The 138050-nt window shown below is 53.8% G+C and overlaps 1 protein-coding gene and 1 gene segment (V, D, J or C); one reads left to right on the top strand and one right to left on the bottom strand.

Annotated features, from left to right (window-relative positions):
- Positions 1–26235: 26235 nt before the first annotated feature.
- On the bottom strand, positions 26236–52896 carry LOC140389159 (zinc-binding protein A33-like). Its single transcript, XM_072473320.1, has 6 exons — positions 52408–52896; positions 50734–50826; positions 50393–50626; positions 47335–47357; positions 47127–47233; positions 26236–26936 (listed from the first exon to the last, which is right to left on the bottom strand). The coding sequence occupies exons 1-6, from the start codon at positions 52894–52896 to the stop codon at positions 26392–26394; spliced, it is 1491 nt and encodes a 496-aa protein (XP_072329421.1). The 3' UTR covers positions 26236–26391.
- A 10294-nt stretch (positions 52897–63190) lies between these two features.
- On the top strand, positions 63191–137820 carry LOC140390499 (Ig heavy chain C region-like). The segment is given in 6 exon segments: positions 63191–63418; positions 100930–101307; positions 104266–104583; positions 114721–115041; positions 134972–135290; positions 137577–137820. Coding segments are annotated over 6 exon segments (1377 nt in total).
- Positions 137821–138050: the final 230 nt, after the last annotated feature.

The following is a 138050-nucleotide window of genomic DNA, read 5'->3' as shown; positions in this document are numbered from 1 at the left end:
GCAGCTTTGCCTCTTCTCTTTAGCAATCTCCCAACCTGACGCCGCGGTGACAAATTCAGACCCTTTGGCGGGAATTCTTCCGCCCATTGTGAACAACCGCTCACAATTTCACATCCCTCGGCTGTGTGTCAGACACCCCCTTCAGCTCAACCCTGAAGCTTCTCAGTCGCATTGGTCGGAATTCTCCGGCCATTGGGATTCTCAGTTGGGAAATCCCATTGGCGGCAGCGGGAGTCGAGAATCGCGCCGCCAGCGAACAGGGCGGCCAAATTCTCCATCCTCGCCAGCAGCGACGGAGGAGCGGACTCGCAACGGAGGATCCTGGCCATTGTCTTAAAGTTCCATGTCCTCGGGTTAAATGGAAGCCCAGATAATATCTTAAGCTGCCCCAATCGGCCTGTTCTGATATCTCACTCAGAGTAGGGTTTCTAAGACAGCACACGGTACCTGGATTGTCATCTGGGCTTGGGTTCTCCAATCCCCCAGCCGCATGTTTCTTGACGGCGCGCCATTCGCTGGCAGCGGGGTTTTCTGCTCCCGCCGCCTGTCAATGAGAATTCCCATTGAAATCACCCCACGCGGCCAGGAATCCCACAGGCGGGAATGGACTGTCGACGGGAGCAGTATCTCTGTGATAAGCAGCCCGGGTTGTGTTTCCCCATTGAAGTGAACAGACAGCAGCACTGGGAGAGGTTTAGGGATTGGGCATTCCACCCGCCTCCACAGGAATCCCAGAGGCCGAATTTGATTAACAATGACTCCCTTTAAATTATTGAAGAGCAAGTTGTAAGCTACCAAGAGCAGCCCCAATCCGCAGAGTTTGGTGACGGTTGATCTTCTCAGCAGCGCTTGGGAAAGGGCTGAATGGCCGCCGCTTGCTGGTGCTACGCGTTTGGGGCTAATTATTGCTCATCGGGAGGAAACATTCGGCCTGGGAGATCACAGGAATCGACAGTAGAAAATGAGACCTGAGGGGGGGATGCATGTGGACATGACTTGCCCTGACCTGTAATAATGCTGTCTCAGTCCCACAGACCAGCGCATTTGGCAATGCTACAGATTTCCCCAGTCTTAGATTTCCTTTGACAATAATGAAAACACATTTCTCGAATTGTTTAATTACAGAGTCACAGAGTTTTACAGCACAGAATGAGATCCTTCAGCCCATCCTCTCTGTGCCGCCCATCAAGCACCCATCGATTCTAACCCCATTTTCCAGCACTTGCTCCATAGCCGTGTACGCTACGGTGTTTCAAATGCTCATGTAAATGCTTCTGAAATGTTGTGAGGGTTCCCGCCTCCACCTCCCTTTCCGGCAGCGAGTTCCACATTCCCAACACCCTCCAGTGAAAAAGCTTTTCCTCAAATCCCCTCGAAACAACCTACCCCTTACCATAATTCCATACCCGCCCCCTCCAGGTTATTAACCCTTTTCCGAAGGACAAAAGTTTATTCCTATCCACCCTTTCTATTTCAGGGTGGCACAGTGGTTAGCTCTGCTGCTGTATAGCACCAGGGACACGGGTTTGATCTTGGCCTTGGGTTACTATCCATGTGCAGTTTGCATGTTCTCCCCGTGTCCACATGGGTTTCCTCTGGTTGCTCCAGTTTCCTCCCACAGTTCAAAGATCTGCCGCTTAACTGGACTTCCGGGGAAAGGGTGGGGGAGTGGGTCTAGGTAGGGTGCTCTTTTGGAGGGTCGGTGCAAAATCGATGGGCTGAATGGCTTCCTCTGACTGTAGGGATGCTATGGACGTCCCTCGTCATTTTGTACACGTCGATCGATTTGCCCCTCAGCCTTTTCTGCTCCTGGGAGAAGACCCCCAGCCAAACCAGCCCCTCTTCATAGCTGAAACTCTCCAGCCCAGGTATCATCCTGGTGAACCTCCTCCGCACCCCCTCGAGTGCAATCATATCCTTCCTAAAGTGTGGCGACCATAACTGCACACAGTAGGGGCAGCATGGTGGAGCAGAGTCCCCAGACCTGGAATACCTGACCGTGAAGTGCCACCCATATTATCTTCCACGTGAGTTCACTTCAGCCATCATCACGGCGGTCTACATCCCACCCCAGGCAGAAGTGAGGAAGGCGCTGGGCGAACTATAAACAGTTATAAACAACTACGAAACAGAACACCCGGAGGCCTTGTTCATCGTGGCCGGAGACTTCAACAAGGCCAACCTCAAGAGTGTACTGCCAAAATTCCACCAGCACATCTCCTGTCCCACCAGGGGCGACAACACTCTTGACCACTGCTACTCAAAAATCAAGGGCGCCTACCGTTCCATCCCCCGACCGCACTTTGGGAAATCAGACCATAAGACGGTGTTCCTTCTCCCGGCATACAAGCAGAAACTCAAGCAGGAGAATCCAGCTTAGAAGGTTGTGCAGTGTTGGTCCGAGGAGACAGAAGAGCTCTTACGTGACTGCTTAGAGACAGTGGACTGGTCCATATTTAAGAACTCAGCGACCAACTTAAATGAGTATGCCACCACCGTCACAGACTTCATCACCAAATGTGTGGACGACTGCGTGCCAAAGAAAGCAGTACGTACGTTCCTCAACCGGAAACCATGGCTCAATCGCGAGATTGACTCGCTACTGAAGGACAGATCTGAGGCGTTCAAGGCAGACGACCCTGACCTATACAAGAAATCCAGGTACAACCTCCGCAAAAGAAGAACCAGGCAACGTGCCTCAATGACTACCATCCAGTCAGTGGCCCTGACTTCAGTCGTAATGAAGTGCTTCGAGAGGTTGATCATGAAGGGCATCACCTCCATACTCCCAGAACGCCTAGATCCACTGCAATTCGCATACCGCTGCAACCGGCCCACATCAGACGCCATTTCCCTGGCCCTACACTCATACCCTAGAGCATCTTGAACTCAAGGACTCATACATCAGACTCCTATTTATTGACTACAGCTCCGCCTTCAACACCATAATCCCAGCCAAGCTCATATCAAAGCTCCAAAACCTAGGACTTGGCTCCCCACTCTGCAACTGGATCCTCGATTTTCTGACCAACAGACCACAATCAGTAAGAATGAACAACAACACTTCCTCCACAATAGTCCTCAATACCTGGGCCCCGCAAGGCTGCGTACTTAGCCCCCTACTCTACTCCCTGTACACACACGACTGCGTGGCAAAACGTGGTTCCAACTCCATCTACTGTTTGCTGACGATACGACCATGGTGGGCAGGATCTCGCATAACGACGAGTCAGAATACAGGCGGGAGATAGAGAACCTTGTGGAGTGGTGTAGCGACAACAATCTATCCCTCAATGCCAGCAAAACTAAAGAGCTGGTAATTGACTTCAGGAAGCAAAGTACTGTACACACCCCTGTCAGCATCAACGGGGCCGAGGTGGAGATGGTTTGCAGTTTCAAATTCCTAGGGGTGCACATCTCCAAAAATCTGTCCTGGTCCACCAACGTCAACTCAACCACCAAGAAAGCACAACAGCGCCTATACTTCCTCAGGAAACTAAGGAAATTCGGCATGTCCACATTGACTCTTACCAACTTTTACAGATGTACCATAGAAAACATCCTATCGGGCTGCATCACAGCCTGGTATGGCAACTGTTCGGCCCAGGACCGCAAGAAACTTCAGAGAGCCGTGAACACCGCCCAGTCCATCACACGAACCTGCCTCCCATCCATTGACTCCATCTACACCTCCCGCTGCCTGGGGAAAGCGGGTAGCATAATCAAAGATCCCTCCCACCCGGCTTACTCACTCTTCCAACTTCTTCCATTGGGCAGGAGATACAGAAGTCTGAGAACACGCACGAACAGACTCAAAAACAGCTTCTTCCCCACTGTCACCAGACTCCTAAATGACCCTCTTATGGACTGACCTCATTAACACTACACCCTGTATGCTTCACCCGATGCCGGTGCTTATGTAGTTACATTGTATATGTTGTGTTGCCCTATTATGTATTTTCTTTTATTCCCTTTTCTTCCCATGTACTTAATGATCTGTTGAGCTGCTCGCAGAAAAATACTTTTCACTGTACCTCGGTACACGTGACAATAAACAAATCCAATACAATCCAGAGTTTAGCACTGATGTCTCACCATGCCGAGGTCCCAGGTTCGATCCCGGCCCCGGGTCACTGTCCGTGTGGAGTTTGCACATTTTCCCCGTGTCTGCGTGGGTCTCACCCCCACAACCCAAATATGTGCAGGGTAAGTGGATTGGCCACGTTAAAGTGCCCCTTAGTTGGACACATTTGAAAAAATAACTGCACATGGTTCAATTTAAATTCGGAATTTGTTTGAATAATGCTGCTGACAGAATCTTCGCTCTCGAGTATTAGTGGGGTAAAAATGCAGTTCAGTCTGTACCAGGTAAAAGGGGCAGAGATCCATCCCACTCATGATTCATCGCGGGACATGAATATCGGGGGCGTACACAGGGTGACCCACTGTTTCAGAGGAATGTTGTTCATGTTCAGAAAATTTAATCTTGCTCATCAGTGAGGCTCCTTGCGTGTGCCCCTAAACGACAGAGACCCCGTGGACTGTGAGTTAGGGAATGGAAGAGGGACCTGAAACAAAAGAGAAAATGCTGAAAAATCTCAGCAAGTCTGGCAGCATCTGTAGGGAGAGAAAAGAGCCAACGTTTCGAGTCTCTTTGTCAAAGCTAACAGACAGAGAAAGTGGGAAATATTTATACTGTGGAGTGAGAATGAAAGATGAGTCATAATCCCAGAAACCCAGAGAAACTGGGTGCTAATGGCCACAGAAACCAAGGGGAAAGAGTATTAATGGCAGTCCCCAGAGAGAACAAAAGGTGTGAAAGGCCAAACAGCAGAGAAACTAACATCAGAGGGTAATCTGTAGATGTGGGGAGGGGAAGGGGGAAGCAAAGAGGAGAAAGGTGCATGAAAGGTGGATAAGATTGGGGGGGGGGGGAATTAAATGTATATTAAGAAAGAAAGAAATGGTGAAAGACAGTTAAAATGAAATGAAAACAAATGGGTCGAGGTGGGGTAGAGCTGATCATCTGAAGTTGTTGAATTCGATGTTCAGGCCGGAGGGCTGTCGCGTGCCTAACCGGAAGATGAGATGTTGTTCCTCCAGTTTGCGTTGAGCTTCACTGGAACATTGCAGCAGGCCAAGAACAGACATGTGGGCCTGGGAGCAGGGTCTTGTGTTAAAATGGCAAGCAACGGGAAGGTCAGGGGCCTGAATGCGCACAGACCGACAGGAAGAGGGACCTCTTGGGTTTCCACACCGCCCCATTACACCAGGCCAAGCAGTATAGTGTCTATCGGCGATGGTATAAGTCAGACAATATCGGAATGACCAGCAGTGTGAAGTAAGTCAGGTGAGGCGGCCGATTGGAAATTGTCTAATTTATGTGGTCGGTGACAATTTTAATTCAGCTGAAACAAGGCAGATGTTTCTATACCTTCAGCCAGAGCTGTTGGATCACCTGTTGTAGTCAACAATGGAGAGAGGTGCGGGGGAAAGGGTACAGATGACCAAGAGAATACCATGGATTTTTCATAATTCATGCTATTGTTTGATGGGCTTCCAAATATCGCACAACCAGGTCTTTGACAATGGAGATCACCACAAGAGGATAATTGTCTCCAACACTGCTGTCGTCATCACCCTTTTATAGGTCAGGGAGACTTGGGTCACCAAGCAAAGGAATCTCCAACCACTGGGGAATTCCAACCAGTGATGTCTCCGCAGGACATTCGCATCCATGTGGGAAGATCAGGTGAACCAAAGTCCCAGAATCCTCACCGTAGCCATCCCTTCCAGCATCGCAGCCATGGTGACAGGGAGTCAGCTCTACTGGTCTGAACACTGGACCCAATGCTAAATAATCAGCTCCCAAGGCAGATCCTCTTCCGTGTAACCGGAACAGGGAACCCGACTTCAGCGAGGGCAGGAAGAAACATTCTGAGGATATTCTGAAAAGCTGATATGGGTGTGAGGGGAGGGAGTTGCCGCTAACCGTGCCATGTGACAGAGCTACACCCAACGAGCCGCAACATTGTCAGAAACGGGCCGTGTAAACACTGCCGTGGAGCAGTGATGGAAGCAGAAAGGGGGGAGAGCAGGTTACCTAGCTCGGGAACTCACCTTTCTCCCTGCCCAATGACCTGCGGATCCGGGACTGGCCTGCCGTGTCACCAGAGGACACGCAAAATCCTGACAGACGCCATCCTCACTTTAAGGGACTGACGGTGATGATGAACGGGTAACAACAGGAAACCTGTTTTTTGTTCACTTCCACACACATGTTGATATTCTGCATGGCCCCCCAGTTACCCCATTCATCGACAGTCATCCCTCCCCCTTGGAGCAAAGTGACGTTACAGCTTAATTCCTGAGGTAAACAGAATTCTCTGGTTCTTGCGATTCACTTTTCCCACCAGGAACGCATCCCTGCAAGTGGGTTTCCCGGCGGAGTGGGGTGGCTTCAATGGGAAATCCCAATGGGAAGACAGAATCCCGCTGCCAGCGATTGGCACGCCGCCGGGAAACACGCGGCTGAGGAACCGGAGAATCCCGCCCCACTATCAGTCGAGCAGCGATCATCAGCTTTTCCCAGCTCGACTGGATCTGTGCAACTTAAAACAACGGATTTTCCCCTCATCCTTACAAGAGGCCTGGAGTGACATCTGTGGCAGTCAGAGTGAGGTGTTTAATACAGGAGGTAGAAATGGAAGAGCGAAGGGAAGAAGTGGGAGTGGAGGGCGGGGGGGAAGGTGATATAGCAGCGAAGAAGTGGAAGAACAGCGATGCTGAAGAGAGGGTGTGACTGAAGACCAAAACACAAACAAAGAACGCATACTGGATGGACAAGTGCATCCAGGAAAGAACCTTTGAGGCATTAATGTTGGGCAGGTTTCTCTTGGCGGGCCGGCGCTCGCTGGTGGAGGGATTCTATCTTCCCGCTGTCTGTCAATGGGATTACCCATTAAAGCCAACACACGCAGCTGGGGGGAAAAGTGAACCCCAATGGCCGGAGACCGTATCACCGGGATCTTCAGCCCAGGCTCTACTTCCATCAGGACACTGAACGTATGGGCCAAGCCCTGAACTCGATCAGAATCCCCCATCAATTGAAGTGGTCTAATTATCGAATTGTGTGTGCGGGACCATGTTAATTGCAGAGATAATGTTGAACACTGTCATCTTGATATGAGATCTGCAGACGCGAACCTTGTAAGACCACAATAAAAATCACCACAGCAAGTGCTATGTTATCATCACTGTCGAAATGGAGCTCCTTTTTCTGCGAGAGTGTTTTATGTTCAGTTACTTTGAGTGCATTAAACTGCACCACAGTCACTTAAGGGCTGATTCAATGTCTACGGCAATTAGATCTCTAACATTATCGCAGTGACGCTCGGTCGTGGTTTACACAGGAACCAATTTCAGTGCCGCTTAATGTGCATCTTCAGCACGATACAACCTCTGGAAAAAAAATCCAAATCTTATCAGTGCATCTTTAGTCATTTTCTCAAAATCGGTTTTCACCAATCGCTGAAAACATCATTCCAAATTCCGTCACAAATTTCACCTCTCATAAAGATGCTGAATCCCACACTGGGGCAGGAGTCCCGCTGTTGTGGTAATCATTGTAGAGCCTTCATTTATTTACCACCACGGCGCGGTGGCACAGCGGTTAGCACAGCTGCCTCGCAGCACCAGGGACCCGGGTTCGATTGCGGCCTTGGGTGACTGTGTGGAGTTTGCACGTTCTCCCCGTGTCTGCGTGGGTTTCCTCCGGGTGCTCCGGTTTCCTCCCACAGTCCAAAGATGTGCTGGTTAGGGGGATTGGCCATGATAAAGTGCGGGGTTGCGTGGAAAGGGCGATGGACTGGGCCCAGGTGGAGTGCCGTTTCGGAGGGTCGGTGCAGACTTGATAGGCTGAATGGCCTCTTCCTGCACTGTGAAGATTCTGTGGCTTTTAAACTGGCAGCTGCAAGGATTAATTTTGGTCAGTTCTATGGAATAGCAAACAGAAGGCAGAACTTATTCAGTTTTTCTTTTTAATTCGGGAGCTGTCCTAACTCAACAATTGTTGTGTGTGTGTATGTGGGGGCGGGGGGGGGGGGGGGGGGGGCTGGAGATGGATGAGTGGGGGAGGTGAATGATGAAATTGGACAGAGCAGGAACACAAAGCTTCAGGCCTTTAAAATAAGGCCCAGTCTCCGCCTGGATTCCAGGCAGGCTTCTGAAGCTGCTGTTTTACATGGGTCGTTGTCTCTGGAAAATGTGCAAAACTGTAGAAGCCAGGTATTTCTAATACAACTAATATAGGTAAAAGATAGCTGTTTAAGCGTAAATATTAAGCCCCAGTTTTAAATTAAGGATTGAAGAGACACATATTCTGCAAATTCATTTTACATAGTTTTAAAGTAACACTGAAGTCTGATAAAACAGACAGTTTGATAACATTTTTCAACTCGGTGTCCCAGGACAGAGAAGACCCAGGACAACAACATTGCCGGATAAGATAACATGAAGGTTCCATTGTTATAATAGCCTGAACCACATTCCATAACTTATAAGGCTGAAACATTTTAGATTATTGCTGTAGTTTTAAAATGGACAGTTTATAAGACATCGAATCAAATATATATTTGATTCCAACTTTCTCAAAACATAACAATTTCATAGAAGCAGCATAATTCCCTTTGATAAATTGAAACAGACTTTGATTGAAATTTTGCAAGTCATTTGCAATAGCCTAGCCAGCATGTTTTGGCTTTGATAAAGCACCATATCGCATTCTTTGACATACACAAGTATGCAGATACGCAACAATTAGAAGTAATGTTGCATATTGAAGATGGACGGCTTGCCGTCAAATCAGATGTGTTTGAGTCTAACCCAAACCAATTCGGATTATATTGGGGTGTGATTAGATGACTTAAGACAGATATGAAAGGGTATAACTGAAGAAGTTTCCGCCCGCCATTTTGAGTTTTAGTTTGGAGTTTTTGTTGTAGGTTAGGTTTAGGTAGATTGCTAGGGTAGGTTTTTGTGGGTAGTTTGTTAGTTTTTGTTTTGTTGGTTTGAAGCTGAAGATGAGCTCTCTCTCTCTCTCGCTCTCTCTCTCTCGCTCTCTCTCTCTCTTTTTCATATTTCATTTTCAGACTTTGACTTTTAAAAGTTATTGTTGAGCTGTTTGCCTAAGCAAGAAGATAATGGGCGTCATTCTCCGACCCCCCGCCGGGTCGGAGAATGGCCGTTGGCCGCCGTGAATCCCGCCCCCGCCGAAGTCTCCGCTCCCGGAGATTGGGCGGGGGTGGGAATCCGGCCGCGCCGGTTGGCGGGACCCCCCGCTGGATTCTCCGGCCCGGATGGGCCGAAGTCCCGCCCAGAAATTGCCTGTCCCGCCGGCGTAAATCAAAGCTGGTATTTACCGGCGGGACCAGGCGGCGTGGGCGTGCTTCGGGGTCCTGGGGGGGGGGGCGCGGGGCGATCTGAGCCCGGGGGTGCCCCCACGGTGGCCTGGCCCGCGATCGGGGCCCACCGATCCGCGGGCGGGCCTGTGCCGTGGGGACACTCTTTCCCTTCCGCCTCCGCTACGGCCTCCACCATGGCGGAGGCGGAAGAGACTCTCCCCACTGCGCATGCGCGGGAAACTGACAGCGGCCGCTGACGCACCCGCGCATGCGCTGGGAAACTGACAGCGGCCGCTGATGCTCCCGCGCATGCGCCGCATTTCCGCGCCAGCTGGCGGGGCGGAAATCCCTCCGGCGTCGGCCTAGCCCCTCAATGTTGGGGCTAGGTCGCCAAAGATGCGGAGCCTTACGCACCCTTGGGCCGGCGCGATGCCCGTCTGATTGGCGCCGGCTTTGGCGCCAGTCGGCGGACATCCCGCCGTTGGGGGAGAATTTCGCCCAATGTCTGTGATTCTTTTGAAAGCTTCAAATTGTCTACGAATTGCCTTTTAAATGACTTTCAAATTGTAATCAATAGAAGACAAATAAAACAATTCCTATTGGCACCTGAGAAGTTTTAACTTAAATTTCGACTGAGTTCCAGTCATCACAAAGTGCAGCTGGTAACCGAGTGGTAGAAATCCTTCAAAATCCTGATCCGACCCCATTCCCGCCCTCGTGAAAATGGTCGGCGCTATGTTCAGGGATGGGACTTCCATATTTCAGAATAGGCTCTCCACCTTTGTGAAAATTCATCTCAAAGTGAATATTCCTTATCAGGCAAAAATCTGAGTCATCCTTAAGTTTTACTGCCAATCCTGTTCATGTGATCGCAGCTTACCTCAAATTAACTTGCTTCCTATCCTCCAAAGAATTCTAATTCAAGTTTCTGCATTTCTCTTTTCCTTTTTCCTCTTCCAGTTTTCTTTATTTCTATATTTCTGAAATTCCAATTTTTTTCATTTATCTATTTCTTCCCAATTCAAGTTGATTCACTTGTAAGCGAATCCTAGCGAACTCAGCATGAGTTATCAGGATAATTCTTTTCCTCCTCAAGATTAAAGTGCTGAGCCAGCATTCAACAACCTCTGCCTTTTTAGCCCCTAATGCCTGAGCATTGACCGTAGTGCTATGGGCCAGGGTTTAGAGAATCCCAAAGTGTATCATGGAGTTCACCTGACCCACAACCTTTAATAGATTGTGGTATGGGGAGCACACGGCCCACTCTACAGGTGTGGTACAGCAGAAATGGACCAGTATTTTTTTGAAACAAAACAATGTTTATTCTATGAACTCAAAGTTAACCTTTTTAAAACAAACAGTGAATATCTTAGCAACCATTAATTCAAATACACCCCCAAAAGAATACAACACTAAGTAATCTGTATGCTGTCCTTTTAACACCCAGAAGATTTAATAAACCTTGAAACAGAAGTACATCAGGGTTTACATTCAATACTGAAAACATTTATAATTCTGAATTCACCAAATGATTAAGAAATAGTCCTTCATGGCAGAGAGCTCAACAGTACAGCTGCTCTGTCTGACTTCAGCTGCAACACACTGAAAAACAAAACCAAAAAGACAGACACACCCAAGCTTTTCTCAAAGTGAAACTAAAAAGCAGAACCCGAGCTCAGCTCCACCCACACTCTGACATCACTGCAGTAACATGAGCATTTCTTAAAGCGACATTCTCACGACGGTAGCCATGCTGGCTTTCTGCTAAATACAGCAAAAGTAAATGTGAAACTTTGCAGTTTGGGGATTTGAACCCCATAAGAATCTTTAATTTGTTACAATTTCTGAAGAGAACAATTACTTTATTGAAAAGGTATGTATGAATTTACAGCAACTGATGGAAAGAATTACGTGAGAACATTTCATGTTTTAAGACTTTTACTGTAAAAAATCAACAGAGGCTAAACATTACTTGATAGGCATGACACAGTAAATACATGAATAGGATGGGAATAGAGGGATACGGACCCAGGAAGTGTAGAAGATTTTAGTTTAGATGGGCAGCATGGTCGGCACGGGCTTGGAGGGCCGAAGGGCCTGTTCCTGTGCTGTACTTTTCTTTGTTCTTTGTTCTAAACTACTTAAAAAAAACTCTCCCTTAACTCAACAGGAAATACTTTGCAACACATTTGCACACCGCACTCTCAGAAGATGTGCCGGCTTTTCGAGTAATTCCTCAGGTCCTCCTGGTTTTCTGACAGGCTCCCTTCCCTTTGCCACACGAGGGCAAGTCTACTGGTGTCATTTAAAAGTTCATTCACTCAGTCTTCTGAGTATCCTCGATCAGATTTCCTGCATGTCTCCTCTGGTGACTCCTTAGTTCTGAAATCTCCCACAGTTCCATATTTCTCTTTCTGAACAGAAAGACAACTCTTACAAGCATCCGGCGCTCATACAAATCTCTTCCTTGCACATCAGTACCTCTCACTCTTCAGGTCTCTGAGTTTAAGATTCATTGTCCAGAAGGTCCACCTGCCTCCTTTGTAGCAAGTTGTGAACACTGGTGTTTGGTTTTCTATAGGTATTGGTGTGGACCTCTTTCTCCATATCAACCAAATCACATGGGTCTGTCTCCAAGCAGGGCTTAAGATGATCGCTACCTGCCTCTTCAGAACCGTCTGGACTACATTCTCTGGCTCCCCAGCTGCATGTTCCTCGGAGGTGCACATTCGCTGCTTGTCAATGGGATTTGCCATTGGAGCCACCCCACGCATCGGAAAACCCTCGGTCGGGGGTGCACTGCCGGTGGGAAAAGAGAATCCCAACAGCCAGAGTATTCCGGCCTTTGTTTTTGCCTTTGATTGAAGGAAACACTTCAAAGGCACAACTGTCTTCTGAAGTCCTGCATGTGCAACAGCATCAAAGTGTCATGTGAGACATGGATGTTGAAGCAATGTACCTTTAAGAAAACAGTGATGTCAGAGAGTGGGTGGAACTGAGGTCAGGTCAGTCATTTTGCAGTTTAGTTTTGTAGTTTGGAGGAAAAGAGCTGGGTGTGTGTGTCTGTGTTTTGCAGTGAGCTGGATCTCTGCCATGAAAGATTTGTACCCGGCGACACTGAAGGAACGGCCAATATATTTCCCAGTCTGGATCATTTGGGTGATTTAAACTCATAATTGTAAAGCCTTTAACGTGATGTGATTCTGTTTAAAGGTGTTAAGTCTCTTGGAAGTTTGAAGGAACATTTTAAGGAGTTATTTACTGTTGCAATATTTTCTGAGTGATCTTTGAAGTAAGGGGTGTTAAGAGATCGAATGTTTATTTAAGATGTTAAGTTGAGTTCATGGAATAAACATTGTTTTGTGTTTAAAAACCCACGTGTCCATAATTGTAATTCCACACCTAGGGAACAAGCCATGGGCTAGGAAAAGCAACAAATCCATTAAAGGGAGAGGTTGGTTGAACTCCATGATACATTTTGGGGTTCTGAAAACGCCTCGCCCATAACAAAAGATTCATGGAACATGGGCATTTCTGGTGAGGCCAGCATTTATTGTCCATCCCTAATTGCCCCTTGACAAGGTTGTGCTGAGCTGCTTTCTTGAAGCTGCTGCAGTCCCTGAGGTGTAGGTACACCTACTGTGCTGTTAGGGAGGGAGCTCCAGGATTTGGACCCGGCGACACCGAAGGAACGGCCGATATATTTCCCAGTCAGGATGGGGAGTGACTTGGAGGGGAACCTCCAGGTGGGGGCGATCCCAGGTTTCTGCTGCCCTTGTCATTTTATATTGAAGCATCCAAAGATTAGGTGAGGCTATGGCGAGATGGGGCGAGGGAGTGGGCCTCGGTAGGGTGCTCTCTTGGAGGGTCGGTACAGACTCAATGGGCCGAACGGTCTCCTTTGCACTGTAGGGATTCTAGGAACTCCATGGTGGTGGCCGTGGGTTTGGAAGGTGCTGCCTGAGGAACCTCGGTGAGTTCCCGCAGTGAATCTTGTCGATGGTGCACACGGCTGACACTGTCCATCGGAGGTGGAGGGAGTGAGTGTTTGTGGAAGGGACGCCAATCAAGCGGGGCTGCTTTCTCCTGGGTGGTGTTGAGCTTCTTCAGTGTTGGAGCTGAGCTCATCCAGACAAGTGGGGAGCTTTCCATTACACTCCTGACTTGTAGATGGTGGACAGGCTTTGGGGAGCCAGGAGGTGTGTCAAATAATGATCGTGCAATGTTATTCTGCCTGGTTCATGCTCTGCACTAGTCCAATTTCACTCCCTAACTAGTCTTGGCCACAATATAAATTGGATGATCGCCTATCCGCAGTGCATTTCGCAGTTTAGCATACATATTGCTCTTCCTGCCACCCCCCTGCTTCCCGATCTCCAACTTTTGCTCCTTATGGGGCCGTCTAATTTGCAAGTGGAGCAATTAATATCTGATATCCATTTAGAATCATAGGATCCCCATAGTGCAGAAGGAGGCCATTCTGCCCATCGAGTCTGCACCAGCCCTCTGAAAGAGCACAATACCTATGCCCATTCCCCCGCTCTATCCCCCGTAATCCCACTTAACTTGCACATCTTTGAACACTAAGAGTCAATTGATCATGGTCAATCCACCTAACCTTTTTTTTCCCCTAAAATGTAGAGTACCCAATTCATTTTTCCAATTAAGGGGCAATTTAGTGTGGCCAATCCACCTACCCTGCACATCTTTGGGTTGTGGGGGTGAAACCCACGCAGACACGGGGAGAATGTGCAAACTCCACACGGACAGTGACCCAGAGCCAGGATCGAATCTGGGACCTCGGTGCCATGAGGCAGCAGTGCTAACCACTGTGCCACTGTGTTGCCCGTCAATGAACCTAACCTGCACATCTTTGGACTGTGTGTGGAAACCGGAGCACCCGGAGGAAACCCACTCAGACAGGGGAGAAAGTGCAAACTCCACACAGACAGTGGCCTACGGCCAGAATTGAACCTTGGTCCTTGGCGCTGTGAGGCTGCAGTGCTAACCACTGTTCTGGATTTTAAAACAATATATTTTGATGGAGCATGAATATCACCAGCAAGTCCAACATTAATCGCCCATTCCTAACGGCCGTCCAGAAGGTGGTGGTCGCTGCTGACCTGAAAGTAAGTCTCACCGAATGGCTCTGGTGAGAATTTCACCTCCCAGCATTGGAACTGTTTGCAGTAACCTTTCCTAGAATTCTTGGCAGGGTGATGTCCAAACAGCCAATCACATTCAAGGATTTCCACAGTCAGATAAGCAGGAAACAAAAGGCAGCAACAGAGTCATTTTCAAGCATTTTGTCCAAACAGCCAATCACATTCAAGGATTTCCACAGTCAGATAAGCAGGAAACAAAAGGCAGCAACGGAGTCATTTTCAAGCATTTTTGCACAGTGCCCATTAAAGATTGGGACATGAGGTGAAAGAAAGTAAAATATTCTGAAAAACCATTAAAATGTGAAAAATATTTTTTTAAACGCACCAATTAATCATTTAACAACATTCCACGATATTATGAAAAATCTTTAAAATATTAGAAATTACTTTTAAAATCTACTTAATCATTTAGCAACATTCCACAATGCTCTGAAAAATACTTAAAATAATCTGAAAAATCTACTAATTAAACATTTAACAACATTCCACAAATATAACAATATTTTCTCAGGGACAAATTTCTCAATTTGTGTTTGCCACATTATTGTTAGAAACCCAAATAAAACCTGACCGAACAATGTGTCACTCTTTGAAGGGTTTTAAACCGTGAATTGGGAGCAGACAAGTTGTATTGTTTGCTGAATACGGATGCTCCACAGTGGAGCCTGTGGTAGAGTGCCAAGCGACGCAGAACAACTCCAGGATTTCTGTGCTAACCTGCACGCCCAAATTTGTGCTCGATGTTCGAGGGATAAAGGCGGCAAAGGCTGAGAATCCTCATCACCTCATCACCCAGCCCACCCCACCCTCGCAAATCCCGCCCATTAAATTTTAAGAACCATTAACCTGTGATCATAGTAATGCTTAGTTTTACTTCATCTATTCTAATCACAGGTATTTGTGTTTCGTTTAAAGCAGGAAAGACTTAAATTGGCTGCTGTGTGGGTGTGGTGATATCCTGAAGCTTTCATCTGGCAGCTAATGTAGCAAATCAATAACACACGCGTAAGAATATGGGTGTGTAGGGAACGATAGACACTGGGTGAGAGTCTCTGGTCTCCCCGCGGCGTGTTTACTGGCAGCGGGAGAAGGCCCACCATTTTCCCGAGGTAAATCTTCTTGTCCCACCGCTGTCAATGGGATTTCCCACTGAATCCACCCCACCCGCGGAGGGTAGCACTGCTGACGTCACTGGAAGATTCCACCGCGCATAAAACCGGAAAATCTCACCCATTGACAAATTGCAAAAATTAAATGAGCCTAAGCTTTTTTCTAAGGCTAAAGTTTTGAAGAAAAAAAAAACCCTTGATGCTTTGGACTGTCGCAGTATTGCCCTTGTTATCGCAAAATTAGCTCATTACTGGCGGTAGAGTCAGGACAAGGTTGTGTTGAGAGTCAGAGCTTTCTACGTCTGAAGGAATGCATGAATTTCTAAAAGTTGCTAAATCATAGAATTTACAGTGCAGAAGGAGGCCATTCGGCCCATCGAGTCTGCACCCTACCTAAGCCCACACCTGCACCCGATCCCCGTAACCCCACGAACCCCTTTTGTTTTCGACACTAAGGGCAATTTTGCGTGGCCAATCCACCTAACCTGCACATCTTTGGACTGTGGGAGGAAACCGGAGCACCCGGAGGAAACCCACGCACACACGGGGAGAACGTGCAGACTCCGCACAGACAGTGACCCAAGCCGGGAATCGAACCTGGAACCCTGGAGCTGTGAAGCAACTGTGCTAACCACTGTGCTACCGTGCTGCCCCTAAACTATATTATTAAACATTCAAGTCACCATAATCCCAGAGGTTGCTCTCCCCTTTTTGAGAGAGAGCTGACTGGTGATGATTTAACCAGAGGGCCACCACACTACAGGCAAGGTGCGAGGTTGAGGAGGTGGGGACTTCAGGAACAGCCCTCAGCCAGTATGGGAATCGAACTAAAGCTGTTGGCCTCATCCCATGTCACAAAGCAGCTGTCCAGCCAACTGAGCTATACTATATCACCATTTGCAGCAGTAAGCTTTCCTAGGTTGTTTAATTTAAAGGTTGTTAGTCGATGGCTTTTATTACTCTCGTTTTATTTCTCACCATTCGCCTGAGGGAAAAGTATCAAAATCTAAATCATATTTACAGGCAGAACACTTGACATTCTCAAGGCCCCTGGGTTGTCTCATTAATCCCAGGAACAAAACAGAACAAACACAAAGAGGGCTTGCGCTCAGCAGGTAGGGGTGACCCGTGTTGATGGCTGTGGAACTGGCTTTGCTGCTGATTCGATGGATGTCTCCAGAGTTTCAGTTTTGAGGGTTTTTTTTCTCTGAGAAGCTTGCGTCATTCTCAACATGGGATGGTTGCAGGCGTGTATGCAAACATGGAAAATAGGAGCAGGAGCAGGCCATTCAGCCCTTCGCTCCTGCTCCGCCATTCAAAGAACAAAGTACAACATAGGAACAGGCCTGTCATGATATGCACTCGTGCACATAATGAGATACAGACAGGCAGTGACAGACACCCAGTACAGCCAATCAACACACAGGACAGAACACAATCACCAGGCAGAACACGAGAAGGTGGTTTCCCACTATAAAACCCACGAGGCATCAACACTCTGCTCTTTCCACTGGTGACAACTGTAGTGACAGTCAGGGTATATATATCAGTTAGCACCTTCTACACGTGGCTCAGAGCTAGTCTGGTCTAGTTCGTTATTGTAAGCACGCTTAGATTAGTAGAGTGTCAAACCCACAGCGAACTGTGTGCACTGCTTAAAAAGTTCAATAAAGCGTATTGAACTAACATCACAGTTTGGAGTCTACTTTCAAGTACAACTGCATCCAGTTGCAGTCCGTGTTACCCCAGAATGATTAACACGACAAAGCCCTTCGGCCCTCCAAGCCTGTGCCGATCATGAAGCCCTAACTAAAAAAAAATCCTCCTGCCCTTACCCGGTCCGTATCCCTCTATTCATTATGATCATGGCTAATCATCTTAATCCCAAATTTCCCCCACATATCCTTTGAACGCCTTCACCCTGGGGGGGGGGGGGGGGCATGGTAGCACAGTGGTTAGCACAGTTGCTTCACAGCTCCAGGGTCCCCGGTTCGACTCCCAGCTTGGATCACTGTCTGTGCGGAGTTTGCACGTTCTCCCCGTGTCTGCGTGGGTTTCCTCCGGGTGCTCCGGTTTCCTCCCACAAGTCCCCCAAAAAGTGCAGGTTAGCTGAAGTGGCCATGCTAATTTGCCCTTAGTGTCCAAAAACGTTGGGTTGGGTGGGGTTACTGGGTCATGGGGATAGGGCGGCGGTTTGGGCTTAGGTAGGGTTCTCTTTCCCAAGGCCGGTGCAGACTCGATGGGCCGAATGGCCTCCTTCTGCACGGTAAATTCTCTGATGCAAAAGGATTTATTCTGTGACTCCCTAAGTGCTGCATCTAACTGCTGCTTGAAAATGGCATGTCAGCGGCGGAACAGGAATGGGGCCTCCTCCCACACAGGAGTCAATAACGGGTTACACAATTCTCGAATGTACTTTGTAGATAGATCACTGGATTCTGTCGTGCATTAAGGCTCAATTCAGCTGAAATAAATTCACAACTGTGACTAATATGGAGTCATCTCCAAAGTAATGAACATACAATACAAAGGGAATGCCAAATTTATTCCACATTTACAATACCGTGCCAAGTCAAGACAAAAACAATAACATGTTGGTTATATAGCACATGACCCAGAATCAAGTAAACAATGCGGAAAGATAAACGTACAAAGGCTTACGTGGAACCGGAGAAGATGACATATGACCAAAAGCTAGATTGCTAGGTTTTCAGAGTCATAGAATTTACAGTGCAGAAGGAGGCCATTCGGCCCATCGAGTCTGCACCGGCTCTTGGAAAGAGCACCCTACCCAAGCCCACATCTCCACCCTATCCCCATAACCCAGTAACCCCACCCAACACTAAGGGCAATTTTGGACACTGAGGGCAATTTAGCATGGCCAATCCACCTAACCTACACATCTTTGGACTGTGGGAGGAAACCGGAGCACCTGGAGGAAATCCACACACACACAGGGAGGATGTGCAGACTCCACACAGACAGTGTCCCAAGCTGGGAATCGAACCTGGGATCCTGGAGCTGTGAAGCAATCGTGCTAACCACTGTGCTACCGTGTTGCCCTTAGTGTCTTAAAGAGTGTCTTAAAAGAAGAGTTAGTAACAGACAGGCTAACGAAGGGACCCGAAGCTTAGACCCCAGGCGGTTGAACACACAGCCAGCAATGATGGAGTGAAATAGGTTTGGGGAGCGCAAAGTGGGTTAGCATTGGAGAAGACCTCGGCGGAGGGAGGTGGTGAATGATGAACTGAAGAGCATACACAGAGCAGAATCTGGAGGTCAGAGAAACATTGACAAGGGTTTTGAAAGCAGGCGGATTGAGGCAGGGCGAAGGAGGTGGTCTTCCCATACCAGAGGAAAGAAATGCCGAGATCACCCCATAACCATCGTACCAAATCTCCTGCCCTCCTGTCTTCCATTCCCATCAAGGAGGTGTCAGTTGAGTTTGCTTCAGGTAGCAGGAAATGAAGCTGGCTTGGGAAGTGCAGCTGGGACTGGATCCCAAAATGCAACCAATGGGAATAATCTGGAGTGGATCTCAGACCTAGGCCAGGTGAGCAGTCCTGAATATGGATTCAATGGGGCACAGCTGGGAGTGCATGCCTGAAGCTGGAGCCCTGTTGGGTGGCATGGTGGCACAGTGGTTGTCACTGTTGCCCCACAGAGCCAGGGACCCGGGTTCAATTCCGGACTCGGGTGTCTCCCTGTGCGGAGTCTGCTCGTTCTCCCCGTGTCTCCATGGGTCTTCTCCGGGTGTTCCGGTTTTCTCCCACAGTCCAAAGGGGTGCGGGTTCGATGGATTGGTCACGCTAAATTGCCTGTTAGGGTCGAGTAGCAGGTTGGGGAATTGGGCCTACGTAGGGGCGCCTTTTGAAAGGTCGGTGCAGGCACGGTGGGCCGAATGGCCTCCTGCACTGCAGGGATTCTATGATTCTAAGATGATGAAGGTCAAGAGCAGAGGAGGAATGAAAGAGCAAGTGAAGTCAGTGGAGGAGCAAGCTTGAATTGTAGTCAGGAATTGGATGTACAGTGGGGCTGGATGGCTGGAACCAGAGCAATCCATAATTAGAGCCAGATGGAAATGATTCATGTAGAATCATATATTAAGACTAAAAATAAATAAATAAATAAATGAAAACGCTGCTTGGAAATTCCTTAAATTGTGTCTGAGAAAGTAGCTATGGGAAGAGACAACAATGTTAACTCAGAATATCTTCTGGAGAGCGGGAGACAAGACAAGGCAGGTGGCACAGGGGATAGAGTGGAGTGGGCGGGTCAGTGGATCTGGGTGCAGTGCTCTTTCGGAGGGATGGCATAGACTTGATGGGCTGAATGTAATGTAGGGATCCTATGAAGCCTGAATGATGGAGGGTGACAATCAATGGAATACATGCTGACCTTATTGGGGGCGACATGGTGGCACAGTGGGTAGCACAGCTGCCTCACAACGCCAGGGACCCAGGTTTGATTCCGGCCTTGGGTGACTGCGGAGTTTGCAGGTTCTCCCCGGTCTTTTTGGGTTTCCTCCGGGTGCTCCGGTTTCCTCCCACAGTCCAAAGATGTGCAGGTTAGGTGGATTGGCTGTGCTATTATTGCCAAAGAAGTTAGGTCGGGTTAGGGGTGGGGGATTGGGCCTAGGTAGGGTGCTCAATCAAAGCAAGGGCCCGTGTAGACTCGATGGGCCAAATGGCCTCCTTCTGCACTGAAGGGATTCTATGACCCACACACGCTTCATAATTTTTCCGGGGTTCAACAAAATAATATTTATTTGTAGTTTTTGAATGCAACAAAAACAAAATAGTTCCCTATGAGAGGACGATCAGGTTTAAGAAAGACTTCTCGTAAATGTCGCAGGTCCTCCTGGGATCAGTTTTACTGAAAGATGATATGAGGAAATATGAACAGGAGCATTTATTATAACATTAAACTTAATAACTAGGCGGATTATATCTTGTTCCCTCTTCATTGTTCCAATTCATAGGATAGTACAGCACAGGAAGGAGCTATTCGACACTTTGAAACAGTTGTCCCATTTCAATCAATAATTCGCACCGATAATTATTGATTTCTTGAGATGATGAAGTCTTGAATAAATGAATGACTGCCTTAAGCGTCCTTAGATGCGATCGACATTCCGACGTGACAGAATTTGAAGAATCGGAGTTGCACAATTTGGGCAAAATGTCACTCCACTAAAAGATATTAATAAAAGATAACGCAAGATTCACTGCGGGAACTCACCGAGGTTCCTCAGGCAGCACCTTCCAGACCCACGGCCACCACCATCTAGAAGGACAAGAGCAGCAGATACCTGGGATCACCCCCCACCTGGAGGTTCCCCTCCAAGTCACTCCCCATCCTGACTGGGAAATATATCGGCCGCTCCTTCAGTGTCGCCGGCTCCAAATCCTGGAGCTCCCTCCCTAACAGCACGGTGGGTGTACCTACACCTCAGGGACTGCAGCGGCTTCAAGAAGGCAGCTCAGTGCCACTTTGTCAAGGGGCAATTAGGGATGGACAATAAATGCTGATCTAGTCAGTGAGCCCCTTATCCCGTAAATGAATAAAAAATAATAAAGTACAGGGTGGGCCAGATGCTTCTCACCTTTGTCACCATCTTAAAAGATCCAAGCCAACTACATAAATGTTATGCCCTGCGAGTAATATTTCCCACAATCCTGGACTTACCAGGCATTTGATGTATATTTTTCCAGGATTCCTTTTCTCTTCATGAAGTTTTATATATCTTGCTCGCCTGTGAGGCAGAAGGTGGTGAATTCGAAGCCCAGACAAGTGACTTACGCACACAAGAACTGAATGTTGAGCGTGCATTGTCCACATTTTAATTCTTCATTGCCCTTGTGTTCTAATGATTCCCAGTTTCATCGGGTTTGTCACTTAGTGTTGCAGGAGGCCCTGGACCTAGTTGCCACGTGTTTTTCCCATCACACCCTTGAAACGAACATCTCCAAGATACAATCAGTGCAGTACTGACAGAGAGCTGCACTGTCGTGGATATTCACATCAGACCTTGAACCTTTGTCAGTTCACTTAACGCACTATTGGAGTTTGAGCGAGAACATTCATCCAGTGCCATGCTCAGCATTTACTCTATTACAAAATACACGATGATATGGCCATAACCTCATTGCTGTATATTGGACCTCACCACAAACAAGACTGCTGTTTCCTCTATATATATTACAGTCTCTGCACAGAAGTACACCATTAGCTGGAAACCACTTTGCAATGTCCGAGGCTGTTGCATATATTACAACCCCAGACCAGACCCCAACAGTGGCTGGGATCTGAACCAAAACCCCAATATTTTAGTTTATTTGTAAGACTGTGTGGAAAAAATTATTTGTTCCATGAAGAAATAGGGCTTTGTTATTTTTAAAACAAATGTTTCTTATAGCGACAATATTAAACTTTTTAACTTCACAAAGAACTGCCTCCAATTTACACCTTAACACCACTTCTGAATTCCCCATCAAACAATACGAAAAGAAACATACAGTTCACAATCTGTCTTACTGTGGGAGAATTGTGGACTCAGCATCAGGCAGATCAGAATTCAACTCCTCTCTCCAAAGGTTGTCCACCAACTACCTCTCCAATGCTTTTCCAAAAACTGCCCCTCTCTGAAGATTCTCAAAATGTCTCTCTGTATTGCTTGGATTCACCCAGCAATGGTCTCATCTTCCAAAGCTGAAACACAAATTGGGCTGGATTCTCCATTGGCGGGACCCTCCGCTTCACCATCAGCGCACCCATGCCAGAGGATTTCCCGACGAGGTGGGAGTGCCCACAATGGAAAACCCCATTGGCCGGCTGGCGGGACAGAGCATCCCACTGCTGGCGGGGGCGCGCCGCACCAGAAAACGGGGGTGGCAGGAAGGAGAATCCCTCCCCTAATCTCTGCAGGCTACAAAAGCACATTAACTCCCCAGGGACTTCTCCTTCCTCAATTTCACCTGCTGCATGCTGAAGCCACCCAGGACCTGCACAACAGAACTCCTTTTAAACAAACACATCCTAACCCCAGGCTTTTAACCCTTAAATTGCCCATTACATTTACAATCCAATTTCCCTAACATCTTCTAATTGTCACAGGCAGATAAAAGTTCTTCCCGCCTTTGATTTAAATGTGTTGTGTGTGCCTTTGGTCCGGTTCTGAGTCTGGATTCTCTGATCCTGCGGCTATGTCCGTAGGATCCGTCTGTTCTTACGACCAGAAAGTCAGTGGCGCCCCCACACCGATCATCCGTCCGGTGGGTGGATAGCAGAAACCCCGGCTTTACCTGCCGATAGGGCCGGAGAATGACCGGATCCGGGGCTGCGCATGCGCGTGGCGGTGACCTGTGGCCGCCGCGCGAGGACCTGGCCTGCCAAAAATTGCCTCACTGTAACCAGCCTCGCCACCCCCCTCCCGGTGTCATGGGAATGTCACTTTAAGAAATGTTTGTCTGCTCAAGTGGCTGCAGTGATGTCAGAGTGTGGGTGGAGCTGAGCTCTGGCTCTGCTTTTTAGTTTCGCGGTGAGGAAAAGCTTGGGTGTGTCTGTGTTTTTTAGTTTTGTTTTTAGTGTTGGAGCTGAAGCCAGCCAAAGAAGGTGCAATTCGATCTCTCTGCCATCAAAAGACTATCTCTAGATCATTTGGTGAATTCAGAGTGATAACTGCTCTCAGTAGTGAATTTAAACCTGATGTGTTTCTGTTAAAAGGATTATTGTCTTATGGATGTTAAAAGGAAAGTTTAAGGATTACTTAGAGTGTTGTATTCTTTGGGGGTTGTATTTGAATTGATGGTTGCTAAGATGTTCACTGTATGTTTTAAAAAGGTTAACTGAGTTCATAGAATAAACATTGTTTTGCTTTGAAAAATACTTTCAGATTTCTGCTATACCACACCTGTAGAGTGGGCCATGTGCTCCCCACACCACAATCTAGTAATAGCCGTGGTTCAGGTTATCTCCATGATACACTCATGATTCTCTGAATCCTGGCCCATAACACTGTGCCCCCAGCCCCCGCTAAGACCCCACCGCCAGCAGAACGGCTCCCCCCCACCCCAACTGTGGCAGCGCTGGACTCAGTCCGCAGCCGCCACGTGAGGTTCCCGAACGGTGTGAGCCACACGTGTCCCATGCCGTCAGGAAGCCGGCCCATCGGGGGCGGAGCATCGAGGGGCATCCTGAGGCCATCCATACGGCGTTTTTGAGGGGGCGGAGCATGGCAACAAACGGCGCCACCTCCGATTCCGGCGTAAACGGGGATTCCCCAGCTGATTGCCGAACAGGATTTCGCCGTCGGCGATCAGCTGGAGATTCCAACCCACGATGTCCACAAAAACTAATAGCTCGACCTTACAAAGCTATCCCTCAAATCTGATCACTTTATGAGACTAGATGGGAAAAAACAATTATCAATAGCCCCACGCTAACTCATCTGATTGTGTGTGATTGCTAGTGAGAGATGGAATGGAGTGTCATCTCGAGTCATTGAAACTCCTGCAAATTACAATTTTGGAAAAAATGCTACCCGATGGTTTCAAGTGTTCTATGTTCTGTAAAGGGATTTTGTTTTTTGTTTTATTGCTTTGCTTTATCTTACAGTGAGGGAGATTTCTGTATCCCTTTGAAACAAATTGAATTCCATCCATCATGTTCAATGTCCCAGTGGACTCCTGCGCTCAGTTCTGACTTCAGGTTTCGTGATTCAGCAGCCGTCCTTAACCCTAATTTCAATAACCCCAGCGCAATGTTGGAAAAAGGAAATGGTGTGGACACAGAAATCGGGGCGGAAATCTTCTTCTGCGACTCACGTCCAGCTCAGGAAATAGTGGTTAGATTACTGGACTTGTAATTGAGAGGCGTGGATTAATGATCCAGTGATATCAGTTCAAATCCTACCACAATACTGTATTTAAATTCAGTTATGTCATGTGAGAGTACCCTTTAAGAAATGGGTGTTAAAGAAATGTACCTTGATGAAATGGAGCTGCTCATGTTACTGGAGTGATGTCAGAGTGTGGGCGGAGCTGAGCTCCACTTCTGCTTTTTAGTTTCAGTCTGAGAAAGCTTGGGCGTGTCTGTGTTTTTCAGTGAGCTGAATCTGAAGTTAAAAGTGAGCTGCACTGCTGTTGATCTCTGCCTTCCAAAGACTATCTATGGATCATTTGGCGAACTCAGAATTGTAAAAGATCTCAGTATTAAATGTAAGCCTAATGCACTCGTGTTTGAAGGTTTGTTAAGTCTTTTGGATGTTAAAAGAACAGCAGGCAGATTACTTAGTGTTGTATTCTTTGGGGGGGGGGGTGTATTTCAATTAATGGTTGCTAAGATATTCACTGCCTGTTTTAAAAAGGTTAACTTGAGTTCATAGAATAAACTTTGTTTTGTTTTTTAAAAAACACTGGTCCATTTCTGCTGTACCACGCCTGTCGAGTGGGCCGTGTGCTCCCCATACCACAATCTATTAAAAGTTGTGGATAAGGTGAACTCCAGGATACACTTTGGGATTCTCTAAACCCTGGCCCATAACAGCTAACTAAATATACTTGGAATTTAAAAGGGAGAAATGTCTCCCAGAAATGGTGACCATGTTAAGTTCAAGGCTGTTGGCAAGAACATTTACCTCAGGAAGTCCTTACCTGCTCATGTCTTTCTGCCACTCCAGACTCTCAGGTTGGCCCCTAACTGTCCTCTGAAATGGAGCAATGAGTGAGCTGTGGCCATCTTGGCAACTGTGGCGGAGAAGGATCCACTCTGGCAACCGTACCTGCCCAAGGGCAATGAGTGATGGGCCCTGCCAGCTATCGCACACTGTTTGGCTGTCAGACTATTCAATATACCCTCACCTTTCCGGAAGTACAGAGCTGTGACTGCATGTCATCTTCCTCTCAGGCTGACCAAGGGACCCGACTGCCCCCCACAACCAACAGCTCCCACCCCCCCACAGCCCCCACCCCAAGACTACTTTCTTTCACTGGTTGGCCGCTGTGTATCTCCTCTCCTACCACTGCCTGCTGTAGGCCTATTCCAGAGCTTCACTCCCGAACACTCCCCATCCTGGATACACCTCCATGAACACAGGGATATCCGGATCCTGAGCACCTAGATCCTCACCTCATTGAATCCCACATTCTGACTTCTCTGCCTTCCTGCCTCCTTCGCTCCTTGTCTAGCACTTGAACATGAGGAGCACTGATGGACGTGAGGTGCACAAGAGGAAGATATGTCCTTGTTCCCATTGTTCGTTCATCTTCTACATGGTTTGAAATTCAGTGCCCGGCTTCTTTGGCCACTGAATGTGCTATATTTTGGTCACACTCACTGATTTCCCATTGCTTTTGATTTGGGAACAGTGGGTGATGGGTTTATCTGTTTAGATTTTGAAGGGTGGAAGCAGTGGCCGTGAAATGATGTGATCTGTGACCTCCCACCCCTTCCGCCCGATCTGTGACCTCCCACCCCTTCCGCCCGATCTTTGACCTCCCACCCCTTCCGCCCGATCTTTGACCTCCCACCCCTTCCACCCGCCTCCCACCCATTCCGCCGTCCCTTCGTCCTTTGCCCTGCCTCTCACGCCCTATCAAACAGCACTTTCAGCTTGGCAAGCCTTAATTATTTTAAATGCGTCTGCTGTCCTACAGGTGATGACTTTGAAAGCAAACAGGAAGAGAAAGGCAGTGCATGAAAACTGACGCTTCACAGTTAATGGCCTTTGACGGAGCAGATCTTTAGCGGTTCTGTGTTTTCCCCATGGCCAGTCAAGCAGGGGCTGAAGAAAGGATAGAGCCGCTCGGTGAAGATGTCGGTGAAAGTGTGGAGATGGACCATGTTGTCCGCGTTGTAAAATGACACCTGCCCCTCCATGTAGTCCAGATAAACCCCGATCTTGCGGGGTTTCCCACTCACAGTCAGGGTGGTGCGGGGCAATGTCCCAGCTTTATATTCACTCCTCCTCAGCCACATAATCCAGTAGCCGGCTGCTGGCGTCGCCGTGATGTCCCCTTTCCTGTTGATGGACTCGGCGACCACACCAAGATCCCAGTCAGCACTTTCTCCCACCTCGACCTCCCAATAGTGCTTCCCCGCTGTGAATCCCTCCGAGGCCAAGACACACACACACGGGTAGAACCTTTCCGGTGTCTCGGGAAGCAGCTGACTTTGATCTCCGTATCTTACGCTGGTCAGGTCATCAGACAGGATGAGCCAGGAATGCGCTGTGTTGGGATTCAGAGTCAGGCAACTTGGAGCTGGAAGATAGAGAGAGAGAGAGACAAAAAAAAACAGACAATTGAATTAATTAATCACACATTATCGTTCATTCCAGACTGTGACTCCCAGAATCAAACTTTGACTTTTTTTAAAGCATTTACAGGACAGGGGAGTCGCTGTCTGGGCCAACACTTATTGCCTGTCCCGAATTGCCCTTGAGCTGAATGGTTTGCTTGTCCATTTAAGAGTCAACCACATTGCTGTGGGTCTGGAGTCACGTGTCAGCCAGACCAGGTAAGGACGGCAGATTTCCTTCCCTGAAGGACATCAGCGAACCAGATGGGTTTTTACGACAATGGTATCACAGCCATCATTCGACTTTTAATTCCAGATTTATTTTAGTGAGATTTGAACCTGGCTCCCTGGAGCATTCCCCTGGGTGTCTGGATTACGAGTCTAACAACAATACCGTAACGCCACTGCCTTCCCTGTACCCTGTTCAGTTTGCCCCAGCTTAGCTTTCTTTAAAGCAAAGCTTTGGAGATTGGATTGTAATGTCGTTTCCAAAGAGCTTTAATTTCGCTCGTCCTCGTGTTGCCCTGCCTAGCAAGTTTCAACCCAATGACTTGAAATAACCCTCCATGAGGCTTTGAGACTAGTTGGCCGGGATTCTCCGATTGTCTTCTCCCCGTCACCGCTACCAATGGGAACGGAGAATCTGGCGCTCCGTCAAAATTCCATTCACTGAAGTGGGACTGGAAAACTCCCGCCGGTGCGGTTACGGAGATTTCCTGCCTCTGTCATTCTATAACCTGGAATGACGTATCAAACTAAATCGCTGCTTTGTGAAATATTTCTCTTCAACTTGTTAGAGTCCTTCCTTTTGATTTCCCTTTGTTCCCATTTATTTTATTTTGTTATTTTTGGTCTGTGGACCTATAATCGGAATGTGTCTTTAAGCAGGGGATTCTAGCTGAGCCGACCGGCTAGTCAGGACAGTATGTTCCAGTTGTGCCTTTTGGAGAGGAGAAGTCAGACTTTTCGGTGCCGAGTGAATCTCAAGAACCAGTTTTGGAGGAAGTTGGTTCGATTGGTTGGCTGGTAACCTGTGGGTTGGCCAGGGACGGCGTTCTGCCTGACAACAGTCAGTGATTGGTTCCTGCGGACTGCTCCTGAGACAACTGAGCAGAAGTGATTCGATAAAAGCAGATTGCTGCGCATGCTGGAATCTGAAACAAAAACAGAAAGTACTGGACCATTTATAAGACCATAGGACGTAGGAATTAGGCCACTTGGCCCATCGAATCTGCTCCACCATTCAATCAAGGCTGATATTTTTCTCATCCCCATTCTCCTGCCTTCTCCCCATAACCCCTGATCCCCTTATTAATCAAGAGTCTCTGACAGCATCTGTGGAGAGAAAAGGGAGCTAACGCTTCGAGCCCAGGTGACTCTTTGTCAAAGAAGTGATTCGACTTTGAAAGAAGAAATAACTTTCTCTCTGCTGAAGTAAACAACTGCTTTATTGATCGAAAACCAGTCAGTGCCTGGCACATCTTTACTATATATTTGAAATGATGTTGAATCTACAAAGGAAGCAGACAGCTTTGCCAGAGAAAACCACCTCAAGCCTAGAAGAAGAAGTATCAAAATGAAAGCTTGAACTCCTGAAAGACTTTAACTGAAAGCCATCCGAGCGCATCGGAGATCCTTTATTCTTTTATTGTATCATTATTTTCTTCACTCTCCACCACTGTTTCTCTCTATGTTGTCTGTGTGTGTGTCTGTGTGTGTGTGTGTGTCTGTGTGTGTGTGTGCATGCAGAGTGGGACGAGTTTGAAAGTGCGAGGGGGTTGGGAAATAGATATTAGGTGGTCAGTTTCATTCTTGTTAGTTTAATCCGATTACTACTAAATAATAAAAGGTGACTTGTGTTTCAAATTTACAAAGCTGGTGACTGCAGTTTATTGGGTTCAGCCAAGGTCCTCAGGTATTTTAAAATGTCATCTAATTTCACTTGTGCTGTGACTCCGGGACACGCGAGGCTGGACGTTATGTCGCGTGATCTAAGGGGGTTGGGACAAACATAAATTCATTCATCATATTTACTTATACTATACTATTCTATAATGACAACAACATAATGCAATCGTGGGAGATCCAAAATAAAAAAACTGAACGGTCTGTGGAGGGAAAAAGAGTTAACATTATAACTCCAACATGACTCCTTTTAGAACTGCAGGCAGGCAGGAACATGATGGGCTTTATCTTGGTGATTCAGGTGGCAAAAGGGAAGATCAGGTTAGACAGTGGTGAGAGATTAAATGACAAAGATGTCATTGAACCAGTGGGAAAGGGGAGGTCTTGTGGCACAGTGGGTAGTTGTAGAAGCCAGCTATTTTCTGCAGGTGAAAGTGAGAGGTAAAAGATAGCTATTTAGCATTAAGCCCCTGGTCTATTAAACACCATTTTAAAAACTCACTCGTAATCTCAGGTCATTTCAAAACACACATTCAGCATTTCAAAACATAGCTTCAACAGAACACAGACTTATAGATTAAAAACGACGTTCCTATGCAGCTAACAAGATAAAGTAACCCAAGGACAAGGCAAGCTCCATGGCAACAGCATAGAGACCATTGTCCTAACAAGCAAGCCAGCAAGAAACTGATTCAAGCTGTATGCGATAAGGAAGCCGAATCACATTCCATAGCTCATACAACAATATATTTTAAGTTAATGTTGCCTATTAATGACAGACGGCTAAGTGTCGAATCAAACTTACTTGATTCTAACCCAAACCAATTAGGATTACATTGGGTATAGCTAGAAGGCTAAAGTCTGATATGATTTAGTATAACCGTGGTGGTTCGTATGGCCATTTTTTACTTGACTTAACTATTCTCTGTCTCTTTGTCTTTCATATTTCACTTTCTAACTCTGACTTTTGAAGTTATTGCAAGCTGTTTGCCATAAGCAAGAAAATCAGTTCTGTATTACTTGAAAGTTGAATTGTCTACAAGATTGCTTCTCTTGAGTCCTTTGCTAGCTGGTCATATTAGTGAATAAGACTTTAAATGATTCTCAATTGTAATCAATAGAGACAAATAAAACAGATTCTTATTTGCACCTGAGAAGTGTGAACTCAAATTTCTACTGAGTTGTAGTGTTTGCAAAGTGCCGCTAAATCCGCGTGGTAGATCTCTACAGTAATGTCCTTACCTCCGAGCCAGAAGCTCCAGCTTCAAGCCCCTCCTTTGGACTTGATGGAAGGTGCGCTCATAACGTGGCCAAACAGGGTGAGTGTGTCAAGCTGCAAATCCATCCAAACACGGCAATGGTTGGCGGTATGAGCGTGCGAGGCTTCTGCTTGGCTACGCTTGATGTGGAGTGGCGCCCCCTCAAGCTATAAGCCTCTGGTGAGACGACTGACCTGTTCCGGGAATTACTCACGATGGAAACGGACAAAGGTCTGTCTCGGCGTGGGAAGAGAATTGGACTGGGAAAGGGAGTGTTCGCGGTAGTGTTAATGAAAGCATTACAACATACATTAAAACTGAAGAGGAGGCATATAAATTGGCCAGAAACCTGAAGACTGGGAGAAATTAAAATTTCAGCAGAGGATGACAAAGGGTTTAATTTGGAAGGGAAAAATATAATAGGAGAGCAAGCTTGCAGAAAACATAAAAACTGACTGCAGAAGCATCTATGGATATGTGAAGAGAAAAAGACTGGTGAAGACAAATGGAGGTCCCTTACAGTTCGAATCAGGAGAATTCATAATGGGCAACAAAGAGATGGCAGAGTTGAACAAATACTTTGGATCTGTCTTCACTGAGGAAGACACAAATAACCATCTGGAAATACCAGGGGACAGAGGATCTAGCATGAAGGAGGAACTGAACAAAATCCTTATTAGTCAGGAAATTGTATTGGGGAAATTGACCCGATAAGTCCCCAGGGCCTGATACTCTGCATCCCAGAGTTTAAGGAAGTGGCCCTAGAAATAATGGATTCAGTGGTGATCGTTTTCCAGCATTCTTTAGACTCTGGAAGAGTTCCAATGGATTGGAGCTTAGCTAATGTAACCCCACTTTTTAAAAAAGGAGGGAGAGAGAAAACGGGTAATTATAGACCGGTTAGCCTGACATCAGTGGTGGAGAAAATGTTGGGGTCAATTATTAAGGATGAAATAACTGAGTATTTGGTGACACGTGAGTGTCCGTTTCAGGAATGTTTTTGTCTTATCACATGGCTTCAGTGGTTCCATTGTGTGGGTGGAGCTGGGCCGTGGCTCTGGGAGTTGGTTTTACTTTCACTTTGCGTTTGGAGCTGGTTTGTGGCTCTGAGTTTTTACTTTCGTTTTCACGTTTTGGCTGCTGTAGACTCAGACAGAGAAGTATTTTGGCCTGTCTCTCTATTTTCAATTTTAAAGAGTTATTCCAAGGAAGAAACCCAATTATTATAATTACCTACTGTTTTGGTAAAAAGGGGGTTTTGGGATATGAGATCTTGTTATTGAATTGGAACAGTTAAGGGGAAATTTATTCAGGGTTATTCACAGATTACTGTAGCTGCGTAGGCTCTTTATATTTGTAACTGATAATAATTCTTACTGTAAATTCGTAGAATAAAGCTTGTTTTTTGATTAAAAGCGTCTAAGAACTCTGTTGAATAACACGTGAAAGGCAGCCTCTTGTGCTCATCGTATCCAAAATCAATAAACAGTTATAGGTCAGGTGAACTCCGTAATATACTTTGGTGCTTTCTAAACCCTGGCCCATAACATTGGAAAGCGGGAACAGGATCGGTCCAAGTCAGCACGGATTCACTGAAGGGAAATCATGCTTGACAAACCTTCTGGAAGTTTTTGAGGATGTGACCAGTAGAGTGGACAAGGGTGAAGCAGTGGATGTTGTGTACCTGGACTTACAAAAGACTTTTGATCTGTTGAGCTGCTCGCAGAAAAATACTTTTCACTGTACCTCGGTACACGTGACAATAAACAAATCCAATCCAATCCCACACAAGGGATTAATGCGCAAAAATAAAGTCCATGGTATTGGGGGTAATGTATTGACGTGGATAGAGAACTAGTTGGCAGACAGGAAGCAGTGAGTGGGAATAAATGAGTCCTTTTCAGATTGGCAGGCAGTGACAAGTGGGGTACCGCAGGGTTCAGTGCTGGGACCCCAGCTGTTCACAATATACATTTAATGATTTGGAGGATGGAATTGCATGCTATATCTCTACATTTCTAAAAACACTAAGCTGGGTGGCAGTGTGTGCTGTGAGGAGGATGCAAAGAGGCTACAGGGTGACCTGGACAGGCTGGCTGCAAATATATTGCAATTATATTGCAAATGCAATATAATGTGGGTAAATGTGAGGTCATCCACTTTGGAGACAAAAACAGGAAGGCAGATTATTATCTGAATGGTGGCAGTTTAGGAAAAGGGGAAGTGCAGCGAGACCTGGGTGTCATGGTGGAATAGTCGCTGAAGGTTGGCAGGTACAGCAGGCGGCGAGGAAAGCTTCTGGCATGCTGGCCTTCATAGCGAGAGGATTGGTGTATAGGAGTTGGGATGTCTTGCTGCAGTTATACAGGCCTTGGTGAGACCACACCTTGAGTAGTGTGAGCAGTTTTGGTCTCCGAGTTTGAGGAAGGACATTCTTGCTATTGAGGGTGTCCAGCGAAGGTTCACCAGACTAATTCCCGGGATGGCAGGACTGACATATGAAGAAAGACTGGATCGACTGGGCTTGTACTCACTGGAGTTCAGAATAATTAGAGGGGATCTCATAGAGGCATACAAAATCCTGATGGGACTGGACAGGCTAGATGTGGGAAGAATGTTGCGATGTTGGGGACGTCCAGAACTAGGGTCACAGCCGAAGAATAAGGGGTCAGCCATTCAGGACCGAGATGAGGAAGAACTTCTTCTCTCAGAGAGTTGGAAACTTGTGGAATTCTCTCCCACAGAAAGCTGTTGGGGCCGGTTCATTGGATATATTCAAGAGGGAGCCGGACATGGTCCTTGCGTCTAAAGGGATCAAGGGGTATGGAGAGAAAGTGGGAGTGGGAGACTGAATTTGCACGATCAGCCGTGATCAGACTGAATGGTGGTGCAGGCTCGAAGGGCCGAATGGCCTACTTCTGCAGCTATTTTCTATGTTTCTATGTTGCTAGACTATCATTAGTTTTTGCACAGGTGCTGCCAGATCCGCTGAGCTTTTCCAGCATTTTCTGTTTTTAATTTCTTCGCTAATACACTGATGATTTCAGTGAAAGCAAAAGTCTGAACCTCCCTCCGATCACCAGGAGAACAAGTTACCGCCGAGTTTGAGGAATGGGATTTGGAGACTGGGATTTAAATCAGGAGGGTACAGGGAGATTGGAGGCAGATGTTTTTGGAATAGTGGCGGGGCGGATACTCAGTTTGGAAGACTAAGTGTCGAAGCTGGGACTGAATCACGATGTTTCGACGTGGACCATAGCAGTGCCAGTCCCGGAGTGATTCGGGTCCGGTTAATGGGCTAGCAGCGGGGCCACGTGGAATCCGCACAATTCCAATGCATGCCGACTGTCGTTCCAGCCAATGATGATGTCACTGGTTGCGCTGGATCACCCAGTCTGCTGATGGGTCAGCTGGCGTCAGACGGTACCTAGGGAGCTGGCCTGGGCGAAGTGGATAAGCTCACATTTACCCACATTATACTGCATTTACCATGCATTATGCCACTCAGCTAGCATGTCCCAGTCACTATAGCGATGTTGGGCACTGTTTGTACACCCTCCCTCACCCCCTGCAGCCATGGCGCATATGACCGAATCTGAATTACCACAAGCGAACCTTACCATCGGTAATTCCTCCCGGCCGAGGCGAAGCAGCTTGGAAGGAGAATGCTGGGTCGGGCCCGTTAATGATATGCCAACGGCCTTTACTGTACAAGTTGCATGCCCGTACTGGCTGGTGGTGTAGAACGAATTCACGCCGGAACATTGCATTCCATTTGATGCCCTTCGCCAACCTTGGCTTTCGGGTAACGTCGAATTCCCCGCCCAAATGTGTTTCCCGATTCCGGCATCGGCTGACGTTGAACTAAGGAAGCAATAATGGGTGGGATTCTCCGTCCATTCCCGGCAGTGGGATTCTCCATCCATTCCCGGCAGCGCGATTCTCCGTCTGTTCCCGGCAGTGGGATTCTCCATCCATTCCCGAAAGCGGGATTCTCCGTCCGTTCCCGAAAGTGGGATTCTCCGTCCGTTCCCAACAGCGGGATTCTCCATCCGTTCCCGAAAGCGGGATTCTCCGTCCGTTCCCGACAGCGGGATTCTCCGTCCGTCCCCGGCAGTGGGATTCTACGTCCGTTCCCGGAAGCGGGATTCTACGTCCGTTCCCGGCAGTGGGATTCTCCATCCGTTCCCGAAAGCGGGATTCTCCGTCCGTTCCCGGCAGTGGGATTCTCCGTCCATTCCCGACAGCGAGATTCTCCGTCCATTCCCGGCAGCGAGATTCTCCGTCTGTTCCCGGCAGTGGGATTCTACGTCCGTACCCGGCAGCGAGATTCTCCGTCTGTTCCCGGCAGCGGGATTCTCCGTCCGTTCCCGGCAGTGGGATTCTCCGTCCGTTCCCGGCAGTGAGATTCTCCGTCCGTTCCCGGCAGCGAGATTCTCCGTCTGTTCCCGGCAGTGAGATTCTACGTCCGTTCCCGGCAGGGCGATTCTCCGTCCGTTCCCGGCAGTGGGTTTCTCCGTCCGTTCCCGGCAGTGGGATTCTACGTCCGTTCCCGGCAGTGAGATTCTCCGTCCGTTCCCGGCAGTGAGATTCTCCGTCCGTTCCCGGCAGTGGGATTCTACGTCCGTTCCCGGCAGTGAGATTCTCTGTCCGTTCCCGGCAGTGAGATTCTCCGTCCGTTCCCGGCAGTGGGATTCTACGTCCGTTCCCGGCAGTGAGATTCTCCGTCCGTTCCCGGCCGTGGGATTCTCCGTCCGTTCCCGGCAGTGAGATTCTCCGTCCGTTCCCGGCAGTGGGATTCTACGTCCGTTCCCGGCAGTGAGATTCTCTGTCCGTTCCCGGCAGTGAGATTCTCCGTCCGTTCCCGGCAGTGGGATTCTACGTCCGTTCCCGGCAGTGAGATTCTCCGTCCGTTCCCGGCCGTGGGATTCTCCGTCCGTTCCCGGCAGTGGGATTCTCCGTCCGATCCCGGCAGTGGGATTCTCCGTCTGTTCCCGGCAGTGAGATTCTCCGTCCGTTCCCGGCAGTGAGATTCTCCGTCTGTTCCCGGCAGTGGGATTCTCTGTCCGTTCCAGGCAATGAAATTCTCCGTCCGCTCCCGGCAGTGGGATTCTCCGTCTGTTCCCAGCAGTGGGGTTCTCTCCCGAATCCGGCAGTGGGATTCTCTCCCCGTTCCCGGCAGTGGGATTCTTTCACGATCCCGGCAGTGGGATTCTCCGTTCGTTCCCGGCAGTTTGATTCTCTCCCCGTTCCCGGCAGAGAGATTCTTCGCCTGTTCCTGGCAGTGGAATCCTCCGTCCGTTCCCGGCAGTGGGATTCTCCGTCCGCTCCAGGCAGTGGGATTCTCCGTCCGTTCTCAGCAGTGGATTCTCTCCCGAATCCGGCAGTGGGATTCTCTCCCCGTTCCCGGCAGTGGGATTCTTTCACGATCCCGGCAGTGGGATTCTCCGTTCGTTCCCGGCAGTTTGATTCTCTCCCCGTTCCCGGCAGAGAGATTCTTCGTCTGTTCCCAGCAGTGGAATCCTCCGTCCGTTCCCGGCAGTGGGATTCTCCGTCCGTTCCCGGCAGTGGGATCCTCCGTCCGTTCCCGGCAGTGGGATTCTCCGTCCGATCCCGGCAGTGGGATTCTCCGTCCGATCCCGGCAGTGGAATCCTCCGTCCGTTCCCGGCAGTGGGATTCTCCGTCCGATCCCGGCAAGGGGTTTCTCCATGCGTTCCCGGCAGTGGGATTCTCCGTCCGTTCCCGGCAGTGAGATTCTCCGTCCGTTCCCGGCAGTGGGAATCTCCGTCCGTTCCCGGCAGTGGGATTCTCCAGCCGTTCCCGGCAGTGAGATTCTCCGTCCGTTCCCGGCAGTGGGATCCTCCGTCCGTTCCCGGCAGTGGGATTCTCCGTCCGTTCCCGGCAGTGGGATTCTCCGTCCGTTCTCGGCAGTGGAATCCTCCGTCCGTTCCCGGCAGTGGGATTCTCCGTCCGTTCCCGGCAGTGGAATTCTCCGTCCGTTCTCGGTAGTGGAATCCTCCGTCCGTTCCCGGCAGTGGGATTCTCCGTCCGTTCCCGGCAGTGGAATTCTCCGTCCGTTCTCGGCAGTGGGATTCTCCGTCCGTTCCCGGCAGTGGGATTCTCCGTCCGTTCTCAGCAGTGGGATTCTCCGTCCGTTCCCGGCAGTGGGATTCTCCGTCCGTTCCCGGCAGTGAGATTCTCCGACCGTTCCCGGCAGTGGGATTCTCCGTCCGTTCCCGGCAGTGGGATTCTCCGTCCGTTCCCGGCAGTGGGATTCTCCGTCCGTTCCCGGCAGTGAGATTCTCCGACCGTTCCCGGCAGTGGGATTCTCCGTCCGTTCCCGGCAGTGAGATTCTCCGTCCATTCCCGGCAGTGGGATTCTCCGTCCGTTCCCGGCAGTGAGATTCTCCGTCCATTCCCGGCAGTGAGATTCTCCGTCCGTTCCCGGCCGTGGGATTCTCCGTCCGTTCCCGGCCGTGGGATTCTCCGTCCGTTCACGGCAGTGAGATTCTCCGTCCGTTCCCGGCCGTGGGATTCTCCGTCCGTTCCCGGCAGTGGGATTCTCCGTCCGATCCCGGCAGTGAGATTCTCCGTCCGTTCCCGGCAGTGGGATTCTCCGTCCGTTCCCTGCAGTGGGATTCCCCGTCCGTTCCCGGCCGTGGGATTCTCCGTCCGTTCCCGGCAGTGAGATTCTCCGTCCATTCCCGGCAGTGGGATTCTCCGTCCGTTCCCGGCAGTGAGATTCTCCGTCCGTTCCCGGCAGTGGGATTCTCCGTCCGTTCCCGGCAGTGAGATTCTCCGTCCGTTCCCGGCAGTGGGATTCTCCGTCCGTTCCCGGCAGTGAGATTCTCCGTCCGTTCCCGGCAGTGAGATTCCCCGTCCGTTCCCGGCAGTGAGATCCTCCGTCCGTTCCTGGCAGTGGGATTCTCCGTCCGTTCCCGGCAGTGGGATTCTCCGTCCGTTCCCGGCAGTGGAATCCTCCGTCCGTTCCCGGCAGTGGAATTCTCCGTCCGTTCTCGGCAGCGGGATTCTCTGTCCGTTCCCGGCAGCGGGATTCTCCGTCCGTTCTCGGCAGTGGGATTCTCCGTCCGTTCCCGGAAGCGGGAATCTCTCCCTGTTCCCGGCAGTGAGATTCTCCGTCCGTTCCCGGCAGTGGGATTCTCTGTCCGTTCCCGGCAGTGGGATTCTCGGTCCGAGCCCGGCAGTGAGATTCTCCGTCCATTCCCGGCAGTGGGATTCTCCGTCCGTTCCCGGCAGTGGGATTCTCCGTCCGTTCCCGGCAGTGGGATTCTCCGTCCGTTCTCGGCAGTGGGATTCTCCGTCCGATCCCGGCAGTGAGATTCTCCGTCCGTTCCCGGCAGTGGGATTCTCCGTCCGTTCCCGGCCGTGGGATTCTCCGTCCGTTCCCAGCAGTGGGATTCTCCGTCCGATCCCGGCAGTGGGATTCTCCGTCCGTTCCCGGCAGTGGGATTCTCCGTCCGTTCCCGGCTGTGGGATTCTCCGTCCGTTCCCGGCAGTGAGATTCTCCGTCCGTTCCCGGCAGTGGGATTCTCCGTCCGTTCCCGGCAGTGGGATTCTCCGTCCGTTCCCGGCAGTGAGATTCTCCGTCCGTTCCCGGCAGTGGGATTCTCCGTCCGTTCCCGGCAGTGAGATTCTCCGTCCATTCCCGGCAGTGAGATTCTCCGTCCGTTCCCGGCAGTGAGATTCTCCGTCCGTTCCCGGCAGTGGGATTCTCCGTCCGTTCCCGGCAGTGGGATTCTCCATCCGTTCCCGGCAGTGAGATTCTCCGTCCGTACCCGGCAGTGAGATTCTCCGTCCGTTCCCGGCAGTGGGATTCTCCGTCCGTTCCCGGCAGTGGGATTCTCCGTCCGTTCCCGGCCGTGGGATTCTCCGTCCGTTCCCGGCAGTGGGATTCTCCGTCCGATCCCGGCAGTGGGATTCTCCGTCCGATCCCGGCAGTGAGATTCTCCGTCCGTTCCCGGCAGTGGGATTCTCCGTCCGTTCCCGGCAGTGGGATTCTCCGTCCGTTCGCGGCAGGGAGGTTTCTCCGTCCGATCCCGGCAGTGAGATTCTCCGTCCGTTCCCGGCAGTGAGATTCTCTGTCCGTTCCCGGCAGTGAGATTCTCCGTCCGTTCCCGGCAGTGGGATTCTCCGTCCGTTCCCGGCAGTGGGATTCTCCGTCCGTTCCCGGCAGTGGGATTCTCCGTCTGTTCCCGGCTGTGGGTTTCTCTGTCCGTTCCCGGCAGTAGGATTCTCCGTCCGTTCCCGGCAGTGGGATTCTCCGTCCGTTCCCGGCAGTAGGATTCTCCGTTCGTTCCCGGCAGCGAGATTCTCCGTCCGTTCCCGGCAGTGAGATTCTCCGTCCGTTCCCGGCAGTGGGATTCTCCGACCGTTCCCGGCAGTGAGATTCTCCTTCTGTTCCCGGCAGTGGGATTCTCTGTCCGTTCCCAGCCGTGGGATTCTCCGTCCGTTCCCGACAGTGGGATTCGCCGTCCGTTCCCGGCAGTGGGATTCTCTCCCTGTTCTTGGCAGTGGGATTCTCCGTCCGTTCCCGGCAGTGGGATTCTCTGCCCATTACCGGCAGTGGGATTCTCTCCCGATCCCGGCAGTGGGATTCTCCTTCCGTTCCCGGCAGTGGGATTCTCCGTCCGTTCCCGGCAGTGGGATTCTCCGTCCGTTCCCGGCAGGGCGATTCTCCGTCTGTTCCAGGCAGTGGGATTCTCCGTCCGTTCCCGGCAGTGGGATTCTCCGTCATTTCCCGGCAGTGAGATTCTCCGTCCGTTCCCGGCAGGGCGATTCTCCGTCTGTTCCAGGCAGTGGGATTCTCCGTCCGTTCCCGGCAGTGGGATTCTCCGTCCGTTCCCGACAGTGGGATTCTCCGTCCGTTCCCGGCAGGGCGATTCTCCGTCTGTTCCAGGCAGTGGGATTCTCCGTCCGTTCCCAGCAGTGGGATTCTCTCCCGAATCCGGCAGTGGGATTCTCTCCCTGTTCCCGGCAGTGGGATTCTTTCCCGATCCCGGCAGTGGGATTCTCCGTTCGTTCCCGGCTGTGGGATTCTCCGTCCGATCCCGGCAGTGAGATTCTCTGTCCGTTCATGGCAGTGGGATTCTCCGTCCGTTCCCGACAGTGGGATTCTCGGTCCGTTCCCGTCAGTGAGGTTCTCCGTCCGTTCAGGACAGTGTGATTCTCTCCCTGATCCCGGAAGGGGGTTTCTCCGTCCGTTCCCGGCAGTGGTATTCTCTGTCCGTTCCTGGCAGTGGTATTCTCTGTCTGTTCCCGGCAGTGGGATTCTCCGTCCGATCCCGGCAGTGGGATTCTCTGTCCGTTCCCGGCAGTGGTATTCTCTGTCCGTTCCCGGCAGTGGGATTCTCTGTCCGTTCCCGGCAGTGGTATTCTCTGTCCGTTCCCGGCAGTGGGATTCTCTGTCCGTTCCCGGCAGTGGGATTCTCCGTCCGTTCCCGGCAGTGAGATTCTCCGTCTGATCCCGGCAGGAGGTTTCTCCGTCTGTTCCCGGCAGTGGGATTCTGTGTCCATTCCCAGCAGTGGGATTCTCTGTCCGATCCCGGCAGTGGGATTCTCCATCCGTTCCCGGCAGTGGGTTTCTCTGTCCGATCCCAGCAGTGGGATTCTCCGTCCGATCCCAGCAGTGGGATTCTCCGTCCGTTCCCGGCAGTGGGATTCTCTGTCCGTTCCCGGCAGTGGGTTTCTCTGTCCGATCCCGGCAGTGGGATTCTCCGTCCGAGCCCGGCAGTGGGATTCTCCGTCCGATCCCAGCAGTGGGTTTCTCCGTCCGTTCCCAGCAATGGGTTTCTCTGTCCGATCCCGGCAGTGGGATTCTCCGTCCGTTCCCGGCAGTGGGTTTCTCTGTCCGATCCCGGCAGTGGGATTCTCCGTCCGATCCCGGCAGTGGGATTCTCCGTCCGTTCCCAGCAGTGGGATTCTCCGTCCGATCCCAGCAGTGGGATTCTCCGTCCGATCCCAGCAGTGAGATTCTCCGTCCGTTCCCGGCAGTGGGTTTCTCCGTCCGATCCCGGCAGTGGGATTCTCCGTCCGTTCCCGGCAGTGGGTTTCTCTGTCCGATCCCGGCAGTGGGTTTCTCTGTCCGATCCCAGCAGTGGGTTTCTCTGTCCGTTCCCGGCAGTGGGTTTCTCCGTCCGATCCCAGCAGTGGGATTCTCCGTCCGTTCCCGGCAGTGGGTTTCTCCGTCCGATCCCGGCAGTGGGATTCTCCGTCCGATCCCGGCAGTGGGATTCTCCGTCCGTTCCCGGCAGTGGGATTCTCCGTCCGATCCCAGCAGTGGGATTCTCTGTCCGATCCCAGCAGTGGGATTCTCTGTCCATTCCCAGCAGCGGGATTCTCCGTCTGGTCCCAGCAGTGGGTTTCTCTGTCCGATCCCGGCAGTGGGATTCTCCGTCCGATCCCAGCAGTGGGATTCCCCGTCCGTTCCCGGCAGTGGGATTCTCTGTCCGATCCCGGCAGTGGGATTCTCCGTCCGATCCCAGCAGTGGGTTTCTCTGTCCGATCCCAGCAGTGGGTTTCTCCGTCCGATCCCAGCAGTGGGATTCTCCGTCCGTTCCCGGCAGTGGGTTTCTCTGTCCGATCCCGGCAGTGGGATTCTCCGTCCGTTCCCGGCAGTGGGTTTCTCTGTCCGATCCCGGCAGTGGGATTCTCCGTCCGATCCCAGCAGTGGGATTCCCCGTCCGATCCCAGCAGTGGGATTCTCCGTCCGTTCCCGGCAGTGGGATTCTCCGTCCGTTCCCGGCAGTGAGATTCCCCGTCCGTTCCCGGCAGTGAGATTCCCCGTCCGTTCCCGGCAGTGAGATTCCCCGTCCGTTCCCGGCAGTGAGATTCCCCGTCCGTTCCCGGCAGTGGGATTCTCCGTCCGTTCCCGGCAGTGGTATTCTCTGTCCGTTCCCGGCAGTGGGATTCTCTGTCCGTTCCCGGCAGTGGTATTCTCTGTCCGTTCCCGGCAGTGGTATTCTCTGTCCGTTCCCGGCAGTGGGATTCTCCGTCCGTTCCCGGCAGTGAGATTCTCCGTCTGATCCCGGCAGGAGGTTTCTCCGTCTGTTCCCGGCAGTGGGATTCTGTGTCCGTTCCCAGCAGTGGGATTCTCTGTCCGATCCCGGCAGTGAGATTCTCCATCCGTTCCCGGCAGTGGGTTTCTCTGTCCGATCCCAGCAGTGGGATTCTCCGTCCGATCCCAGCAGTGGGATTCTCCGTCCGTTCCCGGCAGTGGGATTCTCTGTCCGTTCCCGGCAGTGGGTTTCTCTGTCCCATCCCGGCAGTGGGATTCTCCGTCCGATCCCGGCAGTGGGATTTTCCGTCCGATCCCAGCAGTGGGTTTCTCCGTCCGTTCCCAGCAATGGGTTTCTCTGTCCGATCCCGGCAGTGGGATTCTCCGTCCGTTCCCGGCAGTGGGTTTCTCTGTCCGATCCCGGCAGTGGGATTCTCCGTCCGATCCCGGCAGTGGGATTCTCCGTCCGTTCCCGGCAGTGGGATTCTCCGTCCGATCCCAGCAGTGGGATTCTCCGTCCGATCCCAGCAGTGAGATTCTCCGTCCGTTCCCGGCAGTGGGTTTCTCTGTCCGATCCCGGCAGTGGGTTTCTCCGTCCGATCCCGGCAGTGGGATTCTCCGTCCATTCCCGGCAGTGGGTTTCTCTGTCCGATCCCGGCAGTGGGTTTCTCTGTCCGATCCCAGCAGTGGGTTTCTCTGTCCGATCCCGGCAGTGGGATTCTCCGTCCGTTCCCGGCAGTGGGTTTCTCTGTCCGATCCCGGTAGTGGGATTCTCCGTCCGATCCCGGCAGTGGGATTCTCCGTCCGTTCCCGGCAGTGGGATTCTCCGTCCGATCCCAGCAGTGGGATTCTCTGTCCGATCCCAGCAGTGGGATTCTCTGTCCATTCCCAGCAGTGGGATTCTCCGTCCGATCCCAGCAGTGGGTTTCTCTGTCCGATCCCGGCAGTGGGATTCTCCGTCCGATCCCAGCAGTGGGATTCCCCGTCCGTTCCCGGCAGTGGGATTCTCTGTCCGATCCCGGCAGTGGGATTCTCCGTCCGATCCCAGCAGTGGGTTTCTCTGTCCGATCCCAGCAGTGGGTTTCTCCGTCCGATCCCAGCAGTGGGATTCTCCGTCCGTTCCCGGCAGTGGGTTTCTCTGTCCGATCCCGGCAGTGGGATTCTCCATCCGATCCCAGCAGTGCGATTCCCCGTCCGATCCCAGCAGTGGGATTCTCCGTCCGTTCCCGGCAGTGGGATTCTCTGTCCGTTCCCGGCAGTGGGATTCTCCGTCCGTTCCCGGCAGTGAGATTCCCCGTCCGTTCCCGGCAGTGAGATTCCCCGCCCGTTCCCGGCAGTGGGATTCTCCGTCCATTCCAGGCATTGAGTTTCCCCGTCCGTTCCCGGCAGTGAGATTCCCCGTCCGTTCCCGGCAGTGAGATTCCCCGTCCGTTCCCGGCAGTGAGATTCCCCATCCGTTCCCGGCAGTGAGATTCCCCGTCCGTTCCCGGCAGTGGGATTCTCCGTCCGTTCCCGGCAGTGGGATTCTCCGTCCGATCCCAGCAGTGGGATTCTCCGTCCGTTCCCGGCAGTGGGATTCTCCAGTTCTGCTGCAGTGAATTGGGAGATTTGGCCGCACGCCGATTCTCCATCCCCACCAGCAGCAGTAGTGGTGCGGACTGAGGACGGAGAGTCCAGGCCCAAATTGCAACTAGTTGGGTGTCACCGATAAGGGGTCAATGTAAAAACAAAGACTTTATCAACAGATTAAAAAGTGATTGGACTCACAAGCCTTCTTTGTGAATTGTCCAGTTTTCTTTTCTGAGGTCGAAGCTGTTTAGTGTGAAACAGTCTTCTGGGGTCGGAGAATCCAAGGTTCCGGCCAAATCAGGGACGCCGCCCTTTTCAACATCCTCCGCCCCCTCCAAAGCGGCGTACTCTCTGAGTATGCCGCGCCACGTATCGACGGCCACAGGACATTGCCTGAGGCCCCCCCCGGACATTGCCTGAGGCCCCCCCCCGATGCTCCGCTCCCGACCGGCCGAGTTCCCGACGGCATGGGTCTCTCATTGTCTCACTCGTCGGGAACTCGGCGTGGCGGCTGCGGATTCAGTCCGGGGAGGGCCGATCCGCGAGCAGGGGGGGGTGATATTATTTGGGGCTGGGGGCACTGTGGGAGGGTGGTCCGGGGCAAGCCGGCCGAAGGGGGTCTATTTCGCGGCTATGGACCTATTAGGCCTTCGAGGGGGGAAGCTGACTGGTGGTGGTTGAACCTGAGGGTCACCACACCTCAGGCAAGGGGCAAGGTTGGGAAGGCGGGACCTTCATGAATAACCTCAGCTGGTACAGGAATTGAACCCTCAATGCTGGCCTCACTCTGCATCACCAACCAGGTGTCTAGCCAAGTGAGCTAAACCGGCCCCCTTAAATAATCATCGAGTGCCCTCTGGAATGCTTCAATTGAACCTGCCTCCACCACACCTCCAGGCCGTGCATTCCCGACCCCAACCACTAGCTGTGTGAAAAAGCTTTTCACACATTTGCTTCTGTTGCAACTCCCTTTAAATCTGTGCCCTCCCGTTCTTTTACAAACGGGAACAATTTGGATTGAATTGGATTGGTTTCTTGTCATGTGTACCGAGGTACAGTGAAAGGTATTGTTCCGCATGCAACTCAGACAGATATTCCATACATGAAAAGAAAATGCATAATAGGGCATAAAATACACAATGTACATAAAATGCACAATGTAAATACATAGGCACAGGCATTGGGTGACGCATATAGGAGTGTAGCACAAACGGTAGAGAAGGTGTATGAAGAGATCAGATTGGTCCATAAGTCCACCAGTCCATAAGAGGGTCGTTTAGGAGTCTGGTGACAGCGGGGAAGAAGCCGTTTTTGAGTCTGTTCGTGAGTGTTCTCAGACATCTGTATCTCCTGCCTGATGGAAGAAGTTGGAAGAGTGAGTAAGCCGGGTGGGACTTTGATTATGCTGCCCGCTTTCCCCAGGCAGCGGGAGGTGTAGATGGAGTCAATGGATGGGAGGCAGGTTCGTGTGATGGACTCGGCTGTGTTCACGACTCTCTATAGTTTATTCCGGTCTTGGGCCGAGCAGTTGCCATACCAGGCTGTGATGCAGCACCCGATAGGATGCTTTCTATGGTGCATCTGTAAAAGTTGGTAAGAGTCAATGTGGACATGCCGAATTTCCTTAGTTTCCTGAGGAAGTATAGGCGCTGTTGTGCTTTCTTGGTGGTAGCGTCGACGTGGGTGGACCAGGACAGATTTTTGGAGATGTGCACACCTAGGAATTTGAAACTGCTAACCATTTCCACCTCGGCCCCGTTGACAGGGGTGTGTACAGTACTTTGTCAATGACCAGCTGTCCACTCTGTCCAGCCCCCTGATGATTTTGAACATCTCGATCAAATCTCCTCTTATCCTTCTTCTCTCTAATCCATCCTCATAAATTGAGTTTCTCATCCCTGTAACCATTCTTGTAAACCTCTTCTGCGCTCTCTCCTATGCGTTCACATCCTTCCGAGAGTGTGGTGCTCAGAAATGTACACAATATTCCAGCTGAGGTCCAACTAGTGTCTTATATAACCTTTTTGCTCTTGTACTCAATGCCCAGGATGCACTAAACCTTATTAACTGCTCTCTCCGCCTCTCCTGCCACCTGCAATGATCTCCACACAGATACACGCTCTGCTCCTTTATTTTTTCCCTTTATTTTATAATTTCTCTCCATGTTCTTCCCACCAAAACGCATCACCTCCCACTTCTCTGCATTGAACTTCATCTGCCACCTGTCCGCCCACTCCAACAACTTGTCTGTATCCTTTTGAAGTTCTACACTGTCCTCCAAGTTTACAATGCTTCCAGGTTTGAAATTGCCCCCTGCACACCAAGATCTTGATCATTAATATATATCTGGAAAAGCAAGGTTCCCGACATGGGCCCCTGAGGAACAGAGAAACATAGAAATTAGGAGCAGAATTAGGCAATTCAGCCCCTCGCTCCTGCTCCGCCATTCATTCAGATCATGGCTGATCTCTTCCTGATCTCAAATCCATCTCCTTACCTATTCCCCAGATCCCTTTAACCCGTGTTTTTTATATCAGAAATATCTCTATCTCCTTCTTGAAACCATTTAACGATTCAGACTCCACCCCACTATGTGGCAGCGAGTTCCACAAATTCACCACCATCTACGAGAAGTAGTTCCTCCTCATCTCAGCTGTAAATCTACCGCCTCTCAACCTATATCTGTGATTCCTCCAGCCCGAAATAATACCCTTTGGCCATTGCTCCCTGTTTCTGTCTATTCAGCCAACTTTGTATCCACGCTGCCACTGACCTTTTTCTGTTCCATGAGCTATAATTATAACCTTTCTCACAAGTCTGTTTGGTGTGGCACTCCATCGGAATGCTTGTGACTTTTCCCTAAAATCCCCTCGTGTCTCAGCGGAGGAAACCACGTGCGAGCACTTTTAGAACAGAGGATGATGTTAATAATACTATTGAGAACAGAGTGCGAAAACACTATTGCAAGGACAATCCAGTATCTATATAACTGAAAAGGCCACAATTAGATGTTTATGACTGGACTGGGCTAAAATTACTTTCTGGGCACTTGTTTTGGTCACAGATGCACCATAAGCACATTTTGTTCAGTAAGTATACAATGTTTATTTTTAATCGGCCTGTTTAATGGTTATATAGTTTGGGAGGACATTGCGTTGTTGAAAGACTTGCATTCACAGTGTATCGGTTATAACTGGGTCAGAAAGTACTTCCTTTTTTTGTTCAACCTTGAGGGTGACAACATGGATCTCAACAAAAAAAGCAACAGAGTATTAGTGTTGCTTCACTGTCATCAAAATGGGAGGAAAGTTGCAAAGCTGTGGACCGGCAGCCTGTTATAGAATCCGCCCGATCTTTAGCTGCAGCGCTGAAGTACGAGCTGGAAGTTTCCAGAACAATGGTGGACGACGTGCGGCCCACCTGGGTTCTGGGTGCGGCCCGCGAGACATTTTGTTGATGGTTGCCCACGCGCAGGTTTGCTACATTCCGCTGAATTCCGTCCGCGTAGGTTTTTTCCCCCTGCCGATATGACTGAAGTGATTTGCCCGTAAAGCGAGGGCCAGTGAAGTGAGGTGTGTTCTGATTGCTCACAACCCTGACTGTGAAAGACGTGCGTTTCCTCTGTGTCCAAAGTGTAAATATTTCTTTTGATTTTAACATTTGAAGTTGATGACAGTTCTATTAATATATGAACGATTTAGCATTTTCTATAACTTGTTATGAAATATTCGTTGTGTTTTTAAATGCATTTATTCTTATTCATGGGGGTCACGGTGCGTGAACAAGCCCGATTTCAATCTTGTGGCCCACTCAGATGAAGGAGGGTCACTTGGGCGGCCCACCCACTAGCCTAGGTTGCCCGCCACTGTTCTAGAATGAACAAATCAATCGCAAGGTCAGATTTAAGACTAGGCGACATCTTAAAAACCTGTCCAATATGTCTGAAGAGTTTGTCCAACTATTACAGAAGCAATTGTCCCAAGTCTTTGGACAACAACTTATACATCATCAGGGGGAGGCGGTGGCCTAATGGTATTGTCACTGGGCTACCAATTCAGAAACCCAGGGCTCTGGGAAGCTGGGCTCGAATCCCACCAAGACCTATGGTGGAATTTGATTTTGATTGCAAATCCAATGATGACCATGAAACCATTGTCGGTCATTGTAAAAATTCACCTGGTTCATTAATGTCCTTTAAGGAAGGAAATCTGCCGTCTTTACCCGGTCTGGCCTACATGTGACAACCACAGTAATGTGACTGACTCTTAACTGTCCTCAGGGATGGGCAATAAATGTTGACCCAGCCAGTGACAGCGCCATGAATGAATTAAAAAAAAAATGTTTCCAGCTTTAAAGTTTCTTTTAACTGAGCTTTTTTTTTTACAAATCAAGGAAACCTTCTTACCTGGGCAGATGGTGTCTATCATCTGTCTCCACACCATGTATTGCAAAGGTCCTTTGAACAGCCCCAGAGGCAGATTTCCACTGGTTAATATGCGATGACTCTCTTCACTGATAATGTAAACATGTAATGATTGGTATCACAAAGTGATCTCAAATAATATATATTTTTTGGTTTAGGCAGAGAGTTTCGGTGAAGAACTTCCTATTACCTCTTTTGTCCACAAGCTTCTTCCTAAAGGGAAAATAGAAGAGATATCTTAGCTGGGCATTGTATCGCACTGGTGATAGGTCAGACAAAAGCCAGCATCAGAATCAGCACCAAACCTCAATTATATCATTAGAGGAGACTCAAATAGGCCCAAGTGAACATTAAACCGTTTTGTGTATAATTGATGCGGAAATTAAGAATTCCCTCCCTCATGAGCTATGGATCTGCCACAACTAGACTTGAGTTTGATAGATTTATTTTGCCTCAGGTTATAAATGGAGTTCAGATACAAACCGAATATGATCTAACTGAATGATCGACCAGGTATGAGACTCAATGGTCTTCTGCTCTTCCTGTTCCATGGAGGTAACCTCGAGGATGAGGAGACACCAGCGTTGGAACTTGTATTAGCATTGGAATGCTTGACTTTCCCATTTATCAATCCCTTTATCCATATTTTAGACCCTCGCCCAGTTGCTGGGCCTAATAGAAAATGATAGACTCAGACAATGCTCCAAGGGCTGGGGCAATAATAGTTTCTGGGGATCGGAAATTACACCATTGGATACTGCCGCACAAATGCCCTTGGTTTCAAATCTCCCCCCTACCCTCCTGCCCTCCCGACCTACAATCTTGATTTGATTTGATTTTGATCAACTCAGGTGAAGATTTGATTTATTTGATTTGATTTATTGTCACGTACGGAAGTACAGTGAAAAGTATGTTTCTGCGGCTAAGGGAACGTACACAGTACGGACATAATAGACAAAAGAGAACAGTAAGTCAGAACGGTGATAAGAGATAAAAGAAAAGGGTCTGGGGGAGAGAGCTCGCAGAGAATCGCCATGCTCCGGCGCCATCTTGGATTTCACAATCTCTCCATTTCAACACGTGTTAATCTATTCAGTGGGCGCTGTGCGTAGACAGAATGTCAGTACCATCCCTGAACCACTCCGAAACCATATTTGAATGCTGGGTGTGCAATTTGATGGTCTGGGCTCCAGTGGGGCGGGGGAAGCCAACCCAGCAATTAGGTAACCGACCCCACTGGCCTAAACTTTCCCGTTCTCCCGTCTACTGCGGGAACCGTTGTGGGCGGGATGGAGAAGTTGACGGGCCAACATAACGGTGCATTGACTTTGGGTGTGACGTTCTGGTCCTGTGGCGTGAGGGAGCAGGGTTGAAACCAGCCCTGCGCCCGCTCTCAAACGTTATGCAGGATTGGAAGAAATGGGAGTAGGAGTGGGCTATTTCGCCCCACAAGCCTGGCCTTGCATTCAATCACAATCTGATTGTGCTCTTAACTCCACTGTCCTCCCAGACCCGGCATAACCATTTTCTCAGCTGGCCGATTAGGTTTAAATTACAACTCAAACTCCCAGAGAGAATCGCCTTATTAAAATTACAAGCACAGAGCTGCAATGTTAATTTTAACATTGCTCATTCCCATGCTCTTGGCCCAGGGAATTAGAATTAAGAGAACATTTCCGATGTCAATTATGCCTGAATTGAGACATTCAACACTAATTGCCCCTGAGCTGAGTGTTTCGCAAGGGCTATTTCAAAGGTCAATTAATAGTCAGATACATTGCTATGGCCTGGAGACACATGTAGTCTGGACCACATAAAGATGTCTGATTTCCCCTCCCTTGAGGACAATAGTTTCATAGTCATCATTTGACTTTCAATTCCAGATTTGCATTGAATGACAACTTCCACTACCTGCGGTGGTGGGATTTGAAGCTGGGCCCCCAGAGTCTCTGGATTATAATCCAGCGACAATACCACAAGGGACACTGCTCCTGCATTTTGCTGGCAACGGGGGCTTTATGTTTGACAGGATGCACAAACCTGATTGGGAAAACTAAAAGCTGTTTGAGAAATGGGTTCCTGCTCCTCACCTGGCATTGAGGCCTGTGCTTTTATAATAACAATCTATAATCTTTAACATTGTCACTAGGCTTACATCAACACTGCAATGAAGTTACTGTGAAAATCCCCTCGTCGCCACATTCCGGCGCCTGTTCGGGTACACAGAGGGAGAATTCAGAATGTCCAAATTCCCCAACAGCACGTCTTTCGGGACTTGTGGGAGGAAACCGGAGCACCCGGCGGAGACACAGGTAGAAAGTGCAAACTCGCATTATAGGAAGGATGTGGAAGCATTGGAAAGGGTGCAGAGGAGATTTACCAGAATGTTGCCTGGTATGGCGGGAAGATCTTATGAGGAAAGGCTGAGGGACTTGAGGCTGTTTTCGTTAGAGAGAAGAAGGTTAAGAGGTGACTTAATTGAGGCATACAAGATGATCAGAGGATTGGATAGGGTGGACAGTGAGAGCCTTTTTCCTTGGATGGTGATGTCTAGCACGAGGGGACATAGCTTTAAATTGAGGGGAGATAGATATAGGACAGATGTCAGAGGTAGGTTCTTTACTCAGAGAGTAATAAGGGCGTGGAATGCCCTGCCTGCGACAGTAGTGGACTCGCCAACACTAAGCGCATTCAAATGGTTATTGGATAGACATATGGACGATAAGGGAATAGTGTAGATGGGCTTTAGAGTGGTTTCACAGGTCGGAGCAACATCGAGGGCCGAAGGGCCTGTACTGCGCTTTAATGTTCTATGTTCTAACTCCACACAAACAGTGACCCAAGCCAGGAATCGATCCTGGGTCCCTGGCGCTGTGAAGTAACAGTGCTAACCACTGTGCGACCGTGCAAATGCAAGGCACGTGTGTCTGATTGCCATGCAAGGAACATTGTGAAGACCGGGTATTTTCAAGGCCCATTTTAAATACTGAGCATGGCTGAATAGAACCAACATTTCCCCATTCCAGCACGGTGGCGCAGTGGTTAGCACTGCTTCTTCAGGGCGCCGAGGTTCCAGGTTCGATCCTGGCTCTGGGTCACTGTCCGTGTGGAGTTTGCACATTCTCCCCGTGTCTGCCCCCACAACCCAAAGAATCGGCCACGCTAAATTGCCCCTTAATTGGAAATAATGAATTTGGTACTCCAAAGTTTAAAAAAAAACATTTCCCCGTTCCCCTTGACCCTTGTACCTCCAAGAAGTTGATCAACTCCCTCTGGTCCATGTTTGTGTGCAGCCGTGAGAGCTTTTGCAGGATGGATTCCAGGTGAGTTTTGATCTGTTGAAGGTTCTTCTCCATTGCCTGTGAAATGCTCCCCTCGTGGTCCTTTAGCTCTCGGATCAAGCTCTCTTCTTTCCCATCGAGGAACTGGTGCATTTTGGCAAACTCAGATGAAATGCGGTTCTGCAGACTGGCTGTCTTCTCCTGTGAGGAAAGACAAAAGGCAACAGGGGAGAAAACCGGGGAAATCTATAACGGCCGAAGAGCAGGCAGCGAAGGACAGACAGGGGGAGGGGTGGGAGGGAACTTACTCCGATCTCGGAAATGCTCTGTTTTTCTTTCAGCTTGTCTTCGAGAGCTGTGATCTCCTGTCTCAGATTGTCCAAGGACAATTTCAGTCTATCCTAGGGTTAGAACCACTTTGTTAAAAAGAAGAAATATTGATACATCCAGGTTGAACAACAAGACCATGTGTCGGGGTGGTGGTGATGTGGGATACAATTCATTCAGTTCTCCGGGTTGCCATGCCAACACCCACTTCTACATGTATGTTGGACTGTTACGGCAGGGGTCTCAACTTTCGTTCCATCACAGTGGTGACGAGGGGTGGGACGCTCCTGACCGCCAATCGCGTATTTCCCAGCCGCGGGCCGCTCGCTGGCTGTGGGATTGTACCTTCCCACCACTGGTCAATGAGATTCCCCATTGTGACTGCCCCACACCACCTCAAAACCCGCTGGCGGGCGGGGGGGGGGGGGGGGGGGAATGCCAGCAGGAACATTTAATCGTGACGGCTGGAGAATTCCGGGAATCTCTCCCACTCTTACTGCCCACCATCGGTGTACGCTGAAAGGGTTTGCAGGCTGGTACTCAACCAGTTCGCTAAGTCCCTATGGGGAAGGAAATCTGCCACCTTTACCCGGTCTTGCCTACATGTGGCTCCAGACCCCTCAGCAATGCGACTGACTCTTAACTGCCCCTCTGAAATGGCCGAGCAGTTTGAGGAATTGGAAGAAAAAGATTTTGCATTCCTTAATGATCAAGACCTGAGGTGGGACTGGAACCCAGAACATGAAGGGTTCAGGGGTGCAACCCAAAACCTCAACTGGGTGAAATAGGGGAACAATTTTAACTTCAGGAGAAGGCACAAAATAGGCGACATTGAATCGACCACCCCTGTTCCTCGGGTGAGGTACAGAATGGGGGCGATCGCTCGGACAACGCCTGTTTTGAACGACATGAATCCAAGGTCCCGGTTGAGGCTGTACTCATGTGTGCGGAACTTGGCTATAAGTTTCTGCTCGGCGATTCTGCGTTGTCGCGCGTCCTGAAGGCTGCCTTGGAGAACGCTTACCCGGAGATCAGAGGCTGAACGACTGCTGAAGTGTTCCCCGACTGGAAGGGAACATTCCTGCCTTGCGATTGTCACGCGAAGGACGGACATCATCCAGTCGGGGACACTTCAGCAGTCAAGGGCATTCAGCCTCTGATCTCCGGGTAAGCGTTCTCCAAGGCGGCCTTCAGGGCGCGTGGCACCGCAGAATCGCCGAGCAGAAACTTATAGCCAAGTTCCGCACACATGAGTGCGGCCTCAACCAGGACCTGGGATTCATGTCACATTACATTCATCCCCCACCATCTGGCCTGCGAAATCCTACCAACTGTCCTGGCTTGAGACAATTCACACCTCTTTAACCTGGGGTTACCCCTCGCTCTGAATCTGTAAAGACTTAATTACCTGCAAATGCTCGCATTCAAAGTATCGTCTTGCATCTTTGACTTTATCTATATATATGTTTCTGGAACCTACCTCTTCATTCACCTGAGGAAGGAGCAGTGCTCCGAAAGCTAGTGACACCGAAACAAACCTGTTGGACTTTAACCTGGTGTTGTAAGACTTCTTACTGTGCCCACCCCAGTCCAACGCCGGCATCTCCACATCATGGCTTTTTAAATTTATGACAAAGAATTAGCACGGGCTTTACCTTGTACTTAATGACCGCTTCAGATATCAGCATAAAGTCGTGGAACTTGTGCCCCCGGCCTTCTCTCCCGTCCAGGCACATCACACAGATCAGTTTCTTGTCGGTCTCGCAGAAGAGTTTCAGCTCTTCCTGGTGATCGCTACAGTACAGTTTGACTCCCGTCTCCTTCAGTTTGACTGGCAGGACCGGAACCCCCCGGCACTCCACTTCGGCAGAGACGGAGAGATCGTCCTTGTCCGGAGCCAGCCTCAGGTTCCGCACCCTGTCGGCGAGGTTGGCCAGGGCCCGGTTGACCCTCAGGCTGCTGTCCTTCGACACCTTCTGGCACTCGGCGCACGAGTTCCTCTCGACCTGTCCCCAGTGCATCCTGATGCAGCTCTGGCAGAAGTTGTGGCCACAGTCCAGGATCACTGGTTGCTTGAAGAGCTCCAGGCAGATGGGGCAGTTCAGATATTTAGTCAGACTCTCGGTTTCTCCTTTCGAAGACATCTTCCTGCTTCCCTGACAGAAGTAGCTCTGACTTCACCCCCCGCCCCCCCCCCCGCCACCTCCCTGGAGTTTATACAAATGAACCTTCTGTTTTCGATGCAGCAGGAGAAACAACGGTACTTACTGTGCAAAACTAGGCAGATAGCCTGGGAAGAATGTTACCAACTCTGGTTGGAAATATTCCTCCCGCCTCCAATCGTTCCACCCCCAAATTCCTGTCATTGGTTGCTGGACATGCAATGATGCCCCCCAGTGGCCAGTATTGAAGCTACAGCTGTTTGACAAATATTCACACACATCGCTCGCACGTATTACTTTAGCTCACTTGGCTGGACAGCTGGTTCTGATGCCAAGGGAGGCCAATTAGCGCGGGTTCAATTCCCGTACAGGTTGAGGCTATTCATGAAGGCCCCGCCTTCTCAACCTCGCCTGAGGTGTGGTGATCCTCAGAGTAAATCACCACCGGGTCAGCTCGCACCGTCAAAGGGGGAAAGCAGCCTCTGGTTATCTGGGGCTACGGCGACTTTACCTTTTACCTATATGTATAATATGTACAAATAATCTGGAATTGTGTGTGCAAGGCAAAATTCCAAAATCTACAAGTTACCCGAAACTGGGTGTACAGTTTTAAAGTTGGTTTAGCGGGGAGACATGGTGGTACAGTGGTTAGCACTGCTGCCTCACAGCGCCAGGGACCCGGGTTCAATTCTGTCCTCGGGCCTTGTGTCGAGTTTGCAGTTTCTACGTGGGTTTCCTCCGGGTGCTCCGGTTTCCTCCCACAGTCCAAAGATGTGCAGGTCAGGTTAGGCTGGGTGGATTGGCCATTTCTGAAATGTGTGATGCTCAGGAGTGAGCACAATGCTCCCAAGCTGAGGGCTCAGCCTCTCAAAGTGCCGAGGATGTTTGCCGCAGAATTTCCACAGCGAGTCTTTTAAGGTGGAGTTACTGTGGTTTTCCAGCTGCCATACAGTGCCGGTTGACCGGGGAACCTGTCTGCCGTGGGCGTATCGGAAGGATTTATCGATTGACAATCAACCTGCTGGTCACGTCCCACACAACCTCAGTGACCAACACGGAGGTGGTTCTCAAATCTGGAACGTGTGGGTTGGTGATTGGGAACACAACCGCTGCACCACAAGACATCCTCGTGCTTCAATAAGAAAGCTTTGCCAATGTTTTGTGCACCATTCGGCCCATCGTGTCTGCCCCGACCCTCCGAAAGAGCACCCTACCTATGCTCACTCCCTCACCCTGTATCACCACCTAACACAGACCAAGCTTGAAGAAGAATTTTATTGGAACATGGTCCCGGCAATGGACAACTTCATTTCTGGATAAAACTGGAGGAGCTGTGGTGGTTCTCCGTAAAGTAGAGGAGGGTGAGAAGAGATTTGAGGGAGATATTCAAAGTCAAGATTGGTTTTCACTGGGGAGGCAGTGGTATAGTGGTATTGTCATGGGGCTGGTAATCCAGAAACCAAAGGTAATGCTCTGGGGGCCAGGGTTCAAATCCCGCTACGGCAGTTGGTGAAATTTGAATTGAATAAAAATCTGGAATTAAAAGTCTAATGATGACCATGAAACAATTGTCGTTAAAACCCATCTGGTTCATTACTGTGCTTTAGGGGTGGAAATCTGAGGGCAGCACGGTAGCATTGTGGATCGCACAAATGCTCCAGGGTCTGGACATCACCGATTGACGATAACGCCTGGGAGACACTCGCTCAGAACAGACCTACTTGGAGGAAGCTCCTGATGCAATCTTCAAACACAATTCTTCGAGGACACCCGACCGCAAGAGAAGGCCCGGAAAAGGAGCCTGAGACAGGAACCCCAGTGATCGAGAGTCCAAGGACCGATCCCACCTCCCGGAAACACCTGCCAAGTGTGGGGTCAGAGATACGGCTCTAGGATCGGACTCAACAGCCACGCAAGGAACCACGGAGTTTCGTAGGAGGACAATCCTACTCATTAGCGAGTGATCGCCAAAGAAGAAGGGGTTTGATGAAATATCCTGGGAGTGTTTCGACAGTCAGGTTATCGAATTCTTTCAAATCAGAACTATTTAATAACTGCATGCTGTAAATGGACTTGGATTTATCAGTCAACGGATGCTGGGATTTTCAATGTATTGATTGTATTTTATGCGAACTGAGTTCCCGGCTTGGGGCACTGTCTGTGCGGAGTCTGCACCTTCTCCCCGTGTGTGCGTGGGTTTCCTCCGGGTGCTCCGGTTTCCTCCCACAGTCCAAAGATGTGCAGGTTAGGTGGATTGGCCGTGATAAATTGCCCTTAGTGCCCAAAATTGCCCTTCGTGTTGGGTGGGGATAGGGTGGAGGTGTGGGCTTGGGTAGGGTGCTCTTTCCAAGAGCGGGTGCAGACTCGATGGGCCGAATGGCCTCCTTCTGTACTGTACATTCTAGCATATGATTCTATGAGTTGAACTACAATCTCCAGTAGGTCAAGGCCAAACCGAGGCTGATATTCATCCATGTGGTCTTGAGGTTTGGAAGTATTGGTTGGACTACATTGTGACAATCTATTATCTCCCTGGAGCATTGTAACCATTAATTGTTATTCCACATATTGGGTGTTGCTGAGTGTGACAACAATCTGGATGTCCCCAGGGTAACCTTTGACCTTCTCAATGGAGTGGAACATCTGCAGCTCATTTAACTCATTTGCATTTCAATTGACTTCAGTTGAAATAATATTGTCCCAGCCCCCTGTCATCCAATGTGGGGGGGGGTCACTAACTCGACCAGCATTTATTGTCCATCCCTAATTGCCCCTTGACAAGGTGGTGCTGAGCTGCCATGTTAAGAGGCAATTACAAATGGACAATAAATGCTGCTGGAACATCTCTCTGCTCCTTGAGTAATCCGGCCCAGGTGTCCATCTCCGGTAATGTGGTCTGCATGTACCCTCTTACCAAATAGCGTAATGGTAGGAACTTGGGCCGCCCAGGAGTCTGGCTCAATCTGGGCTGCGGACAATAGATCGGTGCATCTCACAGAATTTACGGTGCAGAAGGAGGCCATTCGGCCCATCGAGTCTGCACCGACCCTTACAAAGAGCACCCTACTCAAGCTCACTTCTCTACCCTATCTCTGTAACCCAGTGACTTCCACTTAACCTTTTTTGGACACTAAGGGCAATTTAGCATGGCCAATCCACCTAACCTGCACATCTTTGGACTGTGGGGGGGAAACCGGAGCACCCGGAGGAAACCCACGCACACACGGGCAGAACGTGCAGACTCCGCACAGACAGTGACCCAAGCTGGGAATCGAACCTGGGACCATGGAGCTGTGAAGCAACTGTGCTAACCACTGTGCTACCGTGCTGCCCATATATCAATAGGATGCAATGATCCCTTGATGAGCGATTGACAGGGCAAGTCCGGACATGCCCAGGCAGCCTGTCTGAGTTTATACATTCAAACTTGGCCTAGTCTAAATTCGCAGCAAGCCATTTGCTGGAACAGACTGTAGTTTAATTTAAAATGTCCAATTCTTTGATGTAGGATGTCCAGTTTCAATCGGGCTCACAACTAGGCCCGATAGGTGACCACCAGTCTCCTCATCGTACCAAGTGGAGAGACGGATTGTTTGTAAACGCCTGGATTACTTAAGGAGCAGAGAGAAATGCTGCAGTCAGTGTTATCATCAATAAATGTTTTCAGACCCCTAAGCACCAAAGTACCTGATCGACCTGTTATCAACGTGAATGATGTCTCCATGGAAGCAAATAGTGATGCAAATTCTCTGTGCCAGATGAGGTACCTGATTACAGTTCCTGATAATGTTGATCCTGTGGGAACATCTCAGACAACAGAATTACGTTGCTCTACAAGGGATAGAAACCCCCTCAAAGACCTGAGTTATAATTGTCCAACACATATAAGCAATGTTTGGTTAATATTTAGGCCTGAGTGAATTAGTCATTGAAGATTGTATAAAGGACTTAAAGGGGGGAGGGATGTGGTGATTCTCCCTTTAAGGGTAACACAGCAGAGTAAGGGTCACATGGTCTGGGTGACCAATCGGGAGTGTAGAATCACCCCATAGTTAAGGAGGCTCCTGGGCCTTTTGGGGAATGAGCTACAGCCATGCGGTTGCTGTGCAATTCTTATTAATAAATACCTTTTGTGTTCACTAATGAAGTCTGTGAAAGTGCATCTTTACATCGACCCACTGAGTCAAGGCTGAAACCTCGGTCGGTGTGAAGAAACGTCTACAGCTCCATCACTAAAATGTGGCAACACTAACTGTCAAGCACAGGAGTGGAGACTACAGGCAGCCTCAGTGGACTAATGTGGCCAAACAGTTTGAGTATCGACCTGCAAACTCCTTCTAAAACAACAATAGCTGGCGGTAAGAGTGGGAGAGACCCCCGGTCAGCCATGTTTGATGTGGAGTGGCGCCCCCTCAAGCTACAAGCCCCTAACGACAGACAGGTGACCTTTTCCGGGAATGACACGCTGCGGAAACAGACGGAAATCTGCCTCAGTTCACCACGAGGTGCATGAAAAGTTCAAGCAATTCAAGACAGGGAGAAGCACTCGGTGAATCGCTCTGACAGAGAGCCAGCGTGATGGGCCATTACTGCACTGTAATGACTTTGCGGAAGTTGGCGCGGTGGCACAGTGTTTAGCACTGCTGACTCACAGCATCGGGGACCCGGGTTCGATTCCGGCCTTGGGTGACCGTGCGGAGTTTGCACTTTCGCCTCGTGTCTGCGTGGGGTTTCTCTGGGTGCTCCGGTTTCCTCCCTAACCCTAACCTTACCCCTCACCCTAATTTTTATTTTTATTTTTTTATTTTTTATTTTTCCACATGAAAAAATTCGGCAGCATGGCAGCACAAGTGGCTAACACTGTGGCTTCACAGCGCCAGGGTCCCAGGTTCGATTCCCCGCTGGGTCACTGTCTGTGCGGAGTCTGCACGTTCTCCCCGTGTCTGCGTGGGTTTCCTCCGGGTGCTCCGGTTTCCTCCCACGGTCCAAAGACGTGCAGGTTAGGTGGATTGGCCATGATAAATTGTCCTTAGGGACCAACAGGGTTGGTAGGAGTTATTGGGTTACGGGGATAGGGTGGAAGTGAGGGCTTAAGTGTGTCGGTGCAGACGCGATGGGCCGAATGGCCTCCTTCTGCATTGTATGTTCTATGTTCTCCCACAGTCCAAAGATTTTTTTTTTAAATTTAGAGTACCCAATTATTATTTTTTTCCAATTAAGGGGCAATTTAGCGCGGCCAATCCACCTAACCGCCACATCTATGGGTTGTGGGGATGAAACCCACTCAAACACGGGGAGAATGTGCAAACTCTACACGGACAGTGACCCGGGGCCGGGATTCGAACCTGGGTCCTCAGCGCCGTCGGCAGCAATGCTAACCACTGTGCCAAGTGACGCCCTCCACAGTACAAAGATGTGCAAGTCAGGTGGATTGGCCATGCTGAATTCCCCTTTATAAGAACAGAAGAACATAAGAACCAGGAGTAGGCCATCTGGCCCCTCGAGCCTGCTCCGCCATTCAATGAGATCATGGCTGATCTTTTGTGGACTCAGCTCCACTTTCCGGCCCGAACACCATAGCCCTTAATCCCTTTATTCTTCAAAAAACTATCTATCTTTATCTTAAAAACATTTAATGAAGGAGCCTCTACTGCTTCACTGGGCAAGGAATTCCATAGATTCACAACCCTTTGGGTGAAGAAGTTCCTCCTAAACTCAGTCCTAAATCTACTTTCCCTTATTTTGAGGCTATGCCCCCAATTCTGCTTTCACCCGCCAGTGGAAGCAACCTGCCCGCATCTACCCTATCTATTCCCTTCATAATCTTATATGTTTCTATAAGATCCCCCCTCATCCTTCTGAATTCCAACGAGTACAGTCCCAGTCTACTCAACCTCTCCTCGTAATCCAACCCCTTCAGCTCTGGGATTAACCTAGTGAATCTCCTCTGCACACCCTCCAGTGCCAGTACGTCCTTTCTCAAGTAAGGAGACCAAAACTGAACACAATACTCCAGGTGTGGCCTCACTAACACCTTATACAATTGCATCTTTGTGTCCAAAGGTGTGCAGGTTAGGTAGGGTTATGGGGAAAGGGTGGGGGAGTGGGCTTAGGTAGGGCGCTCTTTCAGGGGGTTGGTGCAGACCCGATGGGCCAAATGGCCTCGTTCTGCACTGTAAGAATTCTACGGAGAATTCTATGCACAATGGTACGTATAGGCACAGCTGGTGAAGGAATCTATGGTCAGTAGTTGACACGTCAACGTCAGCAGAACAGCAGCTCCATTTCACGATGAGCTGGGTGAACCCGCGTGCATCCAGCTTACTCAGGGAGACCGCTGTGGGCAGAGGGAGCCCCTGGTTTGTGCTGCATGCGACGCCGATGCCCAACTTTCCACCTGTCCGCTATTTGTCCACCTTCAAAAGTCGACAAACTTTTCTAATCTTTTGCTGGACGGTCAACGTTCAACTATTCATTTCACTGACTTGTTTGTGTCAGGAGATCGATTAAAAAAAAAAAATTGACAAGTTTGTAAAAATGCAATTTGGTTTGGAGAACCTCAGTAGGTTTGCTTTTGCTGAGCACGGACATTTTTCAAGCCTCACCCACTTTGTACTGAAGCCGTAAACTGGTTGATAGGTCAGTCAGAAGCCAGATATTCAGAATGATATGTGAGCACCCAGTGATCCCGTCCGACGAATGATTAACTCGGGTTGCCACACATCGAGCGGGCGACTCTGATTCAATTCTATGTTGAGCTGATCGGTCAGGCTTCAGCCGGTGGAGCACCTTTGGTCAATTCATTCCACCACAGCGGTCCTATTGGGCTCCTTTTTCTCCAGAGACATAGCCGACCCCCCCCCCAGCAATCAAAAATCTATTGATCTCATTCTTGAAGTTTTAATTGGCACCCCCGCCACCCCCTCCCCCAGCATGCACAGCCTTTGGTGGGAGAGAGTCCACGTTTCCCACTGCTCCCCTCCATTCTTCCTCTTACTGCTCAGTTAAAAACGGGCTGGATTCTCCGTTTCAGCGGCAAAGTTCCTGCGCCAGCGGAGCATGTGCGGTCTTTTATTACCAAAAATCGGTGTGAAGCCCTCACCGATTCCGGGACCGGTGAGGGGCGAGCACCGCACCGAGTGAAACTCCCGCCTCCTGTGCCGAAAGCGGCCGCAGAATGGCCGGCTCCGTGGCGGCGAATGCACGCGGCTGACGACGTGCGGCGGTCGCTCTGCACAACATGGCGCCGGCCGTTCGTGGACCCAGCCCCCCCCATCCGCGGGTTAGGTGGATTGGCCATGATAAATTGCCCCTAGTGTCCAAAATTGCCCTTAGTGTTGGGTGGGGTTACTGGGTTATGGGGATAGGGTGGAGGTGCTGAACTTGGGTAGGGTGCTCTTTCCAAGAGCCGGTGCAGACTCGATGGGCCGAACGGCCTCCTTCTGCACTGTAAATTCTATGATAATCTATGAAACATACCAAGGGTGAGTTCCAGGCTCGCCATCCCACCCAGTGAGTGCTGGAGGGCGGGGTATCCCGTCTCAGAGGCCCATAACAGAGTCAGAGGCAGTACTGTAAAGGGTCCCCTGGCATGGGGCAGAATCCAGAGAGCTGACTGCTGAACAATTGAGGGGGTAAACTAAACAGAGAAAAAAACATTGGTGCAGTTTCCGCTCTGGCAAGTCAATTCAAATTTTAGCTAATCCCTGTCAATCACATTCATCTTCAAAGCAAGCAGAAACTTTTTAAATTAAAAAAAACTCCCAATTTTTGTCATTGGCCAGTTGTACAGTTCCCTCTCCAATTGGAATGAGGGGAGAGCTTGAAGGACCAAACCAATGAGGCCTCCCTTGGTGACCTCCTGCCTGTAGTTCATGACCGACATGAGCAGCTCATGCCAACCGCTGGCGGTAGGAGGAAGCACAGCCAGACCTCTGTATGGGAGGAGGAGGTCAACACAGAGTGGGCGTGGTGAAACCAGGGGCTGTTTAGCACACTGGACTAAATCGCTGGCTTTGAAAGCAGACCAAGGTAGGCCAGCAGCACGGTTCAATTCCCGTAACAGCCTCCCCGAACAGGTGCCGGAATGTGGCGACTAGGGGCTTTTCACAGTAACTTCATTTGAAGTCTACTTGTGACGACAAGTGATTTTCATTTCATTTTTTTCAAGAGCCTGGGCCCGGTGCCACAAAAAGGCTCATTGACCTCATGAAGTCAGCGAGTGTAGCATTAGTGTGAGCAAATCACGGCTCAGTCTCGCGAGTGAATGCAAGAGGGAAGTGACTTTCACTATGCCCCAAAGGCTCCTTGATTCTTCAACGGCACAGCTGCCCTGGACCATGTAATTGTGAATTTCGAGCAATGGTCTACTTACACAACTGGCCGTTGGAAGGATCAGCTATTGAAGGAGTCTATCCACAGGCTCTGTCTATTTAACTCTGAACATCCTGGGTGAAGGAGATGTAATTCCCAGCCCTTCAGAACATTGTATCTGAGAATAGCAGCACGGTAGCATTGTGGATAGCACAGTTGCTTCATAGCTCCAGGGTCCCAGGTTCGATTCCGGCTTGGGTCACTGTCTGTGTCGGAGTCTGCCCGTGTGTGCGTGGGTTTCTTCCGGGTGCTCCGGTTTCTTCCCACAGTCCAAAGATGTGCAGGTTAGGTGGATTGGCCATGATAAATTGCCCTTAGCGTCCAAAATTGCCCTTAGTGTTGGGTGGGGTTACTGGGTTAGGGGATCGGGTGGAGGTGTTGATGTTGGGTCGGGTGCTCTTTCCAAGAGCCGGTGCAGTCTCGATGGGCCGAATGGCATTCTTCTGCACTGTAAATTCTATGAAACACTTTGATGCAATGGTATGCAGCATGGGCTGTGTTATCCCACTGAGATCTCCACAGGCTGCCTGGAATGAGCCTGTTGTGAAGACGTTCTGTGTTACTGTCACCATCAATGAGGCAGGAAGCAGGTGGATCCCTACACAGCGGATGAGATCTCCTCTGCCAACATCTCACAGAGTGATGTTAGTGCCACTTGACAGCCCGTGTCTCAGCTCTGGGTCTCGCTCAGTTACTTGTAGCTGAATCTCTGCCTGTATAGTCCTGAGGCAGAATAAGCTCGTCTGCACCTCCATCCTGCAGATACGGATGGAGAATTGCTGGTCCATGGCTGTGCATGCGGAGAGCGGTGACCTGCAGCGGTCGCCCTGTACAACAGGGCACCGGCCGCACGCCGACCCGGCCTGCCAGATAGTGACCCCCTGTAACCCCCCCGCCACCCCCGGACCACCCCCCACCAGTCCCCCCAGGCCCCTGCCGAAGCCCCCCACCCCCACCGGCCAGCGGAGCGGCTCGCCCCCGACTATGGTGGCGCTGGACACAGTCCGCAGCCGCCACGCAAGGCTGGCAAAACTTCAGACCACAAGTGATGCACGCCGTTGGGAAGTCGGCCCATCGGGGGAGGGCCTTCAGGTGACATCCTGAGGCTGTCCCAACGTGTGCGCCGTTCTCACCGATGCCGCGGTTTTGGAGGGGACGCAGCGTCTGAAAACGGCGCCTCCCCCGATTTCGGCGTCAAAAGGGGTTCTCCGGTCAATCGCCGAATGCGATTTCGGCGTTGGCCGTCGGAGAATCCCGCCCTGTGTCTCCGACTGAGACCACAATCCCCATCTGCCTCCCAGAGTTCACAGCCCCGGGAAATGGACGGGAAAATAATCGATCACAAGAGCTCTCTGAATGAGAGGAGAGTCCTCCTGGTGAACAGAAAGGTTCCGCTGCGCAGTCACACGAACACTCCCTGCAGGCAATGAACTGTTAACTAGAAAACTGAGACTCTGCTCTCAGCTGTAGTTTTAAAACCCGCCCAAACAAACTCGCCTTTTAAAAAACATCCTTCCCGCCTGACGGTGCTCTCGCTCTGAGTGTATAAGAGCAATGAGTTGGGCGTTGACGACCTTAATTACCTTCCCACTTTCCATTTGAATAATGCGGGCGGCTTTCTGATGTTTTGTCACAGCCTTACCGCAAACCGAGGTGATGAAATCAGAAACGGTGCCCAACGTCACCCGTAATATGCCGCGTAAAACCGATAAGTTATTCAGCTCAATGAGTATAATGAATGGGCCAGTTTTCAGAAGGAATTTTCCATGTGCTGGACAAGGTAACATTGGCTAGTTTATGCCATACTTTATAAGTCAACGATTAACCCGCACATACAACTGTTGCAATAAGTGGATTACCCTTGGGTAGAAGGGGAGGGTGGGGGGTGGGGTGAGAGCATACAGGAAGGCAGGTCAACATTCAGCAGTCTCCTGTCTTACTTCCAGCCCAGGCTTTCAGCCAGCCAGAGGTGACCGAATGTCCCTCGGTCAGATCAACCGGGCTTGAAATCCATATCTGACTGTGGGCAGGTTCGCAAACGGCTTCTGCAAAGGAAAACCCTTGTCCCCGGGACTCAGCTGCAAATCTCGCAAAATGTGGCAAGTGTTGCTCTTGCTCACAACCCACGCAGGTACGCTGCTCAATTTGTGTTGTTTTCCTATCCTGCTGCCTTCCTCCCTTTCCGCACCCCCCTTCCCCTGCTCCCCCTCCTCCACGTGAACAAGGTGATGGCTCAAGACTCCTGCAGGCGACGACAAGCGGTGCGTCTGTATAAACTGCGATGGCCGGCTTGCAGTTGGTGCAGTCCACAGGGAGACCTGACTCGTCAATAGGATTGACTGGGCCAGGAGCAGAGGTGGAGGAACCTCAGCTCAGAACCATGAGCTGATTGCTGGGCCTGCCGCTGTGGGTTAGAATCTGGACTCTAATCCGTACTGGTGCATTTCCTGACGAATTCTGTTATCCACTATATATTGTTGCCTTCCAGAGAGGATTGAACAGGGCATTGATGAACACACATCTGGAGTATTTTTTTCAATATAATTTAGAGTACCCAATTCATTTTTTCCAATTAAGGGGCAATTTGACGTGGCCTATCCACCTGGCCTGCACATCTCTTGGGTTGTGGGGGCGAAACCCATGCAAATACGGGGAGAATGTGCAAACTCCACACGGACAGTGACCCAGAGGCGGGATCGAACCTGGGACCTCGGCGCCGTGAGGCGGCAATGCTAACCCACTGGGCCACCGTGCTGCCCACACACATCTGGACAGTACAGTATTGTATTCTGTGTACAGTACTGGTCTCCATATTTAAGGAAAGGTGTAAATATGTTAGAAGCAGTTCAGAGAAAGTTTACCAGATTAATACCAGGAATGGGTGGGTTGTCTTACGAGGGAAGATTTGAGAGGTTAGGCTTGTATCCAGTGAGTAAGAGGCGACATGATTGAAACATTGTACAGTGGCACAGTGGTTAGCTCTGCTGCCTCACAGTGTCAGGGACCCGGGTTCAATTCCAGCCTCAGGTGACTGCGTGGGTTTCCTCCGGGTGCTCCGGTTTCCTCCCACAGTCCAAAGATGTGCAGGTTAGTTGGACTGGCCATGCTAAATTGCCTTTCGTGTCCAAACGGTGAGGTGGATTGGCCATGATAAGTTGCCCGTTAGTGCCCGACAATATGCAGGGGATAGGGAATAGAGCGGGGGAGTGGGCACAGGTAGGCTGCCCCTTTGGTGGGGCCGTGCAGACTGAATGGGCCGAATGGCCTCCTTTTGCACTGTAGAGATTCAATGAGCAGGTCAAACCTGAGGGGCCTTGAGGAGAGGATGTTTCCGCTTGTGGGGGAATCCAGTAGTAGGGGTCCCTGTTTAAAAGTAAGCGGGCATCATTTAAGGCCGACCTGAGGAAAAACTATTTCTTTCAGAAGGTGGTGAGTTTCTGGAACCTTCTTCCTGCAAAAGGGGTGGAAGCAGCATCATTGAATATTTTCAAAGCAGAGTTAGATAGATTCATGATTAACAAGGGGGTGAATGGTTATCGGGGGTCGGCAGGAATGGGGGGGTTGTGGTCACAATCAGATCAGCCGTGACCTCATTGAATGGCGGAGCAGGCTCGAGGGGCAGAGTGGCCAACTCCTGCTCCTAATTCGCATGTTGGTATGTGCATATGTACATAACTGAGATGCAGCAGCCCACCACCACCTTCTCAAGGGCAATTAGGGATGGGCAATAGAAAATACTGGCCAAGCCAGTGATACCTACATCCTGTGAAAGAATTAAAAAACACAGATGTAGAGAGAACACCCGCCAGGAACTCTCGGTCCGTCCGCTATTACTATCCCAGTCCAGATTCGGTAAGTAACGTTCCCACTGTAAGCACTCTGTAATTCTTGCACTCCTGTCATTTCCTCGCAGATTTGTTCTTCTCTATCTTTCCCAATGCCGAAAGAATGCATCCAGCAATGCACTGGACTCTTTGCTCTTTCTCAGCTTTACTCAAATAGCGTCTACGTTTAACTCATTTAGGGATGTAAACCTCTCCTTAATCAAACTGCCAGCCCTCCCCTTTCGTTGCTTCCTGACCCTTGCTGAACACAGTGGTTAGCACTGTTACCTCACAGCGCCAGGGACCGGGCTTCGATTCCCGGCTTGGGTCGCTGTCTGCGCGGAGTCTGCACGTTCTCCCCGTGTGTGCGTGGGTTTCCTCCGGGTGCCCCGGTTTCCTCCCACAGTCCAAAGATGTGCAGGTTAGGTGTACTGGTCACGCTAACTTGGCCCTGTGGTGACCAAAGGTTAGGTGGGGTTGCTGGGTTACGGGGATAGGGTGGAGGTGTGGACTCAGGTAGGGTGCTCTTTCGGGGGCCGGTGTAGACTCGATGGGCCAAATGGCCTCCTTCTGCACTGTAAATTCTATGATTCTATGTATCCAGGAACATTTCCTTCCTTGAGCCAAATCTCTATGACAACCACACCACTAGATCTCCATGATAACTACACCAGCAGATCTCCATTACAAACCATACCACTGGATATCCATTATAAACCCGACCACTGGATCTCCATTACAACCATACCACTGGATATCCATTATAAACCCGACCACTGGATCTCCATTATAACCCTACACTGGATATCCATTATAAACCCGGCCACTGGATCTCCATTACAACCCTACCACTGGATCTCCATTATAAACCCGACCACTGGATCTCCATTATAAACCCAACCACTGGATCTCCATTATAACCCTACCACTGGATCTCCAATATAAACCCGACCACTGGATCTCCATTATAACCCTACCACTGCATCTCCATTATAACCCTACCACTGGATCTCCATTATAACCATACCACTGGATCTCCATTACAGCTATACCACTGGATCTCCATTATAACCATACCACTGGATCTCCATTACAACCATACCACTGGATATCCATTATAACCATACCACTGAATCTCCATTATAACCATACCACTGGATCTCCATTACAACCATACCACTGGATCTCCATTATAACCCTACCACTGGATCTCCATTATAACCCTACCACTGAATCTCCATTACAACCATACCACTGGATCTCCATTAAAACCCTACCACTGGATCTCCATTATAACCCTACCACTGAATCTCCATTACAACCATACCACTGGATATCCATTATAACCCTACCACTGGATCTCCATTATAACCATACCACTGGATCTCCATTACAACCATACCACTGGATATCCATTACAACCATACCACTGAATCTCCATTACAACCATACCACTGGACCTCCATTATAACCCTACCACTGGATCTCCATTATAACCCTACCACTGGATCTCCATTACAACCATACCACTGGATCTCCATTATAACCATACCACTGGATATCCATTACAACCATACCACTGGATATCCATTATAACCATACCACTGAATCTCCATTACAACCATACAACTGGATCTCCATTACAACCATACCACTGGATCTCCATTATAGCCCTACCACTGAATCTCCATTACAACCATACCACTGGATCTCCATTATAACCATACCACTGGATCTCCATTACAACCATACCACTGGATCTCCATTATAACCATACAACTGGATCTCCATTACAACCATACCACTAAATCTCCATTACAACCATACCACTGGATTTCCATTATAACCATACCACTGGATCTCCATTATAACCATACCACTGGATCTCCATTATAACCCTACCACTGGATCTCCATTACAACCATACCACTGGATCTCCATTACAACCATACCACTGGATCTCCATTACAACCATACCACTGGATCTCCATTATAACCATACCACTGGATATCCATTACAACCATACCACTGAATCTCTATTATAACCCTACCACTGGATCTCCATTACAACCATACCACTGAATCTCTATTATAACCATACCACTGGATCTACATTACAACCATACCACTGGATCTCCATTACAACCATACCACTGGATCTCCATTATAACCATACCACTGGATCTCCTTTATAACCATACCACTGGATCTCCATTACAACCCTACCACTGAATCTCCATACAGCCCTACCACTGGATCTCCATTATAACCATACCACTGGATCTCCATTACACTCCTACCACTGAATCTCCATTACAACCCTACCACTGGATCTCCATTATAACACTACCACTGGATCTCCATTATAACAATACCACTGAATCTCCATTACAACCCTACCACTGAATCTCCATACAGCCCTACCACTGGATCTCCATTATAACCATACCACTGGATCTCCATTACACTCCTACCACTGAATCTCCATTACAACCCTACCACTGGATCTCCATTATAACACTACCACTGGATCTCCATTATAACAATACCACTGGATCTCCATTATAACCATACCACTGGATATCCATTATAACCAGACCACTGGATCTCCATTATAACCCCACCATTGAATCTCCATTATAACCATCCCACTGGATCTCCATTATAATCATACCACTGGTTCTCCATTACAACCATACCACTGGATCTCCATTACAACCATACCACTGAATCTACATTATAACCCTACCACTGAATCTCCATTACAACCATACCACTGAATCTACATTATAACCCTACCACTGAATCTACATTATAACCATACCACTGAATCTACATTATAACCCTACCACTGAATCTCCATTACAACCATACCACTGGATCTCCATTACAACCATACCACTGAATCTACATTATAACCCTACCACTGAATCTCCATTACAACCATACCACTGGATCTCCATTATAACCCTACCACTGAATCTACATTATAACCCTACCACTGAATCTCCATTACAACCATACCACTGGATCTCCATTATAACCCTACCACTGAATCTCCATTACAACCATACCACTGGATCTCCATTATAACCCTACCACTGGATCTCCGTTATAACCCTACCACTGGATCTCCATTATAACCATCCCACTGGATCTCCATTATAATCATACCACTGGACCTCCATTATAACCATACCACTGGATCTCCATTATAATCATACCACTGGATCTCTATTATAACCCTACCACTGAATCCCCATTATAACCCTACCACTGAATCTCCATTATAACCATACCACTGGATCTCCATTATAACCATACCACTGGATCTCCATTATACCTATACCGCTGGATCTCCATTATAACCCTACCACTGAATCTACATTATAACCCTACCACCGGATCTCCATTATAACCATACCACTAAATCTCCATTATACCCCTACCGCTGGATCTCCATTACAACCATACCACTGAATCTCCATTATAACCCTACCACTGGATTACCATTATAACCCTACCACTGGATCTCCATTACAACCATACCACTGGATCTCCATTATAACCCTACCACTGGATCTCCATTATAACCCTACCACTGGATCTGCATTACAACCACAACACTGAATCTCCATTATAACCATACCTCTGGATCTCCATTATAACCCTACCACTGGATCTCCATTATAACCATACCACTGGATTTCCATTATAACCCGACCACTGGATCTCCATTACAACCATACCACTGGATCTCCATTACAACCATACCACTGGATCTCCATTACAACCATACCACTGGATCTCCATTATAACCCTACCACTGGATCTCCATTACAACCATACCACTGGATCTCCATTATAACCCTACCACTGGATATCCATTATAACCATACCACTGGATATCCATTATAACCATACCACTGGATCTTCATTATAATCCTACCACTGGATCTCCATTACAACCATACCACTGGATCTCCATTATAACCATACCACTGGATCTCCATTATAACCCGACCACTGGATCTCCATTACAACCATACCACTGGATCTCCATTACAACCATACCACTGGATATCCATTACAACCATACCACTGGATCTCCATTATAACCCTACCACTGGATCTCCATTACAACCATACCACTGGATCTCCATTATAACCCTACCACTGGATATCCATTATAACCATACCACTGGATATCCATTATAACCATACCACTGGATCACCATTATAACCATACCACTGGATATCCATTATAACCATACCACTCGATATCCATTATAACCAGACCACTGGATCTCCATTATAACCCTACCACTGGATTTCCATTACAACCCTACCACTGGATCTCCATTATAACCCTACCACTGGATCTCCATTATAACCCTACCACTGGATCTCCATTATAACCCTACCACTGGATCTCCATTATAACCCTACCACTGGATCTCCATTATAACCCTACTACTGGATCTCCATGATAACCAGACCACTGGATCTCCATTATAACCAGACCGCTGGATCTCCATGATAACCACACCACCAGATCTCCATGTGGCTCCCTGAGCCTGTAGCTTACCAACCTTAATTTCCCACAGTTCAGATCACGCACAATAAACCTAATTTAGACTGAATTCCATTCCCTCTTCCTCTCACCCCACCTAACACCTCACTATGTCCTGCTCTAGCGCCTCTCCCAACTCTCTCTGCCGCTCGGTGTTCCTCTTGCTTTTTACCTCCTGGTTCCCAAACCGCAAAGTTCATTTAACTGCGCCCCAATAGGGTGACCCCTTGGCCCTGCCTTGGAGTTTGGTCTTAGCTCAGTTCAGGTGCCGCACGCCTGGCTTGGACAGACCCCGGGCGGGATTCTCCTGTCGCTGACGCCAAAATTGCGTTCGGCGGTCGGCTTGAGAATCCCTGTTTGCGCAAAAATCGGGGGCGGCGGCGCTTTTGCGATGTTCCGCCCCCCCCCTCAAGCATGGATTCACCTGAGGCCCCACCCCGATGCTCTGCCCCGATGGGGTAGCACGCCTATCCTTTTTTTGTTTCGTGAACCAGGCATGGCGGCTGCGGACTGAGTTAAACCGGGGGGGGGGTGGGGGTGGGGGTGGGGGGGGGGTTCCGTTCCACGGGCAGGGGGCGCTTTGGCGAGGGCTGCGGGCATTGGTGGGGGGTGGTCCAGGGGTGGCAACGGGGGTTATTGGGGGTTACTGGGGTACAGTATGTGGCAGGCCGGGTCCGCACGTGGCCAGCGCCATGTTGCACGGTGCAGCTGCTGTAGGTCACCGCAGTGCGCGTGGCCAGCGCCATGATGCACGACGCAGCTGCTGTAGGTCGCCTTCCGCGAGTGGCCAGCGCCATGTTGCACGGCGCAGCTGCTGTAGGTCGTATTCCGCGAGTGGCCAGCGCCATGTTGCATGGCGCAGTTGCTGTAGGTCGCCTTCCGCACGTGGCCAGTGCCATGTTGCACGGTGCAGCTGCTGTAGGTCGTATTCCGCGAGTGGCCAGCGCCATGTTGCACGGTGCAGCTGCTGTAGGTCGTATTCCGCGAGTGGCCAGCACCATGTTGCACGACGCAGCTGCCGTAGGTCGCCTTCCGCCCGTGGCCAGCGCCATGTTGCACGGCGCAGTTGCTGTAGGTCGCCTTCCGCCCGTGGCCAGCACCATGTTGCACGACGCAGCTGCCGTAGGTCGCCTTCCGCCCGTGGCCAGCGCCATGTTGCATGGCGCAGCTGCTGTAGGTCGCCTTCTGCGCGTGGCCAGCGCCATGTTGCACGGCGCAGCTGCTGTAGGTCGTCTTCCGCGCGTGGCCAGCGCCATGTTGCACGACGCAGCTGCTGTAGGTCACCTTCCGCCCGTGGCCAGCGCCATGTTGCACGGCGCAGCTGCTGTAGGTCGCCTTCCGCGCGTGGTCAGCGCCATGTTGCACGGCGCAGCTACTGTAGGTCACCTTCCGCGCGTGGCCAGCGCCATGTTGCACGACGCAGCTGCTGTAGGTCACCGCAGTGCGCGTGGCCAGCGCCATGTTGCACGGCGCAGCTGCTGTAGGTCACCGCAGTGCGCGTGGCCAGCGCCATGTTGCACTACGCAGCTGCTGTCTGTCGCCTTCCGCGCGTGGCCAGCGCCATGTTGCACGGCGCAGCTGCTGTAGGTCGTCTTCCGCACGTGGCCAGCGCCATGTTGCACGGCGCAGCTGCTGTAGGTCACCGCAGTGCGCATGGACAGCGCCATGTTGCACTGAGCAGCTGCTGTAGGTCGCCTTCCGCGCGTGGCCAGCGCCATGTTGCACGGCGCAGCTGCTGTAGGTCACCGCAGTGCGCATGGACAGCGCCATGTTGCACGACGCAGCTGCTGTAGGTCGTCTTCCGCGCGTGGCCAGCGCCATGTTGCACGGCGCAGCTGCTGTAGGTCGCCTTCTGCGCGTGGCCAGTGCCATGTTGCACGGCGCAGCTGCTGTAGGTCACCTTCCGCCCGTGGCCAGCGCCATGTTGCACGACGCAGCTGCTGTAGGTCACCTTCCGCCCGTGGCCAGCGCCATGTTGCACGGCGCAGCTGCTGTCTGTCACCTTCCGCACGTGGCCAGCGCCATGTTGCACGGCGCAGCTGCTGTCTGTCACGTTCCGCACGTGGCCAGCGCCATGTTGCACGGCGCAGCTGCTGTAGGTCGGCGCAGTGCGCGTGGCCAGCGCCATGTTGCACGACGCAGCTGCTGTAGGTCGCCATCCGCGCGTGGCCAGCGCCATGTTGCACGGCGCAGCTGCTGTAGGTCACCTTCCACCCGTGGTCAGCGCCATGTTGCACGGCGCAGCTGCTGTAGGTCGCCTTCCGCGCGTGGCCAGCGCCATGTTGCACGGCGCAGCTGCTGTAGGTCGCCTTCCGCACGTGGCCAGCGCCATGTTGCACAGCGCAGCTGCTGTAGGTCGCCTTCCGCACGTGGCCAGCGCCATGTTGCACGGCGCAGCTGCTGTAGGTCGCCTTCCGCGCGTGGCCAGCGCCATGTTGCACGGCGCAGCTGCTGTAGGTCGCCTTCCGCACGTGGCCAGCGCCATGTTGCACGGCGCAGCTGCTGTAGGTCGCCTTCCGCGCGTGGCCAGCACCTTGTTGCACGACGCAGCTGCTGTAGGTCATCTTCCGCGCGTGGCCAGCGCCATGTTGCACGGTGCAGCTGCTGTAGGTCGTCTTCCGCCCGTGGCCAGCGCCATGTTGCACGACGCAGCTGCTGCAGGTCGTCTTCCGCCCGTGGCCAGCGCCATGTTGCACGACGCAGCTGCTGTAGGTCATCTTCTGCGCGTGGCCAGCGCCATGTTGCACGACGCAGCTGCTGTAGGTCATCTTCTGCGCGTGGCCAGCGCCATGTTGCACGACGCAGCTGCTGTAGGTCATCTTCTGTGCGTGGCCAGCACCATGTTGCACGACGCAGCTGCTGTAGGTCATCTTCCGCGCGTGGCCAGCGCCATGTTGCACGACGCAGCTGCTGTAGGTCATCTTCTGTGCGTGGCCAGCACCATGTTGCATGGCGCAACTGCTGTAGGTCGGCGCAGTGCGCATGGACAGCGCCATGTTGCACGGCGCAGTTGCTGTAGGTCGTCTTCCACGCGTGGCCAGCGCCATGTTGCACGGCGCAGCTGCTGTAGGTCGTCTTCCGCGCGTGGACAGCGCCATGTTGCACGACGCAGCTGCTGTAGGTCGCCTTCCGCCCGTGGCCAGCGCCATGTTGCACGGCGCAGCTGCTGTAGGTCGCCTTCCGCGCGTGGCCAGCGCCATGTTGCACGGCGCAGTTGCTGTAGGTCGCCGCAGTGCGCGTGGCCAGCGCCTTGTTGCACGGCGCAGCTGCTGTAGGCCGTCTTCCGCGCGTGGCCAGCACCATGTTGCACGATGCAGCTGCTGTAGGTCGTCTTCCGCGCGTGGCCAGCGCCATGTTGCACGACGCAGCTGCTGTAGGCCGTCTTCCGCGCGTGGCCAGCGCCATGTTGCACGACGCAGCTGCTGTAGGTCATCTTCTGTGCGTGGCCAGCACCATGTTGCATGGCGCAGCTGCTGTAGGTCGGCGCAGTGCGCGTGGCCAGCGCCATGTTGCACGGCGCAGCTGCTGTAGGTCGCCTTCCGCGCGTGGCCAGCGCCATGTTGCACGGCGCAGCTGCTGTAGGTCGCCTTCCGCACGTGGCCAGCGCCATGTTGCACGGCGCAGCTGCTGTAGGTCGCCTTCCGCGCGTGGCCAGCACCTTGTTGCACGACGCAGCTGCTGTAGGTCATCTTCCGCGCGTGGCCAGCGCCATGTTGCACGGTGCAGCTGCTGTAGGTCGTCTTCCGCCCGTGGCCAGCGCCATGTTGCACGACGCAGCTGCTGCAGGTCGTCTTCCGCCCGTGGCCAGCGCCATGTTGCACGACGCAGCTGCTGTAGGTCATCTTCTGCGCGTGGCCAGCGCCATGTTGCACGACGCAGCTGCTGTAGGTCATCTTCTGCGCGTGGCCAGCGCCATGTTGCACGACGCAGCTGCTGTAGGTCATCTTCTGTGCGTGGCCAGCACCATGTTGCACGACGCAGCTGCTGTAGGTCATCTTCCGCGCGTGGCCAGCGCCATGTTGCACGACGCAGCTGCTGTAGGTCATCTTCTGTGCGTGGCCAGCACCATGTTGCATGGCGCAACTGCTGTAGGTCGGCGCAGTGCGCATGGACAGCGCCATGTTGCACGGCGCAGTTGCTGTAGGTCGTCTTCCACGCGTGGCCAGCGCCATGTTGCACGGCGCAGCTGCTGTAGGTCGTCTTCCGCGCGTGGACAGCGCCATGTTGCACGACGCAGCTGCTGTAGGTCGCCTTCCGCCCGTGGCCAGCGCCATGTTGCACGGCGCAGCTGCTGTAGGTCGCCTTCCGCGCGTGGCCAGCGCCATGTTGCACGGCGCAGTTGCTGTAGGTCGCCGCATTGCGCGTGGCCAGCGCCATGTTGCACGATGCAGCTGCTGTAGGTCGTCTTCCGCGCGTGGCCAGCGCCATGTTGCACGACGCAGCTGCTGTAGGTCGTCTTCCGCGCGTGGCCAGCGCCTTGTTGCACGACGCAGCTGCTGTAGGCCGTCTTCCGCGCGTGGCCAGCGCCATGTTGCACGACGCAGCTGCTGTAGGTCATCTTCTGTGCGTGGCCAGCACCATGTTGCATGGCGCAGCTGCTGTAGGTCGGCGCAGTGCGCGTGGCCAGCGCCATTTTGCACGGCGCAGCTGCTATAGGTCGCCGCAGTGCGCGTGGCCAGCGCCATGTTGCACGGCGAAGCTGCTGTAGGTCGCCTTCCGCGCGTGGCCAGCGCCATGTTGCACGGCGCAGCTGCTGTAGGTCGCCTTCCGCGCGTGGCCAGCACCATGTTGCACGACGCAGCTGCTGTTGGTCGCCGCAGTGCGCGTGGCCAGCGCCATGTTGCACTGAGCAGCTGCTGTAGGTCGCCTTCCGCACGTGGCCAGCGCCATGTTGCACGGCGCAGCTGCTGTTGGTCGCCGCAGTGCGCGTGGCCAGCGCCATGTTGCACTGAGCAGCTGCTGTAGGTCGCCTTCCGCACGTGGCCAGCGCCATGTTGCACGGCGCAGCTGCTGTAGGTCGCCTTCCGCACGTGGCCAGCGCCATGTTGCACGACGCAGCTGCTGTCTGTCGCCTTCCGCACGTGGCCAGCGCCATGTTGCACGGCGCAGCTGCTGTAGGTCGCCTTCCGCACGTGGCCAGCGCCATGTTGCACGACGCAGCTGCTGTCTGTCGCCTTCCGCGTGTGGCCAGCGCCATGTTGCACGGCGCAGCTGCTGTTGGTCGCCTTCCGCGCGTGGCCAGCGCCATGTTGCACGGCGCAGCTGCTGTTGGTCGCCTTCCGCGCGTGGCCAGCGCCATGTTGCACAGCGCAGCTGCTGTTGGTCGCCTTCCGCACATGGCCAGCGCCATGTTGCACGGCGCAGCTGCTGTAGGTCGCCTTCCGCACGTGGCCAGCGCCATGTTGCACGGCGCAGCTGCTGTAGGTCGCCTTCCGCGCGTGGCCAGCGCCATGTTGCACGGCGCAGCTGCTGTTGGTCGCCTTCCGCACGTGGCCAGCGCCATGTTGCACGGCGCAGCTGCTGTAGGTCGCCTTCCGCGCGTGGCCAGCGCCATGTTGCACGGCGCAGCTGCTGTAGGTCATCTTCTGTGCGTGGCCAGCACCATGTTGCACGACGCAGCTGCTGTAGGTCGCCTTCCGCGCGTGGCCAGCGCCATGTTGCACGGCGCAGCTGCTGTAGGTCATCTTCTGTGCGTGGCCAGCACCATGTTGCACGACGCAGCTGCTGTAGGTCATCTTCCGCGCGTGGCCAGCACCATGTTGCACGACGCAGCTGCTGTAGGTCATCTTCTGTGCGTGGCCAGCACCATGTTGCATGGCGCAACTGCTGTAGGTCGGCGCAGTGCGCATGGACAGCGCCATGTTGCACGGCGCAGTTGCTGTAGGTCGTCTTCCGCGCGTGGACATCGCCATGTTGCACGACGCAGCTGCTGTAGGTCGCCTTCCGCCCGTGGCCAGCGCCATGTTGCACGGCGCAGCTGCTGTAGGTCGCCTTCCGCGCGTGGCCAGCGCCATGTTGCACGGCGCAGTTGCTGTAGGTCGCCGCAGTGCGCGTGGCCAGCGCCATGTTGCACGATGCAGCTGCTGTAGGTCGTCTTCCGCGCGTGGCCAGCGCCATGTTGCACGACGCAGCTGCTGTAGGTCGTCTTCCGCGCGTGGCCAGCGCCTTGTTGCACGACGCAGCTGCTGTAGGCCGTCTTCCGCGCGTGGCCAGCGCCTTGTTGCACGACGCAGCTGCTGTAGGCCGTCTTCCGCGCGTGGCCAGCGCCTTGTTGCACGACGCAGCTGCTGTAGGCCGTCTTCCGCGCGTGGCCAGCACCATGTTGCATGGCGCAGCTGCTGTAGGTCGGCGCAGTGCGCGTGGCCAGCGCCATGTTGCACGGCGCAGCTGCTATAGGTCGCCGCAGTGCGCGTGGCCAGCGCCATGTTGCACGGCGAAGCTGCTGTAGGTCGCCTTCCGCGCGTGGCCAGCGCCATGTTGCACGGCGCAGCTGCTGTAGGTCGCCTTCCGCGCGTGGCCAGCACCATGTTGCACGACGCAGCTGATGTAGGTCGCCGCAGTGCGCGTGGCCAGCGCCATGTTGCACTGAGCAGCTGCTGTAGGTCGCCTTCCGCACGTGGCCAGCGCCATGTTGCACAGCGCAGCTGCTGTAGGTCGCCTTCCGCACGTGGCCAGCGCCATGTTGCACGACGCAGCTGCTGTCTGTCGCCTTCCGCACGTGGCCAGCGCCATGTTGCACGGCGCAGCTGCTGTAGGTCGCCTTCCGCGCGTGGCCAGCGCCATGTTGCACGACGCAGCTGCTGTAGGTCGCCTTCCGCGCGTGGCCAGCATCATGTTGCACGGCGCAGCTGCTGTAGGTCGCCGCAGTGCGCGTGGCCAGCGCCATGTTGCACGGCGCAGCTGCTGTAGGTCGCCTTCCGCGCGTGGCCAGCATCATGTTGCACGGCGCAGCTGCTGTAGGTCGCCGCAGTGCGCGTGGCCAGCGCCATGTTGCACGGCGCAGCTGCTGTAGGTCGCCTTCCGCACGTGGCCAGCGCCATGTTGCACGACGCAGCTGCTGTCTGTCGCCTTCCGCACGTGGCCAGCGCCATGTTGCACGGCGCAGCTGCTGTAGGTCGCCTTCCGCACGTGGCCAGCGCCATGTTGCACGGCGCAGCTGCTGTTGGTCGCCTTCCGCGCGTGGCCAGCGCCATGTTGCACAGCGCAGCTGCTGTTGGTCGCCTTCCGCACGTGGCCAGCGCCATGTTGCACGGCGCAGCTGCTGTAGGTCGCCTTCCGCACGTGGCCAGCGCCATGTTGCACGGCGCAGCTGCTGTTGGTCGCCTTCCGCACGTGGCCAGCGCCATGTTGCACGGCGCAGCTGCTGTAGGTCGCCTTCCGCGCGTGGCCAGCGCCATGTTGCACGGCGCAGCTGCTGTTGGTCGCCTTCCGCACGTGGCCAGCGCCATGTTGCACGGCGCAGCTGCTGTAGGTCGCCTTCCGCACGTGGCCAGCGCCATGTTGCACGGCGCAGCTGCTGTAGGTCGCCTTCCGCGCGTGGCCAGCGCCATGTTGCACGGCGCAGCTGCTGTAGGTCGCCTTCCGCGCGTGGCCAGCGCCATGTTGCACGGCGCAGCTGCTGTAGGTCGCCTTCCGCACGTGGCCAGCGCCATGTTGCACTGAGCAGCTGCTGTAGGTCGCCTTCCGCCCGTGGCCAGCGCCATGTTGCACGGCGCAGCTGCTGTAGGTCGCCTTCCGCACGTGGCCAGCGCCATGTTGCACGGCGCAGCTGCTGCAGGTCGCCTTCCGCACGTGGCCAGCGCCTTGTTGCACGGCGCAGCTGCTGTAGGCCGTCTTCCGCGCGTGGCCAGCACCATGTTGCACGATGCAGCTGCTGTAGGTCGTCTTCCGCGCGTGGCCAGCGCCATGTTGCACGACGCAGCTGCTGTAGGTCGTCTTCCGCGCGTGGCCAGCGCCTTGTTGCACGACGCAGCTGCTGTAGGCCGTCTTCCGCGCGTGGCCAGCGCCATGTTGCACGACGCAGCTGCTGTAGGTCATCTTCTGTGCGTGGCCAGCACCATGTTGCATGGCGCAGCTGCTGTAGGTCGGCGCAGTGCGCGTGGCCAGCGCCATGTTGCACGGCGCAGCTGCTATAGGTCGCCGCAGTGCGCGTGGCCAGCGCCATGTTGCACGGCGAAGCTGCTGTAGGTCGCCTTCCGCGCGTGGCCAGCGCCATGTTGCACGGCGCAGCTGCTGTAGGTCGCCTTCCGCGCGTGGCCAGCACCATGTTGCACGACGCAGCTGCTGTAGGTCGCCGCAGTGCGCGTGGCCAGCGCCATGTTGCACTGAGCAGCTGCTGTAGGTCGCCTTCCGCACGTGGCCAGCGCCATGTTGCACGGCGCAGCTGCTGTAGGTCGCCGCAGTGCGCGTGGCCAGCGCCATGTTGCACTGAGCAGCTGCTGTAGGTCGCCTTCCGCACGTGGCCAGCGCCATGTTGCACGGCGCAGCTGCTGTAGGTCGCCTTCCGCACGTGGCCAGCGCCATGTTGCACGACGCAGCTGCTGTCTGTCGCCTTCCGCACGTGGCCAGCGCCATGTTGCACGGCGCAGCTGCTGTAGGTCGCCTTCCGCACGTGGCCAGCGCCATGTTGCACGGCGCAGCTGCTGTAGGTCGCCTTCCGCACGTGGCCAGCGCCATGTTGCACGGCGCAGCTGCTGTTGGTCGCCTTCCGCACGTGGCCAGCGCCATGTTGCACGGCGCAGCTGCTGTAGGTCATCTTCTGTGCGTGGCCAGCACCATGTTGCACGACGCAGCTGCTGTAGGTCGCCTTCCGCGCGTGGCCAGCGCCATGTTGCACGGCGCAGCTGCTGTAGGTCATCTTCTGTGCGTGGCCAGCACCATGTTGCACGACGCAGCTGCTGTAGGTCATCTTCCGCGCGTGGCCAGCGCCATGTTGCACGACGCAGCTGCTGTAGGTCATCTTCTGTGCGTGGCCAGCACCATGTTGCATGGCGCAACTGCTGTAGGTCGGCGCAGTGCGCATGGACAGCGCCATGTTGCACGGCGCAGTTGCTGTAGGTCGTCTTCCACGCGTGGCCAGCGCCATGTTGCACGGCGCAGCTGCTGTAGGTCGTCTTCCGCGCGTGGACAGCGCCATGTTGCACGACGCAGCTGCTGTAGGTCACCTTCCGCCCGTGGCCAGCGCCATGTTGCACGGCGCAGCTGCTGTAGGTTGCCTTCCGCGCGTGGCCAGCGCCATGTTGCACGGCGCAGTTGCTGTAGGTCGCCGCAGTGCGCGTGGCCAGCGCCATGTTGCACGATGCAGCTGCTGTAGGTCGTCTTCCGCGCGTGGCCAGCGCCATGTTGCACGACGCAGCTGCTGTAGGTCGTCTTCCGCGCGTGGCCAGCGCCTTGTTGCACGACGCAGCTGCTGTAGGCCGTCTTCCGCGCGTGGCCAGCGCCTTGTTGCACGATGCAGCTGCTGTAGGCCGTCTTCCGCGCGTGGCCAGCGCCTTGTTGCACGACGCAGCTGCTGTAGGCCGTCTTCCGCGCGTGGCCAGCACCATGTTGCATGGCGCAGCTGCTGTAGGTCGGCGCAGTGCGCGTGGCCAGCGCCATGTTGCACGGCGCAGCTGCTATAGGTCGCCGCAGTGCGCGTGGCCAGCGCCATGTTGCACGGCGAAGCTGCTGTAGGTCGCCTTCCGCGCGTGGCCAGCGCCATGTTGCACGGCGCAGCTGCTGTAGGTCGCCTTCCGCGCGTGGCCAGCACCATGTTGCACGACGCAGCTGATGTAGGTCGCCGCAGTGCGCGTGGCCAGCGCCATGTTGCACTGAGCAGCTGCTGTAGGTCGCCTTCCGCGCGTGGCCAGCGCCTTGTTGCACGACGCAGCTGCTGTAGGCCGTCTTCCGCGCGTGGCCAGCGCCTTGTTGCACGACGCAGCTGCTGTAGGCCGTCTTCCGCGCGTGGCCAGCACCATGTTGCATGGCGCAGCTGCTGTAGGTCGGCGCAGTGCGCGTGGCCAGCGCCATGTTGCACGGCGCAGCTGCTATAGGTCGCCGCAGTGCGCGTGGCCAGCGCCATGTTGCACGACGCAGCTGATGTAGGTCGCCGCAGTGCGCGTGGCCAGCGCCATGTTGCACTGAGCAGCTGCTGTAGGTCGCCTTCCGCGCGTGGCCAGCGCCTTGTTGCACGGCGAAGCTGCTGTAGGTCGCCTTCCGCGCGTGGCCAGCGCCATGTTGCACGGCGCAGCTGCTGTAGGTCGCCTTCCACGCGTGGCCAGCACCATGTTGCACGACGCAGCTGATGTAGGTCGCCGCAGTGCGCGTGGCCAGCGCCATGTTGCACGGCGCAGCTGCTGTAGGTCGCCTTCCGCGCGTGGCCAGCGCCATGTTGCACTGAGCAGCTGCTGTAGGTCGCATTCCGCGCGTGGCCAGCGCCATGTTGCACGGCGCAGCTGCTGTCTGTCGCCTTCCGCCCGTGGCCAGCGCCATGTTGCACGGCGCAGCTGCTGTAGGTCGTCTTCCGCCCGTGGCCAGCGCCATGTTGCACGACGCAGCTGCTGTCTGTCGCCTTCCGCCCGTGGCCAGCGCCATGTTGCACGGCGCAGCTGCTGTAGGTCGCCTTCCGCACGTGGCCAGCGCCATGTTGCACGACGCAGCTGCTGTCTGTCGCCTTCCGCCCGTGGCCAGCGCCATGTTGCACGGCGCAGCTGCTGTAGGTCGCCTTCCGCGCGTGGCCAGCGCCATGTTGCACGACGCAGCTGCTGTAGGTCGCCTTCCGCGCGTTGCCAGCGCCATGTTGCACGACGCAGCTGCTGTAGGTCGCCGCAGTGCGCGTGGCCAGCGCCATGTTGCACGGCGCAGCTGCTGTAGGTCGCCTTCCGCCCGTGGCCAGCGCCATGTTGCACGACGCAGCTGCTGTAGGTCGCCGCAGTGCGCGTGGCCAGCGCCATGTTGCACGGCGCAGCTGCTGTAGGTCGCCTTCCGCACGTGGCCAGCGCCATGTTGCACGACGCAGCTGCTGTAGGTCGCCGCAGTGCGCGTGGCCAGCGCCATGTTGCACGGCGCAGCTGCTGTAGGTCGCCTTCCGCGCGTGGCCAGCATCATGTTGCACGACGCAGCTGCTGTAGGTCGCCGCAGTGCGCGTGGCCAGCGCCATGTTGCACGGCGCAGCTGCTGTAGGTCGCCTTCCGCACGTGGCCAGCGCCATGTTGCACGACGCAGCTGCTGTCTGTCGCCTTCCGCACGTGGCCAGCGCCATGTTGCACGGCGCAGCTGCTGTTGGTCGCCTTCTGCACGTGGCCAGCGCCATGTTGCACGGCGCAGCTGCTGTAGGTCGCCTTCCGCACGTGGCTAGCGCCATGTTGCACGGCGCAGCTGCTGTAGGTCGCCTTCCGCACGTGGCCAGCGCCATGTTGCACGGCGCAGCTGCTGTTGGTCGCCTTCCGCACGTGGCCAGCGCCATGTTGCACGGCGCAGCTGCTGTAGGTCGCCTTCCGCGCGTGGCCAGCGCCATGTTGCACGGCGCAGCTGCTGTAGGTCGCCTTCCGCACGTGGCCAGCGCCATGTTGCACGGCGCAGCTGCTGTAGGTCGCCTTCCGCGCGTGGCCAGCGCCATGTTGCACGGCGCAGCTGCTGTAGGTCGCCTTCCGCGCGTGGCCAGCGCCATGTTGCACGGCGCAGCTGCTGTAGGTCGCCTTCCGCACGTGGCCAGCGCCATGTTGCACTGAGCAGCTGCTGTAGGTCGCCTTCCGCCCGTGGCCAGCGCCATGTTGCACTGAGCAGCTGCTGTAGGTCGCCTTCCGCCCGTGGCCAGCGCCATGTTGCACGGCGCAGCTGCTGTAGGTCGCCTTCCGCACGTGGCCAGCGCCATGTTGCACGGCGCAGCTGCTGTAGGTCGCCTTCCGCACGTGGCCAGCGCCTTGTTGCACGGCGCAGCTGCTGTAGGCCGTCTTCCGCGCGTGGCCAGCACCATGTTGCACGGCGCAGCTGCTGTTGGTCGGCGCAGTGCGCATGGCCAGCGCCATGTTGCACGGCGCAGCTGCTGTAGGCCGTCTTCTGCGCGTGGCCAGCACCATGTTGCACGGCGCAGCTGCTGTTGGTCGGCGCAGTGCGCGTGGCCAGCGCCATGTTGCACGACGCAGCGGCTGTAGGTCGCCGCAGTGCGCGTGGCCAGCGCCATGTTGCACGGCGCAGCTGCTGTAGGTCGTCTTCTGCGCGTGGCCAGCGCCATGTTGCACGGCGCAGCTGCTGTTGGTCGGCGCAGTGCGCATGGCCAGCGCCATGTTGCACGACGCAGCGGCTGTAGGTCGGCGCAGTGCGCGTGGCCAGCGCCATGTTGCACGGCGAAGCTGCTGTCTGTCACCTTCCGCACGTGGCCAGCGCCATGTTGCACGGCGCAGCTGCTGTAGGTCGCCGCAGTGCGCGTGGCCAGCGCCATGTTGCACGGCGAAGCTGCTGTCTGTCACTTTCCGCGCGTGGCCAGCGCCATGTTGCACGGCGCAGCTGCTGTAGGTCGGCTTCCGCCCGTGGCCAGCGCCATGTTGCACGGCGCAGTTGCTGTAGGTCGCCGCAGTGCGCGTGGCCAGCGCCATGTCGCACGACGCAGCTGCTGTAGGTCGTCTTCCGCGCGTGGCCAGCGCCATGTTGCACGGCGCAGCTGCTGTAGGTCGTCTTCCGCGCGTGGCCAGCGCCATGTTGCACGGCGCAGCTGCTGTAGGTCGTCTTCCGCGCGTGGCCAGCGCCTTGTTGCACGACGCAGCTGCTGTAGGCCGTCTTCCGCGCGTGGCCAGCGCCATGTTGCACGACGCAGCTGCTGTAGGTCATCTTCTGTGCGTGGCCAGCACCATGTTGCATGGCGCAACTGCTGTAGGTCGGCGCAGTGCGCATGGACAGCGCCATGTTGCACGGCGCAGCTGCTGTAGGTCGTCTTCCGCGCGTGGCCAGCGCCATGTTGCACGACGCAGCTGCTGTAGGTCATCTTCTGTGCGTGGCCAGCACCATGTTGCATGGCGCAACTGCTGTAGGTCGTCTTCCGCGCGTGGCCAGCGCCATGTTGCACGACGCAGCTGCTGTAGGTCATCTTCTGTGCGTGGCCAGCACCATGTTGCATGGCGCAGCTGCTGTAGGTCGTCTTCCGCGCGTGGCCAGCGCCATGTTGCACGACGCAGCTGCTGTAGGTCATCTTCTGTGCGTGGCCAGCGCCATGTTGCACGACGCAGCTGCTGTAGGTCATCTTCTGTGCGTGGCCATCGCCATGTTGCATGGCGCAGCTGCTGTAGGTCGTCTTCCACGCGTGGACAGCGCCATGTTGCACGGCGCAGCTGCTGTAGGTCGTCTTCCGCGCGTGGACAGCGCCATGTTGCACGGCGCAGCTGCTGTAGGTCGTCTTCCGCGCGTGGCCAGCACCATGTTGCACGACGCAGCTGCTGTAGGTCATCTTCCGCGCGTGGCCAGCGCCATGTTGCACGACGCAGCTGCTGTAGGTCGCCGCAGTGCGCGTGGCCAGCGCCATGTTGCACGGCGAAGCTGCTGTAGGTCGCCTTCCGCGCGTGGCCAGCGCCATGTTGCACGACGCAGCTGCTGTAGGTCATCTTCCGCGCGTGGCCAGCGCCATGTTGCACGACGCAGCTGCTGTAGGTCATCTTCTGTGCGTGGCCAGCACCATGTTGCACGGCGCAGCTGCTGTAGGTCGCCGCAGTGCGCGTGGCCAGCGCCATGTTGCACGGCGCAGCTGCTGTAGGTCGCCTTCCGCGCGTGGCCAGCGCCATGTTGCACGGCGCAGTTGCTGTAGGTCGCCTTCCGCACGTGGCCAGCGCCATGTTGCACGACGCAGCTGCTGTAGGTCGCCTTCCGCGCGTGGCCAGCGCCATGTTGCACGACGCAGCTGCTGTAGGTCGCCTTCCGCCCGTGGCCAGCGCCATGTTGCACGGCGAAGCTGCTGTAGGTCGCCTTCCGCCCGTGGCCAGCGCCATGTTGCACGGCGCAGCTGCTGTAGGTCGCCTTCCGCCCGTGGCCAGCGCCATGTTGCACGGCGCAGCTGCTGTATGTCGCCTTCCGCGCGTGGCCAGCACCATGTTGCACGACGCAGCTGCTGTAGGTCGCCTTCCGCCCGTGGCCAGCGCTATGTTGCACGGCGCAGTTGCTGTAGGTCGCCGCAGTGCGCGTGGCCAGCGCCATGTTGCACGATGCAGCTGCTGTAGGTCGTCTTCCGCGCGTGGCCAGCGCCATGTTGCACGACGCAGCTGCTGTAGGTCGTCTTCCGCGCGTGGCCAGCGCCTTGTTGCACGACGCAGCTGCTGTAGGCCGTCTTCCGCGCGTGGCCAGCGCCATGTTGCACGACGCAGCTGCTGTAGGTCGTCTTCCACGCGTGGCCAGCGCCATGTTGCACGGCGCAGCTGCTGTAGGTCACCGCAGTGCGCATGGACAGCGCCATGTTGCACGGCGTAGCTGCTGTAGGCCGTCTTCCGCGCGTGGCCAGCGCCATGTTGCACGGCGCAGCTGCTGTAGGTCGTCTTCCACGCGTGGCCAGCGCCATGTTGCACGGCGCAGCTGCTGTAGGTCGTCTTCCGCGCGTGGCCAGCGCCATGTTGCACGACGCAGCTGCTGTAGGTCGCCGCAGTGCGCGTGGCCAGTGCCATGTTGCACGGCGCAGCTGCTGTCTGTCACCTTCCGCCCGTGGCCAGCGCCATGTTGCACGGCGCAGCTGCTGTAGGTCGCCTTCCGCACGTGGCCAGCGCCATGTTGCACGGCGCAGCTGCTGTAGGTCGCCTTCCGCGCGTGGCCAGCGCCATGTTGCACGGCGCAGCTGCTGTAGGTCGCCTTCCGCACGTGGCCAGCGCCATGTTGCACGGCGAAGCTGCTGTAGGTCGCCTTCCGCGCGTGGCCAGCGCCATGTTGCACGGCGCAGCTGCTGTAGGTCGCCTTCCGCGCGTGGCCAGCGCCATGTTGCATGGCGCAGCTGCTGTAGATCGCCTTCCGCACGTGGCCAGCGCCATGTTGCACGGCGCAGCTGCTGTAGGTCGCCTTCCGCGCGTGGCCAGCGCCATGTTGCACGGCGCAGCTGCTGTAGATCGCCTTCCGCACGTGGCCAGCGCCATGTTGCACGGCGAAGCTGCTGTAGGTCGCCTTCCGCGCGTGGCCAGCGCCATGTTGCACTGAGCAGCTGCTGTAGTTCGCCTTCCGCACGTGGCCAGCGCCATGTTGCACGGCGCAGCTGCTGTAGGTCGCCTTCCGCACGTGGCCAGCGCCTTGTTGCACGACGCAGCTGCTGTAGGTCGCCTTCCGCACGTGGCCAGCGCCATGTTGCACTGAGCAGCTGCTGTAGGCCGTCTTCCACGCGTGGCCAGCGCCATGTTGCACTGAGCAGCTGCTGTAGGCCGTCTTCCGCGCGTGGCCAGCGCCATGTTGCACTGAGCAGCTGCTGTACGTCGCCTTCCGCCCATGGCCAGCACCATGTTGCACGGCGCAGCTGCTGTAGGTCGCCTTCCGCCCGTGGCCAGCGCCATGTTGCACTGAGCAGCTGCTGTAGGTCGCCTTCCGCGCGTGGCCAGCACCATGTTGCACGGCGCAGCTGCTGTAGGTCGGCGCAGTGCGAGTGGCCAGCGCCATGTTGCACGGCGCAGCTGCTGTAGGTCGCCTTCCGCCCGTGGCCAGCACCATGTTGCACGACGAAGCTGCTGTAGGTCGCCTTCCGCCCGTGGCCAGCGCCATGTTGCACTGAGCAGCTGCTGTAGGTCGCCTTCCGCACGTGGCCAGCGCCATGTTGCACTGAGCAGCTGCTGTAGGTCGCCTTCCGCACGTGGCCAGCGCCATGTTGCACGACGCAGCTGCTGTAGGTCGCCTTCCGCGCGTGGCCAGCGCCATGTTGCACTGAGCAGCTGCTGTAGGTCGCCTTCCGTACGTGGCCAGCGCCATGATGCACGACGCAGCTGCTGTAGGTCGCCTTCCGCGCGTGGCCAGCGCCATGTTGCACGACGCAGCTGCTGTAGGTCGCCTTCCGCGTGTGGCCAGCGCCATGTTGCACTGAGCAGCTGCTGTAGGTCGCCTTCCGCCCGTGGCCAGCACCATGTTGCACGACGCAGCTGCTGTAGGTCGCCTTCCGCCCGTGGCCAGCACCATGTTGCACGGCGCAGCTGCTGTAGGTCGCCTTCCGCACGTGGCCAGCGCCATGTTGCACGGCGCAGCTGCTGTAGGTCACCTTCCGCACGTGGCCAGCGCCATGTTGCACGGCGCAGCTGCTGTAGGTCGCCTTCCGCAGGTGGCCAGCGCCATGTTGCACGGCGCAGCTGCTGCAGGTCGCCTTCCGCACGTGGCCAGCGCCATGTTGCACGGCGCAGCTGCTGTAGGTCGCCTTCTGCACGTGGCCAGCGCCATGTTGCACGGCGCAGCTGCTGTAGGTCGCCTTCCGCGCGTGGCCAGCACCATGTTGCACGGCGCAGCTGCTGTTGGTCGCCTTCCGCACGTGGCCAGCGCCATGTTGCACGGCGCAGCTGCTGTAGGTCGCCTTCCGCGCGTGGCCAGCGCCATGTTGCACGACGCAGCTGCTGTAGGCCGTCTTCCGCACGTGGCCAGCGCCTTGTTGCACGACGCAGCTGCTGTAGGTCGCCTTCCGCACGTGGCCAGCGCCATGTTGCACGACGCAGCTGCTGTAGGTCGCCTTCCGCACGTGGCCAGCGCCTTGTTGCACGACGCAGCTGCTGTAGGTCGCCTTCCACGCGTGGCCAGCGCCATGTTGCACGGCGCAGCTGCTGTTGGTCGCCTTCCGCACGTGGCCAGCGCCATGTTGCACGACGCAGCTGCTGTAGGCCGTCTTCCGCGTGTGGCCAGCGCCATGTTGCACGACGCAGCTGCTGTAGGCCGTCTTCCGCGCGTGGCCAGCGCCATGTTGCACGGCGCAGCTGCTGTTGGTCGCCTTCCGCACGTGGCCAGCGCCATGTTGCACAACGCAGCTGCTGTAGGCCGTCTTCCGCGCGTGGCCAGCGCCATGTTGCACGACGCAGCTGCTGTAGGTCATCTTCTGTGCGTGGCCAGCACCATGTTGCACGGCGCAGCTGCTGTTGGTCGGCGCAGTGCGCATGGCCAGCGCCATGTTGCACGGCGCAGCTGCTGTAGGTCGTCTTCCGCCCGTGGCCAGCGCCATGTTGCACGGCGCAGCTGCTGTTGGTCGGCGCAGTGCGCATGGCCAGCGCCATGTTGCACGGCGCAGCTGCTGTAGGTCGTCTTCCGCACGTGGCCAGCGCCTTGTTGCACGACGCAGCTGCTGTAGGCCGTCTTCCGCGCGTGGCCAGCGCCATGTTGCACGACGCAGCTGCTGTAGGTCGCCGCAGTGCGCGTGGCCAGCCCCATGTTGCACGACGCAGCTGCTGTAGGCCGCCTTCCGCGCGTGGCCAGCGCCATGTTGCACGACGCAGCTGCTGTAGGTCATCTTCTGTGCGTGGCCAGCACCATGTTGCACGGCGCAGCTGCTGTAGGTCGCCGCAGTGCGCGTGGCCAGCGCCATGTTGCACGGCGAAGCTGCTGTAGGTCGCCTTCCGCCCGTGGCCAGCGCCTTGTTGCACGGCGCAGCTGCTGTAGGTCGCCTTCCGCGCGTGGCCAGCGCCATGTTGCACGACGCAGCTGCTGTAGGTCATCTTCTGTGCGTGGCCAGCACCATGTTGCACGGCGCAGCTGCTGTAGGTCGGCGCAGTGCGCATGGCCAGCGCCATGTTGCACGGCGCTGCTGCTGTAGGTCGTCTTCCGCGCGTGGCCAGCGCCATGTTGCACGACGCAGCTGCTGTAGGTCATCTTCCGCGCGTGGCCAGCGCCATGTTGCACGGCGCAGCTGCTGTAGGTCGTCTTCCGCGCGTGGCCAGCGCCATGTTGCACGACGCAGCTGCTGTTGGTCGGCGCAGTGCGCATGGCCAGCGCCATGTTGCACGGCGCAGCTGCTGTAGGTCGCCTTCCGCACGTGGCCAGCGCCATGTTGCACGGCGCAGCTGCTGTAGGTCGCCTTCCGCACGTGGCCAGCGCCATGTTGCACGGCGGAGCTGCTGTAGGTCGCCTTCCGCACGTGGCCAGCGCCATGTTGCACGGCGCAGCTGCTGTAGGTCGCCTTCCGCACGTGGCCAGCACCATGTTGCACGGCGCAGCTGCTGTAGGTCGCCTTCCGCACGTGGCCAGCGCCATGTTGCACTGAGCAGCTGCTGTAGGTCGCCTTCCGCACGTGGCCAGCGCCATGTTGCACGGCGCAGCTGCTGTAGGTCGCCTTCCGCACGTGGCCAGCGCCATGTTGCACGGCGCAGCTGCTGTAGGTCGCCTTCCGCACGTGGCCAGCGCCATGTTGCACGGCGCAGCTGCTGTAGGTCGCCTTCCGCACGTGGCCAGCGCCATGTTGCACGGCGCAGCTGCTGTAGGTCGCCTTCCGCACGTGGCCAGCGCCATGTTGCACGGCGCAGCTGCTGTAGGTCGCCTTCCGCACGTGGCCAGCGCCATGTTGCACGGCGCAGCTGCTGTAGGTCGCCTTCCGCACGTGGCCAGCGCCATGTTGCACGGCGCAGCTGCTGTAGGTCGCCTTCCGCACGTGGCCAGCGCCATGTTGCACGGCGCAGCTGCTGTAGGTCGCCTTCCGCACGTGGCCAGCGCCATGTTGCACGGCGCAGCTGCTGTAGGTCGCCTTCCGCACGTGGCCAGCGCCATGTTGCACGGTGCAGCTGCTGTAGGTCGCCTTCCGCGCGTGGCCAGCGCCATGTTGCACGACGCAGCTGCTGTAGGTCGCCTTCCGCACGTGGCCAGCGCCATGTTGCACGGTGCAGCTGCTGTAGGTCGCCTTCCGCGCGTGGCCAGCGCCATGTTGCACGACGCAGCTGCTGTAGGTCGCCTTCTGCACGTGGCCAGCGCCATGTTGCACGGCGCAGCTGCTGTAGGTCGCCTTCCGCACGTGGCCAGCGCCATGTTGCACGGCGCAGCTGCTGTAGGTCGGCGCAGTGCGCATGGACAGCGCCATGTTGCACGGCGCAGTTGCTGTAGGTCACCGCAGTGCGCATGGACAGCGCCATGTTGCACGGCGCAGTTGCTGTAGGTCACCGCAGTGCGCGTGGCCAGCGCCATGTTGCACGGCGCAGTTGCTGTAGGTCACCGCAGTGCGCGTGGACAGCGCCATGTTGCACGGCACAGTTGCTGTAGGTCACCGCAGTGCGCATGGACAGCGCCATGTTGCACGGCGCAGCTGCTGTAGGTCGTCTTCCGCGCGTGGCCAGCGCCATGTTGCACGACGCAGCTGCTGTAGGTCGCCGCAGTGCACGTGGCCAGCGTCATGTTGCACGACGCAGCTGCTGTAGGTCGTCTTCCGCGCGTGGCCAGCGCCATGTTGCACGGAGCAGTTGCTGTAGGTCACCGCAGTGCGCATGGACAGCGCCATGTTGCACGGCGCAGCTGCTGTAGGTCGTCTTGCGCGTGGCCAGCGCCATGTTGCACGACGCAGCTGCTGTAGGTCGCCGCAGTGCACGTGGCCAGCGTCATGTTGCACGACGCAGCTGCTGTAGGTCGTCTTCCGCACGTGGCCAGCGCCATGTTGCACGACGCAGCTGCTGTAGGTCGCCGCAGTGCACGTGGCCAGCGCCATGTTGCACGGAGCAGCTGCTGTAGGTCGTCTTCCGCACGTGGCCAGCGCCATGATGCACGGCGCAGCTGCTGTAGGTCGTCTTCCGCGCGTGGCCAGCGCCATGTTGCACGGCGCAGCTGCTGTAGGTCGCCTTCCGCGCGTGGCCAGCGCCATGTTGCACGGCGCAGCTGCTGTAGGTCGCCGCAGTGCACGTGGCCAGCGTCATGTTGCACGACGCAGCTGCTGTAGGTCGCCTTCCGCGCGTGGCCAGCGCCATGTTGCACGACGCAGCTGCTGTAGGTCGCCGCAGTGCACGTGGCCAGCGCCATGTTGCACGGCGCAGCTGCTGTAGGTCGTCTTCCGCACGTGGCCAGCGCCATGATGCACGGCGCAGCTGCTGTAGGTCGCCGCAGTGCGCGTGGCCAGCGCCATGTTGCACGACGCAGCTGCTGTAGGTCGCCTTCCGCACGTGGCCAGCGCCATGTTGCACGGCGCAGCTGCTGTAGGTCGCCGCAGTGCGCGTGGCCAGCGCCATGTTGCACGACGCAGCTGCTGTAGGTCGCCTTCCGCACGTGGCCAGCGCCATGTTGCACGACGCAGCTGCTGTAGGTCGCCTTCCGCACGTGGCCAGCGCCATGTTGCACGACGCAGCTGCTGTAGGTCGTCTTCCGCACGTGGCCAGCGCCATGTTGCACGACGCAGCTGCTGTAGGTCGTCTTCCGCACGTGGCCAGCGCCTTGTTGCACGACGCAGCTGCTGTAGGTCGCCTTCCGCCCGTGGCCAGCGCCATGTTGCACGGCGAAGCTGCTGTAGGTCGCCTTCCGCACGTGGCCAGCGCCTTGTTGCACGGCGAAGCTGCTGTAGGTCGCCTTCCGCGCGTGGCCAGCGCCATGTTGCACGACGCAGCTGCTGTAGGTCGCCTTCCGCACGTGGCCAGCGCCATGTTGCACGGCGAAGCTGCTGTAGGTCGCCTTCCGCACGTGGCCAGCGCCTTGTTGCACGGCGAAGCTGCTGTAGGTCGCCTTCCGCGCGTGGCCAGCGCCATGTTGCACGGCGAAGCTGCTGTAGGTCGCCTTCCGCACGTGGCCAGCGCCTTGTTGCACGACGCAGCTGCTGTAGGTCACCTTCCGCGCGTGGCCAGCGCCATGTTGCACGACGCAGCTGCTGTAGGTCGCCTTCCGTACGTGGCCAGCGCCTTGTTGCACGACGCAGCTGCTGTAGGTCGCCTTCCGCCCGTGGCCAGCGCCATGTTGCACGACGCAGTTGCTGTAGGTCGCCTTCCGTACGTGGCCAGCGCCTTGTTGCACGACGCAGCTGCTGTAGGTCGCCTTCCGCCCGTGGCCAGCGCCATGTTGCACGACGCAGCTGCTGTAGGTCGCCTTCCGCGCGTAGCCAGCGCCATGTTGCACGACGCAGCTGCTGTAGGTCGCCTTCCACGCGTGGCCAGCGCCATGTTGCACGACGCAGCTGCTGTAGGTCGTCTTCCACGCGTGGCCAGCGCCATGTTGCACGACGCAGCTGCTGTAGGTCGCCTTCCACGCGTGGCCAGCGCCATGTTGCACGACGCAGCTGCTGTAGGTCGTCTTCCACGCGTGGCCAGCGCCATGTTGCACGACGCAGCTGCTGTAGGTCGCCTTCCGCGCGTAGCCAGCGCCATGTTGCACGACGCAGCTGCTGTAGGTCGCCTTCCACGCGTGGCCAGCGCCATGTTGCACGACGCAGCTGCTGTAGGTCGTCTTCCACGCGTGGCCAGCGCCATGTTGCACGACGCAGCTGCTGTAGGTCGCCTTCCGCGCGTAGCCAGCGCCATGTTGCACGACGCAGCTGCTGTAGGTCGCCTTCCACGCGTGGCCAGCGCCATGTTGCACGGTGCAGCTGCTGTAGGTCGCCTTCCGCGCGTGGCCAGCGCCATGTTGCACGACGCAGCTGCTGTAGGTCGTCTTCCACGCGTGGCCAGCGCCATGTTGCACGACGCAGCTGCTGTAGGTCGTCTTCCACGCGTGGCCAGCGCCATGTTGCACGGCGCAGCTGCTGTAGGTCGCATTCCGCGCGTGGCCAGCGCCATGTTGCACGACGCAGCTGCTGTAGGTCGTCTTCCACGCGTGGCCAGCGCCATGTTGCACGGCGCAGCTGCTGTAGGCCGTCTTCCGCGCGTGGCCAGCGCCATGTTGCACGGCGCAGCTGCTGTAGGTTGCCTTCCGCGCGTGGCCAGCGCCATGTTGCACGGCGCAGCTGCTGTAGGTCGCCGCAGTGCACGTGGCCAGCGCCATGTTGCACGGCGCAGCTGCTGTAGGTCGTCTTCCGCGCGTGGCCAGCGCCATGTTGCACGGCGCAGCTGCTGTAGGTCGTCTTCCGCGCGTGGCCAGCGCGATGTTGCACGGCGAAGCTGCTGTAGGTCATCTTCCGCGTGTGGCCAGCGCCATGTTGCACGGCGCAGCTGCTGTAGGTCACCGCAGTGCGCGTGGCCAGCGCCATGTTGCACGGCGCAGCTGCTGTAGGTCACCGCAGTGCGCATGGACAGCGCCATGTTGCACGGCGCAGCTGCTGTAGGTCGTCTTCCACGCGTGGCCAGCGCCATGTTGCATGGCGCAGTTGCTGTAGGTCGCTGCAGTGCACATGGCCAGCATCATGTTGCACGGCGCAGCTGCTGTAGGTCGCTGCAGTGCACGTGGCCAGCGCCATGTTGCACGGCGCAGCTGCTGTAGGTCGTCTTCCACGCGTGGCCAGCGCCATGTTGCACGACGAAGCTGCTGTAGGTCGCCTTCCGCGCGTGGCCAGCGCCATGTTGCACGACGCAGCTGCTGTAGGTCGCCTTCCGCGCGTGGCCAGCGCCATGTTGCACGGCGCAGCTGCTGTAGGTCGCCTTCTGTGTGTTGCCATCGCCATGTTGCACGGTGGAGCTGCTGTAGGTCGCCTTCCGCGCGTGGCCAGCGCCATGTTGCACGGTGGAGCTGCTGTAGGTCGCCTTCCGCGCGTGGCCAGCGCCATGTTGCACGACGCAGCTGCTGTAGGTCGCCGCAGTGCACGTGGCCAGCGCCATGTTGCACGGCGAAGCTGCTGTAGGTCGCCTTCCGCCCGTGGCCAGCGCCATGTTGCACGGCGCAGCTGCTGTAGGTCGCCTTCTGTGTGTTGCCATCGCCATGTTGCACGGCGCAGCTGCTGTAGGTCGCCTTCCGCACGTGGCCAGCGCCATGTTGCACGGCGCAGCTGCTGTAGGTCGCCGCAGTGCGCGTGGACAGCGCCATGTTGCACGGCGCAGCTGCTGTAGGTCGGCGCAGTGCGCGTGGACAGTGCCATGTTGCACGGCGCAGCTGCTGTAGGTCGGCGCAGTGCGCGTGGACAGTGCCATGTTGCACGGCGCAGCTGCTGTAGGTCGCCGCAGTGCGCGTGGACAGTGCCATGTTGCACGACGCAGCTGCTGTAGGTCGCCGCAGTGCGCGTGGACAGCGCCATGTTGCACGGCGCAGCTGCTGTAGGTCGGCGCAGTGCGCGTGGACAGTGCCATGTTGCACGGCGCAGCTGCTGTAGGTCGGCGCAGTGCACGTGGCCAGTGCCATGTTGCACGGCGCAGCTGCTGTAGGTCGCCGCAGTGCGCGTGGACAGCGCCTTGTTGCACGGCGCAGCTGCTGTAGGTCGGCGCAGTGCACGTGGCCAGTGCCATGTTGCACGGCGCAGCTGCTGTAGGTCGGCGCAGTGCACGTGGCCAGTGCCATGTTGCACGACGCAGCTGCTGTAGGTCGCCGCAGTGCACGTGGCCAGCGCCATGTTGCACGGCGCAGCTGCTGTAGGTCGCCTTCCGCGCGTGGACAGCGCCTTGTTGCACGACGCAGCTGCTGTAGGCCGCCTTCCGCGCGTGGCCAGCGCCATGTTGCACGACGCAGCTGCTGTAGGTCATCTTCTGTGCGTGGCCAGCACCATGTTGCACGGCGCAGCTGCTGTAGGTCGCCGCAGTGCGCGTGGCCAGCGCCATGTTGCACGGCGAAGCTGCTGTAGGTCGCCTTCCGCCCGTGGCCAGCGCCTTGTTGCACGACGCAGCTGCTGTAGGTCATCTTCTGTGCGTGGCCAGCACCATGTTGCACGGCGCAGCTGCTGTAGGTCGGCGCAGTGCGCATGGCCAGCGCCATGTTGCACGGCGCAGCTGCTGTAGGTCGTCTTCCGCGCGTGGCCAGCGCCATGTTGCACGACGCAGCTGCTGTAGGTCATCTTCCGCGCGTGGCCAGCGCCATGTTGCACGGCGCAGCTGCTGTAGGTCGTCTTCCGCGCGTGGCCAGCGCCATGTTGCACGACGCAGCTGCTGTTGGTCGGCGCAGTGCGCATGGCCAGCTCCATGTTGCACGGCGCAGCTGCTGTAGGTCGCCTTCCGCGCGTGGCCAGTGCCATGTTGCACGACGCAGCTGCTGTAGGTCGCCTTCCGTACGTGGCCAGCGCCTTGTTGCACGACGCAGCTGCTGTAGGTCGCCTTCCGCACGTGGCCAGCGCCATGTTGCACGGCGCAGCTGCTGTAGGTCGCCTTCCGCACGTGGCCAGCGCCATGTTGCACGGTGCAGCTGCTGTAGGTCGCCTTCCGCGCGTGGCCAGCGCCATGTTGCACGACGCAGCTGCTGTAGGTCGCCTTCCGCACGTGGCCAGCGCCATGTTGCACGACGCAGCTGCTGTAGGTCGCCTTCCACGCGTGGCCAGCGCCATGTTGCACGACGCAGCTGCTGTAGGTCGCCTTCCACGCGTGGCCAGCGCCATGTTGCACGACGCAGCTGCTGTAGGTCGCCTTCCACGCGTGGCCAGCGCCATGTTGCACGGTGCAGCTGCTGTAGGTCGCCTTCCACGCGTGGCCAGCGCCATGTTGCACGACGCAGCTGCTGTAGGTCGCCTTCCGCACGTGGCCAGCGCCATGTTGCACGGCGCAGCTGCTGTAGGTCGCCTTCCACGCGTGGCCAGCGCCATGTTGCACGACGCAGCTGCTGTAGGTCGCCTTCCACGCGTGGCCAGCGCCATGTTGCACGGCGCAGCTGCTGTAGGTCGCCTTCCACGCGTGGCCAGCGCCATGTTGCACGGCGCAGCTGCTGTAGGTCGCCTTCCGCACGTGGCCAGCGCCATGTTGCACGGCGCAGCTGCTGTAGGTCGCCTTCCGCACGTGGCCAGCGCCATGTTGCACGGCGCAGCTGCTGTAGGTCGCCTTCCGCACGTGGCCAGCGCCATGTTGCACGACGCAGCTGCTGTAGGTCGCCTTCCGCACGTGGCCAGCGCCATGTTGCACGGCGCAGCTGCTGTAGGTCGCCTTCCACGCGTGGCCAGCGCCATGTTGCACGGCGCAGCTGCTGTAGGTCGCCTTCCGCACGTGGCCAGCGCCATGTTGCACGGCGCAGCTGCTGTAGGTCGCCTTCCGCACGTGGCCAGCGCCATGTTGCACGGCGCAGCTGCTGTAGGTCGGCGCAGTGCGCATGGACAGCGCCATGTTGCACGGCGCAGTTGCTGTAGGTCACCGCAGTGCGCGTGGACAGCGCCATGTTGCACGGCGCAGTTGCTGTAGGTCACCGCAGTGCGCATGGACAGCGCCATGTTGCACAGCGCAGCTGCTGTAGGTCGTCTTCCGCGCGTGGCCAGCGCCATGTTGCACGACGCAGCTGCTGTAGGTCGCCGCAGTGCACGTGGCCAGCGTCATGTTGCACGACGCAGCTGCTGTAGGTCGCCGCAGTGCGCGTGGCCAGCGCCTTGTTGCACGACGCAGCTGCTGTAGGTCGCCTTCCGCGCGTGGCCAGCGCCATGTTGCACGACGCAGCTGCTGTAGGTCGCCTTCCGCGCGTGGCCAGCGCCATGTTGCACGGCGCAGCTGCTGTAGGTCGCCTTCCGCACATGGCCAGCGCCATGTTGCACGGCGCAGCTGCTGTAGGTCGCCTTCCGCACGTGGCCAGCGCCATGTTGCACGGTGCAGCTGCTGTAGGTCGCCTTCCGCGCGTGGCCAGCGCCATGTTGCACGGCGCAGCTGCTGTAGGTCGCCTTCCACGCGTGGCCAGCGCCATGTTGCACGACGCAGCTGCTGTAGGTCGCCTTCCACGCGTGGCCAGCGCCATGTTGCTCGGCGCAGCTGCTGTAGGTCGCCTTCCACGCGTGGCCAGCGCCATGTTGCACGACGCAGCTGCTGTAGGTCGCCTTCCGCACGTGGCCAGCGCCATGTTGCACGACGCAGCTGCTGTAGGTCGCCTTCCACGCGTGGCCAGCGCCATGTTGCACGACGCAGCTGCTGTAGGTCGCCTTCCACGCGTGGCCAGCGCCATGTTGCACGACGCAGCTGCTGTAGGTCGCCTTCCACGCGTGGCCAGCGCCATGTTGCACGGCGCAGCTGCTGTAGGTCGCCTTCCACGCGTGGCCAGCGCCATGTTGCACGGCGCAGCTGCTGTAGGTCGCCTTCCACGCGTGGCCAGCGCCATGTTGCACGGCGCAGCTGCTGTAGGTCGCCTTCCGCACGTGGCCAGCGCCATGTTGCACGGCGCAGCTGCTGTAGGTCGCCTTCCGCACGTGGCCAGCGCCATGTTGCACGGCGCAGCTGCTGTAGGTTGCCTTCCGCGCGTGGCCAGCGCCATGTTGCACGGCGCAGCTGCTGTAGGTCGTCTTCCGCGCGTGGCCAGCGCGATGTTGCACGGCGAAGCTGCTGTAGGTCATCTTCCGCGTGTGGCAAGCGCCATGTTGCACGGCGCAGCTGCTGTAGGTCACCGCAGTGCGTGTGGCCAGCGCCATGTTGCACGGCGCAGCTGCTGTAGGTCACCGCAGTGCGCATGGACAGCGCCATGTTGCACGGCGCAGCTGCTGTAGGTCGTCTTCCACGCGTGGCCAGCGCCATGTTGCATGGCGCAGTTGCTGTAGGTCACCGCAGTGCGCATGGCCAGCGCCATGTTGCACGGCGCAGCTGCTGTAGGTCACCGCAGTGCGCATGGACAGCGCCATGTTGCACGGCGCAGCTGCTGTAGGTCGTCTTCCACGCGTGGCCAGCGCCATGTTGCACGACGCAGCTGCTGTAGGTCGCCGCAGTGCACGTGGCCAGCGCCTTGTTGCACGACGAAGCTGCTGTAGGCCGCCTTCCGCGCGTGGCCAGCGCCATGTTGCACGACGCAGCTGCTGTAGATCGCCGCAGTGCACATGGCCAGCATCATGTTGCACGGCGCAGCTGCTGTAGGTCGCTGCAGTGCACGTGGCCAGCGCCATGTTGCACGACGAAGCTGCTGTAGGTCGCCTTCCGCCCGTGGCCAGCGCCATGTTGCACGACGCAGCTGCTGTAGGTCGCCTTCCGCCCGTGGCCAGCGCCATGTTGCACGACGCAGCTGCTGTAGGTCGCCTTCCGCGCGTGGCCAGCGCCATGTTGCACGACGCAGCTGCTGTAGGTCACCGCAGTGCACGTGGCCAGCGCCATGTTGCACGGCGCAGCTGCTGTAGGTCACCGCAGTGCACGTGGCCAGCGCCATGTTGCAAGGCGCAGCTGCTGTAGGTCGCCTTCCGCGCGTGGCCAGCGCCATGTTGCACGACGCAGCTGCTGTAGGTCGCCTTCCGCACGTGGCCATCGCCATGTTGCACGACGCAGCTGCTGTAGGTCACCGCAGTGCACGTGGCCAGCGCCATGTTGCACGACGCAGCTGCTGTAGGTCGCCTTCTGTGTGTTGCCATCGCCATGTTGCACGGTGGAGCTGCTGTAGGTCGCCTTCCGCGCGTGGCCAGCGCCATGTTGCACGGTGGAGCTGCTGTAGGTCGCCTTCCGCGCGTGGCCAGCGCCATGTTGCACGACGCAGCTGCTGTAGGTCGCCTTCCGCACGTGGCCAGCGCCATGTTGCACGACGCAGCTGCTGTAGGTCGCCTTCCGCCCGTGGCCAGCGCCATGTTGCACGGCGAAGCTGCTGTAGGTCGCCTTCCGCCCGTGGCCATCGCCATGTTGCACGGCGCAGCTGCTGTAGGTCGCCTTCCGCACGTGGCCAGCGCCATGTTGCACGGCGCAGCTGCTGTAGGTCGCCGCAGTGCGCGTGGACAGCGCCATGTTGCACGACGCAGCTGCTGTAGGTCGCCGCAGTGCGCGTGGACAGCGCCATGTTGCACGGCGCAGCTGCTGTAGGTCGGCGCAGTGCGCGTGGACAGTGCCATGTTGCACGGCGCAGCTGCTGTAGGTCGGCGCAGTGCACGTGGCCAGTGCCATGTTGCACGGCGCAGCTGCTGTAGGTCGCCGCAGTGCACGTGGCCAGCGCCATGTTGCACGGCGCAGCTGCTGTAGGTCGTCTTCCGCACGTGGCCAGCGCCATGTTGCACGGCGCAGCTGCTGTAGGTCGCCTTCCGCGCGTGGACAGCGCCATGTTGCACGGCGCAGCTGCTGTAGATCACCTTCCGCGCGTGGCCAGTGCCATGTTGCACGGCGCAGCTGCTGTTGGTCGGCGCAGTGCGCGTGGACAGCGCCATGTTGCACGGCGCAGCTGCTGTAGGTCATCTTCCACCCGTGGCCAGCGCCATGTTGCACGGCGCAGCTGCTGTAGGTCATCTTCCGCACGTGGCCAGCGCCATGTTGCATGGCGCAGCTGCTGTAGGTCGCCTTCCGCGCGTGGCCAGCGCCATGTTGCACGACGCAGCTGCTGTAGGTCATCTTCCGCACGTGGCCAGCGCCATGTTGCATGGCGCAGCTGCTGTAGGTCGCCTTCCGCGCGTGGCCAGTGCCATGTTGCACGATGCAGCTGCTGTAGGTCGCCTTCCGTGCGTGGCCAGCGCCATGTTGCACGACGCAGCTGCTGTAGGTCATCTTCCGCACGTGGCCAGCGCCATGTTGCATGGCGCAGCTGCTGTAGGTCGCCTTCCGCGCGTGGCCAGTGCCATGTTGCATGGCGCAGCTGCTGTAAGTCGCCTTCCGCGCGTGGACAGCGCCATGTTGCACGGCGCAGCTGCTGTAGGTCATCTTCCGCACGTGGCCAGCGCCATGTTGCATGGCGCAGCTGCTGTAGTTGGCCTTCCGCGCGTGGCCAGCGCCATGTTGCACGGCGCAGCTGCTGTAGGTCGCCGCAGTGCACGTGGACAGCGCCATGTTGCACGGCGCAGCTGCTGCAGGTCACCTTCCGCCCGTGGCCAGCGCCATGTTGCACGGCGCAGCTGCTGTAGGTCGCCTTCCGCGCGTGGACAGCGCCATGTTGCACGGCGCAGCTGCTGTAGGTCGCCTTCCGCGCGTGGACAGCGCCATGTTGCACGGCGCAGCTGCTGTAGGTCGCCGCAGTGCACGTGGCCAGCGCCATGTTGCACGACGCAGCTGCTGTAGGTCGCCTTCTGTGTGTTGCCATCGCCATGTTGCACGGTGGAGCTGCTGTAGGTCGCCTTCCGCGCGTGGCCAGCGCCATGTTGCACGGCGCAGCTGCTGTAGGTCACCTTCTGTGTGTTGCCATCGCCATGTTGCACGGTGGAGCTGCTGTAGGTCGCCTTCCGCGCGTGGCCAGCGCCATGTTGCACGGCGCAGCTGCTGTAGGTCGCCGCAGTGCACGTTGCCAGCGCCATGTTGCACGGCGAAGCTGCTGTAGGTCGCCTTCCGCACGTGGCCAGCGCCATGTTGCACGGCGCAGCTGCTGTAGGTCGCCTTCCGCACGTGGCCAGCGCCATGTTGCACGACGCAGCTGCTGTAGGTCGCCGCAGTGCGCGTGGACAGCGCCATGTTGCACGGCGCAGCTGCTGTAGGTCGGCGCAGTGCGCGTGGCCAGTGCCATGTTGCACGGCGCAGCTGCTGTAGGTCGTCTTCCGCGCGTGGACAGCGCCATGTTGCACGACGCAGCTGCTGTAGGTCGCCGCAGTGCGCATGGACAGCGCCATGTTGCACGACGCAGCTGCTGTAGGTCGCCGCAGTGCGCGTGGACAGCGCCATGTTGCACGGCGCAGCTGCTGTAGGTCGGCGCAGTGCGCGTGGCCAGTGCCATGTTGCACGGCGCAGCTGCTGTAGGTCGTCTTCCGCGCGTGGACAGCGCCATGTTGCACGGCGCAGCTGCTGTAGGTCGTCTTCCGCGCGTGGACAGCGCCATGTTGCACGGCGCAGCTGCTGTAGGTCACCTTCCGTGCGTGGCCAGTGCCATGTTGCACGGCGCAGCTGCTGTAGGTCGTCTTCCGCGCGTGGACAGCGCCATGTTGCACGGCGCAGCTGCTGTAGGTCGTCTTCCGCGCGTGGACAGCGCCATGTTGCACGGCGCAGCTGCTGTAGGTCACCTTCCGCGCGTGGCCAGTGCCATGTTGCACGGCGCAGCTGCTGTAGGTCGCCTTCCGCGCGTGGCCAGCGCCATGTTGCACGACGCAGCTGCTGTAGGTCGCCTTCCGCCCGTGGCCAGCGCCATGTTGCACGGCGCAGCTGCTGTAGGTCGGCGCAGTGCGCGTGGCCAGCGCCATGTTGCACGACGCAGCTGCTGTAGGTCGGTGCAGTGCGCGTGGCCAGCACCATGTTGCATGGCGCAGCTGCCGTCGGTCGCCGCAGTGCGCATGTGCAGCCAAGACCCGGCAATTTTCCGGCCGTATCCGCAGGTAAAGCCATGCTTTTCGCTGCCGTCCTGCTAGCCAGACTGAGGATCGGTGCAGCTTTTACGTCAATTTTTCTGTCGTATAACCCCACTGTTTCCACGCCAGCGACAGCACTTAATCTTCAAATCAGAGAATCCACCCCCTATCTCCCACAGAACAGGTCTCGATATCCCACAAATCCTCTTGCACTAACTCTCCAGCCATGCCTGCAGCTGCTCTCCAAGCGTATTTCTATGCTTACCAGTGCCAGGTGCTGGGAATAATCCAGAGATTTCGAGGTCCTGCTTGCTCAATTCTTGCTGAAACTCTCTTTTCAGAAACTGACCCCTCTTTCTATGTCTTCATTGGTCGTAAAGAACTTTGTGATATCTGATGCGCTATATAAATGCGGGTCCTCCTTTAGTCCAGGACAACTCACTGTGTTAAAATAATAATTATTGCCTCCCTGGTCCTTTTTGCCAAAGGCCTTGAAGCTGTGGCCCCTGAGTAACCGTCAGGCAGGAATCGCCGGAGCACAGTGTGTCATAATATAGACCAGTATATCATGGTGCAGACACACACTGATGGACACAAAGTGGGACCAATCAACACACACAACACCGCAGCCACCAATCACCAGTGAGAGCACACGCACTATAAAGACAGAGGCATCAGAGGTCCCGCTCATTCGAGCTGCAGCTAGCTAGGAGCACAGAGCTCACAGCCTGCAACACAGACATTCACCATGTGCTGAGTGCATCGACTGGTTAGGACAAGGCAAAGGTCTTTAGTTAAAGCTAGTATCATATCAACCCACAGTCAGAGTATGTTAAACAGTTAATGATTCAATAAAATAGTGTTGCACTATTTCAAGTGCTGGTGACCTGTAGTGATCCAGAACACCCAACACATCACAGTGGTCAGCACTGTTGCTTCACAGCTCCAGGGTCCCAGGTTCGATTCCCAGCTTGGGTCTGTGCGGAGTTTGCACGTTCTCCCCGTGTGTGCGTGGGTTTCCTCCCACAGTCCAAAGATGAGCTGGTAGGTAATTTGGACATTCTGAATTCCCCCTCAGTGTACCCGAACGGGCGCCGGAATGTGGCGACTAGGGGCTTTTCACAGTAACTTCATTGCAGTGTTAATGTTAGCCGACTTGTGACAATAAAGATTTTTATTATTATTAATGTGGATTTTACTGCAGGTCTTGTGGTAGGCGATGATACTCTCTATATATCGCCCATATCTCTGACTCACTGGGAGAACGAAACGGTGACACTGAATTGCTTCACCTCCAGAACTGTGGATAACTACTACTTCATCTGGGGCTCTGCCAAGCCTGGTGACGTCATGATCTCGTGGATTCTTTATTGGACCCCGCGTTCAAGCATTGCTCGCTACCCGTCCGTCGTGACTGAGCGATTCGTCGGCACAAAGGACTGGACCAGCAAGAGATTCTCCCTGACAATAAGAGGCCTTCAACAGGCGGATTCCGCCCGATATTATTGCGGCAGTTCCAACAGCTATTTCCCCTTCAGCACTGATTGGAGTGGTTGTGGAGTTACTCTAAATGTAAAAGCCGGTAGGATTTCACCCCTGTCTCCCTTTTTGTCTCTGTCCACCTGACAGAAATTCAACACATGAGGATAGTGATAATTTCCAGAGGCTCGTAATCCAGTGCTAAGTATTAAGGTCAGCTCTCCGGGACACCAGGTCAAACCCCACCACGGCAATAAAATCTGGAACCGGAAGCTCGTCTCAGTAATGGCGACGAGGAAACTAGCAACGATTGTCGTTAAAAACCCATCTGGTTCACGTCAGGGAGGACGCCTGCCGTCCTTTGCCTGGCCGGGCCTACATGCGACTCCAGACCCACAGTAGTATGGTTGACTTTTAACTGCCCCCCCTCAAAATGGCTGAGCTGCCAGTCGGTTCAATGCCAATTAGGGATGGGCAAAAAGCGCTGGCCCATCCAGCAACACCCACATCTCACAAATGAATAAAATCAAACATGGTGGCACAGTGGTTAGCACTGCTGCCACACGGCGCCAGGGACCCGGGTTCAATTCTGACCTTGCGTGACTGACTGTGTGGAGTCTGCACATCCTCCCCGTGTGTGCGTGGGTTTCCTCCGGGTGCTCCGGTTTCCTCCCACAGTCCAAAGATGTGCAGCTTAGGTGGATTGGCCATGCTAAATTGCCCTTAGTGTCCAAAAGGTTAGGTGGGGTTACGGGTATAGGATGGGGGTGTGGGCCTAGTTAGGTTGTTCCTTCAGAGGGTTGGTGCGGACTCAATGGATGGAAAGGCCTTCTTCTGCATTGTAGGGATTCTATGCGAATCTATCATTCCGGGAAGGTGGGATTGAGGAGAAGAGCCTCCATCAGCAGCCTCCTTTTAACGTGACGGGGGGGGTGCTGCATTGTCAGAGGTGCTATCCTTCAAAAGATAAGAATTTATTGAAAGTTGTGACCCTTGTACCTGCGGAATGAGTGGAGCGAGTTTGTCCCAGAGTCCTGGCCAACATTCGTCACCAGTCACTGCAAGGCAAACCATATTAAAAGTTTGCTTATTGAATTTACATTCTGTTGGCCCTGGCAGTGCAAGCATTAACTTCCCATTCGGCCACAAAGCAAACTCGCATCAAGAAGTAATGAAATGTGTGTTCCTTTGGGACGCAGTGCTGGGTTGAACGATACTGTACACAAACAAGAGGTTTGCTTTTCGTCATATGTGTGCGTATCTATCTATCTTTCAGAGTGTAACATCGGGTTTGCGTGGTTAAGTCTCTGGAGGGAGGTTTAAACTTTCAACCTTCTCTGGTTAGAGATAGGAGTGGGACCAATTTAGCCGTGGCTCATACCTTAGCTGAGATTACCAATAACCCTCTTCACTATTAGGACCTTTAGTATTTCCGATGGCGGAGTTTCCCTCGCCTCCATCCGAGGTGTCCAAATTAAACACATTCCCACCCATTCTGGCTGCCCCTGCAGTAACTGGCTGGAGGCAGTATGTCTGTCCCTCAATTAGAAGGGAGTCTCGCCTCAGAGAGCCAGGGGGGGTCTCTCAGCCCTGCAGCGCCAGAAGCTACAGTGGACAGTGCGGGTACTGCAAGCAGTTCCTGGGGTTGAACTCCCGGGGGTCCAGCACTTGGTATGTTTTGGGGGTCTCAGGGCAGGGTGGGGCAGTGAGGCCCAGGGGGATGGGCGGGGGGTTGTTTTGTGTGTCGGTGAAGGGACTCGGGATGGGTGTAAGGGGGCCTCCACTCGGCTTTGACCTTTTTGGGAGATGCCTGATGTTAAAAGGAGGCTGCTGATGGAGGCCTTTCTCCTCCAACCCCATCTTCCCGGACTAGGCCTGATCAGGGTTCATTTTCAGACTTCCCCTGAACTCCTCCCACCAGCTTGAAAATTGAGGTTGGGTGGGAAAAGGCCCTGAAGAGGTCAATAATAGGCCACTTAAGGGTTTCAACTGAGGCAAGGGTTGGTTGGCTGGCCTGGGCATCGTTAAATTACAGAGAGATTGTGGTGGGCGAAAGCCTAGTGGAAAGGCCCCTTGAGCCTGCTCTGTAATTCATCAGGATCATGGCTGACCTTCTGCCTCATTTCCTGCACTATCTACATATTCCTCGATATCTTCCATATCTAGAATCAATCTCTGGGCCTGCACAGTCCTCATGAGCAGAGATTTCCAAAGATTCACCACTCTCTGAGCGATAAACCTCCCCCACACCTCGGTCTTAAATGGCCTGCTCCCTAATTCTGAGACTGTGTCCCTCGGTTCTAGACCACCCCCCCCCCCCCACCCCCCCTCACGCACACACACCCTCCCCAGCCAGACGGCACAGCCTTACTGCATCTATCCTGTCGAACCCGATGGGAATTTTGTACGCTTCGATGCAATCACCCCCCATTCTACAAAAATACAGTCCCTGGCTCCTCACTCTCTCCTCAAAGGACGATCCAGCCACCCCAGAAATCGGGCTCTTTGAACACTGTTGCCCTCTCTCGAAGGCAAGTGCATCCTGTCTTAAATAAGGAGGCCAAAACCACACAGAATACTTCAGGCCCGGTCTCACAAAGGCTTGATCCAATTGCAGCAAGGCTTCCACACTCCTGTACTCAAATCTCCCTGCAATAGAGTACAAAGGACCACTTATCTTCGGAACCGCTTGCTGTGCCTGTACTTTCAGTGACGTCTGAACCCAGGTCCCTTTCTGTCACAATTTGATCTGAAGTGGCGCAGTACAGGCAGAGCGTTTACCCCCCAAAGCTATGAGGAGGGCCCGGGTTTAACAAAGGTGATGGATAGAAACTGACAGCCCTGTCATAGAGGGGGAGGGGCCAGAAAATGCAGCAAACCCTAAACAACCTTTGACCTCCGTGGGACTGGAGGACCACACTGTCCAATAAGCTAATGCGATCTTGAACACAAGAATCAATGTGAGTTGGCGCGGCTAACCTACGTCATCAACATTTGCCTCAGGTTGTATTTACATCTCCTCCCACGGTTGGTTGAGCCACAGTTTTCACTTCCATTACAGCCCCCGTGTCATCGCCGCCTCTGATTCACTTCCACAATCCGCACCCCGAGGACATTTTCCAGCAGAAGAACGTTTCGCTGCTGTGCGTGGCGGAGAACTTCTTCCCGGCAGATATTTCCATTTCCTGGCACGTTGACGGTGACCCGGTCCACGCGGGGGTCTCGCACTCTGCTTCCCTCCTGGCGGACAATGGCACCTACTCGAGGATCAGCAAACTGGTCATCGATACATCGCATTGGATCAGAGGCTCCATCTTCAGCTGCGAGGTGTCGCACGAAACACTGTCTTCCCCAATCACCAAGCATATCAGTAATACTGGTGAGTATTACACTGAGTTCCTATTTTAGAGCTATTCGAAGGTAGAATGAATGGACTCACCTCTCAATAATAACTCTGCTGTCTTCAAGCAGCTGATTACAAATCCCTCCTCTGCCCCTATACCTCCCCTGTTCTACCCAAGATGGTTTACAACTATATTGGGCCTCCATGCCTGTTTTACTCAATCTGGAACTGTGCACCTGAATAATCTGACACAGCAAGGCCCATAAAGTGTACGTTAATCAGCAAAGCAGCCCCGCTTGATAAGCACCCCATCCACCACCTTCAACATTCACCCCCTCCCCCTCCGATGGACAGTGTCAGCCGTGTGCCCCATCGACAAGATTCACTGCGGGAACTCACCGAGGTTCCTCTGGCAGCACCTTCCAAACCCACGGCCACCACCATCTAGAAGGACAAGAGCAGCAGATACCTGGGATCACCCCCACCTGGAGGTTCCCCTCCAAGTCACTCCCCATCCTGACTGGGAAATATATCGGCCGTTCATTCAGTGTCGCCGGGTCCAAATCCTCCCCGACAGCACGGTGGTGTACCTACACCTCAGGGACTGCAGCGGCTTCAAGAAGGCAGCTCAGCACCACCTTGTCAAGGGGCAATTATGGACAATAAATGCTGGTCTAGTCAGCAATGCCCACAATTCCAATATGCAATGATTGCTGAGCAGGTAACTTGGATGTGATCTGAACAGCCAAAGGCCAACCCTTCAGGGGCTACTTAGTGCGGGGGAGGGGGAGTTACTTAGTGTGGGGGAGGGGGAGTTACTTAGTGCGGGGGAGGGGGAGTTACTTAGTGTGTGGGAGGGGGAGTGACTTAGTGTGGGGGAGGGGGAGTGACTTAGTGTGGGGGAGGGGAGTTACTTAGTGTGTGGGAGGGGGAGTTACTTAGTGTGGGGAGGGGGAGTTACTTAGTGCGGGGGAGGGGGAGCTACTTAGTGTGTGGGAGGGGGAGTGACTTAGTGTGGGGGAGGGGGAGTGACTTAGTGTGGGGGAGGGCGAGTTACTTAGTGTGGGGGAGGGGGGGTTACTTAGTGTGGGGGAGGGTGAGTTACAGAATGTGTGGGAGGGGGAGTTACTTAGTGTGGGGGAGGGGGAGTTACTTAGTGTGGGGCAGGGGGAGTTACTTAGTGTGGGGAAGGGGGAGTTACCGAATGTGTGGGAGGGGTAGTTACTTAGTGTGGGGGAGGGGGAGTTACTAAGTGTGGGGGAGGGTGAGTTACCGAGTGAGTGGGAGGGGGTGTTACTTAGTGCGGGGGAGGGGGAGTTACTTAATGTGGGGGAGGGTGAGTTACTTAGTGCTGGGGAGGGGGAGTTACTTAGTGCGGGGAGGGGGAGTTACCGAGTGAGTGGGAGGGGGTGTTACTTAGTGCGGGGGAGGGGGAGTTACTTAATGTGGGGGAGGGTGAGTTACTTAGTGCTGGGGAGGGGGAGTTACTTAGTGCGGGGGAGGGGGAGTTACTTAGTGCGGGGGAGGGGGAGTTACTTAGTGTGGGGGAGGGGAGTTACTTAGTGTGTGGGAGGGGGAGTTACTTAGTGCGTGGGAGGGGGTGTTACTTAGTGCGGGGGAGGGGGAGTTACTTAGTGTGGGGGAGGGGAGTTACTTACTGTGTGGGAGGGGGAGTTACTTAGTGCGTGGGAGGGGGACTTACTTAGTGTGGGGGAGGGGGAGTTACTTAGTGCGGGGGAGGGGGAGTTACTGAGTGTGGGGAGGGGGAGTTACTTAGTGTGGGGAAGTGGGGGTTACTTAGTGTGGGGGAGGGGGAGTTACCTAGTGTGGGGGAGGGGGAGTTACTGAGTGTGGGGAGGGGGAGTTACTTAGTGTGTGGGGAGGGAGAGTTACTTAGTGTGGGGGAGGGGGAGTTACTGAGTGCGGGGGCGGAGGAGTTACTTAGTGTGTGGGGAGGGGGAGATACTTAGTGTGGGGGAGGGGGGCTACTTAGTGTGGGGGAGGGGGAGTTACTTAGTGTGGGGGAGGGGGAGTTACTTAGTGTGGGGGAGGGGGAATTACTTAGTGGGGGGGGTGGGGGAGTTACTGAGTGTGTGGGAGGGGGAGTTACTTAGTGTGGGGAGGGTGAGTTACTTAGTGTGGGGGAGGGGGAGTTACCGAGTGTTTGGGATGGGGAGTTACTTAGTGCGGGGAGGGGGAGTTACTTAGTCCAGTGGATGGGGAGTTACTTAGTGCGGGGGAGGGGGTGTTACTTAGTGCAGGGGAAGGGGAGTTACTTAGTGTGTGGGAGGGGGAGTTACGTAGTGTGGGGGAGGGGGAGTTAATTAGTGCGGGGGAGCGGGAGATACATAGTGTGGGGAAGGGGGAGTTACTCAGTGTGTGGGTGGGGGAGTTACTTAGTGTGTGGGAGGGTGAGTTACTTCGTCCAGTGGATGGGGAGTTACTTAGTGCGGGGGAGGGGGAGTTACTTAGTGCTGGGGAGGGGGAGTTACTTAGTGCGGGGGAGTGGAAGTTACTTAGTGCTGGGGAGGGGGAGTTACTTAGTGTGTGGGAGGGGGAGTTACGTAGTGTGGGGGAGGGGGAGTTAATTAGTGCGGGGGAGCGGGAGTTACTTAGTGTGTGGAGGGGGAGTTACTTAGTGTGGGGAGGGGGAGTTACTTAGTGTGGGGGAGATGGAGTTACTTAGTGTGTGGGAGGGGGATTTACTTAGTGTGGGAGAGGAGGAGTTACTTAGTGTGGGGGAGGGTGAGTTGCTTAGTGTGGGAGGGGGAGTTACTCAGTGTGGGGGAGGGGGAGTTACTTTGTGCTGGTGAGGGGGAGTTACTTAGTGCGGGGAGGGGGGGTTACTTAGTGTGGGGGAGGGGGAGTTACTTAGTGTGTGGGAGGGGGAGTTACTTAGTGTGGGGGAGGGGGAGTTAATTAGTGCGGGGGAGGGGGAGTTACTTAGTGCGGGGAGGGGGAGTTACTTAGTGCGGGGAGGGGGAGTTACTTAGTGTGGGGGAGGGGGAGATACTTAGTGTGTGGGAGGGGGAGTTACTTAGTGTGGGGGAGGGGGAGTTACTTAGTGCGGGGGAGGGGGAGTTACTTAGTGTGTGGGAGGGGGAGTTACTTCGTGTGGGGGAGGGGGAGTTACTTCGTGTGGGGGAGGGGGAGTTAATTAGCGCGAGGGAGGGGGAGTTACTTAGTGTGGGAGGGGGAGTTACTCCGTTTGGGGGAGGAAGAGTTACTTATAGTGGGGGAGGGGGAGTTACTTAGTGCGGGGAGGGGGAGTTACTTAGTGTGGAGGAGGGGGAGTTACTTAGTGTGGGGGAGGGGGAGTTACTGAGTGCGGGTGCGGAGGAGTTACTTAGTGTGTGGGGAGGGGGAGTTACTTAGTGTGGGGGAGGGGGGGGGTTACTTAGTGCGGGGAAGGGGGAGTTACTTAGTGTGGAGCAGTGGGAGATACTTCGTGCGGGGAAGTTACTTAGTGTGGGGGAGGGGGAGTTACTTAGCGGGGGGAGGGGGAGTTACTTAGTGCGGGGAGGGGGAGTTACTTAGTGCGGGGAGGGGGAGTTACTTAGTGTGTGGGAGGGGGAGTTACTCAGTGTGTGGGAGGGGGAGTTACTTAGTGTGGGGGAGGGGGAGTTACTTAGTGCAGGGGAGGGGGAGTTACTTAGTGCGGGGAGGGGGAGTTACGTACTGTGGGGGAGGGGGAGTTACTTAGTGCGGGGAGGGGGAGTTACTTAGTGTGTGGGAGGGGGAGTTACTTAATGCGGGGGAGGGGGAGTTACTTGGGGGAGAGGAGGAGTTACTTAGTGTGGGGGAGGGGAGATAATTATTGCAGGGGAGGAGGAGTTACTTTATGCGGGAGAGGGGGAGTTACTTAGTGCAGGGGAGGTGGAGTTACTTAATGCGGGGGTGGGGGGATACTTAGTGCGGGGGAGTGGGGATACTTAGTGCGGGGGAGGAAGAGTTACTTAGTGTGGGGGAGTGGAGTTACTCAATAAGGGGGTGGGGGAGTTACCGAGTGAGTGGGAAGGGGTGTTACTTAGTGCGGGGGATGGGGAGTTACTTAATGTGGGGGAGGGTGAGTTACTTAGTGCTGGGGAGGGGGAGTTACTTAGTGCGGGGGAGGGGGAGTTACTTAGTGCGGGGGAGGGGGAGTTACTTAGTGTGGGGGAGGGGAGTTACTTAGTGTGTGGGAGGGGGAGTTACTTAGTGCGTGGGAGGGGGTGTTACTTAGTGCGGGGAGGGGGAGTTACTTAGTGTGGGGGAGGGGAGTTACTTAGTGTCTGGGAGGGGGAGTTACTTAGTGCGTGGGAGGGGGACTTACTTAGTGTGGGGGAGGGGGAGTTACTTAGTGCGGGGGAGGGGGAGTTACTGAGTGTGGGGAGGGGGAGTTACTTAGTGTGGGGAAGTGGGGGTTACTTAGTGTGGGGGAGGGGGAGGTACCTAGTGTGGAGGAGGGGGAGTTACTGAGTGTGGGGAGGGGGAGTTACTTAGTGTGTGGGGAGGGAGAGTTACTTAGTGTGGGGGAGGGGGAGTTACTGAGTGCGGGGGCGGAGGAGTTACTTAGTGTGTGGGGAGGGGGAGATACTTAGTGTGGGGGAGGGGGGCTACTTAGTGCGGGGGAGTGGGAGTTACTTAGTGCGGGGTAGTGGGAGATACTTAGTGCAGGGGAGTTACTTAGTGTGGGGGAGGGGGAGTTACTTAGTGTGGGGGAGGGGGAATTACTTAGTGGGGGGGTGGGGGAGTTACTGAGTGTGTGGGAGGGGGAGTTACTTAGTGTGGGGAGGGGGAGTTACCGAGTGTTTGGGATGGGGAGTTACTTAGTGCGGGGAGGGGGAGTTACTTAGTCCAGTGGATGGGGAGTTACTTAGTGCGGGGGAGGGGGTGTTACTTAGTGCAGGGGAAGGGGAGTTACTTAGTGTGTGGGAGGGGGAGTTACGTAGTGTGGGGGAGGGGGAGTTAATTAGTGCGGGGCAGCGGGAGATACATAGTGTGGGGAAGGGGGAGTTACTCAGTGTGTGGGTGGGGGAGTTACTTAGTGTGGGGAGGGGGAGTTACTTAGTGTGGGGAGGGGGAGTTACTTAGTGTGGGGGAGATGGAGTTACTTAGTGTGTGGGAGGGGGATTTACTTAGTGTGTGGGAGGGTGAGTTACTCAGTGTGGGGGAGGGGGAGTTACTTCGTGTGTGGGAGGGGGAGTTACTTAGTGTGTGGGAGGGTGAGTTACTTCGTCCAGTGGATGGGGAGTTACTTAGTGCGGGGGAGGGGGAGTTACTCAGTGTGTGGGAGGGGGAGTTACTCAGTGTGTGGGTGGGGGAGTTACTTAGTGTGGGGAGGGGGAGTTACTTAGTGTGTGGGAGGGTGAGTTACTTCGTCCAGTGGATGGGGAGTTACTTAGTGCGGGGGAGGGGGAGTTACTTAGTGCTGGGGAGGGGGAGTTACTTAGTGCGGGGGAGTGGAAGTTACTTAGTGCGGGGGAGGGGGAGTTACTTAGTGCTGGGGAGGGGGAGTTACTTAGTGTGTGGGAGGGGGAGTTACGTAGTGTGGGGGAGGGGGAGTTAATTAGTGCGGGGGAGCGGGAGTTACATAGTGTGGGGGAGGGGGAGTTACTCAGTGTGTGGGTGGGGGAGTTACTTAGTGTGTGGAGGGGGAGTTACTTAGTGTGGGGAGGGGGAGTTACTTAGTGTGGGGGAGATGGAGTTACTTAGTGTGTGGGAGGGGGGATTTACTTAGTGTGGGAGAGGAGGAGTTACTTAGTGTGGGGGAGGGTGAGTTGCTTAGTGTGGGGAGGGGGAGTTACTCAGTGTGGGGGAGGGGGAGTTACTTTGTGCTGGTGAGGGGGAGTTACTTAATGCGGGGAGGGGGAGTTACTTAGTGTGGGGGAGGGGGAGTTACTTAGTGTGTGGGAGGGGGAGTTACTTAGTGTGGGGGAGGGGGAGTTAATTAGTGCGGGGGAGGGGGAGTTACTTAGTGCGGGGAGGGGGAGTTACTTAGTGCGGGGAGGGGGAGTTACTTAGTGTGGGGGAGGGGGAGATACTTAGTGTGTGGGAGGGGGAGTTACTTAGTGTGGGGGAGGGGGAGTTACTTAGTGCGGGGGAGGGGGAGTTACTTAGTGTGTGGGAGGGGGAGTTACTTCGTGTGGGGGAGGGCGAGTTACTTCGTGTGGGGGAGGGGGAGTTAATTAGCGCGAGGGAGGGGGAGTTACTTAGTGTGGGAGGGGGAGTTACTCCGTTTGGGGGAGGAAGAGTTACTTATAGTGGGGGAGGGGGAGTTACTTAGTGCGGGGAGGGGGAGTTACTTAGTGTGGAGGAGGGGGAGTTACTTAGTGTGGGGGAGGGGGAGTTACTGAGTGCGGGTGCGGAGGAGTTACTTAGTGTGTGGGGAGGGGGAGTTACTTAGTGTGGGGGAGGGTGGGTTACTTAGTGCGGGGGAGGGGGAGTTACTTAGTGTGGAGCAGTGGGAGATACTTAGTGCGGGGAAGTTACTTAGTGTGGGGGAGGGGGAGTTACTTAGTGGGGGGGAGGGGGAGTTACTTAGTGCGGGGAGGGGGAGTTACTTAGTGCGGGGAGGGGGAGTTACTTAGTGTGTGGGAGGGGGAGTTACTCAGTGTGTGGGAGGGGGAGTTACTTAGTGTGGGGGAGGGGGAGTTACTTAGTGCAGGGGAGGGGGAGTTACTTAGTGCGGGGAGGGGGAGTTACGTACTGTGGGGGAGGGGGAGTTACTTAGTGCGGGGAGGGGGAGTTACTTCGTGTGTGGGAGGGGGGAGTTACTTAGTGTGGGGAGGGGGAGTTACTTAGTGTGGGGGAGGGGGAGTTACTTAGTGCGGAGGAGGGGGAGTTACTTAGTGCGGGGGAGGGGGAGTTACGTTCTGTGGAGGAGGGGGAGTTACTTAGTGTGTGGGAGGGGGAGTTACTTAATGCGGGGGAGGGGGAGTTACTTGGGGGAGAGGAGGAGTTACTTAGTGTGGGGGAGGGGAGATAATTATTGCAGGGGAGGAGGAGTTACTTTATGCGGGAGAGGGGGAGTTACTTAGTGCAGGGGAGGTGGAGTTACTTAATGCGGGGGTGGGGGGATACTTAGTGCGGGGGAGTGGGGATACTTAGTGCGGGGGAGGAAGAGTTACTTAGTGTGGGGGAGTGGAGTTACTCAATAAGGGGGTGGGGGAGTTACTTAGTGCAGGGGCAGGGGAGTTACTTAGTGCAGGGAAGGGGAGATACTTAGTGCGGAGAGGGGGAGTTACTTAGTGTGGGGAGGGTGAATTACTTAGTGTGGGGGAGGAGGAATTACTCAGTGTGGGGAGGGGGAGTTACTTAATGCAGGGGAGGGGGAGTTACTTAGTGCAGGGAGGAGGAGTTACTTAGTGCGGGGAGGGGGAGTTACTTAGTGCTGGGGAGCTGGCGTTACTTATTGCGGGGAGGGGGAGTTACTTAGTGTGGGGAGGGGGAGTTACTTACTGTGGGGAGGGGGAGTTACTTAGTGCGGGGGAGGGGGAGTTACTTAGTGCGGGGGAGCGGGAGTTACTTAGTGCGGGGAGGGGGAGTTACTTCATGCGGGAGGGGGAGTTACTTAGTGTGGGGGAGGGGGAGTTACTTTGTGTGGGGAGGTGGAGTTACTTAGTGTGGGAGGGGGAGTTACTTACTGCGGGTAGGAAGAGTTACTTAGTCTGGGGGAGGGGGAGTTACTTACTGTGGGGGAGGGGGAGTTACTTAGTGCGTGGGAGGGGGAGTTACTTAGTGCGGGGGAGGGGGAGTTACTTAGTGTGTGGGAGGGGGAGTTACTTAGTGCGGGGGAGGGGGAGGTACTTAGTGCGGGGGAGGGGGAGTTACTTAGTGTGTGGGAGGGGGAGTTATTTAGTGTGGGGGAGGGGGAGTTACTTAGTGCAGGGGAGGGGGAGTTACTTAGTGTGGGAGTGGGGGAGTTATTTAGTGCGAGGAGTGGGGAGTTACTTCGTGGGAGGGGGAGTTACTTAGTGTGTGGGAGGGGGAGTTACTTAGTGCGGGGAGGGGGGAATTACTTTGTGTGGGGAGGGGGAGTTACTTTGTGGGAGGGGGAGTTACTTTGTGTGGGGAGCTGGAGTTACTTATTGAGGGGGAGCAGCAGTTACTTAGTGCTGGGGAGTTACTTAGTGCGGGGGAGGGGGAGTTATTTAGTGTGGGGGAGGGGGTGTTACTTAGTGTGGGGGAGGGGGAGTTACTTAGTGTGGGGGAGGGGGAGTTACTTAGTGTGGGGAGGGGGAGTTACTTAGTGTGGGGAGGGGGAGTTACTCAGTGTGGGGGAGGGGGAGTTACTTAGTGTGGGGAGGGGGAGTTATTTAGTGTGGGGGAGGGGGAGTTATTTAGTGTGGGGGAGGGGGTGTTACTTAGTGTGGGGGAGGGGGAGTTACTCAGTGTGGGGGAGGGGGAGTTACTTAGTGTGGGGAGGGGGAGTTACTTAGTGTGGGGGAGGGGGAGTTACTTAGTGTGGGGGAGTGACTTAGTGCGTGGGAGGGGGAGTTACTCACTGTAGGGGAGCGTGAGTTACTTAGTGTGGGGAGGGGGAGTTACTTAGTGCGGGGGAGGAGGAGTTACTTAGTGTGGGGGAGGAGCAGTTACTTAGTGTGGGGAGGGGGAGTTACTTAGTGCGGGGGTGGGGAAGTTACTTAGTGCGGGGAGGGGCAGTTACTTAGTGTGGGGGAGGGGGAGTTACTCAGTGTGGGGGAGGGGAGTTTCTTAGTGTGTGGGAGGGGGAGTTACTCACTGTAGGGGAGCGTGAGTTACTTAGTGTGGGGAGGGGGAGTTACTTAGTGCGGGGGAGGAGGAGTTACTTAGTGTGGGGGAGGAGCAGTTACTTAGTGTGGGGAGGGGGAGTTACTTAGTGCGGGGGTGGGGAAGTTACTTAGTGCGGGGAGGGGCAGTTACTTAGTGTGGGGGAGGGGGAGTTACTCAGTGTGGGGGAGGGGAGTTTCTTAGTGTGTGGGAGGGGGAGTTACTTAGTGCGGGGGAGGAGGATTTACTTAGTGTGGGGGAGGAGCAGTTACTTAGTGTGGGGAGGGGGAGTTACTTAGTGCGGGGGTGGGGAAGTTACTTAGTGCGGGGAGGGGCAGTTACTTAGTGTGGGGGAGGGGGAGTTACTCAGTGTGGGGGGAGGGGAGTTTCTTAGTGTGTGGGAGGGGGAGTTATATAGTATGGGAGGGGAGTTATTTAATGCGGAGGCGGGGGAGTTATTTAGTGTGGGGGGGGAGTTATTTAATGCGGGGGCGGGGGGAGTTATTTAGTGTTGGGGGGAGTTATTTAATGTGCGGGAGGGCAGAGATGGTAATTTGAACTCTCTGTGCCAGTGTAATACAAGAGGGTTGCCTTGTGGTGCAGAGGATATTGTCCCTGTCTCCAAGCCAGAACCTTTGGGTTCGAATCCCACCCCAGGACTGATGCCCAAGGAAGGTGTGTTATCAGAGGTTAAACAATGCCAACCTGCAACTCCTTCCACACTTGCCAGTGGCTGGAGGTAAGATTGGGAGTGAGTCCTTGCCAGCCACACTTGATGTGGAGTGGTGCTCCCTCAAGCTATAAGGCCCCAGCGACAGACTAGCGACCCCTTCCAGGAATAGCTCGCCATGGAAACAGATATAAGTCTGTCTTCGTCCACGCGAGGTGCAGAGACACCCTATCAGATGATCTGGTGACATCAGCTGGACTGCTCCCGATGTCGTCAATACAGCTGTAATGTTAATTGAAACCTGCCAGTTGGGGCAGCACGGTAGCACAGTGGTTACCACTGGGTCACTGTCTGTGCCGAGTCTGCACGTTCTCCCCGTGTCTGCGTGGGTTTCCTCCGGGTGCTCCGGTTTCCACCCACGGTCCAAAGACGGGCAGGTCAGGTGGATTGCCCATGGTAAATTGCCCTTAGTGTCCAAAAAGGTTAGGAGAGGTCATTGGGTTACAGGGATAGGGTGGAAGTGAGGGCTTAAATGGGTTGCTGCAGACTCGATGGGCCAAATGGCCTCCTTCTGCACTGTATGTTCTATGTTCTATGAATCTCAACATGACTCTCCAGGAACTTTGATGGTAATTGTGGATGGAGTCAAAAAGCAGTGACGGTCCCCGAAGGGTCTCCTACATGTAAGTATATAGTTTCTATTTGGTCGTGCTCGTTGGGACGTGATTTTGATTTGACCTTTTGTTGTGACACCAATTGTGATTGGTCTCCAGAGCGGTACCCAATGGAGCCAGCGCTTTATGTTCTATCGCCGACCTTCGAAGAAATTGACATGACGGCGAAAGCGACCCTCGTCTGCCTGGCGGCTGGATTTTACCCAAAGGACATTTCTTTCCGCTGGTTCGTCGATGGCAGCCCCGTGGTCGATGATGTGACAAGCTACCCACCTGTTCTAAATATAAATGGAACCTACAGTGCGCAGAGTGACTTGACGTCAACTGCACAGAAATGGAACCACGGCTCTGTCTATTCGTGTGAGATTCAGCATGTGTCGGTGCCTGATGGGATCGTGCAAACCATCAATAAAACTCTGGGTAAGAAGACACGGTTTGGTATAGCAACAACGTTCATGGATAAAGAATCAATAATGGAACCATGTTGTGATAGAGTGGAGAAAATGGACTATGCGCTCAATCCGGCAGTCAAAGTAGTGTCGAGTTAACAGTCGGTTAAGTGCAACGTTTGACCATTATGTGAGTAAAGAGCAGTTTGAGAATAACTAAAGTCACTGTAAGAGGGGTTTTAAATAGTGAGGAAATAGTCTTGCTGCAGCTCAATGTTACAATATGGAACCTGCTTTCCGGGTTCATAATATCCCAATTGTACAGCAGACATTAACGATGTGACTGGCTGGACAAGGTTAAGTTACCAAATCAATATGAATGAGGCACTGCTTCAAATGCTGACAGAGTGAATTTGGGCAGTAACAACAGGATAGAAATTCATCCTGGAACTGGAGAAGAACAGGTGATACCCAAGCACTGACTGCCTGTTTCCCCATCTGCACCATATCGGTGCATTGATCACCTGTTTTCCCATCTGCACCATATCGGTGCATTGATCGCCTGTTTCCCCATCTGAACCATATCCTTACATTGATCGCCTGTTTCCCCATCTGATCCATATTGGTGAATTGATCGCCTGTTTCCCCATCTGCACCATATCCTTACATTGTTCGCCTGTTTCCCCATCTGAACCATATCGGTGCATTGATCGCCTGTTTCCCCACCTGCACCATATCCTTACATTGATCACCTGTTTCCCCACCTGCACCATATCGGTGCATTGATCGCCTGTTTCCCCAACTGCACCATATCCTTACATTGATCGCCTGTTTCCCCATCTGCACCATATCGGTGCATTGATCGCCTGTTTCCCCACCTGCATCATATCGGTGCATTGATCACCTGTTTCCCCATCTGCACCATATCGGTGCATTGATCGCCTGTTTCCCCATCTGAACCATATTGATGCATTGACCGCCTGTTTCCCCATCTGAACCATATCCTTACATTGTTCGCCTGTTTCCCCATCTGAACCATATCGGTGCATTGATCGCCTGTTTCCCCACCTGCACCATATCCTTACATTGATCACCTGTTTCCCCACCTGCACCATATCGGTGCATTGATCGCCAGTTTCCCCACCTGCACCATATCCTTACATTGATCGCCTGTTTCCCCATCTGCACCATATCGGTGCATTGATCGCCTGTTTCCCCACCTGCATCATATCGGTGCATTGATCACCTGTTTCCCCATCTGAACCATATCGGTGCATTGATCGCCTGTTTCCCCACCTGCATCATATTGGTGCATTGATCGCCTGTTTCCCCATCTGAACCATATTGGTGCATTGATCGCCTGTTTCCCCACCTGCATCATATTGGTGCATTGATCGCCTGTTTCCCCATCTGAACCATATCGGTGCATTGATCACCTGTTTCCCCATCTGCACCATATCGGTGCATTGATCGCCTGTTTCACCAACTGAACCATATCGGTGCATTGATCACCTGTTTCCCCATCTGAACCATATTGGTGCATTGACCGCCTGTTTCCCCATCTGCACCATTTCCTTACATTGATCGCCGGTTTCCCCATCTGCACCATATCGGTGCATTGAACGCCTGTATCCCCATCTGCACCATATCGATGCATTGATCGCCTGTTTCCCCATCGGCACCATATCGGTGCATTGATCGTCTGTTTCCCCATCTGCAGCATATCGGTGCATTGATCACCTGTTTCCCCATCTGCACCATATTGGTGCATTGATCGCCTGTTTCCCCATCTGCACCATATCGGTGCATTGATCGCCTGTTTCCCCATCTGCACCATATCGGTGCATTGGTCACCTGTTTCCCCACCTGCATCATGTCGGTGCATTGATCGCCTGTTTCCCCATCTGCACCATATCGGTGCATTGATCGCCTGTTTCGCCACCTGCATCATATCGGTGCATTGATCACCTGTTTCCCCATCTGCACCATATCGGTGCATTGATCGCCTGTTTCCCCATCTGCATCATATCGGTGCATTGATCGCCTGTTTCCCCACCTGCATCATATTGGTGCATTGATCGCCTGTTTCCCCATCTGAACCATATCGGTGCATTGATCGCCTGTTTCCCCACCTGCATCATATTGGTGCATTGATCGCCTGTTTCCCTATTTGAACCATATTGGTGCATTGATCGCCTGTTTCCCCATCTGCACCATATCCTTACATTGATCGCCTTTTTCCCCATCTGCACCATATCGGTGCATTGACCGCCTGTTTCCCCATCTGAACCATATCGGTGCATTGACCGCCTGTTTCCCCATCTGCACCATATCGGTGCATTGATCGCCTGTTTCCCCATCTGCATCATATCCTTACATTGATCACCTGTTTCCCCATCTGAACCATATTGGTGCATTGATCGCGTGTTTCCCCATCTGCACCATATCGGTGCATTGATCGCCTGTTTCCCCATCTGCATCATATCCTTACATTGATCACCTGTTTCCCCATCTGAACCATATTGGTGCATTGATCGCCTGTTTCTCCATCTGCATCATATCCTTACATTGATCACCTGTTTCCCCATCTGCACCATATCGGTGCATTGATCGCCTGTTTCCCCATCTGCACCATATCGGTGCATTGATCACCTGTTTCCGCACCTGCACCATATCCTTACATTGATCGCCTGTTTCCCCATCTGCACCATATCGGTGCATTGATCACCTGTTTCCGCACCTGCACCATATCCTTACATTGATCGCCTGTTTCCCCATCTGCACCATATCGGTGCATTGATCACCTGTTTCCCCATCTGCATCATATCGGTGCATTGATCGCCTGTTTCCCCATCTGCATCATATCGGTGCATTGACCGCCTGTTTCCCCATCTGAACCATATCGGTGCATTGACCGCCTGTTTCCCCATCTGCACCATATCGGTACATTGATCGCCTGTTTCCCCATCTGCACCATATCGGTGCATTGATCACCTGTTTCCCCATCTGCACCATATCGGTGCATTGATCGCCTGTTTCCCCATCTGCACCATATCGGTGCATTGATCGCCTGTTTCCCCATCTGCATCATATCGGTGCATTGATCAACTGTTTCCCCATCTGCACCATATCGGTGCATTGACCGCCTGTTTCCCCATCTGCATCATATCGGTGCACTGATCACCTGTTTCCCCGTCTGCACCATATCGGTGCATTGACCGCCTGTTTCCCCATCTGCATCATATCGGTGCATTGATCACCTGTTTCCCCACCTGCACCATATCGGTGCATTGATCGCCTGTTTCCCCATCTGCATCATATCGGTGCATTGATCACCTGTTTCCCCATCTGCACCATATCGGTGCATTGATCGCCTGTTTCCCCATCTGCATCATATCGGTGCATTGATCACCTGTTTCCCCACCTGCACCATATCGGTGCATTGATCACCTGTTTCCCCATCTGCACCATCTCCTTACATTGATCGCCTGTTTCCCCATCTGAACCATATTGGTGCATTGATCACCTGTTTCCCCATCTGCACCATATCGGTGCATTGATCACCTGTTTCCCCATCTGAACCATATCGGTGCATTGATCACCTGTTTCCCGTTCTGCACCATATCGGTGCATTGATCGCTTGTTTCCCCATCTGCATTATATCGGTGCATTGATCGCCTGTTTCCCCATCTGCATCATATCGGTGCATTGACCGCCTGTTTCCCCATCTGAACCATATCGGTGCATTGATCACCTGTTTCCACATCTGCACCATATCGGTGCATTGACCGCCTGTTTCCCCATCTGAACCATATCGGTGCATTGATCACCTGTTTCCCCAACTGCACCATATCGGTGCATTGATCGCCTGTTTCCCTATCTGAACCATATCCTTACATTGATCGCCTGTTTCCCCATCTGCACCATATTGGTGCATTGATCGCCTGTTTCCCCATCTGAACCATATCCTTACATTGAACACCTGTTGCCCCACCTGCACCATATTGGTGCATTGATCGCTTGTTTCCCCATCTGAACCATATCCTTAGATTGATCACCTGTTTCCCCATCTGAACCATATCCTTACATTGATCACCTGTTTCCCCATCTGAACCATATCCTTACATTGATCGCCTCTTTCCCCATCTGAACCATATCGGTGCATTGATCGCCTGTTTCACCATCTGAACCATATCCTTACATTGATCACCTGTTTCCCCATCTGAACCATATCGGTGCATTGATCGCCTGTTTCCCCAACTGCATCATATCCTTACATTGATCGCCTGTTTTCCTATATGAACCATATTGGTGCATTGGACGCCTGTTTCCGCATCTACACCATATCCTTACATTGATCGCCTGTTTCCCCTTCTGAACCATATTGGTGCATTGATCACCTGTTTCCCCATCGGAACCATATCCTTACATTGATCGCCTGTTTCCCCATCTGAACCATATTGGTGCATTGATCGCCTGTTTCCCCATCTGAACCATGTCCTTACATTGATCGCCACTTTCCCCATCTGAACCATATTGGTGCATTGACCGCCTGTTTCCCCATCTGCACCATATTGGTGCATTGACCGCCTGTTTCCCCATCTGCACCATATTGGTGCATTGACCGCCTGTTTCCCCATCTGCACCATATCAGTGCATTGATCGCCTGTTTCCCCAACTGCACCATATCGGTACATTGATCGCCTGTTTCCCCATCTGCACCATATTGGTGCATTGATCACCTGTTTCCCCATCTGCACCATATCGGTGCATTGACCGCCTGTTTCCCCATCTGCACCATATTGGTGCATTGATCGCCTGTTTCCCTATCTGAACCATATCCTTACATTGATCGCCTGTTTCCTCATCTGCACCATATCCTTACATTGATCACCTGTTTCCCCATCTGCACCATATTGGTGCATTGATCGCCTGTTTCCCCATCTGCACCATATCGGTGCATTGATCGCTGTTTCCCCATCGGAACCATATCCTTACATTGATCACCTGTTTCCCCATCTGAACCATATTGGTGCATTGATCGCCTGTTTCCCCACCTGAACCATATCCTTACATTGATCGCCACTTTCCCCATCTGAACCATATTGGTGCATTGATCGCCTGTTTCCCCATCTGGACCATATCCTTACATTGATCGCCTGTTTCCCCATCTGCACCATATCGGTGCATTGATCGCCTGTTTCCCCATCTGCACCATATCGGTGCATTGATCGCCTGTTTCCCCATCTGAACCATTTCGGTGCATTGACCGCCTGTTTCCCCATCTGAACCAAATCGGTGCATTGATCGCCTGTTTCCCCATCTGAACCATCTCGGTGCATTGACCGCCTGTTTCCCCATCTGAACCAAATCGGTGCAATGATCGCCTGTTTCCCCATCTGAACCATATCAGTGCATTGATCGCTGTTTCCCCATCGGAACCATATCTGTGCATTGATAGCCTGTTTCCCCATCTGCACCATATCGGTGCATTGACCGCCTGTTTCCCCATCTGCACCATATCGGTGCATTGATCGCCTGTTTACCCATCTGAACCATCTCGGTGCATTGACCGCCTGTTTCCCCATCTGAACCAAATCGGTGCATTGATCGCCTGTTTCCCCATCTGAACCATCTCGGTGCATTGATCGCTGTTTCCCCATCGGAACCATATCGGTGCATTGATCGCCTGTTTCCCCATCTGCACCATATTGGTGCATTGACCGCCTGTTTCCCCATCTGAACCATATCGGTGCATTGATCACCTGTTTCCCCATCTGCACCATATCGGTGCATTGATCGCCTGTTTCCCCATCTGAACCATATCGGTGCATTGATCGCCTGTTTTCCCCATCTGAACCATATCGGTGCATTGATCACCTGTTTCCCCAACTGCACCATATCGGTGCATTGACCGCCTGTTTCAGCATCTGCACCATATCCTTACATTGATCGCCTGTTTCCCCATCTGCACCATATCGGTGCATTGATCGCCTGTTTCCCCATCTGCACCATATCGGTGCATTGACCGCCTGTTTGCCCATCTGACCCATATCGGTGCATTGATCACCTGTTTGCCCATCTGCACCATATCGGTGCATTGATCGCCTGTTTCCCCATCTGAACCATATCGGTGCATTGATCACCTGTTTCCCCATCTGAACCATATTGGTGCACTGATCGCCTGTTTCCCCATCTGCACCATATCCTTACATTGATCGCCTGTTTCCCCATCTGCACCATATCGGTGCATTGATCACCTGTTTCCCATCTGCACCATATCGGTGCATTGATCGCCTGTTTCCATATCTGAACCATATCCTTACATTGATCGCCTGTTTCCCCATCTGCACCATATTGGTGCATTGATCGCCTGTTTCCCCATCTGAACCATATCCTTACATTGAACGCCTGTTGCCCCACCTGCACCATATTGGTGCATTGATCGCTTGTTTCCCCATCTGAACCATATCCTTACATTGATCACCTGTTTCCCCATCTGAACCATTTCCTTACATTGATCGCCTGTTTCCCCATCTGAACCATATCGGTGCATTGATCGCCTGTTTCACCATCTGAACCATATCCTTACATTGATCACCTGTTTCCCCATCTGAACCATATCGGTGCATTGATCGCCTGTTTCCCCAACTGCATCATATCCTTACAATGATCGCCTGTTTTCCTATATGAACCATATTGGTGCATTGGACGCCTGTTTCCGCATCTACACCATATCCTTACATTGATCGCCTGTTTCCCCATCTGAACCATATTGGTGCATTGATCACCTGTTTCCCCACCTGCACCATATCCTTACATTGATCGCCTGTTTCCCCATCTGAACAATATTGGTGCATTGATCGCCTGTTTCCCCATCTGAACCATATCCTTACATTGATCGCCACTTTCCCCATCTGAACCATATTGGTGCATTGATCGCCTGTTTCCCCATCTGAACCATATTGGTGCATTGACCGCCTGTTTCCCCATCTGCACCATATCGGTGCATTGATCGCCTGTTTCCCCATCTGCACCATGTCGGTACATTGATCGCCTGTTTCCCCATCTGCACCATATCGGTGCATTGATCACCTGTTTCCCCATCTGCACCATATCGGTGCATTGATCGCCTGTTTCCCCCTCTGAACCATCTCGGTGCATTGACCGCCTGTTTCCCCATCTGAACCAAATCGGTGCATTGATCGCCTGTTTCCCCATCTGCACCATATCGGTGCATTGATCACCTGTTTCCCCATCTGCACCATATCGGTGCATTGATCGCCTGTTTCCCCATCTGAACCGTCTCGGTGCATTGACCGCCTGTTTCCCCATCTGAACCAAATCGGTGCATTGATCGCCTGTTTCCCCATCTGAACCATCTCGGTGCATTGACCGCCTGTTTCCCCATCTGAACTAAATCGGTGCATTGATCGCCTGTTTCCCCATCTGAACCATATCGGTGCATTGATCGCCTTTTTCCCCATCTGAACCATATCCTTACATTGATCGCCTGTTTCCCTATCTGAACCATATTGGTGCATTGACCGCCTGTTTCCGCACCTGCACCATATCCTTACATTGATCGCCTGTTTCCCTATCTGAACCATATTGGTGCATTGACCGCCTGTTTCCCCATCTGCACCATATCCTTACATTGATCGCCTGTTTCCGCATCTGAACCATATTGGTACATTGATTGCCTGTTTCCGCATCTGCACCATATCGGTGCATTGATCACCTGTTTCCCCATCTGCACCATATCGGTGCATTGATCACCTGTTTCCCCATCTGCACCATATTGGTGCATTGATCGCCTGTTTCCCCATCTGAACCATATCGCTACATTGATCGCCTGTTTCCCCATCTGCACCATATCGGTGCATTCATCACCTGTTTCCCCATCTGCACCATATTGGTGCATTGATCGCCTGTTTCCCCATCTGAACCATCTCGGTGCATTGATCGCCTTTTTCCCCATCTGAACCATATCGGTAAATTGATCGCCTGTTTCCTCATCTGCACCATATCGGTGCATTGATCACCTGTTTCCCCATCTGCACCATATCGGTGCATTGATCGCCTGTTTCCCCATCTGCATCATATCGGTGCACTGATCACCTGTTTCCCCATCTGCACCATATTGGTGCATTGATCGCCTGTTTCCCCATCTGAACCATATCCTTACATTGATCGCCTGTTTCCTCATCTGCACCATATCGGTGCATTGATCGCTGTTTCCCCATCGGAACCATATCCTTACATTGATCACCTGTTTCCCCATCTGAACCATATTGGTGCATTGACCGCCTGGTTCCCCATCTGAACCATATCCTTACATTGATCACCTGTGTCCGCATTTAACCATATCCTTACATTGATCGCCTGTTTCCCCACCTGCACCATATTGGTGCATTGATCGCCTTTTTCCCCATCTGCACCATATCGGTGCATTGATCGCCTGTTTCCGCATCTGCACCATATCCTTACATTGATCACCTGTTTCCCCAACTGCACCATATCGGTGCATTGACCGCCTGTTTCAGCATCTGCACCATATCCTTACATTGATCGCCTGTTTCCCCATCTGCACCATATCGGTGCATTGATCGCCTGTTTCCCCATCTGCACCATATCGGTGCATTGACCGCCTGTTTGCCCATCTGACCCATATCGGTGCATTGATCACCTGTTTGCCCATCTGCACCATATCGGTGCATTGATCGCCTGTTTCCCCATCTGAACCATATCGGTGCATTGATCACCTGTTTCCCCATCTGAACCATATTGGTGCACTGATCGCCTGTTTCCCCATCTGCACCATATCCTTACATTGATCGCCTGTTTCCCCATCTGCACCATATCGGTGCATTGATCACCTGTTTCCCATCTGCACCATATCGGTGCATTGATCGCCTGTTTCCGCATCTGCACCATATCCTTACATTGATCACCTGTTTCCCCATCTGAACCATATTGGTGCATTGACCGCCTGTTTCCCCATCTGAACCATATCCTTACATTGAACGCCTGTTGCCCCACCTGCACCATATTGGTGCATTGATCGCTTGTTTCCCCATCTGAACCATATCCTTACATTGATCACCTGTTTCCCCATCTGAACCATTTCCTTACATTGATCGCCTGTTTCCCCATCTGAACCATATCGGTGCATTGATCGCCTGTTTCACCATCTGAACCATATCCTTACATTGATCACCTGTTTCCCCATCTGAACCATATCGGTGCATTGATCGCCTGTTTCCCCAACTGCATCATATCCTTACAATGATCGCCTGTTTTCCTATGTGAACCATATTGGTGCATTGGACGCCTGTTTCCGCATCTACACCATATCCTTACATTGATCGCCTGTTTCCCCATCTGAACCATATTGGTGCATTGATCACCTGTTTCCCCATCTGCACCATATCCTTACATTGATCGCCTGTTTCCCCATCTGAACAATATTGGTGCATTGATCGCCTGTTTCCCCATCTGAACCATATCCTTACATTGATCGCCACTTTCCCCATCTGAACCATATTGGTGCATTGATCGCCTGTTTCCCCATCTGAACCATATTGGTGCATTGACCGCCTGTTTCCCCATCTGCACCATATCGGTGCATTGATCGCCTGTTTCCCCATCTGCACCATGTCGGTACATTGATCGCCTGTTTCCCCATCTGCACCATATCGGTGCATTGATCACCTGTTTCCCCATCTGCACCATATCGGTGCATTGATCGCCTGTTTCCCCCTCTGAACCATCTCGGTGCATTGATCGCCTGTTTCCCCCTCTGAACCATCTCGGTGCATTGACCGCCTGTTTCCCCATCTGAACCAAATCGGTGCATTGATCGCCTGTTTCCCCATCTGCACCATATTGGTGCATTGATCGCCTGTTTCCCCATCTGCACCATATCGGTGCATTGATCACCTGTTTCCCCATCTGCACCATATCGGTGCATTGATCGCCTGTTTCCCCATCTGAACCATCTCGGTGCATTGACCGCCTGTTTCCCCATCTGAACCAAATCGGTGCATTGATCGCCTGTTTCCCCACCTGAACCATATCCTTACATTGATCGCCTGTTTCCTCATCTGCACCATATCGGTGCATTGATCGCTGTTTCCCCATCGGAACCATATCCTTACATTGATCACCTGTTTCCCCATCTGAACCATATTGGTGCATTGACCGCCTGGTACCCCATCTGAACCATATCCTTACATTGATCACCTGTGTCCGCATTTAACCATATCCTTACATTGATCGCCTGTTTCCCCACCTGCACCATATTGGTGCATTGATCGCCTTTTTCCCCATCTGAACCATATTGGTGCATTGACCGCCTGTTTCCGCATCTGCACCATATCCTTACATTGATCGCCTATTTCCCCATCTGCACCATATCGGTGCATTGATCACCTGTTTCCCCATCTGCACCATATCGGTGCATTGATCGCCTGTTTCCCCATCTGCATCATATCGGTGCACTGATCACCTGTTTCCCCATCTGCACCATATTGGTGCATTGATCGCCTGTTTCCCCATCTGAACCATATCCTTACATTGATCGCCTGTTTCCTCATCTGCACCATATCGGTGCATTGATCGCTGTTTCTCCATCGGAACCATATCCTTACATTGATCACCTGTTTCCCCATCTGAACCATATTGGTGCATTGACCGCCTGGTTCCCCATCTGAACCATATCCTTACATTGATCACCTGTGTCCGCATTTAACCATATCCTTACATTGATCGCCTGTTTCCCCACCTGCACCATATTGGTGCATTGATCGCCTTTTTCCCCATCTGAACCATATTGGTGCATTGACCGCCTGTTTCCGCATCTGCACCATATCCTTACATTGATCACCTGTTTCCCCAACTGCACCATATCGGTGCATTGACCGCCTGTTTCAGCATCTGCACCATATCCTTACATTGATCGCCTGTTTCCCCATCTGCACCATATCGGTGCATTGATCGCCTGTTTCCCCATCTGCACCATATCGGTGCATTGACCGCCTGTTTGCCCATCTGACCCATATCGGTGCATTGATCACCTGTTTGCCCATCTGCACCATATCGGTGCATTGATCGCCTGTTTCCCCATCTGAACCATATCGGTGCATTGATCACCTGTTTCCCCATCTGAACCATATTGGTGCACTGATCGCCTGTTTCCCCATCTGCACCATATCCTTACATTGATCGCCTGTTTCCCCATCTGCACCATATCGGTGCATTGATCACCTGTTTCCCATCTGCACCATATCGGTGCATTGATCGCCTGTTTCCGCATCTGCACCATATCCTTACATTGATCACCTGTTTCCCCATCTGAACCATATTGTTGCATTGACCGCCTGTTTCCCCATCTGAACCATATCCTTACATTGAACGCCTGTTGCCCCACCTGCACCATATTGGTGCATTGATCGCTTGTTTCCCCATCTGAACCATATCCTTACATTGATCACCTGTTTCCCCATCTGAACCATTTCCTTACATTGATCGCCTGTTTCCCCATCTGCACCATATCGGTGCATTGATCGCCTGTTTCCCCATCTGCACCATATCGGTGCATTGACCGCCTGTTTGCCCATCTGACCCATATCGGTGCATTGATCACCTGTTTGCCCATCTGCACCATATCGGTGCATTGATCGCCTGTTTCCCCATCTGAACCATATCGGTGCATTGATCACCTGTTTCCCCATCTGAACCATATTGGTGCACTGATCGCCTGTTTCCCCATCTGCACCATATCCTTACATTGATCGCCTGTTTCCCCATCTGCACCATATCGGTGCATTGATCACCTGTTTCCCATCTGCACCATATCGGTGCATTGATCGCCTGTTTCCGCATCTGCACCATATCCTTACATTGATCACCTGTTTCCCCATCTGAACCATATTGTTGCATTGACCGCCTGTTTCCCCATCTGAACCATATCCTTACATTGAACGCCTGTTGCCCCACCTGCGCCATATTGGTGCATTGATCGCTTGTTTCCCCATCTGAACCATATCCTTACATTGATCACCTGTTTCCCCATCTGAACCATTTCCTTACATTGATCGCCTGTTTCCCCATCTGAACCATATTGGTGCATTGATCGCCTGTTTCCCCATCTGAACCATATTGGTGGATTGATCGCCTGTTTCCCCATCTGCACCATATCGGTGCATTGATCGCCTGTTTCCCCAACTGAACCATATTGGTGCATTGATCGCCTGTTTCCCCATCTGCACCATATTGGTGCATTGATCGCCTTTTTCCCCATCTGCACCATATCGGTGCATTGATCGCCTGTTTCCCCATCTGCACCATATCGGTGCATTGATCACCTGTTTCCTCATCTACAGCATATTGGCGCATTGACCGCCTGTTTCACCTTCTGCACCATATTGGTGCATTGATCGCCTGTTTCCCCATCTGCACCATATCGGTGCATTGATTGCCTGTTTCCCCACCTGCATCATATTGGTGCATTGACTGCCTGTTTCTGCATCTGCACCATATCCTTACATTGATCGCCTGTTTCCCTATCTGAACCATATTGGTGCATTGTTCGCCTGTTTCCCCAGCTGAACCATATCCTTACATTGATCGCCTATTTCCCTATCTGAACCATATTGGTGCATTGATCGCCTGTTTCCCTATCTGAACCATATTGGTGCATTGATCGCCTTTTTCCCCATCTGAACCATATTGGTGCATTGATCGCCTGTTTCCCCATCTGAACCATATCGATGCATTGATCGCCTGTTTCACCATCTGAACCATATCCTTACATTGATCACCTATTTCCCCATCTGAACCATATCGGTGCATTGATCGCCTGTTTCCCCAACTGCATCATATTGGTGCATTGATCGCCTGTTTCCGCATCTGCACCATATCCTTACATTGATCGCCTGTTTCCCCATCTGAACCATATTGGTGCATTGATCGCCTGTTTCCCCATCTGAACCGTATTGGTGGATTGATCGCCTGTTTCCCCATCTGCACCATATCGGTGCATTGATCGCCTGTTTCCCCAACTGAACCATATTGGTGCATTGATCGCCTGTTTCCCCATCTGCACCATATTGGTGCATTGATCGCCTGTTTCCCCATCTGCACCATATCGGTGCATTGATCGCCTGTTTCCCCACCTGCATCATATTGGTGCATTGACTGCCTGTTTCTGCATCTGCACCATATCCTTACATTGATCGCCTGTTTCCCTATCTGAACCATATTGGTGCATTGTTTGCCTGTTTCCCCAGCTGAACCATATCCTTACATTTGATCACCTGTTTCCCCATCTGAACCATATTGGTGTATTGATCACCTGTTTCCCCATCTGCACCATATCCTTACATTGATCGCCTGTTTCCCCACCCTACACCATATTGATGCATTGATCGCCTGTTTCCCCATCTGAACCATATTGGTGCATTGATCGCCTGTTTCCCCACCTGCATCATATGGTGCATTGTCCGCCTGTTTCCGCATCTGCACCATATCCTTACATTGATCGCCTGTATCGCTATCTGAACCATATTGGTACATTGACCGCCTGTTTCCGCACCTTCACCATGTCCTTACATTGATCGCCTGTTTCCCCATCTGAACCATATCGGTGCATTGATCGCCTGTTTCACCATCTGAAACATATCCTTACATTGATCACCTGTTTCCCCATCTGAACCATATTGGTGCATTGATCGCCTGTTTCCCCAACTGCATCATATTGGTGCATTGAGCGCCTGTTTCCGCATCTGCACCATATCCTTACATTGATCGCCTGTTTCCCTATCTGAACCATATCCTTATATTGATCGCCTGTTTCCCCATCTGAACCATATTGGTGCATTGATCGCCTGTTTCCCCATCTGAACCATATTGGTGCATTAATCGCCTGTTTCCCCATCTGCACCATATCCTTGCATTGACCGCCTGTTTCCGCATCTGCACCATATCGGTGCATTGATCGCCTGTTTCCCCATCTGCACCATATCGGTGCATTGATCACCTGTTTCCCCATCTGAACCATATTGGTGCATTGATCGCCTGTTTCCGCACCTGCATCATATCGGTGCATTGATCACCTGTTTCAGCATCTGCACCATATCGGTGCATTGATCGCCTGTTTCCCTATCTGAACCATATCGGTGCATTGACCGCCTGTTTCCCCATCTGAACCATATTGGTGCATTGATCGCCTGTTTCCCCATCTGCACCATATCGGTGCATTGATCACCTGTTTCCCCATCTGCACCACATTGGTGCACTAATCGCCTGTTTCCGCATCTGCTCTATATCCATGTACCGACCGCCTGTTTCCCCATCTGCACCATCTGTGCACTGATTGTTTGTTTCCCCATCTGCCTCATATGTGTACATTGTCCACCTGATACACATCCCATCAGTTATCTGCTCATTGCCCGCCTGTTACACATCCTACCACATAACCCTGCATTGACCGCTTGTTCCATAAGACCATAAGACATAGGAGCGGAAGTAAGGCCATTCGGCCCATCGTGTCCACTCCACCATTCAATCATGGCTGATTTCAACTCCATTTACCCGCCCTCTCTCCATAGCCCTTAATTCCTCGAGAAATCAAGAATTTATCAACTTCTGTCTTAAAGACCTCAACGTCCCGGCCTCCACCGCCCTCTGTGGCAATGAATTCCACAGTCCCACCACTCTCTGGCTAAAGAAACTTCTCCTCATCTCTGTTCTAAAGTGACTCCCTTTTATTCTAAGGCTGTGCCCCCGGGTCCTAATCTCCCCTGTTATTGGAAACAACTTCCCTACATCCACCCTATCTAAGCCATTCATTATCTTGTAAGTTTCTATTAGATCTCCCCTCAACCTCCTAAACTCCAATGAATATAATCCCAGGATCCTCAGACGTTCATCGTATGTTAGGCCTACCATTCCTGGAATCATCTGTGTGAATCTCCGCTGGACCCGCTCCAGTGCCAGTATGTCCTTCCTGAGGTGTGGGGCCCAAAATTCCTCACAGTATTCGAAATGGGGCCTAACTAATGCTTTATAAAGCTTCAGAAGTACATCCCTGCTTTTATATTCCAAGCCTCTTGAGATGAATGACAACATTGCATTTGCTTTCTTAATTACGGACTCAACCTGCAAGTTTACCTTTAGAGAATCCTGGACTAGGACTCCTAAGTCCCTTTGCACTTCAGCATTATGAATTTTGTCACCGTTTAGAAAATAGTCCATGCCTCTATTCTTTTTTCCAAAGTGCAAGACCTCGCACTTGCCCACGTTGAATTTCATCAGCCATTTCTTGGACCACTCTCCTAAACTGTCTAAATCTTTCTGCAGCCTCCCCACCTCCTCCATACTACCTGCCCCTCCACCTATCTTTGTATCATTGGCAAACTTAGCCAGAATGCCCCCAGTCCCGTCATCTAGATCGTTAATATATAAAGAGAACAGCTGTGGCCCCAACACTGAACCCTGCGGGACACCACTCGTCACCGGTTGCCATTCTGAAAAAGAACCTTTTATCCCAACTCTCTGCCTTCTGCCTGACAGCCAATCGCCAACACATGTTAGTACCTTGCCTCGAATGCCATGGGCCCTTACTTTACTCAGCAGTCTCCCGTGAGGCACCTTATCAAAGGCCTTTTGGAAGTCAAGATAGATAACATCCATTGGCTCTCCTTGGTCTAACCTATTTGTTATCTCTTCAAAGAACTCTAACAGGTTTGTCAGGCACGACCTCCCCTTACTAAATCCATGCTGACTTGTCCTAATCCGACCCTGCACTTCCAAGAATTTAGAAATCTCATCCTTAACAATGGATTCTAGAATTTTGCCAACAACCGAGGTTAGGCTAATTGGCCTATAATTTTCCATCTTTTTCCTTGTTCCCTACTTGAACAGGGGGGGTTACAACAGCAATTTTCCAATCCTCTGGGACTTTCCCTGACTCCAGTGAGTTTTGAAAGATCATAACTAATGCCTCCACTATTTCTTCAGCTATCTCCTTTAGAACTCTAGGATGTAGCCCATCTGGGCCCGGAGATTTATCAATTTTTAGACCTCTTAGTTTCTCTAGCACTTTCTCCTTTGTGATGGCTACCATATTCAACTCTGCCCCCTGACTCTCCGGAATTGTTGGGATATTACTCATGTCTTCTACTGTGAAGACTGACGCAAAGTACTTATTTAGTTCCTCAGCTATTTCCTTGTCTCCCATCACTAGATTACCAGCGTCATTTTGGAGCGGCCCAATGTCAACTTTTGCCTCCCATTTGTTTTTAATGTATTTAAAGAAACTTTTACTATCATTCCTAATGTTACTAGCTAGCCTACCTTCATATTTGATCCTCTCTTTCCTTATTTCTCTCTTTGTTATCCTCTGTTTGTTTTTGTCGCCTTCCCAATCTTCTGACTTCCCACTACTCTTTGCCACGTTATAGGCTTTCTCTTTTGCTTTGATGCATTCCCTAACTTCCTTTGTCAGCCATGGCTGCCTAATCCCCCCTCTGATAACCTTTCTTTTCTTTGGGATGAACCTCTGTACTGTGTCCTCAATTACTCCCATAAACTCCTGCCATTGCTATTCTACTGTCTTTCCCACTAGGCTCTGCTCCCAGTCGATTTTCATCAGTTCCTCCCTCATGCCCCCGTAGTTACCTTTATTTAATTGTAACATCTTTACATCTGATTCTACCTTCTTTCTTTCAAATTGGAGATTGAATTCTACCATATTATGATCACTGCCTCCTAAGTGCTCCCTTACTTTAAGATCTTTAATCAAGTCTGGCTCATTACATAACACTAAGTCCAGAATGGCTTGTTCCCTCGTGGGCTCCATCACAAGCTGTTCCAAAAAGCCCTCCTGTAAACATTCAATGAATTCCCTTTCCTTGGGTCCACTGGCAGCATTATTTACCCAGTCCACCTGCATATTGAAGTCCCCCATGATCACTGTGACCTTGCCTTTCTGACATGCACTTTCTATTTTGTGGTGCATTTTGTGCCCCCGGTCCTGACCATTGTTAGGAGGCCTGTACATAACTCCCATTATGGTTTTTTTGCCTTTGTGGTTCCTCAACTCTACCCACACAGACTCCACATCATCTGACCCCATGTCGTTTAGTGCTATTGATTTAATTTCATTCCTAATTAACAAGGCAACACCGCCCCCTCTGCCCACCTCTCTGTCTTTTCGATAGGTTGTGAATCCCCGGATGTTTAAATGCCAGTCCTGAACCCCCTGCAACCATGTCTCTGTGATGCCTACCACATCATACCTGCCAGTCACAATCTGGGCCACAAGCTCATCTACCTTGTTCCGTACACTGCGCGCATTTAAATATAGCACCTTTAATTCTCCATTGACCGTCCCTTTTTGTTTTCTTAGTGTGGTGGACCTTGGTTTACTGAGCCTTTCCATACACTGTGTCATATTCTGTGGGATGGGGACTATCGTAACCTCTCCTGAGTTCTGTATTTTCGTGCTTTTTTGTATTCCTAAGCAGCTACGCTTCCCACTGATTACTTCACCTCTTGGTTCCCTGACTTTCCCTTCCCCCCCAATCTTTAGTTTAAAGTCCTATTGACCACCCTATTTACTCTTTTCGCCAGAACACTGGTCTCAGCTCGGTTCAGGTGGAGACCATCCCAACGGTATAGGTCCCCCCTGTCCCAAAACTGATGCCAGTGTCCCATGAAAAGGAACCCCTCATTCCCACACCACTCTTTCAGCCACGTGTTAACTTCCCTTATTCTTGCCTCCCTATGCCAATTTGCACGTGGCCCGGGCAGTAATCCGGAGATTATGACCCTTGAGGACCTGTTTATTAATTTGAATCCTAGCTCTTTATAATCTCTAAACAGGTCCTCTTTCCTAGACTTGCCTATGTTGTTGGTACCGACATGGACCACAACAACTGGATCCTCCCCCTCCCTCTCCAGTATCCTTTCAAGCCGGTCAGAGATGTCCCGCACCCTAGCACCGGGCAGGCAACATACCATGCGGGACTCTTTATCCTGCTCACAAAGGATACTACCTATCCCCCTGATAATAGAATCCCCTACAACTTCAACTTGCCTATTTACTCCCTCCCCTTGAATGGCCTGCTGAACCATGGTGCCTTGGTCAGCTGACTCATCCTTCCTGCAGCCTGTTCGCCATCCACACAGGGAGCAGGTGCCTCATACCTGTTGGACAGGGTAAAGAGCTGAGGCTCCTGAGTTCCTGACTGCTGGTTCCCTTTACCTGCCTGACTTGCAGTCACACCCTGCTGTCCCTGGCCACTGGCAGGATTTAAACTACTTACTCTGACAGGTGTGACTGCCTCCTGAAACACAGTGTCCAGGTAAGTCTCCCCCTCCCGGATGTGCCTCAGTGTTTGAAGCTCAGACTCCAGCTCATCAACTCTGAGCCGGAGCTCTTCGGGCAGCCAACACTTACTGCAGATGTGGTCGCTGCAGCTCGCAATGGGATCTGCCAGTTCCCACATCAAGCAGCTCAAGCATAATAACCTGACCAGCCATCACTAATTAATTAATTAGTTTAATTCAAGTTTACGAGTTTAGCTGTGTTTTTTTTAAATTTGGGGAAGATTTGCTATCAACCAATCAGATCACAGCTTCCCTCTGATTTCACTTTTGGAAAGAAAACTGGAAAACAGGAAGTTACCGTTAGGTTTTTATACTCACAGAGACTGCTCCTCCTCCTCCGAATGGCTCCCAAAATTAGGCCCGAAGAAAGAGAGAGAACAAAACAGTCGGGAAAAAGCACCTTCTCCCACTCTTCACCGAATTACCTCACTGCACCAAATTACCAAATTCTCACTCTGTCTGTGTCTCACTCACTCAGGCTGTGTCTCCTTGACCTGCGCAATGCTTACTAATGTGCGCTTTCTGTCTGTCTTTTATACAGACTTTAGGATGACTCACACTAAAACTTCAAAGAGAAGAATACAATGTGTACCTTTGTGCCCCTTAACAGGCCTCAGGTGACTGCCTGTTCCACATCCTATCACATATCCTTGCATTGATTGCCTGTTGCACATCGTATGAGTGCATGACCTCTTGTTACACATCGCCCATTAACACTGGGCACGATCCAATGGCCACACTGCGCCCGAAACGCAGCTCGCTGTGGCTCAGTGTGGCCGATAAAAGCCAGGAAACCCTGCTCCTGGGATCGACACGGCTCACAGCGCATCGCGACATCCAATGCGATTTCCGAGGCGTTGCGATATAAATCTTACCCACTATGGACGAGATCACGTGTTAGCAAATCTACATATTAGAGCGAGACAGCTGGACCCAGTTTGATGTGCAGATACCCGAGGTGTGGGATCAATCCCCTTCGCATAGAGACGTCGGGCGAGCGCCATTCAATAATCCACAAGCGGAGGCCGCAAGGTGCATGCCCTTTGGCAGAGTGGTACCCTGGCACTGCCGGCCTGTCACCCTGGCAGTGCCACCCAGGATGGCACAGCCAAGGTGCCAAGCTGGCATGTGCCGGCGATCGGGCGGGGTGCCTTGTCTGGGTGTTGGGAGAGGGGGATACGATGGGGGTGCTGGAAATCCTCCCATAGTATGTTGGGGCTTGGGGGTGGGGGAGAGCGTTTGGGAGCCTCGGAGGTCGGGACGTCATTTTCTAATGATGTCCCAATCTTTCGCTGTCAGGTGTGCAGACCTCCTCGGTGTAGCAAACGGGGCGAAGCCTGGTCTCGGCCGTGGGTTCCTCACTGAGGCACCTTATTTAACGTGAATGGTGTTGAACAGTCATGTATATTTCGGTGCTGGGAAACACACGGCGCTCACTGTGGGCCTTGGGCCTTGCTTCCCTCTTAGTTGAATGGCACCCTCTGATTGTAAAGTAGCACTGATGGCTGGGAGCAGCTTGATGGACGATATCTGTTGATTAAGTGTTTCATTTATACTTCTAACAGAACTTGTCTTTCGCCAGCCAACGATAACCCCCATCAAGATTCAGGCCGGTGAACCTCGCCTGCAACAAACAGTGACACTGGCCTGCTTTGTGTCAGGGTTTTACCCGGCCGATATTTACATCAGCTGGAGAACTGAGCGGGGTTTGCAAGTGCTGGGAAGTGTGACAAAATTCCCGGTGGTGAGGGACACGAGCGGGACGTACAGTACGGTCAGCCAGATGACGATCCCGCTGGCGGACGTGGATCGCACGCTCACCTACATGTGTGTCGTCGGACACGAGTCTCTGACCTTCCCGATTGAAAAATGGTTTCAAATAAGGTAAATTCCTCAAGTTGTATTGTCCAGAAAACTTCTTCCGTCTTGAAAGCTCCACTGGCCTGGCATTTCCTCGTTGTCACACGTGAGAGGGGTTGGTGCAGTGAGTGGTATTGTCACTGGACAAGCGACCAAGAAGTGAAGGTCAGTGCTCTGGGGACCCGGGTTTAATGCTACAATGGCAGCTGATGGCATTTAAATTCCAAAGAACATTCTGGAATCTTGAGCTGCTCTCAGTCATGGTGACCATCAGGTTCACTAATGTCCATTAGGGAAGGAAATCTGCCATCCTTACCCGGTCTGGCCTACATGTGACTCCAGACCGCAGAGCAATGGGGTTGACCTTTAACTGCCCTCTGAAATGGCCGAGCGAGACACTCAGTTCAAAGGGCAATTAGGGATGGGAAATAAATGTCGCCCAGCCCAGCGACACCCCCATCCCAGGAAAGAATTAATACAATAAATGTAGTACCCACCTCTCACCCCACACCCCTAACATCCTTCCCCACCCCTCATCCCCTATCCCGATCCCTCACCCCCACCTCTCAAGCCCACCCCATTCCCAGCACCACTCCCAACATCCTCACCGCAATCCCTACCGCAACCCCTCAACTACAACCCCACCCCACCCTCACTCCTCAGCCCCATCCCACCACCACCCATCACCCCACCCTCACCTCCAACCCCCCCCACCCTCACCTCCATCCCCACCACAACCTCACCCTCACCTCCATCCCCACCCTCACCCCACCCTCACCTCTGCCCCCCACCCTCACCCCCACTCACCTTCACCCCCACCGCAACCTCACCCTCACCTCCAGCCACACCCTCACACTCATCCCCACCCCACATCACACCCCAACCCCACCCTCACCCCAGTCCTCACCTCCACCCCATCCCCACCCCTTACCCCCATCCCCACACCTCACACTGACCCCCACCCCGCTCACCACCCCCACCCCTCAACCTCACCCATCCCCACCCCTCACCCCATCCTCACTCCTCACCCCCAACCCCACCCTACTGTCCCATCCCCACCGCTCACCCTATCCCCACCCCTCACACTGACCCCCCAACCCACGCACCACACTCCCACCCCCCAACACTTCTCACCCCATCCCCACCATTACCCAGGAGCATTGGGTGTCCATATTTCCCACTGTTTCTCCATGGCAACGGTTGAGCCAATCAAAGTTGACTTACCAACCAATCAGCACTGTTTCCTCTTGCAATATAAATTGTCGTCATGGCTTAACATTTGGATTTTCTTTGTGTTTGTCCTGATGGCCGTAACATGAAAATATTCGACGGCTTGTCTCCCTTTTCAGCAATATTGAAGAAAATAAATGATCATCGGATTTGAGGGTTACATCCGCCAGGTTCATAGAGAAACCTGTGTTTTCCGTTTAAATTCTGCTCCTGTCGGATTCTCCCTGCTTCATAGAATCCATAGAATTGCCAAAGTGCAGGAGGAGGCCATTCAGCCCATCGAGTCTGCACCGACCCTCCGAACGAACGCCCGACCCAGGCCCAACACCTCCACCTAACCTGCACATCTCTGGACACCTCGGGTCAGTTTTAGCATGGCCAACTCACCTAACCTGCACTGTGGGAGGAAACCGGAGCACCTGGAGGAAACCCACGCAGGCACGAAGAGAAAGTGCAAACTCCACGCAGACAGTGACCCGAGGCCGGAATCAAATCCGAGTCCCTGGAGCTGTGAGGCAGCAGTGTTAACCACTGTGCCCCCCGAGCCACTTCGCACTAAAAATCCAGCCTCCATTTATAAAGCTGATCCCACTGGCATATTAAAAAAAAGTCATATCTCATTGTAGAGTTTAGGTCCTGTGGCGCAGTGGGTCGAGTTCCTGCCTCTGAGCGAGACATTCTACGTTCGAGTCATACCCCAGGACTTGGGTGGTCAAGAAAGGTGTGTTCATAATACAGCCAGACAGGTTGAGTGTCAACCTGCAATTCCTTCCAAACACACCATTGGCTGGTGGTAAGGGAGGGAGAGTCTCCTCGTCGGCCATGTTTGATGTGGTGTGACCCCCCCCCTCAAGTTGTAAGCCTCTGGTGACAGACTGGCGACCGGCTCCGGGAATAGCTCGCTATGGAAACCGATGAAAGTGTGCCTTTGGTTCACCACGCAGTGTGCGAAGAGAATTGGAATTGTGCTGTTTAATTGTATTACATTTCAGTCCCGACAGAAACGCCCAAGTCTCAAATTGTAGTTTCCCCGACCCGGCAATTCACAGGTTTGTTAATGAATCAATTCTTCTCTTTTAGTTGATGATCCTGCTGGAAGAATCCAATCGCCTCCAACGTTCGACTTCCAATAAGCACTGGAGTGACAGGAATGGTGGGAAATGGTACCTGCTTGATGTTGAAATAATAAGCCGAGTCCCCCGCTGAGATTTAAGTCAATATTATGTTAATGAAATAGACAATTTTACCGCATGTAATAACGACCTCTGAGGAATGTGAATCAATTTTAGAGCTGCGGGAAGCATCAAATAAAACTTCAAACATCTCTGCTTAATTCCTTTTAAATAATTCGAGGCAGCAAACGCGGAGGCCGAGACGCACGATTTCACATTTTAATATCCATCAATTAGCGCAGAAGGTAATCTCAATTGTGTCTATGGTCGGAGCTGGGGGCCACTGAAGGCAAGATCTCAAATTGCAGAAGAGGTGAAGAAACCAACCATCGAGGAAGGGAAAGATGGATGACGGAGAGTTGGACTCTCCGGGTCTCCCTGC

This window comes from Scyliorhinus torazame, chromosome 14 (genome assembly GCF_047496885.1).
Source record: "Scyliorhinus torazame isolate Kashiwa2021f chromosome 14, sScyTor2.1, whole genome shotgun sequence".
In the NCBI taxonomy this organism is placed as follows: domain Eukaryota; kingdom Metazoa; phylum Chordata; class Chondrichthyes; order Carcharhiniformes; family Scyliorhinidae; genus Scyliorhinus; species Scyliorhinus torazame.
Note: the sequence above shows the minus strand (reverse complement) of the source record. Positions and strands in the feature narration are given on the sequence as shown.

Excerpts from the sequence above, each read along its gene's own strand:
- LOC140389159 (XM_072473320.1), bottom strand. The coding sequence starts at position 52,896 with ATGTCTTCGAAAGGAGAAACCGAGAGTCTGACTAAATATCTGAACTGC. Across the intron at positions 50,827-52,407 it reads AAGCGGTCATTAAGTACAAG|GATAGACTGAAATTGTCCTT; the intron begins GTAAAGCCCGTG and ends TTCTAACCCTAG. Across the intron at positions 47,358-50,392 it reads AGTTGATCAACTTCTTGGAG|GAAGAAGCTTGTGGACAAAA; the intron begins GTACAAGGGTCA and ends TTTTCCCTTTAG.